This window comes from Gallinula chloropus (genome assembly GCF_964237585.1).
Source record: "Gallinula chloropus genome assembly, chromosome: 23".
Taxonomy (NCBI): domain Eukaryota; kingdom Metazoa; phylum Chordata; class Aves; order Gruiformes; family Rallidae; genus Gallinula; species Gallinula chloropus.
Window position 1 is genome coordinate 5,192,782 of NC_140108.1, and position 142,909 is coordinate 5,335,690.

A 142,909-nucleotide genomic window follows, 5' to 3' on the forward strand; every position below is an offset into this window, starting at 1 on the left:
GTGAGAACAGAAGGGTAGAGTGGGGTGGGGAAAATTTGCTGTCACTTTAATATATGCTCTTTTTTTTTTTCTGGTTTTGTTTGTCTTTGTGTTTTGTTTTCTTTCTTTTAAACAAGTTCTTTATATTTGGTCCATAGGTCTTCTGTGGTCCCGATTTATATCACCCTTAATGATCAGCTTGGTTATTCCTTCCTATACAACATTCACCAAATTTACAGCAATGGAAAGAAAAGGAAACAAAATGAAACATTTCTCTCTCTTTTTTTTTTTTTTACAAAACAAAAAATGATCAATTTGGCTTTGACTATGCCAACTACCTAGATCAATGGAAAGTCCTTAAGTGTGGGCAAAAATGCCATGGCCAGGTAGGTTAGAGGGAGGGCGTGAACTCAGGGTTAATAAATGTACCCGACCCATTGTCTCTGGCCAACAGATGAGTCAGGTTGCAGAGACCAGGCTTGCCTCTGAGAGCTCTGGGAGGAGCTGGATACTTGGAGAGCCCTCCCTGTCTTTCCCATCTCCTTCACAGCTCAAGTTGGTGCAAGATGGAAGGGAATTGGGAAGGAGCAGGGTCTGGGTGCAGGTAGATCCCTGGAAGGCTGGTGGTGTTTTCTCCAGTGGTACCAAGTTGCTGGAGCGGGTTGTTGTTGGCACAGTCGGACTCTTCAGTAAGCTTGGCCTGTCTCTACTGGTAGGAGGCCCAGAACAGCTGAATGTTCTCCCAGCTTCATCCTGCGCTGTGTAGACAGACTCACGTTCTTGGCCAAATAATCGACAGCGGCTGAAGAGGAGGGGGAAAAAGACAAGAGGGTGAGACAACAGCACAAGGTTAGCATGGAGCAGAAAGGAGGCATGAAAGGGTGTGTAACCAACAGCCCCTACAGACTGACTTTTAGACAGAGAGACCCAGTGCAGTTCCTGCTGCACTCCTGGTGCAAACCAATGATGGTCCTGCCAGGATCACCCAACAGGGCAGGTGCTGCTGGGGTTAAGCACAGCTGTGGTCTGCTGTGTGGTCCGCATGAGCTGCTGTGGTTCCTTGCATCTCTCCACAGACCTACTGAAAAGAGCTGAAATTCTACTTCTGCTATGGAAAATGATGTTTCCAAGTGAGCTGCCTGAAGAGGAGCCTGAGGGGAGAGCCGGCGGGATAAGCCTTCCAGCCTCACCTCCCTGTATCAGCTCACCAGTGGCAAAGCCAACTCCTGCACTCAGGTGGTGCTGGTGTAACTGATTCCAGAGATTTCAGTGGAAGCTTAAGGAATCTGGACAGGGCTTGAATCTGACTCATCTGCTGCATGCTGACTCATCTCCTGGAGCTCTGCTGCCTGCCTTCATCCACCCATCCTAAGGGAACCCGTTTTGCTCCTCTCCATCTGGGTGAGAAACTCAGCCACGACTCCAGAGGCGACGCGTGAACCTACATCCCAGCTCGCCCGACTGCCCCATGGTCTGAGGGGGAAGAGGACCGGGGCAGGATGGTGACATTGCTCATTAGCTGAGCTTCAGTCAAATTCTCTCCCTTTCACTAGCTTTAATGTCTCAAATTAGATTAATAAGGAGCTGGCAGGAGATGTACAATCGGTGCCAATGAGTAAACAAATTTCAGCCATCAACGTCTTGTCAGACGCCTGCCCCAGAGGAGGTCCCTTCCAGACACAAATTCTTATTAGACTTGTCATATCTATTAGAATTCCTTTCACGCTTCTGCGTTCCATCACCGGCATCATTAACACAGCTCCGGCCTTTGGGAGCTGCAAGGACCACATTAATCTGGCATCCCTGCTCCTCACCGGCTGGGACAGCACAGGCTGGCAGCGAGCAGGCTGGGCTCAGGGTGAGTTACTGGGGGCTGGAGCCAGGCCTGCTGGGGAGCAGGGCTTCTGCAGGCAGCAGAGTTTGAATGGAGCTGAGCGCGCTGGCTGGCGCTCCTCAGGGACTGGGATCCTGGAGAAGCTTGAGTCTGAGTTCTGAGCTTTGTAACGGTGTGTTTTGGTGCCTCTGGCTTCAGGGGGGTGTGCATAGGATTAGAACCCAAGCTATGACTCTCACCCAGACCTTATCAGCTTGGTCCCCTGATATTTCAGGTAGCCACATTAAATAATGGCTTTAAAGGGTGTAGGGAAAGAGGAGAGTCACTGCTTGGACACCCGCGGCAGGGTGGGCGTAGGAGGGTGGGTGTTTGCTCTGGGTAAATTCAGATGGATGCCTGGGAAAGGAGGGAGGTGAACAGCCAGATCTGGACATCCTGCTCTAGGCAGGACCCAGCAAAAGAGAAATCTGATTGCAATCCCACCCTTCTAAAAAGCAGGATAAACTCTCACTATTGTTTTTTGTGCCAGTGGGAAGAGTTAAAAGGCACCAGGGTGTCCCACACCAGCAGTCAAAAGATGTTTGTTGCTTTAATACAGTGAAAGCCCAAGTAAAACCAGAAACTTACCCAAAGTACTTGAGTATTTATTTGCTTATGTGACAGAGAAAGTCTGTCTGGGTTTGTGTTTCTAAGAGAATAGGGAGAGAAGTGGGGAGAGAGAGAGAGATTCCCTGCAAACCAGGTGCAAAGCTGCACAGCTCTTGTTTACAAGCCCTGGTTATGTCCCCTGTTACATCCCCACTGTAATACCTCCCCCCATCTTCATTCTATCAGTGCTCACTAAAAAGTATTTTGATTATTTATATTTTTCCACATCACAGAAGGAAGAAACATGTGATTTAAACTGAACATCAGTAAATGATGTTGTGGCAGTCACCTCACACCACTTGGTGTTTAAACAGTGAAGAATCAGAAAGCAGGAGGAATTGGGAATATCTGCTAAATACAACATGCACCAGGAGAGACAAGAAAAAATGTTGTTATATCAAGGTCAACTTCATGTAACTGATTGCTCTAACAGGACTAATTACCAATGAAAACTGTTCCCTCGCACAGAGATTATTATAAATGGGGCTCATTAATAAAAGGCTGATAGCAAAGCAGACTGGTATGTTGCCTGTAGAGAGCTGTAAATACAAATATCTATATGTGTATGTGCACACATACTGAATTTGCTGCTTAACAGGGATCCCACCACAGAACAGCTCCAGTTGGCTCGTGCTGCATCTGCCATGCAGGATGGCATTGGCTTTGGCTGGAAGACCTGCTGTCGTGCTGGGTGTGACTCCAGCTCCCAGCACTGGGAAGCTGCAGCACTGTGGATGGTGCATGATGGTTTCTCACCTTCCTTCCTGACTAGCTATCTGCGTGGCTCTAGGCACGGGATGTGTCTGGATTAACTCTGTCGACCATGCAAGACTTGCTGCTGGGGACAGACCTGTTGGCAGCCCAGACTCCAGTGACCATTACCAGGGAGACAGTGCTGTTCCAAACCGAGCCCTGTGAGCTGAATGGGTGCCCAGCAGGAAAGAGGGAACAGTGTGACAGAAATCAGGAAAGGGGGGGGGGATAAACCAACATAAATTGGGCTGTGCGAGCAGTTTCTCATCAGCATAAGAAGAGGCCCAAGTAGAAATTCCTGCAGCAAAGCAAGACAAACCCTTCTTTCTCTTTCCTTCCCCTCTGCTGGTCTCTCTCTCTTTCAGAAAACGGAGTTCATCCTCCTTATTTTATTTTTTACACACATGGGTGTGACTAACGTCTTGCCCAAGGGAATCTTTATTGGAAATACATGGTATTGGAATTTGTTTAAGATTTTTATCAATAGCACGTGTGTCCAGCCTCACATCCAGAAGCGAGGGGAAGGTCAAGGGGTCACAGATCAAACTCCCGAAAAACAAAAAAAGGAGGGGTGGGGGGAGGCTGCTATTGATCCCGTCTGCCGCCACAGCCGGTTCTCATTTAGCTGGAGAAGTTAAAGACATTAAAGGGCTGTGACGGAGAGGGGAATAAAAAGCCACAGCCAAATGGAAGGAAAGGTCACTGAGGACAAGCTGTGGGCAAGCAGGAGCGCTCCCGGAGGAAGAGGATGCACCTTTAACCCTCCACGGATCACTCTCTCACAACACCACACTTATTATTAGTTTAACACCGGCAGGTGAGCCCTCTGCCAGGCTCGCTGGTGTTTTTGTGACCCAACCTTTCTGGAGGAGAAACAGATCCTCCTTGGGTCCCCCTGCCTTTGGGGGCTGAGGTTTGGGTTCAGGATTACAGTTCTGCTTTGACAGAACCACAGCCCAGCAAACAGGCATTGGCTTAATGTTTTTAGGAGCAAAATCTCTGAGCACGGACACAGCCCTTACCTGACCCAGGGCAGGGAAGGAAGTGACATGGAGTTTTGCACCACTAAAGGATGTCATTAAAATCCCAGGTTTCCTTTGGCTGAGCAGGGTGGATATGTCGTAGGACTTTTGGAGAAGCAAGAAACGGAGAAGGGAAAGGATGGAGCTCTGGAAGTTGTCCTTTCCTAGCAGAAAGGTTTTGCCTAAAAAGATTTCAATTGAGACTTCTGAATTGGGCTGCACGGGTGTTGGGAAGGCTGTGTGGAGCAATCTCCATCTGGGTCTGGAGAGTAGATTCCCCTTTTCTCTTTAGATGGACAGATTTCCATGGGAATCCCTTCCAATACAATATCTATACCTTCTTGCCTCTCTTCCCTCTCATCTCCCATTCCCTGTGCAGGGGGAATGCAATCAGTGCACTTACTTTGTCCATACTGTCCATACTGGTAGCCAGCCACTGGGTCCACACTGTAACTGGTGGTGCTGTAGGTGGGAGGACAGTAGGACTGGGAAGTCGGGAGGCTGTCCACAGACTTGATGGAGTCACTCCGCTGGCTGCAGCTGGCAGAGATGGAGTTGGTGGTGTCCAAGCCGCCGTGCAGGGGAGAGATGGAGAAGTCAGCCTGGGGTTGTGGAGGAACCCCACTGGGGTTGCTCAGGATGCTCATCACCTGGAGAAACACAGGAGTCAACCCATCAGTGTGTGGAGGAGAAAAGGTACATGTGCAGCTGCCAGTCTACATACAGTGGTGTCCTATCAGTATGATATACACTATCAATACAGGTCTGTCCAGGCTGGAAGATGAAGACCTGCTTCCACCTAGTAATCACAGACAAAGCCCACTGTTGGCTCCTCTGTCTCTTAACACTTTATTTGAAAGACCTTTAGGAAGGATAATTGAGAAGTTCTTTCACTGCACACTCAATTTTTGCTCCGTTTTTGCTAACCTGACAGTGTTAGCTGTGCTGTTCAGAATGAACACCAGAGAAAAGAACAAGCCTGGGACCAACCTGATTGACACACACTGCCTGACCTAGCACCTCCTCCCTTCCTACACACAGCCATCACAGGAGACAGGGACCAAAAATGGGTATTTTCAAAAAGGGATGCTGAAGACAGCTCCTTTCTTTAGAAGATGGAGTGGGGCTTGGTTTGTAATGCTCCCCAACCAAACCAGACACCAAGTCTTTCTGCCTTTGATGCAGACTCAGCTTTAGGGACTGCAATGTCAAAGTTCTCTTTACCCTCAAAACGTTAAAGGACAACAGGTCCTGGTTGGGCTCATTTCAGCTTGGTTTGAAAAGGTAATTAAATTTGCACACAAGCAATCTTCCTGCTTTGAGACCTGAAACAGATGAACTTATGATCTTTGGGGTGGGGGTTTTTTTTGCTTCTTTCTTTCTTTTGCAGCAAAAATGCCAGATTTGTTCCTGCGGGTGAGTCTGGGGTAAGCCGCGGCCTACAGGCCTTCCACAAGGCCCCTGATCCCGCTAGTGCTTTAATGCAATTGCCTCCTGCAATCAGCAAAATTACCCCCAGGGCTGCCAAGTTAAGAGTGTAAAGAGTTGGGAGAAGCAGGGCCGTGGCAAGGGAAGGAAGGGAACTCCTGATGCCTCTCGGTTGATCTCCACAGCCGCCGCAGGCGTGCGGTGCTGGGGAAGGGCGGGGGGCGAGGGGACAGCCAGTCACCTCAGGGGGCCAGGCCAGCGCTCAGATGCCGAGCGGTTGAAAATCTCCGAATTTAGCATAACCTTATTGACATCAATTAAAGTGGCAAATTGGAAATATTTGGAGCCTGGCAAGTGGTAAAATGAGCCCTTTATCCCCCACCAGCGGCCTGGTGAGCTATTGTGCGGAGGATACATTCTCTGGAAGGACACAAGAGGGGTTGTATAGAGCGGCGTCTCCCCTTCCTGCTCACCCCGACACCTTCCTCATTCCCTCCTCCCTCACCTTCCTGCCAGAGCAGGGGCTTAGGCTGAATGACCAGCCACTCACTGGCCTTTGCTTTCTAAAGCTTCTTCTCCCACCCCCCCGGAAGGACTTGGGAATCCTGCAAAGATGCTTTCTCTTGATGTGATGCCACCTCCCGACTCAGCCGGCTTGAGATCCTTCCCAGGCATTTGTCTGGGAGGGGAATTTGGGAGCAGGGGTGGCTGGACCCCCACAGAGGGGGAGGCACTGAGGAGGGGGTTAGCTAAAAAGCCTGGAAAATCAATCTAACTCCAACCACTGGGTTGGTCTGCAGCGTGGTACAGAGACACAGGAACGAGCTTTGAACAAGCCAAGTAAAAGCAGCACGGTGGCAGCAGCACAGAGCTCAAACAGGGCTCACTCACCCTCTCCTCCTTCAGGGTTTTCAGCTTCCATTGAGCTTTGAGTTTGCTACTGGTTCCCAAAAGTTAAACCCAGCTTAGCTGTCTCTACACCACAGGACAGACAGTGCTGCAGACAGAGCCTAAATTACCTCTAGCTCTCTAGACCCTCCGGGCACAGCTTCTTAATCACAGTGATTAAGCCTCGAGGTATGCAGATGAAGTTGTTTAGCCATAATGCTGTGAAAAACGTGCCCATGGAACTCCCTGCCCAAAGACTAAAAGACAGGGGGGTGAAGAAAGGAAATTGCATTTAAATATGCAAGACAGAGTGGCTTAATTTGAGGCTAGGACAGTCATGCTTTTCTGTGTGGATGTAATGTAAACCTCTCTGCCCCAAGGCTTATGCAGCAGGGAAATCATGGGAGTGCAGCCTGAAGGTAGGTTTTCCAGCTGCAAAGTTATTTGTAACCTTCCACTAAAGCTGGGTCACGAACTTTGATCTGGCTCAGCTACGAATCCTCCTTCTCTGCTCCCTCCATCCTGCTGGCTGCAGAAAGGTCTCACAGCTTCAGCATCGCCTTAGCTGTAGGTGTTACACCCTTCACCCTTTTGCCCTGACAGGTACCCAGGACAGTCGCATACACAGCAGCCACGAGACATTATTGGATTTCATTTGCAAGCAGAATAAGATGTTTAAAAGGATAAACATCCTTCTTGCATGCGTGAAAACACAGACATATGAATTATGAGTTATTTTTGGAAAGCTCCAGCTCAGGCAGCTCAAAGCCAGGCCGTTTCCCTTCTCCCTTCTCCCTCCCTGAGCTGTCCAGGTCTGGCAGTGCTGCCTGCCTGCGGATGTGCTGCCCGCTCCGCCAAGCCCTGCAGATGCTGAAAAGAAATCGTGTGCTCTAAAATGAAGGGCAACTGGAACCACTCACAGACCAGAGGGTTTTCTAGTGCTCTCCCTCCTGGCCATCTCCCCAAAAGAGTCAGCTGCTTTATATTAGTCAGAAAAAAGAAAAGGCTCTTAAAGCAAGCAGAAGTCACATTAACACTTCCGCTAAGGCCCTTTTAAAAAGAAAAGGGGATGTAAAGCAACATTGGTAAATGAAACCCAGATTCACACTCTTCAAATTCAGAGGAGCTGAGGCTGGAGAAGACACTTGTGCAAATCCTACTAAAGACTGTAATTGGCTTTAATCAGTCAGAATCAGGACTGATTTCTAATCCCAGCTCTGCTACTGACTCACAAGGGCTTGTGCGAGTCACTTAAGCTAGGACTCAACTCCACTAACCTTAGCCATGGGAAGTTAAGTTTCCAGTCCCTTCTAATCCTCCAGAATCCCTCTACAGAGAGAAGAATGCTTCTGAAGGACAATTCATCCCATCCTAAGACCCCTTTCTGAAAAAGACAGGCTGAATGTCCCTCTGGAAATCCATAGTGAAACCTAAGGATGCCAATCTTTCATCACAGTGATGACAGGGTGGTGAATGGATAGGTAACTGTGTGGAGGTTGGAGAGGAGAGATGCTGGAAGGTGGCTATGAGTTGCACTTCCCTGCCAGAGGCTCCCAAGGAACTAGGGTGGCCGAGTGCTGCAGATGAACCCCGATGTGAGGCTGTGGGGCTAAACCCAGGCTGTGGAGTTGAACCCAGGTTGTGGGGCTCAATTGAGCCAGGAGCCCCAAAGGTTTCCATTCCCTCTTCAGCAACGCTGATTGTGGGAAGTATCTCAAGCACACTGAGAGAAATCTGGGGCTGAGACTCTCTTTGTACAGCTTTATCAGAGAACAGCATCTGATCTTCCTGATCCCAGGACACGAAGCTGTTAGGAATAACAAGAGTGAAACAGAGACTTCTATTCCCTCTTTGCTATGCAGCCACCCAGCTCCGATAACCCTACACGAGCCCTCCAACCTCAGCAGGCCCATGTTATTGACTTCTTGTTTCAGCTGGATAAACTCATTTTCCAGGCAACTTTTGAACTTAGGAAAGTCTGGGGCATCTGGAGAAATCCCCTCCTCAAGAATGCAAAGTCCTTTTGCCTTTTCTTTTTGACCTTGCTTTCTTATAATTTATTACTTCTTGGTGCATTATCATCACTAACTAAAAATCAATACCCACTTCACATCTGTAAGGTTTTATCTGGAGGGAAATCTGCTACCTGTCCATCAGAGTGATTGACAGCCTTCCCTTTCCCCTCCCTCTCATCAGTTGGTTCTTTCCCTTTCCCCATCTCCTTTCCCTTTGCTGCTGTCCCAAATCAGTCACAGGCGTGGCGTGGGCTTGCACTTCAGGGTAAGTCAATAACAGCCACGGTGTGAGAAGCCTTCGGTCTTGTTTCTACCCTTTCTGGAGGTCATTTGTCATGGGGGAGAGCGAGTAGGGGTCTGGATGTGTTGGGGAGACCAAGGTTAATGCACAAAGACCCTCCTGGATGAAAGAGCCAGCCACCCCCCCGCTCCTTCCCCTCGCCTCCTGCTACTGCCTCCCTCCCCACCCTCATCTCTCCAGCTCCCCCCTGTTACCCCCCCCGGGATGTTTCATCACTCTCTCCCATACTTTAAAAGAAGGGGAGTTAAAAAAATGTAATTAATTCCCTCCATTTCTGAGCTGGCCCTCAGGGCCTCTGGCCGTGGAAACTGTAGCAGGGGAAATGTGCACCCTTTATGATAAACGAATGCGGCTTTGGAAAGGGAAGTGCAATTAGGGCCTTCAATCTGTTCAATCAGGCCTTCAGATTTTAGGTTTGGGAGCTGGGGGGGTGGGGGGGGCGATTGGGTGTGTTGGGGGGACAGGAGGGGCTCAAGGGGAAGACAAGTTATGGGGAGAGATGCTGCTTAGATAGAGAAGGATGTGAGCGCATCAGGGAGGGGAGAGGGCTGGGAGCAGAGAAGTTTCATGACAAAACCTTGCCCCAAGCAGAACTGGCTGCTGCACCTCGTTGGTCTCTGTGTCCAGAGCTCTTTGGAAAACACCAGGGCAAGCCCAGGCCATGCCAGACAGGCTATATATCCTCAGAGTTTCTATACCTCCAGTCCTGTGCTATCAGTTTGCTTCAGGCTTGCTAAGATACCCAGCCAACAGAGACATCAGACCCTGGACCACAGCAGGCTTTAGATCTACTCTCCACAATGCTACATTGCCCCACGAGCAGGAAGACACAGAGGAGTTGTAAGGAGATGAGACCCAAGCAAACCAAACCATGGGGAGGCAGGAGCCTGCAGCCAGCATTTTCCAGAGTGACCCCTGATTCTGTGGTGTCACCATTTCTGGACACCCGATTTGACACAGCTCAGAGCGTCCAAAATCAGAGGCTGCCTTCGAGAAATGCTGCGTTTAGAAACTGCTGAGCCTGGCTGAGCTCTGAATAAAGGGAAGACGTAATGATCTGCAACTAGCTGAAGGGTGTTAACTCCACAGAAGCTGCTGGGTGGTCCCCAAAGGAACACAAACTGGAGAGCAGGTAGAAAGGAAGGGTCTCCTGGTAATATCCCTGAGGCTGTGGTACTGCTTTCCTAGGAATGGGTAGAAATCCTCTCTTTGTGGAAAGGCTGGAAACGTGATCAGTTGGAAGATTTGATATGACATCAGGCAAAAAGCACTGGGAAATTCTTGGTTGTGAAGAGTTTGTAGGCTGAAATCTCTCTTTGTTTCAGCTTCTGTGGTGTTGACATAAGTTTGGCAGGGGCCTGATGGCCATCCTGGGAAACGTGCTGGGCCTTATAGTTTTACTAATGACATGGATCAAGCTAAGGGTTTGCTCTGAGTTCCTCCAGGAGGGTTTGGTCTCTCTGACTTTTGGGGCTGATTCAGCTTCTGCTCTGGATAGGTCATGCTCTGTCCTCCAAGACTGTTCTTAGCTACTTGGTGGGGACCCAACTTAATCTTTTCCATCTTTATTTTGCAGCCTGTTCAGCTAATCTTTTCCTTCTCTCTTGCAGAAGACAGCCCTTCCTCATATTAATGCTTTTTGATCTCTGTGGATTCATTTTCACTTGGTGGGAAGAGTCGATTATTCTATACATACATTAAATGGAAACAAAATGAAGAGGTGACTGTAGGACTACTGAAAGCTGAAGAAAGAGTTGGGAGGAGATAAATATAGTTTCCCCAAAGATCTTCACTTGAAAGGAGGATAAATATATGCAAATATGCCCCTAGGTAGGACTAAAATGACTTATGTAGCAATCACTAACACTGCACTCACAAAACCAAGCAATTAATTTTGAATACTTTCTAAATCACTAGACCCAGCCGAGTTGTGTCCCAATATACCAAACATACCACTCCAGTAAGTACAGCCATTACATTTGAATTTGCAATCAGGCCAAGGATCCAGACAGTGCTTCCCACTGCTTGCACCTAGAAAACGTCTGATGCTGGGAACTGCAGTCCCTTCTGGCTAATGTCACTTCAAAACTACATTTTGGAGCCTGGGGAGCAAACTTCACGTTAGGTGAAGTGACACTTCAAGCACAGTCCTGATTCACACTGGCACAAACGAGCAGGTGACTTAACTCTCTACTTCTGTTTGGTTGTGGGTTAAAGTTTAAGAAACCTGATGCTCCACTGCTCCAGCTTTAACTCATCTAGGCAGGTATTAATAAGCCATCCATCAGGATGCTACCAGTGCTAAAGAGAAGGGGGAAGGTGAGCTAACACAATCTCACAAGTTCTTCCTGCTACAGGACTCCAGGGCTGCTGTTGTATAGCAGCACTATCTTATTTTCAACAGAAAAGAGGCCAGTGAAAGGCCCTTCCTGAGGCTGCAGGAAGCATGTCAGAAGCAGAGCTGGGAACAGAACGTAATGTGCCTGAATCTACCTGAATGGAGCAGACAAACTGGAGGGGAATCAACTTCTTAAAAGGGTAGACAATAGCAGGACAAGGGTGATGGAGTGAAGCTGAAGAAGGGAAGGTTTAAATTAGATATTGGGGGGAAGTTCTTTACAAAGAGAGTGGTGAGGGGCTGGAACAGGCTGCCCAGAGAGGGGGTGGGTGCCCCATCCCTGGGGGTGTTCAAGGCCAGGTTGGATGGGGCCTTAGGCAACCTTGTGTAGCTCCAGGCATGGAGGTTGGTGTCCCTGCCTGTGGCAGGGGGTTGGAGCTCTGTGACCCTTGGGGTCCCTTCCAACCCAGACCAGTCTGTGATTCTATGGTTCTATGAATCCCTTCTGGTGTGCTTGGGACAGATCACAGCAGATCCCTTCAAAGTGGTCAGAAACGGTTCCTGCAGGCCCGTGCTTGAACACTGGTACAGTCTGGCAGTGAACAATAAACCCAGAAATATCATCAATGCCTTTCAGTGACTTAAAACATCTGAAGGATGTTTCAGCACCGTGGGAGAGTGGTCTAGGACACAGCGGGTGAAATGGAGATGAGCGCTTATGTCCTAAAATGACCCTGTTCACTTCATGGATGGAAAAACTGCCACACACTCATGATGGGAAAGGGCTTGGGGAGATGCTGGGGATGAAATGGAGCTGGGGATGCAATGGTGAGCTGCAGCAAAGCAGACCAATGCAGGCTGCACAAGGGGAGGATTAGAAAAAAAAAGGCGATGGGAGGTTATTACCTGATTGTTCAAGGCTATGGTGAGGTTCCACCTGGAGCACTGCATCTTGTTTTGGGCACCCTGCTTCTGTAGAGATGTACAAATTATGGAGAAGGTCTAAAGAAAAGTTTCTAAGCTATACAAAAGAATGGGAAGGTCTTAGCTATGAGGATAAGAGAAATTGCTCGAGTCTTCATGGTATGGGAAGGAGGAGTGGGCTCTTTTGCAATGGAAATACCCCAAGGAAATGAGAAGCACCACAGGGTTATACATCCATAATTTGGAGGGGAGTGAGGGGAGGCATCACCATGAATGGGGATTACATTAAAACCTGCTTGGGCTAGAAACATGTGCCACCATCCCTGGTGTGAGGGCACCAAACTCTGCTATCACTTAGATAAAAGGAGACAACAAAGCTTTTAGTAGTCTGGATAACCAGAGAGGAAACAAAAGGACATGCTGAGCTAGTGGGGGCTGTTTAAGGTAAAGGGAAGGTCCCAGTTCTACAGGCATCAATTTCACTAACAGGAAAAATCAAGAGACACGAACTCACCCCTTCCAGAAACGGGAGAGACCCAGCCAAAAGGCTAAGCAGTGCCCTGCCACACTGAGACTGTCCAAGTGGTCTGACTTTCATGCACTGCTGAGTATCTCCCCTCTGAAAAGGGGTGGTTTGTAATTTACTAACCATCCACACCATTTTTCACCCTGTGCTACCTGGGCATTAAGTGTTTCTCCTGACTAAATTGGAATTGCTAAGACATTTTATCTAGAATAACCAGAAGAAGGCCAATGCTTCCCATGTGTGCTGGTCAGCAAACCCAGCCACCCTGTCCTCTTCATTTACAGGCAGCAGACTGCATGAACAAAAGCCACCACAAGCAAAAGCTATCCTGATGCTGTTTTCCCCAGGAATACATCTCTCTGTGAAGGCCAAGTTAATACACTACAAAGGAAGTTTCCATAGAAAAATCCCTTTGCTGAGGGATTTTGAGGAGCATCTCTGGGCCACTCTCCAGAGGGTACTAATTGCAGGAAGATGCATCCTGCTTATGGCATTTTGGGAATCATCTGGGAGGAGAAAGCAGAAAGGTACGGCCATAGAAAGCTGCAATTCCTGGGCACTTCCAACCAGGCAGAAGGACTCAGGGTGGGTTTGGCTTTGGAAATAGGCTGGACTGGGGATCAGTTAGTTGAGTTTCTTACTCTGCACCTACTCGCCCGTTCTTGGGTAAGCTCAGACATGCCGATGGCAGGCGGGGAATGAAAAGGGCTTGGTGAGGGATACAAAACACCAAGAGACAAACACACACACACCCCAAGGTTTCCTGCTAAATCAGCCCTAAATCAATAGCTGTGTATCTGCCTGATGTGACTAATGACAGGGTGGAGAGATCACGCAGCACAGCTAAACCCCAGCAAATTCCAACTGCTTTATGAACTTCTGTCGGTCCTCAATTCAGCAGCCTCACACCATCAGAGCCTAACAAAGACACACCAGAATTCCCAGAAAGGTCTCCTCTTCCCCTCTCCTCCCTTTCCATTTCTCTCCCTCATTTTGTGGTGGGTTGGAAGGGTGGGTTTTTTTCATTTCTAAGCTGATGTGTGCTCGCTCACTATCACAACCCCCCGCGGACACTGGTAATGGAGTGCGGGTGCTGACTTACTGCTTCCAAACAAGATTTCCTGAGATCCTTTGAGTCGGCTCCATACCCCCCCACACCCCCCCTCCTTCGCCTGCTTTTCTCTCTCTGTCTCTCTCTTTTTGGAGACTGGAGGGGAGCCTCTATAAATGTGAAAGGAGCTGCACTACAAAGAATCCCCCCGAGTAGCATATCCCAGCCCCAGGCGAAGCTGCTCGGTGCACTGATAGTCCTGCGTATCTGCTCTAGGACTCCTCTTTCTCTTTCCCCTCCCTCTTTCTCTGATCAATCAAGGGCTGTAATCAGTTAAGGTCCAGCTTAACTGCAGTGTAAGATACACCAGTTAAGCAAAGCCAATGCCTCCAGGGTTCCCATGGTAAATACGGGGAGGTCATGGGGAGATGAAATAACCCTGATAAGTTCGGCAAGTGCAGCGGTAGCCTGGCTTGCACCAAACACTTAATAACTTCAGCTGGCAAAAGAATGGGAGAAAGGGAAAATCAGAAGCATTTCCTATTGCCAGCTCCTCTGCTGCTGCTTCTCTTGCACTCTGTCAGCTCCCTGCTTCCCTGCTCGGTGCATTATTTAAGGGAAGGGTTTCTCTTTTCAGCTCTCCCTAATGCATGAATAACCCAGACCCCGGTCCTGTCTGGGTGTGCCTCAGCTCAGTTTGGATCTCCTGAGGCTATCACAAGGATTTTTTTTAAAGCTAGGGCCTTTTTTTTCCCCTCACCTGTAGGAAAGTGACAGCTCCTGAATCCAAGAAGCTGCCTTTTGCAGCCCTACATGGTGCCATGTGCTCTTCCTTTGGACTCCTCTCTGCTGCTAGGGAGCAGTGTGGTACCTTCAAAGCTGCTTGCTTTTGCCAAACACAAACCCCAAAACTCCCACAGAATCAGAACTCAGGGACAATGGACCTGCAGCCACCAAAGCAGGGCAACCACTGGTGTGGAGGCATTAAAGAAATAGGAGAAAAGAGAAGAGGAGAAAGTGGGGATCCTTGCTGAAAACACTGGCTTTAGTAGAGGATTACCCTTACAGCTAAGCTGTTCTACCTCAACAACTGCTTTCCCTGTTTTGCTCCATAATAAAGCCTTTCCTTTCTCTCCAGAAATGTCCATTTCTCAGAGACGGCCCAGGGAAAAAGGAGCCCTTTGTATTCATTATTTGTAATCACCTTTACAGCTTATATAGTTTCCTAATTCACTTCTTGAAGAGGAGGCTGGGGATGCTGGGCTGTCGAGGAGACCTCCCTGTGCAGGACAAGCTGCTGTCTGCTTCTGTTTCTGCAACCCCAGAGGTCACTTCTGCCCCTCAGATGGGAGAAACCTGGCAGGATTCGGTCACCATCAAATCCTCCTCCAAATTCTACCTGGTCCTAATCCTGAACTCATGACTCTAGCTGAACACAACACGAGGGTTGGATCCAAATACCACTGCGTCGGCTCCCGTCTAATTGGCCGTTGGCCCACTAGGCATTGCAGATAGGGGAGAAAAAACCATGTAGGATTTATTAGAAACGATGCAGACACACAAAGAGCAGAACAAAATCTTTAACCAGAAGCGATAAGAAAGCCCTGAAGGATTTGAGTTTAGATATGTATCCCCTCTTTGAGTCCTCCAGCTCTTTAAAAGCTATTTCGACTGGAGTTTTCCTGTGGTGTTATAGGTGCTTACTTAAGCAGGGAATAAGATTAATTCTTCCCTGGGTATTTTGGCACTCCTGCACCTGGGGTCTCTGAGGAGCAGCACATACCCTGGGAAGTTTGTGTTTGCAGTGATTATTTCAGTAGCCATGGCAAACAGGTGCAGGCTTGGAACAATAACATAGAAAAGTAGCAGCTCCTGGGCTGACACATCATTAACTGCATTTCCTTTCTATTTGCCCAGCACAATTTGATTTTTGGCTACATCTGTTGGCACTCCAAAGTAAAATATTACTTGAGCATTACAATATGAAGCCACTGAGGAGCGATCTCAAGCATCAGGGTAGAAAAATGCCTATTTTTAAAACCATGCTTTTCTTATGAACGTAATTTGCTCCCTTAAACTAAGGGATTTCTGAGAAGAAGATATGCTGAGGAAAGGTAGCTGTCTGTTGGCAAAAGCTGTGTTTGCACTGAAGAAAACGGTCGTTACTTCATTAAAAATCAAACCTATTCCTAATGAAAACAGCACTACATTTACTAAGTGGGTAGGTAAACCAGCACACAGCTTGCTCTCCTGTACAGATGCAAGTGAAGAACTTTCTGCGTTAACCCCACCACTCCTGGCTGAGCTGCAAGGCCCCTTTTATGAAAATATCTCAATCAAAAAGCCTCCAAATAAAGGACACATGCTAGAATTTGCTGAGCTGTGTCCTTTGCCTGTCCTCACTGCAGGACAGAGGGGAAGAGTGAAGGTATCACACCCTTGTGTTACCCCAGCAGAGTTTTTAAGGCATCTCCTGCCTGCAGAAGTTTAAAAGCAGCCAAGGCACTGCTGATCCAGAGATAAATGGTGGAAAAGGGATTAGAGATACTTAGCGGAGGAGAGGGAAGACTCAGGAAGGGCTGATTATTTTAAAGATATGACTATTTAAAGATAATGATTGCATAAATTTAATTAATGCATTTTCATGCTGCAAATGGCCGTTTTGTAATTAATGTATCTGGCCTCGCTAAGCATGGGAGATCACATCTCCCAGCCCCCCCCCCCCCCCCCCTTCTCCATCCCCCCCTCCGCCTCTCGTTTAATGAAAGACAGAAAGCAGATGACAGAAACAATTTGTCAGCCAGTACGGGTGTCAGATGCCTAATTGGTTGCGCTGAGTTAGTGGAAAGTAAAGGGGGAGAGGGTCGAGGCTGGGGGGACTCTTTCCTCTTTATCCAAGGCTTTGGGGTGGGTGTCTGTACCGGTGGAGGGAGGGGGGGGGGGGCAGCGAGGGGGTGAAAGTGTTTCTTGTTAATTGATGGAGATTAGGACACAGATTGGCTGTGGCAGGGACTGGGCAGTGACAAGAAGGGGACAGGAGAAGCTGGTTAACACCCGTGCAAACAAGCTGCCATATCTCACAATCCGTTAACTCCCGCCAGCGTTGACAACATCAGTGGTTATCTGCTACGCTCCCCCCCACTCCCCTGCTGCACCCCAGGACCCCAGGTCATGGCTGCAGGGGGAAGAGAGCTCAGCACATGGAGCAGCAGCCCTGGGCATGGCTCTTCCCTGGTTGGTTTGCACCCTCTGGCTTAGAGAGGAATCAGGACCTTGGCAGAAAGTTTGGGATGCTGGGGAAGGGGTGTTGCACATGGGAGGGTGCAGAGCTGGGGCCACGGGCAGAGCAGAAAGACTGAAGCCCAAAAACAAGACCACTGCCTGGGTTTTACTTGCCCTAAGCCTTATCCTGGGTTCAGGCCTGCGTGTCAGTGTCAGCACCTAAGAGATCCTCAGAAAATCTGCGTGTCCTGTCTTCTCCCACCCCCGTCCCACTCTGAGACTGTCTTAAAAACAGCAAGGTTAAGCAAAACTGGAGTTAATGTATGTACCAGCTGGTGCCTGAGCTTTGTGGGTGCATTTGGGTCACTGCTAACAAAGCCCCCTTCTGATTAACTCTCCCCTGGTCATTATGCAGAGAGGAAAACCTCCTGTCCACACAAAAAAGCTCACGAGTCTGGAGCTTTCTATATGAGGGAGCCAAGTCTCTGAGCTCCCTGAACGCCAGTGAGAACATCCCAACCCTTCAGATGCCCTCCCAAAGAGAGCAACAGGACAGCTCGTGCTATCCAGAGTCCCACCTACATGAAAAAGATGTGCCTCAGCTCTGCCAAGAGTCCTGTGACCTGCTTTAAAGTATTTATCCTCACCACAAGGCAGAGCAGGGCTGCCACCTCTCACCTTACAAGTAGGAAAACGAGCCAAATAAAGGCTAGAACTCAGGCTATGGGGCAGCAGGGATTTGACCATCCCAAAGCCAAGGCGGATATCCTCATTCCAGCCAGCGTTACCTCTCCTCTTGTAATAAGTTAATCACAGAAATGAGAACTTCACATCGTTAGCATCATACAATGCTAATTGTTTAGTGTATCTATAGCACATTCCTTGGAAGATACAACAGTTTTACAAAGGTGGGAACAGTTTCATCAGCTCTGTTTCACTGCCACACACAAACCCAGTGATGGGTAGAGAGGCACTGGAGAAAGAACTAAGAATAGAAAATATTGAGCTTCCATGCTGGGCTCTGATCACATTTAAACGTGCAGCCTGCAGTAATGAAAATACTACTAAGCTGCTGCATTATGCTACAGGTCCCTCTGTAAATGGCTTACAGAGGGCTGAGGGGTGATGAATAAATGTAATGGAAAAGATAAATAACATTTTCTTTCATATAAAAGAAAGCCTTTCAAATGGCAAGAGTGAAAGGGGAAAGGAAATGAGTCAGGGATGCAAGTGGAGATACAAACTTGGGGTGGAGAGATCAAAACGCAGTAAAATGTTGCAATTTGTCACAAAAATCTACTGAAAAGAAAATATCCAGTTGCAATTGTTTGGTCCCTTTGTTTATAAAGGGAGACAAAGAAAATCTCCAGAGTGTGTTGAATGAAATGAAACCATCCTGCTCTTTCCAGAACATCCCAGTAACCCATCTCCTCATCTGTAGTGACATCAGTTATCCTTCCCACTGCAGGATCAGCACGTTGCAGAAGCAGGACAAGACCTGGTGATTTGTAACTGAGCCCATTCCTATTGCTATCTCTCTGTGCTAGTAATACCACAGACATGCTGCAGTCAAGGAGCACATCCCACCACATGAGACTGCCCAAAACAAGGAAGCCAATCCAAAAGCCCAGCTATTTCAGATCCAGGGACTGGCCACGTCCTCTCAGGCATGGATGGCTCTCTTCCTACTCCCAAGCCAAGAAAGCAAAGCCAGAAGAAAAAGAAAGAGGGGGAAAGCACCAGATTCAATTCCTGCATCTACTCTCCTGCAAAGGCAAAAGAGTAAGAGCCAACTCAGGTGCAACTCTTAAGAATTAAAGAACAGCTTGAATTGCTTCAGGTAAAATGGAGGAATGGGAATTATTAATTAATCCCTTCCAAACATTCACCATGCATTGGTACTGAGAATGTACTCAGCATTTACTTCGTCCATAAAGGTGGTGGTGGATGCCCCGTCCCTGGGGGTGTTCAAGGCCAGGTTGGATGGGGCCCTGGGCAACCTTGTGTAGCTCCAGGCCTGGAGGTTGGTGGCCCTGCCTGTGGCAGGGGGGTTGGAGCTCTGTGACCCTTGGGGTCCCTTCCAACCCAACCCAGTCTGGGATTCTATGATAAAGACAACATACTCTCTCCCCACACACAGCCTGGTGTAGTCCTTCAGACTCTGACAGGCACTTAGCTTTTTCCTTCTGGTTTATAAGACACGAGAGTGAATCCCTGGGCAGCAGAGCTCTGCTGGGGAGGAATATGCTCCATTGTGTATTAAACAACTGCTAAATGATTACAAGCACCATATTGGCTGAGGAGAAAAAGCAGGCTGGGGTGAGCTGTGCCTGTCACATCACCGCTCCTGCTTGGCAAGTAAGTTCTAATGCACAATTGGTATTTATTAGATGACATACAACAACTGTCTCATTAAATCAGGGCTCGAGCATAGGCCGGAAGTCTTAATTTAAAGTGTCACCAGCTATTGAAATCAGACGGTTTAAGCAGGAGCCAAGTGAAGAGAAGGGGAAAAAATGGGGTTTAAAGAAGTAGGAAAGAGTCAGTGGTCCTAACCCACCTTCTGAAGTAGAGGACCTGGGGGTCCTGGTTGATGACACGTTGGCCATGAGCCAGCAGTGTGCCCTAGGGGCTGAGAGAGACAATGGGATCCTGGGGGGCATCAGGAGGAGTGTGGCCAGCATGTCAAAGGAGGTGATCCTCCCCCTCTGCTCTGCCCTGGTCAGGCCCCACCTGAAGTGTTGTGTCCAGTTCTGGGCTCCCTGGGATAAAAAGGACAGGGATCTACTGGAGAGAGTCCAAAGAAGGGCTATGAAGATGATTAGGGGCCTGGAACATCTCCCTTATGAGGAAAGTCTGAGCGAGCTGGGACTGTTCAGCCTTGAGAAGAGAAGACTAAGGGGGGACCTTATTAATGTTTATAAATATCTAAAGTATGGGATGCAGGGGGAAATGGGCAGCCCCTTTTCATTGTCTGTGGGGACAGGACAAGGGGCGATGGCCTCAAGTTGGAGCAGAGGAAGTTCCACACCAACATGGGGAAGAACTTTTCCCCAGTGAGGGTGAGGGAGCCCTGGGACAGGCTGCCCAGGGGGTGTGGAGTCTCCATCTCTGGAGAGATTCCAGCCCCGTCTGGATGCCGCCCTGTGCAATATGAGCTGGGGAGCTGCTTTGGCAGGGGGGTTGGACCCCTTGAGCTCTCCAGGTCCCTTCCAACCTCTGTGATTCTGTGATTCTATGATTCTCTCCCAGTCCAGGCACTGGTTTGAAAAATACTTGTTCTGCCTTTGCTTTCTCTAGGTGCAACTTTCCAACTCCCCCCCTTAGTAAGCGGCTGGGCACCTTTCAGTGTGTTTTAAATGCAGCATGGAAAGCAAAGGTTAATGCTGGAGATTGCATTGCAATTGAAAACGCGGCCACCGGTAAATTTGGTTTGTTTAGAGTGGAAATGCTTGAACTGCTGTAGATGGGTGGTGGGTGCGAGAGCGTGGGGAGAAAGGGGGGGGTGGGAGATGCTCCCTGAGCCCCGGCTCCTCTCTGGACAAAATTAAATTTCAAAGTTTAATGAGTTGAGAAGGGAGCTGGATTAAAAAGGCTGGTCCTTGCTCTGCCAAAACTGGAGCAGAGTGATGGAGAGAGAGAGAGAGGGAGGGAGAAAAAAATCCCACCAAACCCAAAACGTCAGGGAACAGAGCAAGTGAAAAATGTCAGGGCAAATTGCTCTTGACAGTGTTAATATCTGCACCTCATAGCAATAATTACATGTAAATAAATAGTGAAATAGCTCTCAGCTGGAGTCTCTACTCTGAGTGCAGATGCCACTAACAGCCAGCTGGGGACCTTTCGCTCTTCCACTGCCGTTTTCCCCCCTTTCTTCCCTCCCTCCCCCGGTTTCATCTGTGCCGGAGCTGAGAGAGCAATTGCTGGTGACTGCAGATCTGTGCACAGCCCTCCCCCCTTCCTCATGGCACAGCGTTCACCCCCTCTCCACATCACCCTCCCAGGCAGGGGCTGCTGTCGGCTGTCAGGGAAAGGGACGTTGCTTTTAGCCCCTTGCCAGGGGCAAAGCAGCTTTACTGGATTCACATCCAGCCACTGCATGAGTAAAGCTGAGGGGATGGGAATGGTGTGGCTCGCTATCCTTCCATCTCTGTGGGCTCCTAAAAAATCTCAGGAGGGATGGAGCTATCTGTTTCAAGCACTGGGATTATGTTCTTCTTATCACCAAGGTTGTCTGTATTTCAAAAGGACAGGGGAGGACATACAGCTTGGCATCAGGATGCAAAAAGATGCTTTGCTTCCACAGGAGAGGCATTGCCCACTGCTCTCAGCAGCACCCACGGAGATTTAGAAGCCTGAGTTGGTGTCTCCAACCCTTGCCCAAGCACAAAATGCACTGGTACAAACCCACAGCATCCCTTCCATGGCCCTCACTGCAAAGCTGCCACAGCCCAAGCAAGAGGTGGGGGGAAGAGCTACTGCACCATCAGCTTTGCTGGTGAACTGGAATCAGTCAGCACCTTTTGTGGTGTCCCAGGCTTGGGGGATTTGATGGCAGCCTAAGAAACCACAGATGACACAGAGAGGGTAAATATCAAGCAGGTATTCACTGTGACCCCCAGAACAAGCCCTTGAATGAATGTAGCAGGGGTGAAATCCAAAGCAAACGAAGTGGCGTTTCAGTCTGTGGAGAGTCAACCTGTGGGACTCCTTGCCACAAGAAGCAATGAACACTAAGCCCTGAGGATTGAAGAGGAGATGGGGTAAGTGCTTCTGCTGAGGAGTACCAGACAGACAAACCACCTTTCTGAAGGAAATCCCCTGAACTGGAAAGAGCAAAAGGCCTTGGGAGCCCCAGTTCTTGATCCTCATGAGGAGTCTGCTATGGGAGCTGCACTAGGCAGAGCTCAGCCCCAGCCACTGAGGTTGTCACTAAGCTCTGGGCAGCCCCAAAGGAAAAATTCCCACATTCCCCAAGCACTTGGCTAACAGGCCAAAGGGCTTTGGGCATCAGAGTTGGGGGGTGGGGGGGGGGGAGGGGGAAGTGATGACTCCAAAGGACTGAAAATAAACATAAACTGCATGTAAATATGGAATTAGCACCATGGAAGCACTTCATCAGAGGAGCTCTTTGGGGCTAGCAATGGGCCCTGACAAATCTCAGGCTCCTGCCTCATATTTAAGCAGGATAAAAACCTTGTGTCTCCTTTGGATGTAACAATCCTCCCCATGGTACTGTGAGGAGCAAGGCAACTCAAGACAAGGAGATGCTCAGATATTACAATGAAAGCCTTAAATAAAGTTCAGCTCATTATTTTAGCCCTGTTCTCTTTCCACCTGGCCAACTTATCCCTCTGTGCCCTCAGCTTAGCTCCCAGCCCTACAAGTCAAGGTCTAATTGTGAGCCACAGGGCTCTGCTAACCATCGAGCAGACCTGTGATGCTTACTCCAAAATGAAGCAGGCATGTAGAATCACCTTGGTTGGAAGAGACCTTTAAGATAAGTCCAACCACAACACGCCTGGCCCTGCCACCAAAAGATGCCACGCTCTGATGCCAACACAGCTCGTGAGCCACTCCCTCATCAGCATCACTCCCTGGCCACTCTCCTAGACTGAAGCAAATAAAAGAAGCATATAAATATATGTATATACAAGCTGCAACTGATAGGAGGGAGAGGCTCCTACTGAACTACTGCCTTGTGTAAGGGAAAAAAAAAGCTCTGAGGCCTTTCCTTTCGGGTAATGAAATTCACAACAACACCCCACACTGCACCGAGCAATAAACACAGCTCCATTATTTGGAAAACAAATATGTTCTTTAGAGCTTCCTGGTTGTCAAACACCTTTTTGTTTAGCTCAACAACTAATCCACTTATCAGAGGATAAAGCTGCCAGTGAATCACCAGTATGATAAAAGCATGCACAAAATTAGCAAAAATTTGCCTATGGCTCCTGCACATTTAACAAACAGCAGCTAGGAGAAAAATGATTCTTTTTTTTCTTTATTTTTTTAATAACTGAGATCCCCAGGAGAGATTCTGTCAGATAGTGGCTTTTATTTTGCTTGCAGTTTTTTTTTTTCTTCCCTCTCTCTCTCTCTCTCTTTTCCCATATAACCCAAGCACTGAGGCTGGGAGATGCTGGGAGCTGATATGAGATCCACGGAAATTGGCAGTGTTTGAATAAGCAAGAGATGCAGGCAGGCAAAATTTTAATAAGTTGGGTTTTTTTTTTAAATTATATAAAAAAAAACCACTGCTCAGGCATTTGCTGCTTCTCTAGGAGCACAGCACCACTGGATGCTTTGCTGTTCAGGAGGTTATAACACCTAAAGGATGCTGGATTTGTCCTTTCCTGCTCTTGAGGGTGTTTTGTAGCCCTTTGTGATTTTAGCCTCTCTGCATTCCTGCATGTCAGACCCACAACAACTCACTCTGATACATGGATGAGGAAACCAAAAGGAGCTTCACAGGGTTAGGCAACCAAGCTGGGCACAACTGTCATGACTTCCAGTCCTCTGCTGCCACAAACCACCTTCTCTCTCCTCAGCTCTTCCACCGAAACCTTCAGCAGGACCTTGAGGAGCATTAACTGGCTAAATGGGATTTACCTACTCTGAAATTCCCTCAGCTCCCAACAATGGGAATTTCTCCAGCGTGGATATGTGAAGAAATGTTCTGGTGAGGTTTCCAGCATTTCTAGACAGTTATAAACCCATGGGTGAAAGAGGGAATGAGAGAAAGAGCTAAAGAGAAGCCCTCAGGCTTGGGCTCTAGCAAAAGGCTTGTCCCAGTATAGACAAAATAAATACCTCCATAGTCCCTGCCATCAACAGAGAGTGATTCAGCTTTTCTGACCCATTCTCTGAAGATCCCTGCCTCTCTGCACTCATCACACAGAGCATGTAAGATGACTGAGACCCTAACAGAAGCATGTTAAAGAGGAATGAATCTGGGTGAAGTTCTCTGTTACCTTTACACGATGATGGTCTGAAAGGGAGAATCACCACAGTGTGACTATGCTGCCTTCAAGATCGCTGAAATCATGCTACCAGAGCTGTGACTGGTCAGGAACCAACACAAGCTGACTGATGCACTTAGCAGCAACCAGGCTTTGCACCACACATTGCTCAGAAACCTCTTCAGAGCCCACCTCTGAGACCTGAGCCAGCTCAGTTTATGAGGATGCTCCCTTGATCCCAAATCCTTATTTTCCTGGAGCGTATCAACCCCAGCTGGACATTTGCATCACCGTAGATTAGCAAGAAGATGCAATTAGTTCAGAAGCTGCAGCACAACAGCCAAGCTGGAAGAACTGAGGCTTCTGGCTGCACTTTGTAAGCACAGATCTTTCCTTCAAAGTGCTGTCAGCACGATGAGTGCTGGAGGTGAAGGTCTGCAACCGTTCCAGGCCACTGTCCCATTGCAAGGGTCTGAATGGAGAGAGAACCTTATGCATTCCAATATTCTCTTCTTCCCCCCCCACAAACTTTGCCTAGGCTTGAGCAGGACCACAGCACATGATGACTGGAGCATTTAGGGGAGCTGGGAATTAATCAAGAGGCACCCACCTGTCAGGCTGGTATCTGGAACTAAATGGAAACACTTGCTTGTGCTTGACCTCTCGCCCTCCAGACAAGCCCGGGGCTCTTGAGGGGTTTGAGAAACCCTCTTACAGGGACTGCAGCTCTGAGACCCCAGGTGAAATAAAGCAAAGGGAGAAGGCAAGGAGAGACAGAGGAGCAGGGTTATGAATGGTGGGGGAAGGAGGAAAAGGTGGTAGCTGGTGGGGCTGATGGGGAGACTGGCAATCTTCTGGTGTGGCTGGGAGAATGTAGCCAGAGAGCTGGTGTCTTGAGGTGGATGCAATGGGAATAAACCAGAGCAGACAGCAGGTTGGCCCACAGGCCACAAGAGCCAGCTGTCTGAGGCTCAGAGCTGTAGGTAAAGAGGCTGGATAGTAAGAGACACTGGAGTTATTCAGAGTTAAATATCCCTCTCTCTTCCTGTATATCCCCTGAGCAGGGTTTATGTTGGGCGAGGTGTATTTAATGCATCTCTATGTGCTGATTAGAGGTCCAGCAAATGTTTCAGTGTTAAATCAGCCTTTCCTGTAGTTAATGGAGGCCAAAACTCTGTGCTGACAACCATTCAGTGAAACCTAAGGCAATGCTAGCTCTGCTAAACAGCAGAAGAAAGCCCTGCATGCATGCCAAGGGATTTTTGAAATACCAATCTTAAGGTACAGGATTAAGATCTTAATTTGTAAAGAGATATAGGGTGCTTGCTCCTTAAAATGCTTCAACAGATTCTAAGCTGACGTAAAATGGCTCAGCCACTCTCATAGCATTGACCTCAGATGCAGATGAAGTGACCAGAAAGATGCCATTAGTTCTGACTTCTAGATTTTCAGTTTTAGGACTTCTGAGGTGTCTGTGTAAATGCCTGTGAGAGGGGAAAGGATGAAAACTTCCTGAAAACCAGCCCTCTCCACCTGCCCCAGTACTGAAGAGAGAACAAGATCTGAGCCAGCAGTGCAAAGGGGTTGGGACATCCTACTCCAGCATCCCATTAAGTTCCCATACTTAACAAGTACAAGACAGTTTCCCAGTCCAAAAGACACCAATGTTTTCAACAAGCATCTGTTACACCTGCTTCTTCCTCATCTGAAATAAACCCCTCTCCTTTCCTTAGCAGCAGAAGTCATTTAAGCATTGAACTTACTGAAAGCCTTAAGCCTTGCCTGCAAGAAAGCCAAATATTAGGGGTTCAGTTCCACCTACAGCCCCTCCATCTATATGGTGTGGACAGAGTTTATACTAGAAACCTGCTGGAGCTGGAACCTACACACTAGGATTCTTCATGTCAAAGATACCACTTAATAGATGGGCATAGAAATGAGGTAGGGAAAGGGGCTGGACATTAATGGGAGCTGGACAGAGACTGAGAGCTCAGATTGGGGAATTCATTTGCTTTGTGAGCTATAATGAGCCTGTGGCCTAGTGAGGAGGCAGGAAGACAGAAGGGGCTGCTACAGAAACCACAGTTCTGCAACTGGTCCCTGCTTTCTCTTCTCTATTGCCCCAAGCAGCAATGACTAAGAGTCCCCAGGAGAGCTCAGAGTCTCTGGTGCTGTACAGAAACAGCATTCCCTTGGGCTACAAACCTGGAGCAGTGCCTTTATGGAGTCTCACACACAGGCAGGATCAGGGAACAGAGCATGGATCCAGCCAAGGATGCAAAAATGTCTGGGACAAAGCAAGTAGCTAAACTGAACGCCCCAGAAGTCTCAGCCCTACCTGGTGCTGAAACCACCTTGCTTCCTAGGAGAGCAGAAAGCACCATGAAACTGCACCACAAACTGAGGGGGGAAATTCCTTTAGAAGCAGGCAGAACCACATCCCTGTTTCACTGCAGTACCCGTGACCACCTCCAACTCAGCTCTCCTGCATCACTCACCTGCTCTCAGCACTGCTCATTTTTAGGGAGCCCTGTACCCCCTCAGAAAGCAGCTCCCAGGCTCCCTCAGCATCTCCTCCTCCTCGCTGCAGCATCTGTGTCTCATGGCAGGAGTCGGTGCCCACTCAGGGTGGCTCCTGCCCTGTCTGCTGGGCCAGAGCAGGGCGCAGAGGTGCTATTAGCAGCACGCGTGGCCCAGAGCTTCATTAGAGCTGGCGGACCCCCACTCCCAACAGAGCTGCTGAATCTGGCGTTGGCTTTTAGGGTCGGGGAGACCCCATGTGGCTCCTAATTCAGGGCTGGATTTGTGCTCAGCGCACACTCTAATCGCTAATTAAAGGTTTGCCATCATCCTCCAGCAGCTGTTCGTGTCCTACAGGTCGATCCCCAAGCACCACTCTGCCGAGCCAGAGCTGCCGATTGGAAAGTTCATTGGATGGGCAGTGGCCAACCCCCTCCCCAACACACAGGGGTATTTATTTCCTCAGCAGAAAAGGGCTGCAACATCAGACAATGCTCTGCTTTTACACCACCTCTTCTCCTACTCAGCCCCCAAATATTTCTTGCTTTCCCCCCCTCTCATTCATTCTTCTTTCTCTCTTTTCTTTCTTCTTTTTTTTTGTATTTTTTCCCCCTTTTTTTAAATGAAAACCATGTTATTTTGTGCCTCCTGAGCCTTGCTGGCTGGGCTCGGCGTCTGTATCAGCTGGAGGAGCTTATGAGCTTCGTCTCCTCGGATTTAGACTGAAATTTTGATTTTCTGCCGTGCTCAGATAATGTGGAAATCCTGTTCCCCGATATTTACTGTTTATCAGCACAGCACAGCGCAGTTCTGGGGGGGAAGGGAATCTCTCCCCTCCATGTGTCCCCCCTTCGCTCCCCTCCACCCCCCATCCTGCATGCTAATGGAGTTTGACTTGGGAGGAGACGTTATAACAATAGTCTAATTACTGGGAGCTGGGGGGGGGAAGAGGAACTCCCTGGCAAAGAGGATGTGCATCGCTGGGACAAACTCTGCTGCCCATCACCTGAGCCAGCCAGAGCACAGGGCTAGCCCCACATCCTGCCAGGGATCACTAAACCACATCCCCCTTTCTGGGCCCACACTCAAGCTAAGCTTTGTCACATCAGGTGAACCCCAGGTCCCCTCCAGCTTTCTGGTATATGGGGAAGCACAGGAGCACAGTGAGCTGTGCCACATCTGCTTCCCCCCAGTTCCTCACCTGAAGTGGTCCTGTCTTGCATGTCCAAGCCAGCTTGCCCTCAGCATCACTGTCTATGAGGTCACCTCCCTGTCCCTTCAGCACTGAATTTGTCCTGGAGGGAGCCCCTGTGTTTGGGGACCCCCATGACAACCCAGCTGCAAGCAGTCCCTTTCCAAGGTGTATATCCTGCTCCCCTCTGTGCCAACACACATGCCAAGTCCTACATCCTCCAGTGAGGATTAGTGTCGCTAAGCCCTTGCAAACTCATTCCTGCAAGCAACCCAGAGGCAAGAAGGGAAAGGGGGGGACACATCTCTGCGTAAGTGACACGAACTAGGCAAGAAAAATAAAACAATAATAAAAAATCTGGGGCTCAGCAGCAGGGGAACAGCTCTAAGGACCACTTAAGTGGCCAGCAGTGCATAATGCCTTGCTATTAATGAGACCTGCTGCCGATCCCTAAAAGGATTGGGTATTGTCAGATAATGTACAGGGCTTTCTCTCTCCCCTCCAGCCTCTCACAGGGAAGGAAGGCATTTCCCTGTGGTTGGGATTGAGGTGAATTATGTCCCAGCCACCTGCAAATGCACCGGGCTTTCTCCACAACCGCATAATTAGACGCAGCATCAGGGTAAGGCAGCACGGAGGGGAAGAAAAACGGGAAGAAGGTGGGGTTTTCTTAAAAATATGGGGGAAAAGGAATGGAGAGAGAGACTGGAAAGATGATAAAGCTCAGGCAGGCGCTCTCTGCTCAGCTGTTGGCTGTGCAGCTTGGCTGTTGGCTGGCTCTTCTGGTTTAAAGTGACTCTGCTTCTTATGGAAACGGAGAGGCGGTATTAAAAAAAGGAGAGAAAAAAAAAAACCCAAGACACAGAGAGCTTCCTTATCTCAGGGAGACAGTTGTCAGGAATCACTTTGACTGAGTCGTTTTGTCTCCATGCTTTTTTTCGCTGTCAAGCAGGCCTCAGGACATGGATCAAAGGAGAGGCGCCGAGCGCTCGCTGAAACTTCTGATCCCTTCTCGGTACAGACGCGCGAGTGGCAGACAGCTCTCCTCCACATCAAATGGAAGGAGAGAGGAGAGGGAGGAAGAAGGGAAGGGAGAGGGAGAAGAAAAGCTGGGAGAGAGAGAGAGAGAGAGACAGAGAGAGAGAGGAGGCTGTGAGGGGCTCTCCGCTGCTCTGGATCTCAGGGGAAAGACAGACAACAGCAGCCTTCGCTTTCTCTCTTCCCTGTTTCCCTGTCGAGGGCATCATCCCCCAAAGGGCAGCTGGAGGGAGGTGTGGGGTACAGATATTTACCCCAAACTGACACATGAGCTCCCCATGGGGCTTGTCTCAGCTCAGGCTTGGCCCTGGGCAGTCATGGGTCCCAGACCAAGCTTTGCACTGAAGGAAGAGACACGGTCAGAGCTCCCACCTGCAAGGGCCACTCAGACATCCCTGTTTCAGCTCTGCACTGGCTTGGGGGGTGAATTCCTACCCCAAAACAACCCCTCAGTGTCAGCCTTGCCTCTTCCCCTTCAATCCAACCAGTTCTTGCGATTTTTTCCTCTATCTGCTTGGCAAGATAACCTTTCCCTCCCCACCCTTTCCCCTACATGGCTCAAGATTCCCTTTCAGGTACTTATTCCCTGAAATAAGATCCCCCTCATCTCCAAACTGGATAGGCTTAAGGGCTGACTCCAGCTTACTGCAGCCAGCTAAGACCCTCTGCACCTTTGATCAGTTTACCACTCACACACCCCAGACCCCGCCAGGATTTCTGATCTCCAGCCCCCGCTGTAAATTGATCCCGTGCACGCCTGTCTGATGGAGGGGAGAAGCAGCATCTTGCAGCAGGAGGCCTTGCTGCACCCAAGGCATCTTTCCTCACACCCACCACTGCTTGAGGTGGAAACCCCCCTCATGGCATGCACCCCACAACCTAACAGCCCCCCGTTATTGATCTGTTGCACACACAGCTATATCTCTTCTCCTCTGCAGTTCCCACACTCCACGTACGCTACGAAGCCCCTGCACAGCCCTGGAACCCCAAACTGCTAAAGCACATATTGCACAGCCACATACTGCTCTCCCCTCAGCACACAGAGCATCGAGAGTGCTGGCAAGATGAACGCTCTGCAAGCTGATGCAATACTCAAACTCCCTTCCATCTCACACAAAAGACCAGCACAGCATCCCTTTAGGGTATGTCTCCCCCTCTAAACCCCTCCTGATGCTTCAGGACCTAACAGCTCATCAGAGCAGCCCTCCAGGATGCTCCAGAAGCAGATACAGCTCCCAAAATCTTCCCTGTCCTCTCAGCCCCAAGCATCCTGCTTGCAACCTTGGCTCCAAGATGCTGTAACCCATCCGTCATTGATCCCAGCAGCTGGCTGGCTTTGGGATGGGAGCAGAGGCAAACTCCCTGCGTCATTAGCACATGTAGATGGTGAAGCAAATGAAAAATAAACCAGACTGAATAATGATCCTTTTCAAAATACATTCATCAGCTCTGGGAAAGCTGGAGGTCACGGCACATCCCCCTAACGTGGAACGATGTGAGCAACGCACAATCCTCTGGCCACCTTCAGCATAGTGTTTCCTGAGCTGGGGCAGGCTTGAGGACGGTGATGGACCCATGTAGACCTGCAGCACACTGTCCCACCTCCTCTCCCAGCAAGGCAGCTCTGCTGTTTTATCACACCTACTGAAGTTCATAAACTTTCCACAGCCCCTTTTTGTGGAAAAAGGCGGGGGGGGGGGGGGGAGCAGGTTGGGGTTAAAGCCTGATCCACTGCAAAGTATGTTGCTGTAGATTTTTCCTATCAGAGATGGCTTTTCACAGCCAGGACACAGCTGGAGCACAGCTGTTCCACTGTTGCTGGATTTTAACAGGCACACACACCACACAGGCACACACGCTGGTGTGCACACACACAACGTGCACGCAGGCGTGCAAGAGCACGCACGCATGCTTCTGCCTCTCAATCCTAATTATGCCTTTTATTGCATTCCTCCCTTTTAAGCTGCCCCTCTGCCTTGTGTCCCTCATTCCTGGGCTGCCTTTCCCCAGCACAATCCCCTGGTTCCTCTCCCAGCTCAGCACCAGCTCGCCAGTCCCTGGGCTATTGCAGCTCTTTGAGCCGCGCGGTGAAACCCTCGCCTCAGTGCCAGAGGTCGCTCAGAAATGCCTGTCACCAGGCTGGATGCTGTATTAATTGCTAATCTCTCATTTTCTCTATCTGCCCTGCCTGCCTTGTCTCGAGTTCCCTTATTAATCACAAAGCAGGGCAAATCCTGCAGTTGAATTCTCCAAGTCTGTGTCTTCTGGCCAAATCCCTCTTACCCTCCCTGGTGTGGAGGGGACGGGACGCAGAGGAAAGGTGTTTCAGACTGTTCTGGATTTCAGCAGGAATTACAGCCCCTGGGATGCCTGTTCCACCCACCTGGATTCAGCTTTGCTCCCACCACCCCATGAGTGGGTGGTGGGATCTGGGTGGGAAGGGATATTTAAAGGTTCTGGGGTACTGATTTCCATGTCTTAGCCCTGGGGGTCTTAAATACGTGGTCTCAGCTTGGAGGTCTGGGGGCTTATCAGACACTTTCACACCACCCTGCATTTCTTCTTCCTGCTTGTCATTTTCCTCAGTTCTTTTTCCCCTTCCTGTATTTCTCCTCCTATTTACTCCACATTACCCTTTCTCCCCAATTTGTCAACTCCCAATGCCTGAGCTTACAAATCAGTGGCACAGGGGCTGATTCTGGCACCACCGAAGGGAACGACAAAGCCCTTGTTGAATTCAAGACTAGGGAACCAACTGTTTGCTCTGAAATCCTCCAGCCTTCCTAACATTTTAATATCTCAGTAACACAGAGAACAACACCTAGGAATAAAGGCAATCAGGGCCATTTGGAAGATTAGAGTTAAGGTAATAAGATGTTGCTTTATTTGTTTCTAATCAGTTTTCAATGAGACCTGAGCATCCAAATCAATCGAAGAAACTTAGGGAACCTCAAGATTTCCAGACAGCATTTTAGCTCCTCAGATATGAATTTCCCCCCTTCCCACCCTGCTCCTTCTCTCACAGCAACTGAGTCATGAGGAATCAGGCAAATAAATACATATCCACTTTCACATGAGAAAAATGCTCCCTTCTCCCCTCTTCCCGGTGCTGAGAGCAGAGGCGTCTAACTGACAAGAGCAGATGGGCTTTGTTTCCTTAAATTTAAGGGGGAAAAAAAAAAAGAGTAAGAAGTTTTAGTGGAAAAACTACCAGCTTTCCTGGGATAAGAAGGTTAAAAGTTGACAGAGATGGGGCTGCATTTGACACTGAGCAAGGGAAAACGCCAACGCAGTCTCAGCAGAGCCAGTTTCTCTCCCAGGGAGAAACCTGGAGCTCTCATGCCCCCCCCCCCCAATCTATCCCCCCTGGTAAAAAAGGACATGGATTTTAGCATGTGTTCACCTCATTCTCCAAAAATCCTGTGTGCAATCTGCTGCAAGGTCATGGGGAGGGAGAAACAGGGGGTGAGGAATAATTGCAGCTCGGGAAAGGGATGGCAGGCACTTTCTGAAGGGCAGGCACTTGGGTTGAGGGAATCATGGCCCTCTAGAGAGATGGGGCTGCTGGAGGAATGCAGAGGAGGCAGGGTGGGGAGGAAGAGGGTAGAGACCACATGGGGAAAAATATGGAGTGGAAAAGGAGGGTATTGAGAAGGAGAGATGGGAAAGGGAGGTAGGAGAACCCAGGAGGGAAGGTTAAAGCAAAACCCTCGTGTGGGGTGGCACCCAAGAGCCTCAGAGGTTAAAGAATATTAGAAGAACATGTTCCTCCACTAAGATAAGCTGGAGAAATGAATCCTGATCCTTCCAAACCCAACCCTTTAAAATTCAAGCTAGAGAAGGGTCTCCTTTCAGGGAAACGGGGAATCCTTAATGCTTCCTCCCTCAGCAACTGTAATGCCAGGATGTTCCCAATCTGCTTTGAGGGATGGAAAGATTAAGAATAATAAAAAAATTGCAATAAAATATGTGTGAACGAGGGGGTAATTGTGGACAAATGCAGCATTCAAATTCATTTTTCAGCTCTTTTACACACCATTTCAATCTTATTTTCTGCTTGTTAATGAGATCTTGTTGGTTGGGGTGGGCACGGCTGCCCAGTATCGCTTGGGTAATTGCACATAATTTTCTCTCTACTAGTGATTTGCATCAGATTTTTTTTTTTTCTAATTCTTTGCTATTTAAACCCCCTCCTCCCCAACCCCCCCTCCACCAAATCTCACCCTCTCCTCCCCCCCCCCTCTTTCTTTCCCTCCCCTTCTCCTGGCCCAGCAAGACTCATTTTGAATGCTTATTATAGGCACAGTGTCTCCAACAGAAAAAAAAAAGGAAAAAAAGGGGAAAAAAAGGAGGAAGAATAAAAAAAAAAAGGAGCCAGACAGAAGGGATCCATGTCACTGAAGGAAGAAGCACTGTCTTGCTGGAGCCAGACACCACGATGCCTGCTCTCCTCTCACCAGCTAACGTTGTGCTCTTCCCAACTGCCAGGTTTCCAAATAAAAAATACATCCAAAAAATGTTTAAAAATTAAAAAAAAAAGGGCTCAGCTGGCTCTTCTCATGCTTCTGCCAGGATCAGTGTGCTCCTGACAGGGATTCAGATGCTCTCTAATCCCACCCCGGTGAGGCTCAGGAAAACGTTACCCAATGTGGGTTGGACCTGATGATCTCTCGAGGCCCCTTCCAACCCCTGTGATTCTGTGACAGTGGAAGGGACTGGGGCCCTGGGATGATGTCAGGAAAAACAAGTGTGCTATGATTGTATAAACTAAGAAGGTCCCTGAGTTTAAGAGTGTAAATTTGTGAGCACAGCCTGACCTGTGGCCTCAGGTGTCCCTCCAGGAATGCTACCAAGAAACCAGGATAAACCAGGAATTGTAAAATCTGACTTCAGCCTTCAGCTACTACCATCACACTGGGATTTAATTTGCCTACAGAGCAAAAAAAAAAGCTACCAAAAGCCCTCAGAAAATTAAAGCAACAAATATGAGATGGTGAACACATTTCTCTTGGGTCTTCATGTTTCTGGAACTGTCCTGATATCTGGGTGATCCCATGAATTTGTTAAAAGATTCAAAGGTTTCAGAAATAACAGGAAAATATGGGAAACACCTGACTCTAAACAACACCCCAATATGTTCTCCAGCTAAGCAGGGGGCACCTGCAACAAGCTAATGCTCTTTGGCTTCTGAATAACCCTTTGCAAGCCCACAATAGGCTACAGTGAATGATCAGACACGTGTAAGATACAGGCCTGGATCTAAAAGGACAGCAGAAAATTTAAGAGCTGAAGCAGTGGACAAAATCATCCTAAAAAACATGAAAACATTTGAAAGGGCAGAAGAGGTGCACTAGGGATGAAAGTGGCCCTGAATACAATATGATCCAATTTCTTTCCTGTCTGGAAAGCAGCCAGAGAATTTCCCATCATCACTAAAGGCAGATGTGCAGTCAAATGTGTGTCTCACTTTCCTCTTTACTTTGACTTGTAATATACCACTTAATTCACTTAATTTCCTCCCACATCAGCCCCCACTGCAGCAGGCACATTTCTGCTTAGGATGTAACTGGGCTTAATGCTGAGTTTACCATTGGACTGAGCTATGTGTCATACACATTTACCCCAGCCAGAGTCAGGGGCAATACTTGGCTAACACAGGTCTGAACTTCAAAACAGACAGAGCAGTTTGTTCTCACCACCAGCAAGACCTGACTAAGGATGTCTTGGTCCCTGACTTTGTTCTAGTCGATAGGTAGTCTCAAATAAAAGGGAAATGATTCCTCTGTGGCATAAAAATGAGCTGGAAATATTTACAATGTATTTATGAAACCTCACCCACCATGCACACACTTGGTTTACAACCCACTCTTGTGAGAAATGATGAGACAGAAGCTCCAGGGCCAGAAATCACAGTCTGTGTGACTGCTAACTGGTTACTCATTCTGCATATTGTTTTGGGTCTCTGTATCCTTGCTATGTTTTGGCACGGGCATTAATGCCAGCCTGGAAGCAGTTGTGGGCCACTGAGTCAGCCCAGCTGAATCTGTGACAGCTGCTGGGAACCCACACGACCTTTGGGGAGCGGCGGGGACCTCACTGCTGCGTGGTCTTGCTCCCTGGTTCTGAGCTGCTTTCTGATTATCCGTGACTGCTGTGGGGTCTGAGAGCATCCTGACAGATGCAAGGTGACTCATCTGGCTGCAGCTGGCCAGCTGGTAAAGTTCACTTTCTCAAAGGGGCAACACTTGGAGCAAACCCTCTCTCCTACAAAGGCTGTCCCAGCATGAAACCATCACAAATCACTGCTCGGGTTACCTTGAGGTATCTCCCTAAAGTTTAGGAAGGAGTATGACCTGAGAGACCATGCTGGGTAGTGGTTTAATCACGTGGGACTGCCCTTTGCACAACCAAGTCAGTGTTCTTGTATGAAGCATCACAAAAAACATCAGCATGGGATGAAGTTGGGTTACCTTGAGGTTTCTCCCTAAAGTCTAGGAAGAGGGATGACCTGAGAGACCATGCTGGGTAGTGGTTTAATCACATAGGACTGCCCTTTGCACAACCAAGTCAGTGTTCTTGTATAAAGCATCACAAAAACCCTCAGCATGGGATGAAGTAGCTGAAGACAAAATGTTTCCCTGCTGACCTCTCACTCTTCACCAGTCTCAGGTCTGGAATAGAGGCAGAATGGGGGAAACGGCATGGGAAATGCTTTGGGGACCCAGCCCCTGAGCTGGACAAGCACAAAGCTCTGCGTGCCACAGGCTGGAAAACAAGGGAGAAACAACATGCCCATTTCCCATGTGAAGCCTGGGTAACTTGCAGCAGTGCCTGCTCCCTCTGTCAGGAGGGGGGAGGCCTGAAATGCATGTGCGTGGGGGGAGCGAGCCCGCAGAGCCCGAGTGTAATCCCCTTTCCTCTGTGGGGAGAATGGGAATGCCATGCTTTTCCTCTAGAATTTCAGCTGCCAGCCCCGAGCCCGTCTGGGACACCCAATCCCAGGGTAACTGGATAGCGTGCTGAGCAGCAGCAAATGCTGGGAGCTCTGGGCCAGGCTGCCCCCCACCTCCCCGTCTAAACTGCAAGGAAATCTCCCTCCTGCTGCTGCTGCTAAGGGATGAAACCAGAGAACTGTCTGTTTGCAGCTCAGATAAACTGCCATCATTTCAAGTTCCCTATTTTATTTTTTTCTATCTATCTCCTGAACTCCCTTCCTTCCCTACAGTCAATATTTACCCCTGTGGACAGCAACCAGATACCACAGATAGCCGGACAGGAGGATGAAGGAGTTGAGGTGCAATGGGTTTTACCTGTAATGCCATGGAAGAGCTCATTTACACCCAAGTTCCACCGAGGATCCCATATTGAGACCTCACAAAACTCTCACCCACCCCAGTACACAAAAGAGGACACCTCTGCACGTTCTCATTCATGCCATTGGGAGTATTTCTTGCATCCTTCCACTAGGAACAGCAGAGGGCTTCAAAAGGCAGGAAGATAAGTAAATATAAAGCAGTCATAAAATAACCTGGGTTAGCCTTTTGAGGCACAAAAGAAATAGAAGAATTTGTATGCTGATAGCTTGGCCCTCACATGATTAAAAGCATTAGGAAAATGGGAATCTCCCCTTCTTGGGGGTGCAAAGCTCTCTTTTCTTCAGGACTGCCAGATAATGTATCCTCTCTTTCCCATACAAAGGGCTTATTGGCTCAGGACTCTATCTTCCCCTAGCCTGAGCCTGGGGGCAGGGTAATTTGGGATAGGGATAAGCATAGAAAAAGCATCGGTCTGGTCATTTCAATGAGCTTCTGATTTAGTGAGCAGGACTAGTAAGGAGATGAGGAAGCTACAGAAATGGAAATTGCAGGATGGACTTGCCTATGTCTAGTGCTCGTGCAGTTTATCACGTGGATCTCATCCTTAACTTATTCTGTGGTGCTAAATTGCACTTGTGATAATCTGAATTAATTATGTGCCCTGGACCATCTAACCTACAGTCTGCCTTTGAATTCCATCCTATAGGCTCATCTCCCAAGCCCAGTGCTGTTAGAAATCCCTTGTCAGAAAGATGTCTCCCTATTTCCCGCCCAAATCACACTGGTTGAGGCAATATTCAGCCTCATGCCAGTCACACTTTTACATTTTCTCTCTTATCACCATTCCAAGCTTGAAGTGAGGGTTTGATACCATCTCAGAGAAGCTGCAAAATTTCCCTCTTTCCATCGACACTCAACATTTGTTTTCACACTCCAGAGATCAGAAGCTATTGGACCTCAAAATCTATATACCTCACCAGTGTCCCCATTACTGGGCTCCTCTCTAAACAGTTGTAGCCTTTTCATCTCAGATGCCTCCCTAATTCCTCCCCGTAGTTTCAAATTATTTTGCACTTCCTGTCTTAAATAGTATCACTGGCCACTCTGAAAGAACTCCTACAGTGCCCTTTCCATGTCTCTGTATTTCACAAGTGCCTGAGAGCAAAAATAAACCATCCTTGCTCCCCTCCCCAGGATGGCAGCACCACACAGACACAAGTCCTCGCTGTTAATTTGCAGTGTACCATACGTGCCTTAAAGCAAGTGTGCAGTTGGGAAACAGATTACACCAAGGAAACTGAAAAGGTTAAAGGTTTTATCTAATGAAGGGACAGAAAATGTGAATTCTTGTCCCAGGACAGTGACAGAGGGCTGTATTCTCAGGTGGCACCTCCGCTGACTTCAGTGGAGCTCACCAGCTGGGAACACGAGTCCACTCCTCTAACACACACGTAGCTCTGCTCTCTCTAGACTGGTTGATGATGCCTTTAACCTCCATACACTGCTGAGGTTGCTCCTCTGTCACATGCAGCACACAACTGGCAACAGTCTGATCAAACCTGGGCCCTTTGGAAGGCAGCTGGGCTGAGGCTTGGAGCATCGAACCCTGAGTCAGATCACGGGTGCTGCTTTATTCTGAGCTCAGGCAGGGATTTTAAAATCAGGGGTGTATTACATGGGGAGGCTGTGGCTGTTACCTGGTAAACTTCGAATGCTCCAATTCTTTTACAGAGACACATGGGAAATACATCTTTCCTCCTTTAAAGCTTACCTATACCTCTCCCACTGACCTCGTGGAAAGCATTAGCAGCATTGTTTACTTGACAATTAATTTCTCCAAACAAAATCCCAAATGTACATTCCTGTGTTTTGAGGAAGCTCAGATCCACAGCCTAAAGTAAGGGCTTCCCATGTTCCAACCAGGCTTGGACAAGCTGGCTTCAGCTAATCTCTGGATCAGTAACCCACAAATCATGGACTACTTCTAAAGAGAGCCTGCAAAAAGTAACTAGAGAAGTCAAGCATGCTGTCACTAGGCTGACATCCACGACTGAAGGGCCCACACCTGCACTGAGATGGTTTTGGAGGGCTGAGAAGATGAACAGCGATGCTCCAGGCCCTGATGTTTCCAACTATAATGTTCTCTCTCATCTGAATGCAGGAACTAACAGGATACAAATGCTCTGGCAGTACAGTGCCGAGCTCAGGACAGAGATACTGCTGATAAACAAATTCACTAATTGCTTTAACTAGGCTGCCTCCAAGAATTCGTGACAACAACAATAACTCCCTTGTTAACTGTAACACACTGTGATAGCCTGAAGCTTGCCCTGCTCTCAGAGGATCTGGACCAGCCAAACACTGTCAGCCAAAGCAAGAGAATGGAAGCGGGTCACATACCTGTGGAGAGAGGCCATTGCTAACAGGATTCATGTGGTTGGCAGGAGCAGCAGCATTCATGAAGCTGTCTGAGTAGCTGGAGAAGCTGTGTCGGGCCCCGTAGGCAGAGCCGGTGTCAGCAGCGGCGGCTGCAGCAAGCCCTCCCTGGTGCATGGTTGATGGTGGCAGGGGCTGGGGTCTGTGGACAGTGCTTCCCCCATCTGTGGGGAGAGTGTTTAGAGGTAAACAGGCGTGGGGTGCTACAGTGCAAAGTGTAGATCAATGGTTTGGCTGTCCTGATCTCAGCCATCACCTGTGTTCCATGCGAACACAAGCGTTACCGTGCAACAGTTTACTTACAGTGCAAAATGGGCAAACCTGGGATGAAATACCTCAATTAGCTCTTAATTTTCCCCCAGACTGAGGCCATAATTCCTTTTTAAAGGCCAAGGCCAAAGCCAACTGGAACTGGGAACACTGCTTCCACTGAACCCCAGTATGGAGTTTTAGCCAGAACAAGGAATTGCCTATATGATGCTCACTTTGCACTGATGTGCTCTCCATTTCAAAGCTGAGCAGAACAACTGCAGTCCCAACACACATTGATACAGCAGAAAAGAGCATGAGAAAGAGAAGACTGTGGAGTTTCCATTGACTTGAGGAAAAACCTGGCCTCCCCAACTAAAGGCAAACCACCCCAATAATACAAGAGCCTCAATGGTATGTCATGAATCAGGAAGAGAAGGGATAACACACAGAGCAAGAAGAGAGTGGTGCAGGTGAAGGGGTACTCACCTTGGGAAATGGTGGTGGTTGGGTAGGTGGAATCTGGCAGCTGGTAGGGGGGCAGAGTCGGCATTCCTGTGGGTGGGAAGCCCCCTGGCAGCAGGTGATTGAAAGCTGCAAGCTGGTTTGCTCCTGCCTGTTTGCGCCACCTCGCTCTCCGGTTGCTGAACCACACCTGATGGGGAGAGGAGAGACCACGTGTAAGTGGAGTTGCTGTCTCATCTCTCCTGGGTCGCTGGCAGAAACACATCCTGAATTACAGCACAGGCCAAAACCAGGTTCATGTCAGTGCCTGACACAGGCTTGGTAAGTATTCGTGTCCATTCCTCAGTTTCCCTCCTCCCAAACCACATTACCTGTACCACCCTGTCTCCTGGGTGCAGACACATGCATTTAAAACTGCTAAAGATACCACCAAGAGCATGGGGGGGATGCTATCAGCAGCAGGGAGCAATGAAGAGGAATAATTTAACTTGTGTATTCTAAGAGAGTCCATAGCAAATAGATGCACTGCTACCACCTGGCCATTCTGCCTTGTTATCTGACAACTATGTGAATTATGCTGAAGGATTAAGTACCATAATAGCAACACGGCTGCACTGTTAGGAGGGATAAATAGACAGATTAGCATCATGGTTTCTATGTTAGACAAGCTAAACAGATAGAACCAGACCGGAGGGAATACAGGGTTTTTTCTTAGCTTCTCTCTACTGCAGCAAATCACTGTTGTCTGTATGCTAAGACATGCTCTCCTTGCAAGAGGCACTGCAGTGTGCACTAGAATCGTGCTGCAGCTGATTTAAATCTCTGAGCATTAAAATAAACCCGGTATTAACGCACGTGCAAAGCTGGGCTTGTGTGTCCTACAGTGCTGGTTCACCTGTAAGGCTCAAGGGGAGGTTTTTCTAAATGCATTTGTCTGCCCTGATGTGTTTTATCACGGGCAATCTCCCTTCTGCATAGTGGAAAGGGCTTCTCAAGCAGTCTCTTGGGCTTGGTTTACTTCATTTAATCAGAGAGGCTCTCAGGCCCGATCCCTGTTTGGGTTCAGAAGTATGTGGATAAGCTTTCAAGCCAGATGAGAATGCAGCTGCTGGACTTTGTGAGGCCTAAAGGGCTAGAAAACACGATTAAATTTCACAGCAACATGAAAAAATGGAGCAAAAATCAAGAGTGTAAAGCATTCCGGGGGGGAAAAAACCCTCCATCAGGCTCCCAAGCTGCTCAACATCAGATCAGAAGCTGGGGTTACAAGGGTTTGAGGCACTGCAGTCCAAACTGTCCCCACATCTTGTGAACCAAAACAAAACCCTCTGCCCCAAATATAGCAGAGCCATAGCTGATAATGGCTAGGAAGGACCTAATCCCAGCCAGCCCTTCACTTCACACTGTTATTTACATCCATGTACAGTGAAAACAAGAAAAGACCCCTTTTCTTTGGAAGAGCTGGTCTAAATGAAACCCCCTGAAACGTATACAGTGCTGATGTCAGGTCCTTGGCACTGAAGGCAGATCTGTTCCCTCTGCACTCCTGGCTGAAGCAGCATAACCTCCTAGCACCTTCCAAAAGCGTGACAGAAATAGGTCAGCTTACATCCGATCTGCATTGACCAACAGAGTCCATGCAGGTCAGAATCTCTGTGTCCATTTCTGGCACCAGAAGTCGCTAGAAAAATCTAGGGCAGAGTTAAGGAGAGAAAAATGAATGAACATTAAGGTCTGGGGCACTTTACAACTCTTTTTATGCAGTGCAATCCATGGCACTGCTTCTAGGAGCAGAGAGCATCACAGATGAATAAATAACCTTCTGTTTGCCCTGGTCACACAAAGAGGATGGTCCTGTCCTTCTCCCATGTGTGCATGGATGTGTAATTCATGCTCATTAGCAAACAGAAGTTTGCTCTTCCCCTCATATCATTTAATAATAATTAACAGAATACATTTGCTTTCATTTTCAGGATGAAGAATGCAAAAGCTGTCCAAGTATTTCTGTTAGATGAACAGAAGGAATAAATAAACCTTCCCTCTTCTGAGAAAAAGGCCTAGTCCTATGCTGGAAGAGCTTCCACTCCAAAAGAAAACAGATCTCAGTGCTGAGAATAGCATATAAAACCCAAGTACCTGAAGGGAAAACACAAGCAAGCAGCTATGGATCCAGGAACAGAGAGGGAAAGAGAAACTGAACTCCAAGAAAATAAAAGCCACTCCAGTGATTTCTGACATGTTCCTGACATTGCAAAGGGTGGGAAAGTTCCTTCTGTTATAACCAAGAGCCAGATGCTGGCAAATCCACTCAGGATTAGAAGTTCAGAAGAAATGTGTGGAGTCAGATGCTCTAGTACAGGACATATTTCTCCAACATCCCCACCAGCACCCAACTCCCCCATGACAGTTTGTCACTTGGCTCGGCCAACACATGATCAAAACACAACTTTGAGGAGACCTGTGTTGTCTTACACATCACCACCTGAGGTTGTTGTCTTCCATGCACCAACACACACAGGAGTGCACAGCTCCTCCCACCTTGCCATTCCACATCTAGGTAAGAGTGTGTATTTCTTTATTTTTTAAGGGAGATATAAGGATACTCTGGATCCTTTTACAACCAGGTGGAGTCGACCAAAAATGCCTGTGCAGGACCTGTTCTTGAGGTGTCTTGCACACTTGGGTCTACGCTGCACACAGGCTTGGGAAGAAAGGAAAGCTTGTTTGCATGACAGTGAGGTATCACCAGAGAAAGTCAATTCTTAATTACACCACGGGCTGCTTCTGTGACTTCAGGAAATCTATTGCTTTTCTAAGTTGAAGGCAGTGGAAATACTGCTGCATGAAACAAACTTTGGTCCTTACACAACACAGGCATGGGATCACTATCTCTAAATCGATGCTGAACTCCACATTTTCTTACACTTTATTTCAACAATCACAGAATCACAGACTGGTCTGGGTTGGGAGGGACCCCAAGGGTCACAGAGCTCCAACCCCCTGCCACAGGCAGGGACACCAACCTCCAGGCCTGGAGCTACACAAGGTTGCCCAAGGCCCCATCCAACCTGGCCTTGGCCCAGGAATGGGGCACCCATTCTGGGCAGCCTGTTCCAGCCCCTCACCACTCTCTCTGGAAAGAACTTCCCCCTAAACAATCAGCCACCTGAGATTGAGCATCTCTTTAGCTGCCAGCAGGCACCATACCCAGCACAGCAAGATCTCTGGCTTGGCTGGAACATCACAGAAAAACAACTAATAAACAATATTAATAGTAAATACACACACCCCAAATGAGATTCACTACTACATCCTGAAGCATAGTGCTTCCTAACAGAGCCTGGCTGGAGAATCCAGCCACAAATCCACTGAAACCTTCCACAAAGAAATTGATGGGATTTATTTTCCCGTGCAGAGGAAGGGACATTTCATGGCCCAAACAGGTTGATTCTGCCCCTTATTTATCACCCACAGAAAAAGAGAAGATACATTGCAGCTAAGGACGTTAGCAATTCTTTCCCTTCCCCCTCCTTAAAGGTGGCTCAGGCCTTTATGCTCAGAAATCATTTTATTGGTAGTTAAAATATAGAGGCTAGAGCATCTATCTGTAATGCGAGGCGCACTTCAAAGGGGACCTGCTTTCATTTCACAACAGTTAAGGTTTTATCAGCCACTAAAGATTCACCCTGCCAGAGGATCCTGTTACACCATGTTAAGCCTGAGGTGAAGGCTACAGCTGCTAAAACCAGGCTGGTGGGAAGAAAATGAGGAAGAGGAGGTAGTTTTGAAGCTGCTGGTCTGCCTCTGGAGACGTTCTAGAAGCTGCTGGAGCTTTGGTCCTTGTATGACTGGAGTTTTATACTGGGACAAACATAGCCAGCACTTGGGAAAAAGACTCTGAAGAACCCAACAGCAGAAAAAACAAATGCCAGAAACCTGCTTTTTCCTTAAAAATACAAGTTCTTCATGACCATTTGTCTGTGCACAGCAAAGAGATCCTGCTCTGGGCAAATGTGCTGCTTTCCAAGGGTGGGGAAGTGGAAGATAGGCCACTGAAGACATCAGTTTGTACCTGCTAAAGACATTTGGGGCTGTTGTCCCTAGGAATCATCTTCCAAAGAACATATTAAGTAGACAGGAGACGTGGCACAGAAACTGCTCAGCTCTGCTGAGGGGAAGCAGATAGCTACAGGAACAAACTCATGGCAAATAACTTGAAAGAAGATATCCAAGCAGGTTCTTCATGTTCTAGTCATGCCCAGGGTCTAGCTAAATCCCTCACTGTGCCACATGCACCTTGCTCAGTAAGCAGGTATGTTGCTACAGGGGTCCTGAGCATGAGATGTTCACCACAGAGCATCACTCAATCTGTTCCCTTCACAGATGGGAGAGGGAGGCACAGTGAGACTACAAAGCCTCTCCAATTCATCACTGTCTGCCTTACAGAACCAGCTGATTTCAGAAGAGCCCATCCTCCCAGCCAGATTGGGTTTGGGGCAAAGGTTAGCACTGGTTCTTATTTAACCTGAATGCCTGCACCAACCCTGCCAATGGCTGGCCCAGGATGTCCCAGCCACTTGTTCTCAACCAGCAGAGAAGGGCTGCAGAGACAGCTGCCTGCCAGGATGGGGCTGGACTGAATTATCCCCTCAGCCGCTGAGATATGGGTCAGCTCCCACAATTTGTCAGACAAGGAGAGGAAAGGAAGGTCAAAGAGAGTCTCCTGTGGGAAAGAAAGCCTGTTGTGTTCCTGCTCAGCCTAATCAGGTCTTGATGTTGGAGAAAGATAGATGGGAGAAATGAGCTCATAAATGGAAACAGGGCTGGAAAAGCCAAGTTTTACCTTTGCTCTCCAGTGGGACAGGAGAGATGCAACGTGTGTCTGCTTTCCCAGGCCCAAGAGGTTGCAGAGACCAGGTGGAGTAGAATCATATGGCCATTTATGGCCCAAGCACAGCAGAAAAATTCCACCAAAGTAGATGAGGTCCCTCCCCAAGTTGCACAGAGGTAACTGTCAGATCAGGTTCTCTTTGAACCAGGGCAAATCCCTCCAGTGCCTTGTTGACACGAGTCAGAAACGTTTCCTGGGATTCCTCTAATGCAGAAGGCTTTTAGAGGGGAACTCTAGCAGCAACAGCAATGAGAGACTGGGGTAGTTCTTGCTCCATCCCAGTGCCTTCTTTTGAGAGTCAGCTCTCCCAGGCTGGAAAGGGCTGAGATACTACAGTGAGTTGGGATCCTCTAAGTCCCTACAACGGTTTAGTGCTGGCTATACTTCCTCTGCCAGGTGCTGAGGGGTGTAAAAAACAGATGTGAGATGTGCCAGCATCACTGAGGTAATTCTTTACAGAATTTTTGGGGAAAAAAAAAAAAACCAAAAAGCATGCAAGAACACAGATTTTAGGCACATAGATTTTTATCTGCACATGTCAGGACACAGCAGTATCTAGTGACACTCTGGTTCAGTGCCTGAGACACTGAGCCTCTGACACTTGTGGGTGATGTGGTTAAGATAAATATTAAACAAGGTTAGTGGAGCAGAACAAATGCCTCTTCACAAATGAGATTATCCCATGAATTTAGCCTATATTTCTGCTGGCATATCCCAGCTCCTGAAGGTATTAGCTATTTATAATAATCTACTGAAGAATTTGGACAGTTTGTGCTACTGGATTTTTTTGCAAGCCACTTTTTTTTTAAAAGAAACTATTATTAGCAGTGAAATATTTAATAGTGATGTTGATCACTTCACTCTTGCAATAGTCTTTCTAACCTTTGACTGATTGTCTAAGAATTAATCATGTCACAAACACTTCCTCAACCAAAAGGCCATTTCTAACTTCAAATGCTCATCACAGTATGAATGCTTCATAACTGCTAATGGGTTTCATGCTCCAAACAGGGAAACAGGAGGCAAGAGAAATGGGATAGAATTGTCCACGTTCACACTGAGACATCCTAAGCCCACGTTAAACATTGTGTTTTCCAGCTCTGGATGTTACAGTTATGCATCCCAGTGGTTATTTCAGTTGTCAGAAAAAAAACTCTGTTAAAGTAAAATTTGAAATGAAACACCTGGTTTACTCATCTGTTCACCTTTTTATAAACCCTGTGCCTGAAGATGAACAGGGCTTGTGGAAGCTGAAAGACATTAGGATGAGTTCACTGCTGTCAGGAAGCAGCTGCAGGGTAGCATGTTTTATGAAGTGCTCTCTCTCCACTTGTGTCTTAAACAGCCAAGTTTTAGTGGTGTTAAGAGTTGCATTTAAACATTTTGGAACAGGCTTTGATGTTCACACCTCACAGAGGTGAATGAGATGTTGGGGAGCTGATTTCCTGCTGCTCTTCTTTGGCTAGAGATAGGCTGAGGTTTGAGAGCAAACCAGCAGTACTTGGGAAATGCTGGTCCACACCCTGGTTGGACTGGAAATTTTGTGATAAAGGTTCTTCTCATAAAACCTCTGGGAGGCCCTATTTGTTTTTAATACAATGGGACAGACACTCTGCTGCTATAAATCAGTGCAACTTCACTGACTTCCATTTAGACCAGCTGAGTGCACAGTGTTACACACAACCACTTCATCCACGGGACTGGGATCCTGTTCATTGCTTTGGCCTCTGGGCCCTTTTTCTTTTGTAAGAAAATCAAATCATTACCTCATTGTTTAGGGTATCCCTTTTGCAGCTTGCAACCAGGAGCCTGGCGGTTTGGTCCAAAACAGACCAAGAAAAGTAGAATAGGACAAACAGCCAAAAATTCTAGTTCCATTTCAACACAGAAATCCTCAGTTTTAGGTAAAAAAATATCACATTTTACTGAACAGAATGGATTGCTCTCTCTGGAGAAGGTGGTGAGCTCAAAGAAGGGCTTTCTGTCATAAATGTCTCCATCTGTTTTCATACAGATTCCCTGCCCCACAAGCACCAAACAAGCTGGTCCTGACAAATTATGCTGCAAGTCCTGAAGTTGATATTTATTCCAGTTGATTTCAACCAATGCTTTGCCAGGAGGACTACAGGATTAGGCTTATCATTGTCATCTCCAGTAAAGTGTAATATACTTAACGAAATAGCGCTGACTCTCTCCAGCAAGATGCCCTCAGGCTTACATAGCTGGGACTGTCCCCTGCCAGTGGGACATTTCTATTTCCAAGGGGGCTGGTTACTGTAATTCTACTATGAATAGAAAAAAAGTGCTGATGCTTTTCTAAGCAAACCCTTAGATACTGATGCAGGACGTGCTTGCAATGTTAAAAGATCTTCTCTGGCTTCCACAACGTTCAGGTGGAAAGCTACTTGCTGCTGCAGTTTGGATACCTGGAGACTGACTTCACAGCTTGTTTATTTTTTTATGTGACTAGTAAATAGACTGAGGGCTTTTTTGGGACATAATAGCTGAGGCAAATATGCAATAGGTTCCTCCTTTCTTTAATCCAATTACATTTGTGTTTCTAATTCGGGCTGAAGGGATGTGAAAGGACAGCAGCGATGCCGTGAGACATCAAGCACCGAGTCACTAAGCAAAGAATCATAGAATCCCAGACTGGTCTGGGTTGGAAGGGACCCCAAGGGTCACAGAGCTCCAAACCTCCTGCCACAGGCAGGGACACCAACCTCCAGGTCTGGAGCTACACAAGGTTGCCCCGGGCCCCATCCAACCTGGTCTTGAACACCCCCAGGGACGGGGCACCCACCCCCTCTCTGGCCAGCCTGTGCCAGCCCCTCACCACTCTCTCTGGACAGAACTTCCCCCTAATGTCTAATTTAAATCTCCCCTCCTTCAGCTTTAATCCATCCCCTTTGTCCTGCCATTATCTGCCCTTTTAACAAGCTGATTCCCCTCCTGTTCCTCTGCTCCCTTCAAGGACTGGAAGGCTGCAATGAGGTCTCCCAAAACCTTCTCTTCTCCAGACTGAACCAGCCCAGCTCCCCCAGCCTCTAAAAGAGAAAGGAACGCCACAAGCCTGTAACCAACCTCCCTCACTAGCAACATCCTTCTGCAGCAAGATCTCCACGAGGCGTGAGGGGGAAGCATCTGGACCCTCCTCACCATCTCAGCTGCACTAAAGCCCTCACTGGCTTTACCTTGCAGAGCTGTTGCTTGAAAGCTGGCTGGAACAGCGTGCTACCCTCGCCTCGACCTCTCCCGGGAGCTGGATGCCGCTTGGCATCGCAGCGCCGGTCTCTGGACGTGCCTGGGCACACGCACCGGCAGCACCACCGCAGTTCTCACGGACTGGCTGCCACGGTGCCAGGGGCTGTTCTCACCGTGGGGTGTCTCTCTGGCCTCTCCGGTGTGCGAGAGCGTGGCTGGCCCCGTGCCGCGGAGCACGGGTGTGTGCCAAGCCAGGCTGTGCCAACGAGAACCCCAACTGCCGGGGCTCCTCCGCACAGCCACTCGGTGCCCCCGGCTGCTGCCAAAAACACAGGGCAGCTGTTGTGTCATAACCTCATCGCAGCCCTCTCCACAAGACATGTAAACTAGTCAGACCCTCAGGAAGAAAGAAAACATTCTCAGCTGACCTTCAAGGGAGGTGGAGGGGGGGGAGATTGCCTCAGAAGAGCCAGTTTGGACACATCTCAAAGAGTTTGGGAAGCAAAACACCAGGCAAACAGCATTAGGCTCCAGCAGCTTTGCGTGATTCCGGTTAATGCTGGGGGAGCTGGGGGAGGCCTGCTTACTGCCATACCCTCCCCTCTGTATAATACCTTCAATCTTCAAAAAACACCGCTCAAGGAATAAGACAGACTTTTTACCAGCTGTTGCTGTGGTCAGAGAGCACTGGGGTCCCCACCAGCCCACAACAGGCACACTTGAGAAGTTTCCTGAGAAATTCATGTGTTTTCTAGAAACTAGACTGGTAAACAGTGGGTTTCAGCTTCTTGTGAAAAAAAAAAAATTCAAGCAAAATTGAATGGAGTTGCTTTTCTGGTGCTCCATTTGGCATGTCTGAGGCACTGCAGCACGATCTAGAATATGGCTGTTTGTTTACTCCAGTTTGAAACTGTGTCATATAATATATATTATGTGAGTAGCCTAGAAATGCACCAAGATCTCAGAGACAGAATTGCTCTGAGCCCTTTTATTAAATGAAACATCCATTTTCTCCCAGGCAGAAATCACAATGGTATCCATCATAAAAATGATCAATAAAGCACTGGGTTGCGACTCCTGCTGCCTAGTTTAATTTTGTTATTGAAATAACGGGTTTCTCAGTGCATGGAATTTCCTGGGGATTAATAACAGACATCAGCATCACAAGGCACCCACCCCTTCATGCTTCTTATTTCCAGAAAGTACCCACTGCCCAAACCATAGGAACTGGGATTAATGGTACTCACTAGCAGTATGAGTGCTTGTACCCAGCTGCCTGTGGTAGGACAGTCAGAATCACTCACAGGGGATGCTGAGAAGCCAAAGCTGCCATCCCTTTTTGGGGAACAGTTTTGGTGGATTTCTAAGAAAGCTTTTTGGGATAGTATTTTGTAGCCTGCCATACCTGACTCTTTAGAGCACCAGGAAAAACAGGCATGATCTGCTTGTGTGGGAACAGATGCACTGAGGTCTATTTGAGATAAAACAGTTTCAGTGCTCAAATTTCTAAAGTGACTTGGGACTGTGGTGCTGACCTGAGGACAATTTGGGCATACACACTGCTCTGCTTTACCTTACATTGCTTTCCATTGATGGTGTTCAAGTGAAAAACAGAAATAAGCACTGAAGTTTGTTGGCAACCAGCCTTTAAAACACAACACGTTTGAGCAAACATATCCACAAATAAGATCCCTTAAGGAGAAAGATTCGTTTCAAGTCCCTAGACCCAGGACTGATGTACCTGGTGTCTCTTGGGACGTCAGCATTACTTTGAGAAGTCATTTCCACACAGAGGCAAGAATTTCCTGACAAAACTATTTTCCTATTGAGAAACACTGTGCTAACACAGTTAAACAATTTGAGGGAAGGGTTGTTCTGAAAAACATCCTTCTCTAGAAATGCCAGAGAGAAGAGTTTAAGAACTATCACAGAATCCCATTTAAGGGTTTTTTTCCCATATAAATCCTGTGACATCATCAGTTAGATAACTGGAAAACCTGGTGTAAAAACCTAAAATACATCCAAGATCAAAACCAAAGCTTCCATTAAATTAGCTAAAGTGAATTGTTTAGCTCTTAGACTTCATTTTGAAATCCATGAACACTTGGCATTCAACAGCTTGTTTTATGGAAGGGTGGAAATGGGAGTCTGCAGATGGGCAGGAATTCCTTCAGTACTGGACAATTAGTGTGGACTCATGAGTCAAGACATCGCCTTGCACAACAACAAGAAGGCAGTGGGAATTTCCACTGGTGGCCTCTCTGGGCATGGGTTTGGCACTGTAATCCTGATCCTTCCAGAAATCCAGGGCTGTCTTGTCCTTTGCTATGCTCAATGTGGGATTAACCTTTTAATGGCTCATATCTTTGGGTGTGTTGAAGCCTGAATGCATCTCAGCCATACACTCTGCAGTCACCTTGCAAAAATATTGCTCACCCTCCCGTGATCTTCCCAGCAGATGAGAAACCGGAGCTTGGAACTGCTCCCCACCACCACCCACCCCCTCTTGTTGTCCAGCTTGTGAATTTTATTAGCTGTCAACGTGTCAAACTTCCACTTAGCTGGACAGCTGCAGGACCAGCCAGACTCTGAGGCCTGCCAATAAACCTTAACAGAGCTATCAGCTCTTCATGTGGAAGAGATTATGGTACGTGAAGATATCAGAGAGAATGAATGAGACTGGGGTAAATTCACCTTTCACATGGTAAAGCAAAGAGAGGTGAGGAGAAAGGAGCAGAGGTAGACAGACCCATGTGTTTGTGATGCTTGTACAGCGATCAGGAAAACAGGACCCTCGTGCAGGGATGCTGTGGATGTGTGATACAGTAAGAGAACCTGATAAAGACACCTGAGCTGTGATTCAGAGACTTGAGGGTGATCCAGCTGCACCACAGACAAGCAGCACAGAGATCCAGAAGAGGGATGAAGCAATGACCAGACATTGAGCAGCAGTGAAGGCTGCTGCTCTTGAGTCTCTTCTGTGGCTATCACAGAATCACAAGGTTGGAAAAGACCTTCAAGATCATCAAATCCAACCATTCCCATCCTGTGCTAAACCACATCCCTAAGTACCTCATCTGCCCTTTTTTTAAACACACCCAGGGAAGGTGACTCAACCCCCTTCCTGGGCAGCCTGTTCCAGGCCCTGACAACTCTTTCAGTAAAAAAAATCTTTTTCTAATATCTAATCTGACCCTGCCCTGGCTATAGCTCACAAAACACTTTTCATATGTCTGCCTCCCATTTTACATATTAACACAATAAGCTTTTGGGGACAAGATCGCTGTGTAGATGCTGGCATGGCCCTTAACACCCTGATCTCAGCTGGTTATTACAGCCATTTTTAATCCAAAGCACGTCTCTTGGCCTTAAAAACTCTGTTGAGACAGGAATAACACTATAAGGTGGTAGAAGATTCCCTGCTGGATGGGTACATGTGCGGATGTGTGTGGTGGGTTTTTTTTTTTCTTCCCCCACAAGAACTTGATTGACTAATGTTTGTAGGTCCCGAGAGCCAGTAAAGGATCTGCTCTGATATCCAGAAAATTTTACAAGGGGCGGCAGGCTTAAAAGTGGTGGGAAGAAGCTGACTCTGCCAGGATGTCGGAATGAGAAAGCCATCAGGAATGTGCCTCGGAGAACAGCTGCTACTAGAGCTCTGGCAGGAACCTCCATGCAAGCTGCCTGGGAGCAAGTAGGGGGATTGGGAGATCACAGCTTGAGACGAGGGAAAGGTTCTCTTTATTTATTTATTTAGCTTCCCCTTTCTGTTTTCACCTCCCTCCTTTCTCCCAAGCCTTGTCACAGTGAGGTCAGAGCAGCTTGGTAAAGAGAACCTGCCTCTGGTTTTTGCATTCCCTGGCATTTCAGGGCTTTTCCCATCCCATCCCATCCTCCCCAGCATGCCCACATCACGGCTCATGCAACGCAGGCTTCTCTCACCCCATAAAAAGGTGTTACCTAAACTCCATTCTCCCCTGAAACTCCTTCCCCCCCTAATCTGTTTGCCAGAGAAACATCTCTACTTGTATCCTCCTTAACATCTTATGTCCATCTACAACAAGCAAGCCCAATTAGAAGCAGAATATGCAAAACAAAAATGGGAGAATTGACACTTTCCAACTTCTGGTGGCTTCATCACCTAAATTAGCTGCTTTCCCAGGCTCCATCTGTGAACTTACATGGCTAGCAAACTAACACTGTAACTCTTGAATGCTCTGGCACAGTCTTTTGGCTAAGATCAGTAGTAAATGGGTTTAAAGTTTGCTAGATTTTCTTTTTGTGGCCTCCACAGTCAAATCTTGAGGGATGATGGATTCAAGAAAATCTCCAGGGAAAGCTGGAGGGAGGCAAGAGGGCATCTGCTGCAGTGTTATGAGGGACTTAACACTTCTTTGGGCAAGAGGACTAATGGAAAAAGTCCTTAACCAGGGAACATCCCAGGTATGGGGAGGGAAATGTCCATTCTCACACAGCTGGTGCAAAGCAGCAAAAGCTTTTGGTGGTTTTGGCTGCTGAGTGTATACATCAGGCTCCTTATCCTGAGAACCACAGAACAATGACAAAAAAGCCTAGTTTGTTTTGGGGGAGCTGGTTAATTGACTGTTTCCCTGTCACAAGCCCTGAGTGCTCTTCCCCTCCACTCTCAGCGCTCCCAGTTCAACCCTCGGCTGTGTGCAGAGACCCCCGTGCTCCGCCTGTAACCTAATCGCACCGGCCACACGGAGGACGGACTGCTGGGGTCTCCATTTCACTTCTTTAACCCAGCACAGTCCCCAATCCCTCCCCTTTTCCTTCCCTTTCCCCAAAGGACCCTATTATACCCCCCGATCTGTTCACACTCCTTATCCCTCTGCGTGTTTGCACACACTGCTGACCCAGCCTTTATCTGGAAGACATAAGGGTCTCTGTGTGGAGTTCCCACAAGGGCTATTAATCGTGTAGATGTCAGAATCCCCCAGCTCCAAACCCTCCCTTCCTGCTCCTCCCCTCTTCTTCCCTCCCCCCCGCCCTTTTTGTGCTCTCTGGAGATCAAGGGGGGGGAAGGAGAAAAAAAAAAAAGGAGAGTTTTATGAAAATTCACACACAGAACTTGCAAACTTTGCAAAATATGATCTGCTCCCCTGGGCAAGGTTGGCAAATGGTGGGATTTCTCCCTAAAACACCAAATACAAACATGCACACACACTGGTTCCCTCCTCAGCAAATGGAGGAATTTCCTCCAACAGAAAGAGCAGCCTTGCCAAGTTCAGGAAAGCTTGGCTCCTTGTCCCAACCTGGATGGAAACCCTGCAGCTGGTAGCTCTGCAACGGGCCCAATCCAAATGGCATCTCTGCAAATCCATGGGAACGTGGGAATCTGCAGAACTGGATTTAAGGCTCAGATCCTTCTGAACGTGGCCCCAAAGAAGAGGCACGTCCACATTACTGCCTTTCAACAGCACCATCTCCTTCCCCCCCCCCCAAGGTCAACAAGGAGCTGTGCCACCAGGCTGACCTGCCACGCACGGGGCTCTAGGCCTTACCTGGACTCGGGCCTCGGTGAGCTTGGTTCTCTGGGCTAGCTCCTCTCGTGTGTAGATGTCTGGGTAGTGGGTTCTCTCAAAGGCCTTCTCCAGCTCCTCCAGCTGCTCAGCTGTGAAAGTGGTTCGGCTGCGGCGTTGCTTGCGCTTCAAAGGCAGGTCTGGCTCAGATTCGACGTCGGAGCCTTCATCCAGCCTGTTACCTGAGGAGGGAAAAGAGGTGGGAGATGAGGTTTGTGTGGTTAACAGCCACGGGGAGAAAGGCTCTTGGAATAATGAAGCAGCCCAGCAAAGCAATTTTGGTTCTACTGTGATTGTGTCCATCAAAACAAATACTCTGTCCATGTCCAATACAGAGCAGTTCCATCCTGTTTCTGTAATCTTCTGATATTGTTTTTCCCCACATTGTAAAAAGACAGTCTAGGAAATTAAGAACTCTTCACAGGAAAGGGATGGTTTGGAGTCCACTGTCCAAACTGTTACAATGAAAATACTTCCAGTTGTTATCTCAAGAAATCACCATTTTTCATTAGAAATAACCGGTTCCTCTTAATTTCCCAAATTTCAGGAGGAGTTTTTCATGAGACTGGACTCCAGCATTAATATGCCATGAAAGTCATAATTGGTCACTTACTTCCTCCACCTTCACCTGCCCTGGACCTCTGCCTTCCCTTTCTCCCTGCCTTGAGCCCCGGACCACATCTACTGCCTCCCAAAGCCTTTACCAAACCCAAGTAAGTAAAGCTGGAATAAGTAAGCCCAGTTTTAACAAGTTGGTTTGTTGTCTGTAGATAGGGCAGAAAGCATTATATTGATATTCACCAAGTCTACAGTCAGACCCAGGGGATTTTTTAAGGGGACCCACCAAGAACGCCCTTGGCTGGGACTCCCATGTTTGCCAAAGGCCCCTCATGGACCAAAGCTTGGGTTTCAAATATGTGCACTGTGCAGGTTCCCTGTGGTGCAGATGTTGATGTATGGAGGATCTCAGCCAGACCAAAACTTTGTCTGCCTTTGGGACATTGAAAAATGTGCCACTGGCTCATGGCAGTAGAGAAAGAGGAATATGATATATGAAGCCTTCCAGCTAGGTGAGAGATCTGGCCTCTGTCACCTTTTCCTTCTCTCATGAAAATGGGGAACTCCTTAAAAGCTCATTCTTTTTCTCTTTCTTTTCCTTTCCCTACCAAGTCTGACTGCTATCTTCCAAAACAACTGAGACACAGAATCTACTCAAACACTGTGCTCACAGAGAAAAATGGGGTTTTTTTGGCTAAACCTTTGCTAATTCAGGATTAGAAGCAAGACTTGTTGATGATATAGTTGCTCTTGATGAGAACGTTCCCTAAAGTCACTAATAGTGTTTTTCAGTCCTCTCTTCTTATTCACCTCCTATACTATCATCATCCAAAAATCTGCCTTATTCTTTTCAGAGCTGGGAACAGCAGCTGTGACTTGCCCCAACAGCTGCTTGAGAACGGCAGTAGTTTGAGGAGTAGGAGGCCAATATCCCACCGGAGCTCCCTTGTTTATCCTGAGCTCACCACAAAATGCCTTTGCATTCAGCTTGCTGAATACAAAAATGCTTTTATGTCTTGGGGCTTCACAGGGGAGGACATGGTGTTGGAACCCAGCTAACTAGTTGCACTGGAGTCAGAGGAACTGATGAGTGGGATCCTTGTTTTGGGCCAAACACATCACCTCAAGAGGTTTTCCCTTGTTCTAGTTGGGACTTACCAATACACAGGGTCTTTATACACATTCATCTTTTTAAAATCAAGAACCTTTTATTTCTCACTGAAATCAGTAAGAAAATCACTCTTACTTCAGAGAAGCAGCATCTATCCCACACTTTAAACACAGTCTCACCATACACAGCAGAAATTGGTTATTAAACTAGATTTTTTGTCATGTTCATTTTCAGGGAAGGTCTAGAGTCTCAAGTGGTGCAAAAGGAACATCTGCACTTAAAACCAACAGCCCTCCACATCTGGGTCCCAGATGATTCAGAGCAGGTAGAAGCACATCTGGACTTGGGAGTACCCTGCTGTGCAAAAGCACATCTGGAAAGCTAGAGCATACGGTACATTCCTTTGAGTTAATCACTTGAGTCACTGACTATTATTGGTGTAATTAATTAGTATCTTATCTGGAAACATTTGATGTGAACACTGAGGTGTGTTTTGGTCCAGGATGTGGGCGTGCCAGTGTGAGGAAGGGAGAGGAAAATATATGAAGTTAAATGTCATGTAACTCTGCAGCTGAGCGTTTTCCTTATAGCAAAGATGCATTTCTCTATAGTTCATACACATGCTTTGCAGCAACTTTCAGCCCATGAGCTCTTCAGCACAGGAACTGCCATTTGCAGCTTGTTTCACAGCTCATGCCAGCCTGCTTGGCAAGTATTATGGTGACAGCAACGTCCAAATCACTTTTTTCCAACACCTAACTCTTCTGCCTACTTGATACCAGTGCCATAGCATCTACCTACAGCTCATCTGCTTGTCTGGTCCAACTGCTTACACAGGATACAGAAACCACAGGATCCAGTGTCTCCCCAAGCAAGGAAAAAAGCCTACAAGAGGATCTGTAACATATTTCATCTCCTACACTTAACTTTGCTCACTTGTTTTTGCTGCAAAAGCCTGGAAGGGAAAACAGCCAGACTTGCTTTAATAGCTTTATGCTCCTAATTAAAGATCCCTGATTTTGCCTCAAAGTTTTGTGGGATGACAACTGATTGTCACGAGTAACAATCTGTCCCATTCTCAGCAGCACTGGTGACTGTACTGGCCATCACACTGGCTAGAGGGTTAAAAGGGTCGAGCACCAAACCTTACCACATAAACTGATGGAACATTTTCTATCTGCAAGTCTCCAAACAGCTCCCAACCAGTATTATCTCCATTTTACAACCGTGGCAGGGATGGCAGGAGTCACCCACCTACGGTCACCCTGTGAGTCAGGAGCAGAGCTGGGAAAAGAAGCCACAGCTCTTCGTGCCAAGTCCAAGGCTCCAAGAACACGACTACAAAGATGAAACCAAGAGAGCAAGAAAAATCCCAGGGTATGTCTGGAACCAGCTGGTCTTAGCACGCTGCAGCTGCTGCTGTCAGACACAGATTCATTAAATAATACAGAAAGGCTTTCAGCTGAGACAGGCTGCAGTATGAGCCTATTATCCAATACAGCTCCTATTATCAGGGGATCCCTTACCTGCCTGAAGATACAACTTGAAGATCTAACAGGTCTTTTCCATCCCTAAACAGCTGAAACCCACTGGACAAACCACTGCCACAATCTCTGCCAAACTTCTGTGGAATAAGAAGTTTTACAAAGCTGCAGGAGCGACTCAAGGAGTTACTCACCTGCTAGGCAAATCCAGGGGGGATTCATCCCAAATTTGAACATTTCACTTATTTTTTTTGCCCCACATCTATCTGGGGAAGATGAATGCACAACACTGCCAACAGCACGAGGGAAACCCCCAGTGTGCAGCCTCCAGCACAAGGGGGTTATTGCAGTAGGAATAGTCATTAGCATGTGCTGGTAGCATGTTACACTTACTCAGCACAGACAGCAACGAACACCCTGTAAATAGGAAGGTGGAGAAATATCTAGCAGCAGCTTCTTGTGTGGCTTACCAATCAGGAGTTGTGATGAAGGATGGGAAACAGCTAGCTGTCTGGTACACAGCACCCCTAGGATATCATACTGGCTACAGATTGACAGGAAAGAACAGAAGAGAGAGGTGCACAGAGTGGAAAATCCCATGGGAGGATAAGTCAGAGGAAAGGAAAAACTCGAAGAAAAGTGTGTGTATCACAGCATATGCACACTGGTCCCACTATATTTAATTTTTTTACAGTGATTCCACCTTTGCTGCTTAGCAGAACTGCTCAGTAGCTCAAAGGAGAAAGCCTAACTGCTCAAATCTCTTTGCTTGGCAATGCTCCTAAAGAGCTATAGGCTTCAGAATGGGAATGGAAGCAATTTGACCATTGGGAAAATTCAGAAGCTCTTCCCTCTGCTCATCTGGGACTATCTAAGGCACCTGCTTGGAGCAGAGATACCACACGGCTTGTGCAAGTTGGAAGGGATGACTGTGTGAAGGGACTGTGCTGAAGGGTTGTGTGGGGCAATGTCCAGTCCCACATCTTCAGGAAGGATCAGCTGGGGAAAAGCAAACAAACCAAAGGGGTCCTTTCTCCCCAGAGATGTGTGCAGCCAGAGTGTGTGCACAGGTCTCTGTGCAGGATGGCAGAGGAAAGGTGACAGTTATAAGCCCAGGCTTGTCCTGGGACCCATTCTAGCATGAGAAAATGTGTAAATTATGGCCCACAAATTCACATTCCTGAATAATGCTGCTGATTCAGGTTGGGGTACAATTAGCAAGAGCTGGGCACAGCTCTTTGGAGCTCTTTGAAAGGAATAGACATAGACTGGAACTCAAGGAAAGGAAGGAGAAAACCCCTCTGTAATTATGGATTGGATGTGTCCCCCCTCTCCCCACTCCCTGCACTCCTCTATTTCCCTTCCTCCCCCTCTGTTCACTGCTTCTGGGTGCCTCTTAGCCCTGAAGTTAAATTAATCAACAGGATTAGGTGGAATCGGCCACAACAAGACCCTCCAGGCTCAGACTGAGCCCTTGATGCTCTACAAGGACCTGCTGCCTTGTCTTGAAGCACCTTGGTGCCGTCTGGAAGGATTGGCAGACAGGCCCAGACATGAAAACGCATTCATTAAAGTGGGGAGCGGATTTTGTTAGAGGGTAAAGGGGAGCTGCACAGTCTCTCCTTCAGTATTTCTCATCTCATTTCCTCTCTCTCTCTCTTTTGCTTCCAGCTGCACCATCCTAAAAATTAAATGTGTGTTGGAGGGGAGAGATGAAGAGGGGGGGAGGGAATGTTTTTGCGAATGGCTGAGCTATAACTGCACCTTCTGTGCTGCAACTGGCTCTAGCAAACTCACTCATATATTGCTGGAGCAACGGCGATGCTCCATGAATCCGGTCCTGGAGGTGACTGGCTGGGAAGCTAATGCAGCCTCAGGAGAACTTGGGTTTAATGGCATGAGAAAAGTAAGAAAATCTGACTATCAAAGTCAGATCTGAGTTATCCCACATTACAGACCCACATCTGGCCACCCCCTTCCTGACAATGCTCTCCATCATGCTTGGTGGCCCCAACAGCTACCCCTGCATGAAATAACATACACACATCTTTCCAGTTCCATATATACTTAAAATTCAGGTACCTAAAAATAGCTTTGAGTTTTCTCCTGGAGGACAATTAACAAGTCTTTCAATGACCTTGGAAAGGACAAGCTTCACCTGCCTCATGATGCTTTTGCTGCCTGACATTGCCTTAATAAACAAAGCCACGTTGCCACAAGACAACAAAGAGGTACCCATCTCACAGGTGAAAATATCTCCTGAATGCAGGTACCTTGTCACAAGGGCCTAAAATAGTATGATATATTATAGCTGAGATCCTTGACCTCAGCTATAGCACATCTGTGGAGCAGGAAGGGTGGGACTGCACCCTTCACACTTTCTACTTCTCCAAAAGGCTGGAAGCATCCCCAGGTGGGATGAACTAGGATCACCAAGATGCAACCCCTTATTTACAGAGCATGTTCCCTGTGCTGGACCCTGCAGTCAACAGCTTCAGAAGCAAGAGCTGAAACTCTCCCTGACTTCTTAGCATCTGTCTTTCCCTCTGGCAGAAAGCAAACAAAACCCATCAAAATGCAAACAAGCCTATGAAAAGCCTGGGAGAAGGGAGAGGCAGCAGCAGCATCACCAGCATGGAGTTGTATTGCCTTGATTTTTCTTCCCAACATGAAAACCAGCACATCCTTTGCTCTCTCTTCTTGGAAAATGAAGAAGTCCTGAGTTCAAAACCAGAGAGGTGCATGTGTGTGTGCAGAATAACCCCCACTCACCTCCTAACCTATTCAACAGCAGGTGAGACCACAAAGGAGGAGGACAGAGGTGTTTCAAATTCATCTCTTTCCCACCTACCCAAATCCTCTGTCCAAGCACATTCCCAGACACACAAAACCCCCCAATAATCGACACAGCACATACAATAAAGCTTGGGTTTCCCTCTCCCTCCCCTTCCCAACCTGTAAACTCCCCATTCTCCAGCATTTGCTCGTGCCTGCGCAGCTGTATTCCAGTTTAACAGAGTTTAGAGGGCTGTGGTGTGGAGCAAGGGCAGAAAACCAATCACATAATAGTTGATATGCGTTTTAATCAAGTAATTCGGCCCAAGCAGAATGATAGTGCCTGTTGGTGGGGTGCCCTTGAATACCAAACAGACCGGGTAGCAGGCCTAGGAAAATGAAAAAGTCATTTACAGCTCAGCTGGGGACCATGGTGTTCAGCAAAGCATTAGTGTGGGGGCCTTAGGAGATAAAGCTTTGGGTATTTCTCTCTTCTCTTTTTTTATTCAAGCACTGAACCAGCCAGCTGTAACCACAGACTGAGGTAATGTCCATTATGGGCTGTACAACTTGGAAATAATACTCACAGTGGAGCTGATGCTCTTGAACAGGAAGGCAGAGACAGTGTCTGTCTGGGGGGAGAGGGGGAGTATAGATAGGAGGGGGTATCAGAGAGAGGTGTTTCACAACTGGGTAGTTCCCTTAACATGGCAAGATCTCTACTGTAGGAGTGAGATCATATGTGGGAGGAGAAGCTGTAGGAAGGAGGAAGAAAAGGAAGCTGGAGGTTTAATGGATTAAATGGGAGCATAAGCAAGAAGCATCCAGGTGTGTGCACCTCCCCACACATGGGTGATGGGACATGGCCAGCCAGCAGAATGACACAGCCTGTTCTGGCTTGGAACATCTTATCCAACAATTTATCCATGTCTGAATCCCAAAGATTCATCCAGGAGTAGCTGGGCTTGACAACTCAAAGGTGGTGCAACATGTTCAGTTTTAACCTGGTTCTGGGCTGTCCTAATTCCCTGAACACTCAGCCCAGACTCCATGTCCTCCCAGCAACGTGCAAATTGGCCTCCTAACTCATGGATTGGGTCAGGGGGTTTAAGAAAACTCTTGCATAAGAGTATCACCCTTGGCCATGAAACACATACATGTCTCTAAAGAAAGGAATATACACCTCTCTTCGGTTAGAGTGACAGTTTGGGATGCACAGAGGTACAAAATTCACCTCTGTTTTCCTCTAGGAAATCCCTAATCTCCATGAATGAGAACCTTTGTCTTCTCAGCTCAGTTTTAGCTGGGTTCATAGGCACAGCTGCAAACAGATCATTGCAAGATTTTGGAAGGACAAAGCTAGAAAGACCCCATTTTCCTGGGGACAGTCATCCACCACTAAAAGCCTCTTGCCAACATGAGGACTTGCACTGAGTGAAGACAGCCAAGAGCTCTCTGCATCCCTCCCTGTATCAATTGCAGCCGTTCCAGGTAACTCCATTCAGCTTGGGAACGTGCCTTTGCCTGGAAGCTAAACTAGATGAGGGGTTTTCCAAGCCCACAAAGAAGAAGGAACTGCACCCCTAACCAGATGCTTTTTCATAATCCATGCCACACATATAGACCAAGCAAAGTCCTTTGCTGACATATACCAGTGCAGTGAAAGCCAAGAAGCTGTACTCATTTATCTCAGTGGAGGGATCTGGCCCTGGAGGCTCCATCTACTCTGCATGTGAAAGTAGTAAGAGACATCAGGGCCCCAGCAAATCCTAGGGCAAAGCAGGGTCTGGCAGTGTAGGTACCAGCTGCAGTGCCCCCACGCAAAGACACATGGTCACAAAAAACACAACATATTCTGTTCCTTACGAGCAGTGAACAAAACCAAATCATCCAGAACATTTGGAGGAAGATAGGGAGGGAGGGAGGGGAGGGCAAAAAGGAGCCTACGTCTCCAACAGCCTTTGTTAATTCCCAGCACTGGCCTGAATATAAACAGATGGAATATCCATCAACTCCAGTCGTCTTTTCTTTTCTTTCAACTTTTTTCTAGTTCTCGCCTCCCTGCCCCCCCCCCCCCCCCCCCCCTCCACCCCTAACACTCTTTCTTCTGGCTTTTGTTTGGCCTTTTAAAGAACCCCGAGGTAATGAGGCCTGCCCCAACTCCCAAGCACATCTGTGAAGTCCATAAAAGGCCCCTTTTTCACTTCAATATTCATAGCCGCGTGCTTGCGGCAGGCGCAGGATCCAGTGGAGGGCTGCACGAGAGGGACCGCAGGGGCTTGCTGGCTCCTCTACTTGAATTGAAACGATGTAGTTAGAGAGGCATCAATAGTGCTCCCAAAAACTGGGAAGCAAAGGGAGACCAGCTGGGATACAGGGGGAATAAAGAGGCGGAGAGAAGAAAAGGTCTGCTCGCTTTCTCTGGAGCTTTCCCTTTTTTTTTTGCTGCTTTCTGCCCTTTTTCAGCTTCATCTCTCCAGTTCCCTTCAAATAATTGTTCATAGACATGGGGAAGTTGATGGAGCAGTGCAAACATGGCCAAATCAAGGGTCTAAATTGCACAGGAGAAGGGGGCATAGGTACCCAGGATGCTGGAAGCCTGCTGCCATTAAGGATGGAGATCTGATTCTTTGATAACTGCCTCGACTCACACCTCAGAGAAGCAGGCAAACCCAAAACAGATTACCTGGCCTGCAGCATACAAAGCCAGGCCCTTTATCCAGGCAGGAAGGACTAATGGGTATATGGTTCCTAGGGTTGAAAAGTCAGTAGGTGAGTGTCCAAAGGGTACAATTAAATGGACAGGTCCAGCTTGGTACTCTGTATTTTGTTTCAGCCATGCCTGTTTCATCACAGCCACTATAATAAGTCAGTGAACCTCCAGGAGCATTACACCAGCTTGCTGCTTCATTCTGAGCACAATACAACACCTAACCACTCCCCACAGGTGTTACAACCACCCTTTGAGGGTGTCTGGAGATACAGATAGTGTAACAGAAGACTCTGCACTATTCAAAGATCTTTGTGAAAATAGCACTCGGATCCACTTTGGGGTTGGACCCAATGATCTCTTGAGGTCCCCTCCAACCCCTACAATTCTGTGATCCACAGGAGAGAGACTCAGAACTGATCCCAGACAGATGACGGGCAGGTTTGTCCTTATTCCTCACTTCTCATCTTGAGAAACATGTGATGTTCTGGTCCAGCCCCAATCCCACATCCTTATCCTATCCCAGTACTTTTTACTTAGTGATGTTCTCAAAGCTGACTGAGCAAGCAGGACCATAGGGTGATAGGTAAGCAAAAGCTACCTTCCTCCAGCTCTGGGCTGGAACCTGCTTGGTGTAATGTGTTCATCAGCATGTCACACATGCACAGACATGCCATCTCAGATGTCTAGCATCCTAGTGAGGCGCACAAATCCAGGTTTCACAGTTTCTTGTCTGTGACAACCTCTGCTCCCCCTGGCTATGTCCCAGCATGGCTCTGCTCATGTACTTGAAGTACTGCCACCCCTTCTGTTCCAGTTCTGGGCCCCACATGTTCTGCCAGCACATCTCAATCTTGGCCGATAGCTGCCTTGCTATTCTTACCCCGGGGTCCCTGCACAGCTCTATCATTGCTCCTCCATCCCAAACTGCAACACCCTCTTTTATTTTCATCCTAAATGCCTATATAGCTCTGCCAACAGCCCTTAATCTTGTCCTGTAGTTCCTCTGCTGTTCCAGCCCTGGGCCTCCCTGGCTGGATACATCAAGTTAAAGACCTTTCAATATAAGACTCTTTCAGGAAAGATAAACAAATTTAACCTCATAAACCTTTCCCAATCCTGAAAAACCAGCCCGTGAGAATGAGGCACCAGAGACCACTTAACCACACATGAGAAACACATTCCTCCTGCTGTTTGCAAGCCCTGCTTCATTTATCTGAATGTCAGGCCGACTGCCTGAAGCCAAGAGGTGTGTGTGAGAGCGGGCACGAGCAACCACTGTGTTTCCTTTTCCTTCCACCTTCTACCGTGTCTGTGAAAACAGAGGGATGCAGCAGGAGTCATTAAGGCAGTTGTCCTTGGAGAATGTCTAATCCTTTTGCCCCTCTTCTTCCTCCTTCCCTTTCCTGTGTCCTTATGCTTTTTTATTGACATATATCCATATGTTATTATACATGTGTATGTATAGACACATCCTCTCCTGCTTCACTGCTACTTCCAGTTGCTTTCCTGCTCTCTCCACTCAACTTCTACCAGCTCCTCTGCCTTTCTCTCCATATTAACTCTTCCCCTGCCTACTTTTCCATCTAACAAACACTCACAGCTTTACATTCATTTCAGCCCACGGAGTAAACACCAAAGTACATGAGTGTAAAGAGCTCTGGGAGGAAAGGACCTGCAAGCAGAGCATGTCCCACATCAAGCCGGCCAACAGCAACTCCGGCTGCTGCTGAAAATGTGGTGAGAAGCTGGACTGTGACATTCGCCTGCAATTGAACCCCTCTGCTTGTCTCTGCTGCTCTCTGCTAGCCCAGCCCGGAGAAGAAAGAGAAGAAAGAAAAGTGTAGGGAGGAGAGAATGCAAGTGACAGAAAGAAGGATTGAATGAAGGAGTGAAAAGAAAGAAAGATATCCCTGCGCCGCTCGGTCCTTTATCAGCCCTGTCATCTGGTGCAGGGCCCTGTTCGCATTGTCTCACCTTGGACAAAACAAAAAGGGGTTTTTTTTTGTGCAGATTCCTTTAGAGCTGCCAGAGCCAGCACCTTAGGGGGTCGCTAAGGGCTGAATGTGCAGCTGACAGCCCCGCGCGGCCCGATGTGATATCAATAAACTCCGACACGTCAACTCTTCAGCACAGCTCATGTGGAAGGTACGGCTTGAATATTAAAACCTCCAGAGGCCGGGAAATAAGCTTGGGGTGGAGAAGGGAGGGGGGAGAGAGGAGGAGGTGGCTCAGAGCGAGACGAGGTCGATGAGTGAGGGGGCTGCGCTAGCACAAGCTAGGGGCAAGGCGGCCAGAAAAGAGACACCATTACAGATCTGCTACCTGCTGTCTCAGTTACTGTTCAGTGTCTTTTTTGCTTTTATTCTTGCCCACCAGCAAGGACAAGAGGCATGCAGGCCTCTATGACAGCTTCCACTACAGGCCCCAGGACAGGGATTCTCCTTGAGAACCAACCTTGGCAGGAGCCCAGCAGCCAAACCAGAACCTGTGCTCACCTGCTCCATACTGCATCCTGCCTCCTGCTTGGCAGGCACCAGCTTCAGGGCAGGCGTAGCGTATGCACAAGAGAGCAAATGATCCACCTCTTCCCACACTGCTGCTTGTTATGTGATGGTGCTCAAAGGTGTCCATCAACAGCAGAGCCTCAGCTGTGCTGCCAGCAAAACTTCCAGTCCAGAGCGATGAGCCAGGCAAGAGAAGCACCTGTTCTGCTGGTGGGACCCTGAAGCCCAGTAGCTATTCTTTTGCCACACAGGATTATTTCCCAGAAGAGTAGGCACAGCATTGAGACAGAAATACTGTTGCTTTTTCATGTTGTTACCACCAGTTACAAACACACTTTCCTTTGCTGACTGTGTCCATCACTAGGTTCCAGAGTGAACATACCCATCAGAAATGAGGCATCTCACTCCATGATATCTGAACTGCCTTAACCTCAGAGCCAAGTTAAGCTCTTTAAAGACTACATAATGTCCACAGCCTCCATTTCCATTCAGATCACACCCTGAAGTGTTATTTTTGCAGTGAAGGTTAAAGCACATAGTGCCCAAATGAAATACTTGGAGCCTCAGAGTCCAGTTCCCCTAAAGGGGTGGGAGAAGACCAATGGCCAGAGCAGAGCTGTGCTGAGCACATCCTCAGCCCTGCTAAAGGCAGGACACAGCTGTCCCACAAGGCCACAATCTAGACAGAAGTTCAGCTTCAAAGTCTCCAGCCATATAAAGGAGTTTTTCCAGGAGGGAGATACCTGTATATGCAGAATATTCTGTGGGATTTTTTCTGCCAAGTATTTCTCAGGATACATGACTTCATTCTTTAGGTATTTTAACATGCAACAAGGGATCTTTCAGGAGCTTGTGATGATCTCTTTTCCTCTTGGATTGTGATCCTATGAGGCAACTGTGCCCTGACAGACACACAGCAGAAGCTGAAGCCTTCCACAACTACTTCTTGCTTAGGAATTCAAGAAGAGGAGCAAGAAAAAAACATTTCCCACCATTAAACCAGAAGGATGTGCACAGCAGAGCTCTGCTCTTAGACAGAGAGACTGAACATGTGCTGAATAATGTTGAAGCCTGTCAGTCACAGCCAGGAACAGGGATTTCTGCCACTAGGTCTACTCTGGTTCAGAACTGTGCAACTCTGGAGTTTCCCAGTCACATCCCCCAAATGCAGGGAGTTGAGAGTGTTTCAGGATAGCTTCCAACATTGTGTTTCACGTGGCTATTGGAGTTTTTTTTAAAGTAAAGAAATAAGAGATTTTAATTTAAGGTAGTAGAAACATTTTCAGCTCACCTGCAGTGAAAAGATCTTTCTTTGTTTCTAAATTATTCCATTAGGGTTTTTTTTCCATTAAGAAGCAGCTTCATTTCAAGATGAAGTTGGTATTTAAGAAGGCATTGAAAAAGCTCTTGTATTTGTTTTTTATTATTATTATTCACACACACGTGGCAAATGACTTTGGGATCTTTGCAGTGGCCTCTGGTCTTGGTTTAATTCAGTTTTTACCACATGCCCTTTGCCAGTCACAGAAATCAAGAGAGCCAAGAGTTGGCACTGTACTGTTTAGAGATGTGATGTCTCTAAGGTTGAGCTGTGGCTTCCCCTGGGACCACTGCTGTGTAAAAGGGAAAGGATTTGTGCGCCTGGCTCTGGGACCTGCAGAGATACACGCAGCATCCCATGGCATGAGCTGATTTCTGACACTCAAGCCAGCAAGCTGGTGAGCATATCCCACAAGCTACACATAAGACTGGCACTGGGAGTTAACAAAACCAGATTCTGAACAAAACCACAAATTAAATAGGTACCAACAACTCCTACTTTAAAAATAGAGTCAGAAAGCCAAAGAAACCTATTGAAAAATCAAGCAGGGGAGTGTTTCAGGAAGAAACTTCTCACCCTCAGCTTGAGCAGGCAGAGCAAGTGCACAGTGTCACAGGAAAAGTATTTTTCCAGCTCCTGATGAGCCCACATGAGAACTGTTCACCCTTCAAGGGGCCCAGTAATATGTAAGTTAGTTCCACGCCATGTAGAGTTTTGAAAGCTGAGCACTGACCATGCAAAAGCCTAACCACCCCTTTCATCCACCCCTTCTTCCCAACCAAATTTTACAGACCAGAGAAAATTAGCTGGAATGTTTAATGAACCTTTTGATATTCATACTTCTTCAGCTGGTAAATAATTTCATTCTGCACGCTGAGGACATTCAGGGTGCAAGCATGGAGAGTTTTCCTCTTGGGATGGGGTAAGTTGGCTCAGCTAAATTAAGAAATTACCTCCCCCTGAAATCTGAAACACTCCAAAAATGCAGTTGTCTGAATTGTCCAGATTCTCTCTGTTTCAGAGTGTGAAACAGCATTAACTGCCATTTGTATTGCTATAGTTCCTACAGCCCATAGCTGGGGTTGGCCAGGGGGTTGCACTGTACCAAACATGGAGAAAGGATGACAGGAGGGCAAGATGAGGGAAACTAGATGGGGGAAATTCATTTTTACATGTCTGGATCGATACTGGAAATGAAACTTAGATTTCCTGGTGCCCTAGAAGCTGCTGGGTCCACTGGCTGATCCTTTCTAGATGATAAACCCCCCCCCACAAATGATTCTTTGCAGGAACGATGCATAACTCCTATATCAAGCTCCTGGTTAGGTGAAAGCACACCTTGCTTGCGAGGCATCACTCTGCTGAGCATCACCTGCACCTCTAACACATTACTCAACTAATTGATTAGCCTGCCCTTCTTACTCCAACACTTTCCTCCATGCCTAAAGATTCCCATTTCCTGCTTCAAAACTCCCAGCTCTTGGGTCGCAGGATTTAGCTGGACAAGCCCAGAGCTGTTTGGCAGCAGTAACAAGGTGGACCCCTCTACTAGCAGCAAGCAGAGGACTCAGATGCTATCTAGCAAACCCAACAGGTAGGCAAAGGGTTGAAATCAAAGGTGCCCTTTGAAAACAAGAGTTTGTATTTGTTTTAAGGAGTATTTCTTGAGCAGCAGGACAGACAAGCCAAGATCAGACCAACTTTCTCCACAATACAAAATTAACTGTGCAGAAGGACAATCAGAAGAAGCAAGCAACACATCTCCACTTGGAGCCTCAGCAAAACACATGCCAAAGAGCTGGATGGTGCTCCCTGGATATTCATTTTAAGCCTGGGTGTGTGGTGGGGGAGAAACCCCACCGGGATATTCAAGCTTTGGGCTCCGATTGGCAGCAGCGGGAGCCAAGCCCCGTTCTGGGAATGGCAGGGCTGCCCCGGGTCACGTAGCCACCGTTCCACTCCCCACTGCGAGGGGCCCCAGCGCTGGATATTTGCAACCGGCTTTAGCGTCACAGTGGGAGCTGGAGAGGACTTACCAGCCCTTTGTGATGGATACGCTTTTCGGTCCAATGCTGCCAGCGCTATCGCTATTAGAAATGCCACCAGAATACAGGAGAGATTTTCCACTCCCTTCTCATCCATTATCTTATCTGTCTGTATTGTCCCCTGTTCGGTATTGGGCTTGGGGACAGCTGACACACAGAGACACAACTCAAGAAGTTCCAAGCAAGCCTTGAACCTCGTCGCACAGGCCACGACTGGGGCTTTTCAAGGCGTGCTTTGCACACTGTGTCTCTGCAATCTGCCCAAGATGCTGATATTTCTGGGAAAAACCTTTTAAAGTGCGGCACACGCCCCACACCTACTTAGTATTAGGTGGAGGCACCCATCTCAAACCAGCAGAGATTGAGTACTCCCTTTGTACCTACGAACAATCTTCCCCTCGCATTGATTATTAAAGATAATGCTGACTCCACGGGGGCTTTGTCGTCGTAGCTGCTGCACAGAGCCATGAAAACACATGGTAGTACCTGGGCCATGAGCAAATACCATCAAAATCCAGCGTATCTACATATTGACAGCTGGGTCAAAAACATTCCCACTCTGGTTTAGTTCAGTTCATAGTAACCATCCATAGCCAGGCTTAGAAAACCTGTAGGAACAGCACAGATTTTTCAATCTAACATTCATGTAATTTATATTCTCGCACAGTTTCACTTGGATTGAGACAATTCACAGAGGACAGAAGGATTTCTCTTTTCCATCAAAAGACTACAAACTTAGACACACATTTTCCATATTAAAAAAGTAGCAGCACTTATAAAAATAAGAACTTTTATGCACAGATATTTTCATTTAAAACATATTCTTAGTCCTTAGCAATGCTGCATTAAAATAATTCCCTATAATTTACCAATTTTCACAAAACCTAGCTTGCTTTCTTTACTAGTCTACACACTCAGACTTCAAAGTTTTTGTTGATGGTACTCAAGATATTTCCCAAACCTGCACAATGTCACCCTCTGCTGACGCATTCAAATAGAAGATTTTATAACAAAAGAGATAAATGGTCAATTTAATCCAGTATCCTGCCCCTGACCGCTCCCAAAGCTGGATACTTCCCCATGGAGCCATAGGCTACTCTGTAATTAGCTCCTGCACCATTACTTCTGTTGAGTGAAGGGTAATCTTCCCAGCACCGATTAATTCATGTCCGATGTGCAGAAACCTGGATGCTTTTTTTCATTAAATAGAGCTATTTGGTATGTGAAGATCAAACTGGGGTAATACCCCAAAGTTCAGCTGCTCTCTGGGACAAGCTTGAAAACATGGGCTGGAAAAAGCATCCTGAGAACCAAAGAGAAATCAACACTTGAAAGATATTCAGAGTTACAGAGGGGGGAAACAAATCCCACAGACTTGCCAGCAAAATTCAGCTGTGAAAACTGAAAGTCTGAGAGAAGTTAGAGGCTGTCTCAATAAGGCTGTGATTAATGATTCTTTATTAGAAAAGCTGTTATATTAATGAGACAAGGGCCTGACTCCCCTCCCCAATCTTCACCCTTCTTGGCTTGCTATGCAGAGGTGCTCACTTAATTGTTTCAACAATTTCTGTTTAAAAAGCACTGATTTAGCACAGGTCTCTTCACACTTTCTAAGCCCTGTTCCATAAGCTTTAATTCCAGGTGGAAGCTATACTCAAATGCTTTCATCTGGTACCTACTGGGTCCAAACAGCCAGGTAAATTTAAAGTGATACAGATGTCTAACTAGCAAAGGGACACACCTAAATAAAACATGGTAAAGGCTAGAAAACTATATACTGATAATATACAGATCTTCTTACATGTTTACATAGCCTGTGGGCAGTACCTAAAGATAGGGAGCAGAAACAGGACTGGGGTAAATAACAAAAAGGGTAAATATGAATTACAGCTATGTGAGTGAAACCAAGCCTCTGAGGTGCTCTGTGACTTCTAAGTGCCATTGACAGAGGCGTTTCCAGCACTCATCTTGTGTCCTGCTGTAGTGTTGAGCCAGTGTGCTCAGTGTTGATGCCTTGTAACAGAGAAGTGGGATTTATCCTAATAAATGTTGTGGAGTTAGAAAGCCTTGCTGCAAGGTAGCTGTCACTTATCAGGTGTGCAGTGAACATGGGCAGAAACAGAGATGCAGGGGACTACATGCCCAGTGGGTTGATAAATGATGGGTGAGTTTGCTTCTTAACCTGAAAATTGTGGCTAGATGGAGAAGAGTGAAAGCAGGAATGACTGAAGGCAAGAAGGGTACTTTCCTCAACACAGTAGAACCTCAAAATAAAACAGGAGGAGGAAAAAAATAAAGGGAGGAATAAAAGAAAAAGAAAGAGAGCAGTCTAAGTCCCTGGGGATGAGATCATCTGTCACCACAAGCCAGCAGAGCTGTTGTGAAATAAATAAATGGTCTGGATTGTCTGCAAGGGTGGCTACAAGGCAGCAACATTGATCCACACAACCATCTGGATGAAGCCTTGTTTATGGGCAGCCCCTTCACTCAGTAACAAGTGCATCCTATGGCTCTTCCTGCCCATCGTTGCTCTCTCCCTAAGTCAGAGATAAGAAGGATACAGAGCTCCCTAAGCAGACAAGGGGGTAGGGGTTTTTCCTAACCCTTCAGCTTCCTCTGAAACAAACCCAACAACAACTCAGCTGATCTTCCCCTATTATTTTTGTTGGAGAGGCTCCTCCAGCCCCTCCCTCCCCACGGATCTGCTGCTAATAAGAGACGTGTAAGTTTGTTGTACACCTGCCAAATTTTGGGGTGGACTCAGGAGCCAGCTTACATAGTTCTTGTTTTTCCCTAAATGAGAGAGCCTTCAAAGGCAGGCAGTGGTGCTGCACTACCTGCATGCTGAGAATGGGAAATACAGCAGCAACTGCCCTGCACCCCACCACCATGGTGAAGGAGGGAATAAAAGGGATGGAGAAGGATGGAAGAGCACTTCACAAGGAATGCCCTTGGAGAGCATTAAAAAGCAAACCTAGTCCCTCTGACAACATGTTCTGGGCACAGAAGTACAACCTAACGCAGTATTCACTGTGCACTGCTGTTTCTGCAAAGCACAAGCACTCAGGCTGTGGTAGGGCCCAGGGCTATACAGATACGTGAGCACAGCACCACATGAAGGGAAGGAAAGGCCAGAAAGGGCTAAACCAACACACCAGCAAACTCAGACACCTCAGGGGAGCTCTGCCCAGAGGCAAACAGCAATTTCAGCACAGACCACAAGAAGGGCTCTGACCTTACCGGAGCTGTAGCAGGTCGCTCGGTCCCTGCAGGCTGCTGCAGTCACACAACACTGCATCTGGCTGGCTGTCCTGGCCACTGCACCACACTGCTCTGTGTGGGCTGACCACAGCAAGGCTGTTCCCATGACTCACAACACCCTAACTAGCTAACTACCCACAGCAGGGCTACCCTGGCTGGCTGGCTTCTCACCCATCTTGTGGTCATTAACCCTGCCCAACTAACTGCCTGAGTAACCACCAGCAAGTTACCACCAACCTTCATCAACCCATAATGAAGCAACAACTGCCTCTTGTACCCAGCCCAGACCTCCTCAGGTGAGGGGGTTGTGCTCCCATTGGCTCCCTGCCCTGCAGACCCTCCCCTCTGCAAGTATCCCAGCCAAGCAGTGCTGTGGAGGCACCTGGGAGTGATGGAAGGTGCTAGAAGTGGGAGGGGCTCCATCATTTCTTCAGGTGTTTGTGGCTTTGCTGTCAGGTGTTTGGTGCCTGCGGTGGACTGGAGAAGGGCTGAGGGGGTAGAGGAAACACCATTTTCATGTGGCTGAAAGAAGGCAGGACCCTGCCTTAGCTTCCCTCCAGCCTAAAGGCAGAAAGGGGCTGGGAGCACCTGGGGCATCCACTTGCTGTGAGGGAGCGGAGGGTGGCTGCACACACAGGGCCCTCGGTGTGTGTGAGCTGGAGGGTGACAACAAAAGGGCCATGGCATATCAGTTGTACCTGTGTAATATCTTCATACAAGTTTGACTCATGCATGAAGTATGGCCTCTGGGCTGCTGCTCACACTGCAGTGGGATTGGAGGGGATGGAAATGGTATGGGACATGGACACGGACACGGAACCGTGAGCTGAGCTGCTGGCAGCCTGAGCCAGGGCATGACAGATAAAAAAGCAGAGGGGAAAGGCAGTTTGAATCTCAGAGATTTGGGAAATGGTTCATAAGGGGTGAAAGAAACAGGAGAGGAGAGCCTGGGGATGTGCAGGGAGCAAGGACAGGCAGCTATAATCAGGGTAGATTACACAGGTCCTTCTGCAGAAAGAGCAGGATTTGGGTGTCTCCCTGAAGAGAGAGATGCTCACACGAGGGCTCGAGGAGAAGATGGATTTTAGCAGCATAACTTCAAATAACCAAGAAGCCAGGCAGAAAGAAACTCAACAGCAAGAAAAAGAAGACTTAGTAGGTCATCTGCACGTGTCAGTCAGCACAAGGCTGTTCTTGCCAGTAGGAATTTTTCCTCCCAAAGTCGATAGTTCAGTTTAAGTCCCAGCACTTTTCTCCAGTGTCCAAATGCCACAAGAGAGGGAAATCCGGGCAGTCCAGCTTCACTAACAGCTAAGTCCTAAAATCTTTCTTCTTTTTTTTTTTTTTTTCCCCTTCTTTCCCCTGTCCCTATTTCTTTTGATTCAGACAAAACTCCCTCTGAAGTTGAGTGGACCAAATACGAGGGCATTTACTCAAAGCTCAATTCAGATGTCACTGGGGGTAAATCTCCATAATGCCAGCTGGCGCTTGCTTGAGTGAGCAGTCATTACTCTCTAAGTCGGCCGCCCGGTAAAACCTGAACTGGGCCTGCTGGAGATGTAAAAGAGCAAGCCTGATATTGAGAAAAATGGGGTTCAGAGCATCACAGGCTTTTACTTAATCAAAGACAAACTATTCAACGACTGTGCCCCCGGGGAAAGGCAGCTTTCTCCATAAATTGTACCAACTAAGATAACTCAGTTCATGTCACAGCATCCTGATCTGGTCCATTGAGTTGCCCACAGATAGCTTTAATTGTAATTTACAGAGGCTGAGTGGCTAATAGCAGACCAGTTTAAAAACCACAGGCTCTGCTGAAGCTCGCAGCCTGCTGGTTTAGAGTGGTTAAAAACAAGTCTCACAGGCTGCTAGGAACTGAGTGAGATGTCCTTGATCTTTTTTCCCCCCCTGCTCTTTTTTCTTTCTCCACTCTGCAGGCAGGACCTCGTGGTTATTTCTTCCAGCTTAAGCTGGTGTAGGACACATTAAAACAGGACAAAGCCAAAAAAAAACCCCCAAACTGAAAACCTTGATAGTAGGAGGGGGGGAAAAGTTAGTGAAAACTCAATGAAGGCAACAGCCGTTTCTTCCCGCCTCAGGTCTGATTCAATCAGGTCTTTCAAAAGAAACTCCTGTCACCACAAACTGCCTTTTCATGCCAGATTCCTCCAGCTCCCCCTCTCTGCCCCATCCCAGCGACTTCCAACAGCACCGATCAATCTCCAAGCGACACCCTGCTCTCTCCACACACACACACACCCCCTTCCCTGCTCCCAGCTGCCTCCAGCCACCGCCGTTCCCAAGCAAAAAAGCAGCTTCACCCAGGAAGGTGGTGGAAAAAATGTGGACAAATTTCTGATTTGCAACACTCTGGGAATGGGTTTATTGCCATTGTTTGAGTGCAAATGTATAAATAAAGCAAAACGAAGATTCCAGGGTGAGGCCGATGAAAAGCAGAAAACAAGAAATTTTATGGCCATAAGTGGCGTGGGCTAATGGTGATTTTTGAGGCACTGGACCATGGTAGTTACTTAGCTAAATGATTGCTGTGAAACCGGGCAAGAGGCTTATTTCTTAATTACTGTTACATATTATGTCAAGCTGACACTTCAAGGCGTGCTCGGGCACTGATAAAGTTAGCCAAAAAAAAAACCCAACCCCAACAAACCCCAAGCACAACACCCTTGCTGTTCTGAGAGGCTGTTTTTCAAGCTTGGGGATCATGGCTGGTGCTGGGAAAAGACATGCCTGGCTCCCCAAAAAGGGGTGCAGCGGGCTCACACTCTCCTTACCTCTAGATTCATAGGATAGGAGTGGATAAATCTCTGGGAACCTGGCAGCATTTCAGCTGGCTGAGCGGGAAAGCTATAGCAGGGTGAAAGGAGCCAAGAGGAGCAGTGGCACTAAGGACAGGGGAAGGGGACAGTCCCTGCTGTCTGGGCCGTTCAGAAGAAGCAAGACACAGATTCTTCCCTTCCCACACAGAGCCAGCCCACTGTTTTCAGACCCCAGGCACTAAAACTGGGGGCACAATTCATCCCCAAGGAGGGACACGTGTGGGATGGACCACGGAGAACGGCAAAGCAGCGTTATCATCCCTGGCTCAGTGCAGCTCCTCTGATTTCTAGAGGCCACAGAGCTGACTCGGTTTATGCACAAGGGTCTCCAGAGTCCTGCCAGGACTCCAACTCCCTCCTTCCTCTGCAGGTCCTGATATTTCAAATCACTTTCCCCCAGGGGCCACCTCTGTGCCCCAAGAGCCGTCGCTGACAACCGCTTCTCTCTTGATCGCTTTGCCCCGATGTAACGTCGTGGGTAACGTGGGGCACGAGCAATCGAGCTGCTAATTCCCTACTCCCAGATCTATCTAGCTACCATCAATTTAATTATACATATGCTTTCATCATCTATAGCCCATACATAAAAATCCCCCTTGGAGGTAGCTCAGTTTCTCACATATCCCATAGGCTTACAGCCCCACAGGCTGCGGTTCTGTTACTTTTAAAGTAAATATATAAGTATAGTGTTCACAAGACTTGTTCTTTGCCTGGTGCAGCAGGAGCTGTACAAATCCTGAACAAAAGAACAGTCTCTGCACTAAAATCTTATAACCTGAGTCCATGGTTTTGATGTTTGTTTTTTCTTTTTCTCCCAGTCTAAACCAGTGTGCTCCAGGAGAAGAGAAAAATTGCACATTTGCAATGCCTCAAAAGTATCGTCTCACCACTGGCATGAGTTTGATATAAAAAATGAAAAACAGTGGAGAATATTGAGTTAGGAGAGATGGACAGAGCAGCATCAGAGTCCTACATGATCCCTGGCTTTAATTTGATTTAATCAGCCAAATCAACACCTCTATTTCCACATGACCCTTCAATTTGTGGCTTGCATAAACCAGATACTGGATTTGCAGCTAGGTCAGTTTTAACCTATGTGAACTGATTATCCCTTACATTTCAAAATAAAGCCCAAGAAACCTGGCTGTGCAGGAATGCTAATGGCAAATTGCATTCACAGGTTATTCAATAGCCCAAACCACATAACTGCAACAAGTAAACTCATCCCGAGGTGTTTAACTTATATGCTGTGAGTAGAAAATTCTTCTCCAAGAATGGAAAACAACAAGTCCTCGCTGAGGCTCCTTCTCAGACTGAGAAATTTCGTTCCCTTGGAATTAGTTTCTGTCCTGAAAACTCCTCTGAACCAATGTAATTGTTTGTAAATTGGGGGGTTTGCTTCGCAGCTAGCTGGCCGTGCTCCTGAAAATGCATTGGTCACCCATGGATGTTGCAGAACAAGTCAGGGCACCCTTTCAAAACTTTGGGAAAAGGAAAAAGAAAAAGGAAAAAAAATAAAGAATACAAAAAAGTCAGGCTGCTTTTTTTTTTTTTTCTTTCTTTTCCTTTCAGCTCTTTGGAACAATTTGCCTTCAAGAGCCCTGGACTTGCTCCAGTATTTTTGAGGTAGGAAACATGCAGAGGTTTAATTCTTTATTGACTCCATCAGGTTCAGGTTACATGTTGGGTTATAAAATTATAAACAAATGGACGGCATTTACATTTCTGAAGTGTTTCCAGCCCCCTCACCCTCTTGCCCCTCTGAAAGGTACATCAGAAGCAGTGCCGCCTGGGTAAAGGGAGCCAGGTGGCTTCCCCAATAAACAAGACATCCTTTCTACCCTCTTCCTACCAATGGACTGCTCTCTCCCTCAGGTCCCTGGCTCAAGTCCAAGCTAAAACCCTACGTGCACCCAGTAAGTCAGTCTCAGGTGAGCCCTGAGGGACTTGTGTCCCAAACCCAAAGGTCTGAGCGATTATAATTCTGCAGTCCTGGTAGTGTGGAGAATAAGCTGTAAGTCGCCTGGTTTTGTGAGCAGGTCACCCCTAATCAGGATCAAAGAGAATGAGTCAAAGGGATGGGACAGGGATATGCCCGTCAACTTTTACTGCAGCTCCCCCTGCATTTTCTGGGGGAACAGGGATTCGGATCAACGTGGTGAACAGCCCCAGAGGTGTTTTCTCTCTCCATTGCCAGAACTGCCATCACTTGCTCCGCTGTCCTATTTGTGACTGGGAAGTGAGGACACGGAAATTGGAAAGTCACACAAATCTAATCGAGGCTTCTGGTTCCTGGAGAGAGGAGGGACAAAGTGACACCGGCGCCAACCATGTCACTTTTTGTTCTAACACATTTCAAGCAGACAATCCTGCCCAACCCTCCAAGCCCCCCGCAAAGATCAGAGGCTTGAACGGCAAGAACACGCAGGCAACTGGAGGGAACGCTGGAATCAAAGGCAGCCAAGCCCCAGACAAATCACCCACAGCCCGAGTTTTCCCCTGATATCACCATTAATAGTCAGAAGTACAGCACTTCTCACAACAACATATAACCTTGATCATGAAATGGCTTCACAGTTAATATCAGTGTGCTCCTTGCACATGCAGAGGCAGTGGAAGTTGTAGCAAGAGCTCGTTTGAAGATGCTGGCTGATGCATAGCTAGTGCAAGAAGCATGAAAAGGAGCCTGGAAAGCCTGCAAGAGGAGCCCCCTGCAAGAGGAGCCCCATGCAGGAGGGCAGCTTTCCATGAGGCAGACTCTTAAATACCCAAAAGGACAACAGGGACTGATTATTATTAAGAGCAATCTCCTTTGGAGCCTTGACAGGTACAGCATCTTTGCTGTTTCTGAGGCATGGTGAAGAAGTGCTAGTCCAGAATAGGTTCACTTTCTCCTCCTGAGTTATTAAGAGCAGCTCTTGCAGCACTTGGATGTTTCTTAGGCATCCTCCAGCTTTTAAAGCTAAGAGCAGTGATATGTGGTTTTATTGCAAGAATAAGATAGCTTGGATCCCTGTTACTTAAGGCACTGAACGAATGCACCGAAGGAGACTACCCTTGGTCAGACAAGACAGAGGGGGGAAGAGGAACAGCCATGGAGAGGTGAAGCAGCTCAGTCAAAGGCAAAGCAACCCAGGTTTTGAAAGTCTTCAGAGCCACAGCTCAGCTCTGTATCCGTTAGACACAACTGAGAGTGCACACATAGCTGGGCCAGGTTGCATGTTTGCAGGCTGAGCTGGTGGTGGCGAAATAAAAATCAGATTTTGGGGTTTTTTTTTCAAAAATCAGTATCTAGATTTAACATACAAAGTTCCTTATTTGGTATCTCTCCCTTAAACCTGGCATGTGAACACAATGCTGCTACAACGAGGATACAAGGAGATCCTGCACCCTGGAGAATGCTTACTGCTGACCTACCCATCCCTTTTTCAGCTGTTGGCTTTTATGGGAGGTGGTAGTGGAAGTATCTTCTTAGCCATCTCTGTGTTTCATCCCACAAGGCTACTCACATGTCCAAAGCTAAATATGCACGTAAGTAATTACAGATTTGGGAGGTAAGACAATAAGGACCAAATTTTCAGTGACTAAGGCCAGGCCTCCAAAACTGCATGCCTGAAATTGGGAGATGTGGTTAGGAACGATCATGTTTTCATATGCCCCAGAGCTCTGAAACACACACATGAGTGTGTTTTGCATGCACCAACCTAAGTCCTGAGCAATGAAACCCAGACCAAAACTGACTGGAGATGGGGGGGAAGTAACCCAGCCCTTCTCTGATCAGAGCAAGGAATCTCCTATGAAATATCCTGGTTCCCTTGCACATATGTGAACAGAGAAATATGACAGGAACATATTTCTAGATCGATCCTCATGAGATTTCTTAGCTGTGTTGCTAAAGAGCTCCCTCTTTAATTCTGAGCTCCCGATGGGACATCAAGTCCTATCTAGCCTGTGCTTTAATTTCCTTACCTATAAAATACCCATCATATTGCCCTTCTTCTGGGCTATGGTGACCCAAAAATCCAGCAACACAGTCAGGCAGAGAAGGGGATTGTTTGGCAAATAATCATAACACTAAACCTACCAGTGTATCAAAAAACAGGAGAGGATTGTGGCTCACCCACCCCAAATACCAAAAGCCCCCCCTCAAATCTGCAGTTGTCAATCTACTCCATGAAGTGAGGCTATTTTATGTTATTTGAGAATTCGATACAGCGAGTGGGTTGAGCCTCAGCACGGGGATGGTTTGTGAAGATGCTGTGATGGAAGGGGGAAAACCCTTCCATGAGACACACGAGCTCCCTCTTTAATTCTGAGCTCCCAATGGGACACCAAGTCCTATCTACCTTGTGCTTTAATTTCCTTACCTCTAAAATACCCATCATATTGCCCTTCTTCTGGGGTATGGTGACCCAAAATTCCAGCAATGCACTGGTGAGTATATGACATTTATGTTCCCAGATAGATTTTCCAGCTGGTCACATTTCACTGTGACCTTTTCAAACATTTTTCTTGCTGCTACAAAATATGAAATGCCTGTTACTGCCTGGAATAAACCAAGGAACATCTTTTCAGTGCTTGCTTGCAAATGGAAAAAAAAAAACCACCCCAAAAAAAAACCCACCCACAACATTCAGAAGAGATACAAATGCTCACAGGAGCCTTGAAATATATATTTTTTTGGTTAACTGTGATGTTGCCTGTAGCTCTATATGGCACTTTTAAAGCATCAAAGCTCAGATTTGTTATATTGAACCTGGAAAGCTTCAAAAAGTTTTTTGTAAATTAAAATTTAAAAAAAAAAAAAAAAAGATACCAAAAGCTGTGAAGTGGTATTTTTCAGATGGGAATGTGCTTTGATTTCAGTGGTTAATGCAAATAATACTCTCTCCTCCTCCTCCTCCCCCCCTGCACCCCCAACAGAGTTTTCGGTGCTGCAGACAGAAGGTGGGGAAAAACAAATATGACATAAATTGTCTTGGTAAACAAGTAAATAGTGTCACTAAACTCTTCCCCCTATGACTCCTTGCTGGAACTTGGAATTAGTTTATGGCAGGGCTCTGTCAAAAGGCCCCCCTCCCTGGAAACAGAGGTGAGACCTCAAGAGCCATTGTCTCTTTAGTTAATTAATTAAGGTAATATTGAGTAGAGCTTTGCTTCTAAGTTCAAGGAACCCAGCTGGGGGCAGCAGCCTCTTGTTTGATGCCATGAATACGAAGGAATGAGCTCCGGGCCCTGCATTAAAATCCAAAAATCATTTAAAACATGCTGAGGAGGAGGGGATGGAGGGAAGGAGCTGGCGGGGGGAGCCCGTTTTACAGAGCTTTACAGCAGGGTCCAGCCTTCTTCAAACAACTCCGGGGGGTCACTCAGCATCTTACACCACCACCAGCTAAGTGGCGACCGGTTCCTCAGCTCTTGGCTCTTGTCTTTCAAGCCTAAAGACAGGAGGAGACTGGTTTAAGTTTTGCAGAGCTGATTTCTTTCCCCCACACGGCTTCCTTTGGCTGGGGAATGCTTCTTACCGGTGCCTGGCCCAATCCCTATAAATGTCGTATTGGTCAATTTTGCTTACATGGGGAATCCTCTCACAGACATGGGATGGGATGACTCATTTGGATAAAGTCGCCCACTAAACGTAAGCCTTTGCAGGCCTAAGCTGGAAATGTGTTTTATTTCCAAGCAGCATCTAGTTGTTTGCTCTGTGAGCTGATTTGCCTCTAAAGAAAAAGCCAAATCTCCAGGTCCACGTTCAATCTTTGGGTAAAACTGCAGCTACTGTGGGAATTTTCCTGCATAAACCCACCAGGTTTGGAGAGGGAAAAAAAAAAACCCTGTGGATAGGGCTCTGCTTAGTGAATTTTTACACCAGGATCCAGGCTTGGCTTTGCTGCTGATACACCATGTGAACCTGGGCAAGCTGCTTCACTTTGGTTATCCCCCCCACTCCTGGCTCTTTTCTACACGCACAGGCTGGTTCTGGCTGTGCATCCATACACTGCCTGATGCAAGGGCTGGGAATCTCAGTCCCAGCCCATAAAGCACATAAAATTCATCCACCCCATCCTCAAAGGAAGGTGTGATTCCCTACCTCGGTCCCTACCCGGCGGGGAAGACAGCAGGCCTGCCCGCGGCCTAGCTCTCTTCACAGACCCTGGCAATATCCTCGTGTTCCTGTGAGACAGGAAAGTTACTCATGCTGAGAAGATCTTAATAATCACGTTCTCAAAACACAGCAGTCTTGATGACAGGGGTACAGACTCCCCTAAACCAAGAAGGAGTTATGGGAAGGTACTTGGGAGTAACGGAACATGCTAAGAACCAACCATCAGGTTGGACCCGATAACCTCTCAAGGTCCCTTCCAACCCCTATGATTCTATAATAAGATGGTCAAAACAGCAGGTGTGAGGATGCTTTTAGGCATGAAAGGTAAACAAATGATATTTAGCTATATGTTTATCAGAACTTCTTATAATCACTAACCAATCAGTGGGTTGTAAACAGCATATGCAACCAATTAGCAGGTTTTTAGCTTGCCACATTTACAGTAACAAATGTATATAATCTGTGAGATTTCACCCAATAAATGGCTTCGCCTAAAATGCATATAGAATTGCATGTTGCCCATCACCGTTCTCCTCACCAACCTTCGTTCCACAGGCTCCCCACATGTAAACACGGATCTATTTCTAAATAAAACAGGAACAAACAAGCTGGTGGGCGCAGGATTTAATGCCTGGAGATTGCACAATCTTTGTGGCTTCGAACCTCTCTTTTTTTTTTTCCCCCTCATGCCCATATGCTGTGTATTAACGTCTGCCGCTGTGTTAAGTCTAATTTAGTTTGGTATCTTCTCAGGGGAGAGGTTGGCTCTCATCTGTACGTGGCTGCCTGAGCACCAGCACACCAGTGGCACCGTATAAATAACAGTGATCGTAAATAGCTGACAACACCTGCTGGGTTTGAATCGGCAACAAGTGATAATCCTGCGAGCAGCTAAATGGGACTTTGGGATTGCGGGTATTGGCCTGGTTAACTGGCTCCTTGGTTTGATTATGTGTTTGTGTTTTCCCATTCCCTTTTTTTTCTTTGCCTTTGAAATGCCTCAGGGAACCTCTATGGGAACAGGAATGACCCAAAATCTGTTGGTCTTTCATCAAGTCAGCTCCTCATCTGTTTCTTTTTTTCTCCTTTCCCCCGACCCTATTTGGAATGCTTTCAGGGAAATGTCTCCATAAGGAGACACCAAAGGAAGATAATCAAAATATTCCCACACTGCAACAGGTCCCCTGTCCTGCAAAAACCCGGGCCCATCAGTATCCGTGTGAGCCAGCTTTACTCATATGAGTAACATCAAACGTGGATGTATTTGCTTGAAGGGTCAGAGGCTTAATTAATTCAAGCATGGGACCAAATTGTCATGCTCCTCCAAAAACAAGGGTTTGGGATGGAACATGGAGATGAGACGCGTGCATGTGTATGTATCATCCCTTTGTGAAAAGCATCAGCATCACCAAACTGCATCTGAAGATGGGGATGCTTATCTGATGCTAAAGTCCTCTTTGGGTTTGCAAAGAGTTAAAACAGCAAGACCAAACCCACAAGTGGGGTTCCTACAGCTCCCCACAGCTAATTAAGCAGCTATTTCCCTGATTGGGAAATGCTTCTAGCTGGGGGGGGGGGGGGGGGGGGGGGGGGGGGAAGGGTTGGGTTTTTTCTCAATGTTTCTTCTCCCTGTTGCTGGTTTGGGTTGGGTTTTTTTTTTTTACATAAATTGGTTTTGCCCTTGTGGCTCTGTCTCCATTCAGGTCACCACTCCAGGAGCACATCTCCTTTGGAAAGCACAAAGTACAGGTTAGGAGGGTCAGAAGTCACATAACCCCCTTGAGGGAAGTTTGGCTTTAGCCAGCCATGAAATAGCAACTCTTCCGCTGCAGAGGGGAAGGTGAGGCTGGCCAAAGCAGGGTGATTTTATTATTATTATCATCTTTTGACCTTCCAACCCAGTGGCTCGTTAAGGAGTGTGCAAACAGGCTCTGCAAGCACCAGACACCAGCTACACTGATCCATCATGCGAGTTACCAGAGCCCCAAAAACACCCTCACAGCTGCTGCGGCAGCTGGGACGAGATGCTCCCACCTCAGAGAGATCCCCTTGACGTGACACAGGGATGGAGGGGACCTGCAAACACCCAGGGCTGGGATGTGAAGGTGAGAATCGAGGCATTTGGCTGGGCTGGAACATCCCAGCCTTTGGGTTTACAGCCTGCCTGGGCTGTTGGTCGCAGTCTGCGCCCACAGAAGTTGAGAGCCAAAGCAATGAAAGACTCTCTCCCTAATTTTTTCCCCCTATCCAAGCAACAACATACCCCAGTTCCTAAAGCTAAACCACAATCAATTGTGGTTTAATTAACACACACATTAATACCCCATCCGCCCTTCCAAGGCTCTTAGAAACTCCTCTGGATTAACTTTAGGGAAGGTGGAACACGCCTGGAAGAGCTGAAGGGGAGGAATTGGGTGCTTGCTCAGCTCATCTCGATTTTATGGGACAAAACCAAAGCTGCTGGGTGCTACCCAAACCCTGCTCAACCCCATCCTCTCAGCTCTGACACCAGTCTGGAGCGGGGAACGGTCTGTGATAGCAAAGGGACCCACAGCAGCAGGTTTGGGACATTTCTGGGTACCCACAGCCAGATTTGCCATCCCTTGCCCTTCTTGGGGGAAGGATGCTCAGGGCATTGCTCTCCACCACCGAGTCCTGACAGCACAAGGCCGATATCCCGGGGAAAAGAGGGGAAAAAAAATATAAAATAAAATAAATCCATCAAAGCCTATTAGTTAAATTGCTCTGTGCAAACCTAATTGACCACGAGGGATCTCCTAGACAAGCAGGCCGTAAATCGCGATTTTAACAGCGGCAGGGGGAAGAAAAGGGGGGAAGAAGGAGGCGGGGGAGAGAGAGGGAAGAAAGTTTGCGATTGCTGGGGATCATTTTAGGCGACTGCCTGGCTGGAGGCTGCGGAGAAAAGAGGCTGATCTGCAGCATATGGTGCAAAGAGCCAGTGCTGGGGGTGGAAGAATAAAAACCCCCGAAGGCCGCAGATCCTAAGGAGCTATTTATTCCTCCCCCTGCAGATGTACATTAATGCAGGAGGAGTAGGGGGAGCAGATCTTTGGGTTGGAGAAAGAGAAACAGCGCTCCTTCCTTTTAACATGCTGTTGTCTGGCTTGATCTTGTCACTCCAAAGGGACCCATTCAGAGGTATTCATGCATCTGCCTCAGGGGGACAATGGGACCTTAGTTTATAAACTGTCTGTCCAGTTGCCTGCGGCCTTTAGTCCTTTTGTTTTCGCTTCTCTTAATAAACTTTTTGGGGGAGTTCATCAATACGCTTGAATAGCTGATGTTCTCATTCTCAGAGAGGGGAATAACAGAAGGTCTCGAAGGGTTGGGGGTGTTTTTTTGGTGGTTTTTTTTTTTTTAATAGGGGTGGGGGTGGGTTTTTTCCCCCTTAAAGGGGAACCGAGGCTTGAAAAGCATCAGAATAAACCCTTTAAAAAAAAAAATCTGAATTAACCCCAAACAAAACCGCTATTCAAGAGAGACGGAGAAATGCGCAACATTTAATTGCAACACACACCCCCATACACCTCCCCGAAAGCAATTTTCGTCCTGCCGACAGAATTAAGACGATCTCCGACTAATTTTACAGCTCTCAAAATATTTTGGGTAGGGGGATTGGGAAGGAATTTCGGAGACCAGGCTCATTTCCAGGGGATTTAGGGCTGAAAGCTGCCTCTAACCTTTCCCCCTCCGTTCCCCCCCATTCCCCTTTCCTCCGGCAATTGCAGAAATCATAGCCCAGCAGATATATTTTTCCCCACACGCTCTCAAATCACAGGGAATATCCCCAAAACGAAGTCGCCCGCCCGGCCCGGCCCCTCCGGCAGCCCGCGGAGCCCTCCCCTTCCCCGGCGCCTCCTTTGTAGCCGAGCCCGGAGGCGGGGGGGGGATGCGGAGATGCCCCTATTTCTAAGGCACAGCCCCCTCCCCGTGCCGGCTCCCTCTCTCCTCCCTTGATTTCTCTTTTAAGGCGTTTATTTTCCTGGCAGCCCCTTTCTCCCGCCCCGCAAAGCCGAGGGAGCCCGGCTGCAGCCCGGCGCGGAGGCGATGCTCGGCTACCCCCCTCCCCATCTCTCTTTCCCGAGGCAGCCCCCCACCAACCGCTCTCCCCAGTGACTCCAGTTCAACGTTTTAAGGCCCTAATGAGTGTTGACAAGTTTAATGAGTTTGTTTTAAAGAGGAAAAAACTGGTCAAGTCGAGATTTCCGAGTCAAATCCATTAGGAGATCCCATTCAGCCCCCTCCTGACAGCTCAGCCGCTCTCACACTTCACCAGCCAGCGCAGGGCCGGGCTGCTGTGTGAACCCGAGCCCCCTGCCCCACAGCGGGGGGGACAGCCTCCCCCCATCCCCCTTCCCGGGTTACGGCGAACCGAGGGAATCAGTGCCCCGGGAGAGCATCCCTTCCCCGACGCCCCTTGCCGGGATGGACCCCGGTTTGCAGGATCGCACCCCCACACCCCACCCCGTGCCGGGTGCCCTGATGAGAATGGAGGGGAGTCACCCCTCGGGGGTGGGGGGCGACATAGGGAACCCCCTAAATCCGCCCTACAGGGCAAAGACCGAGAGCACCCGGCGGCCAAAGGGGCCGGTCCAGCCACGCAATAACCTCGCATTTCTATAGGAAATTTCATTAAACGCCCCGCTGTCCCCCTCCCTCCCTCTTTTCTGCCTCCCCCCCCCCAACCTCCAAATAAGCAAACAGCCCCGTGAAGCCGAGGTGGAGGTCACGTTAAGTCATGCAGTCTGACTTGGTGAACTTTGAGCTGGGTGATTAGGAGGGGGGTTCTCCTTTTTCAATTTCGCCACTTCCTAGGTCTCTCCATTGTTCCAATTCCAAACAGCTGCTGGTGCTAATCTTTCGGTTATTTGCAAACAGGAGGAAGAAATACCCACACCCTAGAGTGCTCCGATATTAGCCCTGCCAGCGGAGTAAAGAGACCACTGGAAGCTGGGGAGATGGAGGAAAACAAAACAGACCCAAGTTATTGAACTCAGTTTGACTCTGAGCCTTTCAGGTACCTCTCAATCCCAAATCCACACTGGCAGAAAGCCATGGAAATCAGGCTTACAGGTACCAACCACATCACTTAAGGCCAGACCTGATTTTCTTTTTATTTTACTTCTTTTTTTTTTTTTTTCCTCCAAAGGTTAAACTCCTCCATCCAAAGTCTGGCCAGGGCTGGGGAGGGGGGGAAATACCAACCGGGGGTGAGCTGGGAGGAAAAGAAACCACCACAAAAGCCCAGTTGGAAGCAAACCTGGAGAGCTACGCCCAGGAGGGTTTTGCTGGAGCTGGCTCTGAAGGATTTCTCTTTTTTTTTTTTTTCCCCCAAAGCTATTATTAAGAAAGGATGGAGAAACTAAAGAGTTGTCAGAACCTGCAGTTTTCCTTACCCATAAAGAAATCGTCCTACTTACACGCGTGGAGATGGTGATAGGCGCGGGTCCTCTGCCCCACGCGGGGGGATAGGGGATGCCCTTCTAAGTCATTTATTGCCCTAATAAATAGGGCGATGGGTGCCCGGGTAATGATGCTTGAGAGGAGGAAATCACCCCCTCTCGCTTCCCAGGCAGCGCAAACAGCACCAACAACTCAAACCTTTTGCCAAGAGCCTTTAAACCCGAGCGCCTAAAATTGCCGGGCTGACCCCACACGTGTCCGGGCCGGGAATAAACCGCCGTTTTCTCGGGAGTTTATTAATATGCTGCCCTGGCTCTGCCGGGGGGAGCCCATTAGGCCTTGATAGTCTTACACAGCCCCTGCCTGGCCCGCAGCCCTCTCACCAGCAACGCGGAGCCTTTATTGGTTTACTTAGGTGTTAATCCCTTAACAATCAAGTTGTCTGACCATGGAGCCCCGTCTCTATTCTTGTTTACATCTAATTACGGGGCTGAAATGCCACTTCCCTTCCCAGCCCCCTTCACTACTCCCCCCCACCCCAAGCCTCCAAACCAACTTTCATTTCACCCCCTTTAAGCAGGTAAAGCCCCTTCTCCCGGGGAAGCAATTGAAGATAATTACAGCCGCGGTGGCTCGGCAGCATCTCGGGCGGCTCTGCCGGGCGCAGATGGCTGGAAAAAGGAGGTTGGACGGGGCAAAAAAGGGTCTGAGCACCAAAAAGAAAAACCCTGTATGCGTTCCCCATAGCACAGCCACCCTTGGAAATGGGGAGCACCCACAGTCCCCAACCCGGCTGGAGACACACACACACCCCGAAGGGGCTCCGGTCCCCAAGATCTGCAGATGAAAGGAAGAGCTCTCCCATCCCGGTGGCAGAAGCATCTCAGAGCTTCCCTTAATTCAATTAAACCTCGTAACTCCAGGAAACCAGCGGAGATCCACCCAAGCAAGCCAGTAGCCGGGACTAACAAAGGACCTTTCTTTCCAGAGGGTGTAGGGACCCCGCTGGCCCATGTGTCATCCATACCCGGCGACTCCTGCCTCTTCGGGGTTAACGATTCAGACACCACTGCGAGCTCTGGGACTGCAACTTGGCTTAGATAGCGTCTCAGCCCTGGGGCAATTCCTCTAAATCAATTTTCAAAACAATCAGTTTAGGGGCTTTTAATTAAGCTTTAAACCAGTGGTTAAAAATAGCAGTTTACTTCTTTGGGATGCAAACTAGGCTAGCGTAAAAATAAATCAGAGAGACGGGCCCGCTGCCTTTTGGGATTCAGGGAGACGTAGATTATATACATCCCAAGATTACGAGGGTGGGTTTTTTTTTCTCTTTCTCTCTTTCTTTCTTCTAATACTTATTCTCTCTCTCTCGCAGCAGCTGCTCTTTCCCTGCCAGACACTGAACTGTCCATAGGACCGCAAAGCCGAGGGATGCCGCGCCGCTTTCCCGCAGCAAAGCCGAATTTCGGGGAGGAAATCTCACCAACCGCGCCTAGGTCGAGGCGAATGACACGTTCCCCACCTTTTACTATATATCGTGAAGTGTGTGAAATAAAATAACAAATAATAAACTATCCGGCTGGGCTTATTGCAAGGAGGAAAAGCCCGGCCAGCCCCTCAACCCGGAGATGGGATCGCTGCAAACCCATCTTACTCCCCCCAAAGCTGAATTTCGCTTCAGAGATGAATTTAGGCTCCTTTTGTGCCTTTGTAGTTTAAATTGGCTCCTCCAGGTTTTTTTTCCTTTCCCCCCACCTCCCCGCCACTCTCTTCCTTTGTTTAATACTTCTGTGATTAGAGCGAAAGGGATGCTCGCAGGGCCCAGCCCGAAACACGCTCTCCACACCTTTAAATCTCTTAAGCCGGAGCAGGTTTTTGGCTCCCCAGCCTCGGCCGGGAAGCAGATGCTTTAAACGCAGCTCTTGCACCAAAACCAGCTCTTTAAAGGGACCACTGCGTTAGGTTGATTAAAGAGTAATTAAGGGCGGTGGGACTCCTTTGGTACCGCTTCGAGGACTCTCCGTACCCGGAGGATTTCTCCCTAGGTGACCCAGATAAATTACAGATAGGGCTGAAATAACTTTTGTCCACGACGGGCCGGGATGAGCCTGGCCCGTAAATCCCCGCTCAGCAGTGGCTAATGAGGCAGTCATGCAAAACGCAGCCAGTTAAACCTGAAAAGCAGCGGCGTGGGGTGACTTCTCCTCCCTGCCAGACCCCCGGGGGTTTCGCAGGCAGGTTTTCCACACATACACACCACCATCACCCCCTCCCCATCCTTCGCTGCCCCTAATTCACAGCCCAGCTTGCGGGATCGAGCCCGGGGAACAAGCGTGGCTCCCCGGGCAAACGCGCAGCCGAGACCTTGACCCAGTTTAGTCCCAGTTTGGGGAGGAAAATGGGGTCCTCCCGTCTCGGTGCTGAGGGGGTGGATTCCCCCCGCCCCCAAACTTTGATAGGAAACTATCTTGGAGATACCCCCAGCTTGAGGAGAGATGTCTGTTCCCAGCCCGGGGAGGATGCACAGGTCGGCGGGGTGAGGAACCCCCCCCCCTCCCCCCCCCCAAAACCATCTCGGCCGTGTCCCCACGAATCAGGATTTGGGTTTCTCCCTCTCCTTGCCTCTCTTAGGGGGAAGAAAGACACAAATTCCCCACGAGGAAGAGGGAGAAGAGCTTAACAAAATAAATCTTACCACGAGGGAGGACAGGCGGGGAGATAAGGGGGTGGGTGGGGGGAATAACGGGGGGTCGGAGAGTTTCCCGCGATCAACCTGCTCTTGGGTGGGGAGTAGGAAAAAACCCTTTCCACAGTCAGAATAATTCCCTCAAAACCCTCTCTCCTTCCCATTCCCCGCTACTTTCAAGGACTTGCTGCTGCTGCTTTTCCTCCGCTCCTTCCCTGAGCATCCCCCACCCCTCCCGCAAGCGCCTTCCCCCCCTTTAGATCTCAGCGTGTTTGCTCTTGACTTCATCCACTAAGTCAATAGTTTGGAGATGCCCTCATCCTCAGAGGCCCGAGCCCCCGTGTCCCCTCCCTGTTTTCTCCTGCGGATAATGGCAGCCTTTTGTCGTGTAATCAAGCTCCCGAGGGGTTGGGAGACAGATATAGATTCTTGGCATTTGTCGGTGAAAATGAAAGCTGGATTAGGCAGAGGCGGCTGCACACTCCATGGTAAAGGACAACAACTATTCCCCCATTGAAAGTCCCATTCTGGTTTGGTTATTTTATCTTTAAAAGTTGTTTGTATTTCTAAAGTGGCTATTGATGCACTTAGAAAGTGTAGCAAGCTGTAAAGCCGCGCTGCGAATGAAAGGCTGACAGAGAAAAGAGAGGAGGTTAAGGGGAGAAAACAGAGTGAGAAAAAATACCCTCAGAAAAGGGAAGGGATGGGGGGGGGGGTTGGAGACAGGAGGAGGAGGAGGAGGAGTGGGGGGTGGCAAAAGAGTTAAAAAGATCAAATTCAGCCTGGGTAAAGTTTAAAATCGGAGAGAGAAAAGTCACGAAGTCACAGCAGCCGGGGGAGAGGAGCGAGGGTGCAGGGAGGGGGGGGTTCGGCTCCCTTTTTTCCCCTTCCTTGCCTCGCAGGGAAAAAAAATTAATGACAATATTTGGGTTTCCCTCCTGCGCGAGGAGCTGACGGGGGTATTTTTTTCTCCGCGGGGGACACTTGACTCTTTGCAACTGAACTCTAAACCCGACCAGCTCTCTGCTCCGCGCCGAAGTTATTTTATCCTTTAGCGATTGATCGCAGCACCCACCCTATTTTTCTCCTTGACAGAGATTTGCTGAGACGCTCTTGCCAGGAAGAAATAGGGAAGATTGTCCATCTCTGCACTATTAACCTCTGAGCAATTACGCTTGACAAGAACGGAGATTTTTAATTATTTTAAGTCATTATATATATCATTTCCCCCCCAAAAAATCACTTGGATTTAACCATTTTGAGTCCCCATCCTTTAAATGTGTCTTAATCGGGGGCTGTAGCGTCTCTCCCTCTTTACATCCCCTCCAGCGAATAGGGGGTGGTAAAATAGGGGGTGGCAAAACAGGGGGTGGCAAAATAGAAGGTGGCAAAATAGAGGGTGGCAAAAGCTGGGTTATTTTGTTTGTTTAAAAAACAACATTTGCTAACCCCCTCCCCCCCAAAAAAAAATATAAATAAAACAACAAAAAGCAACCCAACCCCAAAACTTTTCTCCTCCTTTTGCTGCAGTTTCAGGAATGGAAATTGCAGCTTACCCGCTGCGAGCATATTCAGCCTCACGCACAAGGGAGGGTTTGTGGCTGGAGGGAGATTAAGGGGAAAACTCCAGGAAAAAGAAACAGCAACAAGGTACAAACCAAATATTCACAGTCTAAAAAAAGAGGGGGGAAAAAAAAAGACGGGGGGTGGGGGGGAAGGAGGGAGGAGGAAAAAAAAAAGCGAGCTTCAAATAGCTCAATTTGCTGCTATTTAGCATCAAACAGGCATCTTCTGGAGAAGTGGGGCAAGAATTTAAAAGAATTAAGTTACTGCAGACAAATAACGCATCCCTCTGGGAAACGCCAGCCTTCCACTGACTCTATACATGCGTGGGTATCTATATGTGTGTGTATATGTGTATATATATATATATATATGGTCTTTAAAATCACCAGCAGCTCCGGCTATCTGCCCTCCTTTGGATAATTCACACCATACAAAGGTTGGGGGCTATTAATCCCCCCCCCAAAACCCCCATTCCTATTCATGTCAGTGTTTCTTTCTTTTTCCGAGCAATCAAATGTGCCGGGGACAATTGTAGGGAATTTAAACATGAGTGTCCCCTGAATATCCCTCACCAGCGAGGTGTCCTTTGTACCCTCTCCCTTTTAAAGACGTTTTATACTGCAAAAAATATCATGCGGCCGGTGGGTCTTTATTAAAAGGCAAGAGGATGCTCTGCTTGGATTGGCTTTTTTTTTGCAAAATAAAGAAAATTAATCAATTTAATAAAGATTATTATTTAACAGGGGGAAGTTTCAGGGGGGATTTAAGGATCCTTCTAACTTTAAGCAAGGAGAAAAGCACCCGGGCGTTTTTAACTTCGCTTGGAGGGGAGTTGCTCGCAAGCAGCTCCTCGCCGAGCGATCCTGTCGAGTCAACTTTCCTCCCTCGCCTTTAATTCCCAATAAAAATGCAAATTGATTCGTCCCCATAATGGGAATTTAGGGGGGAAAAAAAAGAATAAAATAAAGAAGTGACAGGATTGTGCGGTCGCTCCGGACTTTTCCCTCTACTCCGGATTTGGAGGCAAATGGAAAAAGGGATGGAAATTTCTTGCCAAAATAGCGAAATAACGTTATTTTTCGCACACCTCCCCCCCCCCCCCCCCCCCGGGTTTGGGGTCCGCAGTTTCATAACTGGCTTTCTCCCCCCTCACACACACCCCCCTCCCTCCCTTCTCTCCCTCCTTTAAAGATGCCACCAGGTCACTTTGATCCGCGGTCTTTAGGGTCTCCGGACAAAGAAGGCAGTGAAGGCTGAAGGCTGCCGGGTGTCCCCCCCACACCCCTCCCCTCTTCCCTCCCCAGCTGCCCGCACCTCGCCCGGGAGGGAGCCCCGCCGGCCGCCCTGCCCTCAGCCCCGCTCCCCAGGGTCAGGCAGAGTGCTGCCTTCCAATTTTAGCAACAACAACAACAAAACATCCCACCAACTCCCCCCCCCACACACACCCCCCAAACAACAACCAGGAGAAGAGTGAAAACCAAGAAGGGTTTTTCCTCTCTTCCAGAGAGCCAGCCCGGGGGCAGGGGACGGTTAACTTGAAGGGGAAAGAGGGTGTAAAAATAGTTTTTGCTTCCCCTGTCTCTACAGAGCCCCCCCGAAACCCCCCTGGGGGCTGCGGAGCATCCCTCCATGGGGCTGCGGAGCATCTCTCCTGCCGCATCCTGGGGCAGGGCAGCGGGGAGCTGACCAGCCTTAGGAAAGGCCATCACCCTGTTTGAACCACAGCCTTTATCTCCCCCCAAAAAAAGACTTTCTGGTCTGTCTCCCCCCCTTTTTTTTACGTTGTCGGGTGGAGGCGCAAGGGGAGCATCCCTCGGGTGGGATGCTGTGGAGGGGAGCGAAACCCTCCATTTCCAGCGCGACCTCCTCTCCTCTCTTTGCCCTCTCTTTAGGAAGACTTAGCTTGTCTTTTCGACTTCCTCCACCCCCCCCTTTTTTTTTTAATTTTAAAATATCCCCCGGTTTTCCCTCCTCTCAACCTCCCCACCCACCCTCAGCACCCCCAAAGCTGCTCGGCCCAGCCGGGACCGCGGCCGCACACAAAATGGATGAGCTAAGATGTCTCCCCAGCTGCAGACTTCATGAATGAGCCACCCCCTTCCCCTCTCTCCCTCCCCAGCTCCGGCTATAGATTGATAGATATAGATATATTTCATGAATGAGCCGAGGGTCCTCCCCGCCTCCCCCTACCCCTCCACCCCCCCCCACGCCTTGGCTATCCCTGCAGAGCCTATAAACAGCAACGGCCCCTTTACAACAATTCATCACAGGACCCAGAGCCATCCAAGCAAGTAATATGTAGCCTCAGATCTAGTGTGTCCCACAAGACAGAGCGCCTGCTAATTAATAGACAGTGATTCCTGCAAGCAGCCCGAGCAGTCTGTAATATGATGAACTTCCTTTGTACCGGTGTCACCACAAATGTTTCTGATAAGAAAAAGCATCCAAGGATCAAAGACTATAAGCTTCTCAATTTCCTCAAGCTGCCTCTACTTTTCCTCACCTACTTTTTCTTTTTTTCCCCCTCTTTTTTTTTTTATTATTATTATTCTCCCCCCTCCCGCTCCCTCTTCCCAGCCCCTCCAAGGAGATGCAATCCCCCCCCTTCTCCTGACAGCCTTAAAGTCCGCTCAAGCGCAGGGGTCAGTCCCAGACTGTACCCCAAAATAGCATCAGCATCCCTCGCCCCCTTCGCAGCCTGTCTTTCAAAAAAAAAAAAAAGGGGTGAAAAAGAAAAGAAAGAGGGGGAAAAAAAGCCGCTCCGATTCTGGTTCCTGCCCTCCCCTGCACCTCCTCATCTCTTCTCCACTTCTCCCCAACTCCGGATGACAAATGTCTTTATAAACAGGCATTAGCTGACATCTAATTTCTTTTGTGGCGAGTCCATGCGAAGTGCGAACCCTCCCGAGCGAGTTCCAGCCCCGCGCCGGGATGAGCTGGGAAGGGAGAGGGGTTTTTTTTTGGGGGGGGAAGAGGAGATGCGGGCAGGCTGTAGGGGGTTGGGAGGTTGGGGAGGGATGCAGTTAACCTCCCACCCTCGGGCACGCCGGCAGAGCCGCATCCCGATCCCAAAACCCCTCCCCGCTCCGTGAGCTGCACCTGCGCATCCCATCGCCTTCGTGGGCTTCATATTTTTATTTTCATATTTTTCTGGGCTGATGGGGAAGGAAGGGACAGACAACACCCTACCCCCCAGAAAAAAAACCTCAAACCCCAAAAAAACCCCACCAAAAAAAGCCACAACACAACCCCACAGCACAACCCCACAACTCCCCAGGGCTCCGTTTGCTCCACCTGCATCTTCACCCCTCCTGGGAGCAGGGAGGTGGAGGGGGGGAAGCGCTGCCCGGCCGGGCAGGAGCAGCTCCCACCCGGGGAACGCGGGGGGTTCCCCATCCCCGGTCCTCAGAGCTCTCCGCTGCTTCCCAGCCTGGGATCTCCCCTCTCAGCATCTTCTAAAACCAGACCCCAAATCAGAGAGAAGTTAAAATTAAATTTAAAGAAAAGGAAGAGAGAGAAAACACCCCAAAAAGCAGCAAAAACCAGTGGCGGGGAGCAGGGGAATGTGGCAGCTGATTGAAACGGGCGCTTTTTTTCCTCCCTTTTAAGAACAGTCTCTATAAATATATAATATCCCCAAAGCTCAGGTCTTAAGAGGGCCCCTTATTTGCTTATTTCTTTTGTAGCGAACGTAATTTTCAGAAAGATACTTCCCCCCCCCAACCCCCCCTTCCTCCACCAGCGCCTTACCCTAATGCTCGAGTAAGTACCTTACAGCTTTAAGGCCAGTGTTATATGTGCTTTAAAATCCTGCCATGTAAATTCCCCTGGAAAATTTGGAAAGCTTCTCGGGGGAGGGGGACACACACAAGGGGGGGACGGAGACTTTGGGGTGGGACACACACACACACACACACATGGGGAACTGGGAGAAGGGGGGAGGGGGAGAAAGGGGAGGTTAATCCGGGTTTAATGCTATGATGCAGTCACAGGACCAGGGCTAGGCTGATTGTGTTATCTCTTCCCAACATTTGGGTCTCCCATATTTCACCCAGCCAAATAGCTGCGAGAAAAAAGTGCGTATGGAGGCACTCCTGACGCCTCAGGAAAATATGTTATTAATATCTAAATAACTTCCCAATACTGTCTCTAAATCTCCCCTTCACCACTCCAGATGATGAATTCGTTTGAAGTGTTCTCCCGTCTCATCTTTTCAGTGTCTCTCTCTCTCTCTCCCCCCTTTTTTTTTTTCCATAACCAGGCTTATTTCAAACTGGTAAATATCTAATTCCTTTAACCACACTGCAGACACGTCTCTCCCCTCTTAGATACAATTCTCATTTGGAGAGATCCATATATACACGTCTCTATAAAAGAGAATAAACCCCAAACGCAGCCTTAAACTACTTCTTTAAATTATTTGGGGGGTTGAGCGGTGCGTTGGGTTGGGGTTTTTATGGGAGGGGGGGTCCCTGTTTGTCTCCGAACAACCCCCGCACACACCTGGGTCACACATTTGCCTCACAGCCTTCCTGCCTCCCGCTTAATTCAATCTCTGCCTCCTCTCTCCTACCCCAATTACGGGCGAAACCTCGGATTAGAAATAGACCTTCCAGCTTCCTTCCTCCGCTATCACGGCATCCATCTCCCCCTCCACACCCCCATCGCCAAATACCTACTTCCTAACCCTCCCAGGACGATGTAATCAACCATCCACCTTCAAATTAGAGGCTCTAACGTCTAGAATGTATTTCCTCTGAACCCCGGGCACCCCACCTGCCAGCCAGCGCTCCCAACACCGATATCTGCCTTATATTTTCCCCGGTCTGTAACTGAACCTATTCTTCTCCCCTAAAGAAGGAGGGAGAGGAGGGGTGGGGGGGGAATGATGATGTAGCTATAGAAAAAAAAAAAAAACCACCCCACCCAACCACAAACAACCCCTGGATCACAAACATCTCCCTTATATTATTTCACTTCCCACTGTATAATTGAACCTCTCTCCCCGCATCCTTGTCTTAAGTTTGTTTTTTAAAACGCCTTGTATTAGATTATGCTCGTTTATTCCCCCTTCCAACCTTATCTCTCCTCCTCTCTTCTCTCCTTCCCGTCACACTCGATTTAGGAAGGAGTTTATCTTGCAAACATTTGCCTACTTTGTTTATGTAGACCAGGTTCTGCAGCTACTTGTTCCCAAAAGCCACTGTTTGCCTTTGTAATTGTTATCTGTGTTTATTGTTGTACCTCATTTGTCTCAGCTTTTTTTGTGACATGTAAGCTCCGTGTGTGCTCACATCCAGCCCCCCCTTTCCCTTCTTCTCCCTCTCCTTCCCCCCCCTTCCCTCTCTCTCTCTCCTCCTTTTTCCCCTCTCCTCTCTCCCTGAAATATGCACGGAATAACTCAGCCTAAAGCCAATGAATTGCTTGACACTACCCTATCTCTTTCCTGCCCCCCATTATTAGAGCTGATCCCACTCGCAACACTCACAAATCCCGCCTGGTCTCTGTTTGATTAGATTGCCAACCTTTCGTAATCCCTTGATTTGATGAAGTGTCTATTCCCCCCCCCCTCCCCGTCCGTGTCCCCCCCCCATATCTCCCTTCTAAACATACATTTACAGAGAAAGCGCTTGTTGGTTTTAAATCGATGCAGATTGTTTGCTGATAAATTGACTCCACAGCCCCTCTTCCTCCCCCCACCCCAGCTTGGGGAACAAAGCCCCTTTACAGGTGTGTGTGTGTGGGGGGGGGGGGTGTCCCCCTCTTTCCCCCCCCATCCCCTCCCTCCCCCGAGCCTAATTAAATTTAGCAGGACCCCATACAGCCGGTCCAAACAGCTTCCTCCTGCCTCCACCCCCCCGAAAAAACTTCTCCATAGGCGGCAGGGACCGCTCCTAAATTAAATTGTTATCACCTCCATGTGTCCAAATATCCCCCCCCCTTCCCCCCCCTCCCCGGTGCTGTTCACACCTGTACACGTTGCCAAGAAAAATAAGCCCTCCGGGTTTCCCCATCCTACGCGATGTTTCCGCGCACCCACGGGCGTGGGTACCGCAGCCAAACCCATCGGAGGGAGAAACTCCGTGTGATTAAGCCGGGGAGAAAAAGGAATTAGGAAAATCTGGGGTTTCAACCCCAGAAATAATAAAGCGACGCGTCCCCCGGTACCCTGCGAGCACCGCGCCAAGCCCTGAGCATCCTCCGCAGGCATCCTGCCCTGCATCCCCGAGCGGGACTGGGGGGGGGGGGGCAGGACCGGCTGCCCCCACCCGTGGCCGTGGGGGAGGGAAGGGGAAAGGACCGCTGAACTTCCCTCTCCTCCCGTGCAGGCAGATCGCCTTCCCCATAACCCCACCAACCCCCCCCAACACTCACACACTCTTCTCCCGCGTCTGGTTGCAATTAATACCCCGCCAGGATGGGGCCTCACCCCCCCCTCACCCCCCCCCCGCTTCCCCTCCCGCATTAAACACTGAGCACCTTCCCCATCACCCCTTGAAATTTGGGGTTCCCTAAAACGACACAGACACCCCCTATCCCCACTCCCTCCCCAGCTTCCATCCCCACAGAGCACCTCGAATCCGCGGGGGGGGGGGGTTGCATGAGAACAGCGCCTCACCCACGCGTGACCCTCCCTAATAAACCCCACCAGCCACAATAAATAACAACAACCCAAAATAATAACAACTCGGTCTTAACAAGGATAAAAAAAAATAAATTATATATATATATATATAAAAATAAAGTGAAGCCTCATGAATATATGCCCAGGGCTAGCTGGAGTGAGCCGTTTAAAGATGAAAGTGCAAAGAAATAAAGGCTCAATTTAATCTGCCTTAAAACCCTTCAACTTAACGTTTGTGCTGGGAACTCAGAGAGTGAGTACTGATTGGGGATAAATACATTTCTTAGCATGCCTTGGAGCTATTACACCCTTCTCCAACACAGCTCCCTATTCAACAGCCACAGTTTTCATTACCAGCTCTAATAAGTCTTAACATTATTAAATGCCAAGCAGACGATAGAAAGAAACAGGCGCAGGGTGGAAGCTTTCTTTAACACTTAAAAAGAGAGAGCATTTAGGGCTGTCTTCCTCCGGCTCCCCGCGAGGAGAACCCGCAAATGGAGCAAAGGCGTTTGTCAGGAGGGGGAAAAAAGGCCAAAACAAAGTTTCTTTCCCTCCAAATTCCTCAATAATAACAACAAAAATACTTTAAAAAATACATTTAAAGAATACCCCCCCAAAAAAAACCCTTCCCATGGGGTTTTTTCCCTCCCATGAGGTTTTTTTTCCATACGCACCCGCGTAGTAAAACTGAAGGAACAAGTGTCAGGAGTGAGCGGCAGTGATTTTATTTTGTTGTAACCTCCCCCCCCCACCCCCGGGAAAATTAATAGGGGTGAGATGGGGGGGTAATGAGGTGGGGGAGAAAGAAAGAAAGAAATCTCCGAAGAGGAATATTATTTCCGAGGCAATAAAATAAAATAAAATAAATCAAAGGAAAAATACGCGGCGCGCGGTGTTTTACAAGTTAAATCATCGATTTAAACCTGAATTACAGCCGGTAAAACTTTTTTTTCCGGATGTAAAAAAACACGTTGACGTTATTAGTAGTATTATTTTTAATTTATATCATAATAATTATGGTGATGATGATTTGTTAAGTGCGCTCGGTCTGGCGGGGACCGCGGCATCCCGGTGCCAACCCGCTGCCGCTCCCCCCGCCGCCCCCCTGCCAAAACCCCAAATCAAACCCTTTTTGGGGTGTTTTCTCCGCAAATTTACACAGTCCGGGCGCGATTGCGGGGGAAAAAAATTAATAAAATTTAATAGAACTCTGGAAAAAAATCAGGATTTTAAGCCAAGGGATGGGAGAGGGAGCGGAGGCTGCGCGCTCGGAGGTAACGCGGCGCTCCGCGGGCTCCGGCAATCAGGAATTTGCCCAAATTAGCACTCGATTCAAAGCGGTTTCATAAAGAAACGGAGGCTCGTGTTTTATTTGTCCGCGATATTACCCATGAAGGAAGAAGAGAGCGTTTTCTTTTGCTTATTGACACGCACTTCTGCATGTTATTAAGGCATAAAAAGCCTCCAGCTCCTCCGCTCTTTTATTTTTTGGGGGGTGGCGGTGGGGAAAACACGCGCGGATAAGGGGGGGGAAATAAATTCGCGCTTTAAAAATTATATATATATATATTTATGATTTTTTTTCCCCGAGGGATGAGGCTCTGCTAAATCCGAAGCGCCAAAAATCTATTTCACACACATATACACACATCCTCCCCCAAAATAAAACTAAAAAACACCCCAAAGTGATGGGGGGGGGGAAGCTTTTTTTTTTTAGCCTCACACAATAGCCCCGCTTTGCAAATGAGCATCGCCTGTTTCCAAATCACAAGCAACATTTTGCAACGTCCAACGGCTCTCCCTTTTTTCCAACAGACGGTCCTATAATATTACAAAACTATCTAACAGCAGGGAGTTTTGAATAATTTATCTCCCTTTCTTCCCTTCCTTGGCCCTTTGTCCAAACTTTTTCTCCTCCTCGCAGAATTTTGAATGAGAATAGACAAGCCCTCCCTCCCCCATCCCTTTACTCCATTTTTAAGGCAGCCTTAGAAGGGTTTTCCCCCCTTTCCCCCCTCCCTCCTTTTTTTTTTTCTCCCCCTTTTTTCTTCCCCCCCACCCCCCTTCTTCTACTGTTTGCTTTTGTGGTCAGGAATCTTTTGCTTATAAAGCTTCAATAGACTTGAAGGTCTTTGTAAGTGAAGTTCATCTTCAAGGTTGGAGGGGAAAAAAAAAAATCCCCCATCCCCATCCCACAACAAACTGGGATGGGATCCTTAAAGAACCCCCTTTTGTGCACCTTCATTTTAAACTCCCAGGGATGTTTGACGGTGACACGGAGAAGTTTTTATCTGCCCTAAATTCCACCCCCCCACACACACTCTCCCCCCCCGCCTCCCCGCTTCAGTATTCCCTCTCTCGCTCGTATTGTCCCGAATTGGGGAAAACTTTGCAGCCAGGGAGAAACTTTGGGAGCGGTTCCTCCTCCTTCCCACAGCCGGACCGGGGACTCTCCGTACGGACAATAACTCTCCCCCCGACACCGACGGTACCACAACACCCCCCCCCCCCCCCCCCCCCAAAAAACCCTCCCCCCTCCGACTCAATCCCGACAGGCCATCACCTTTTACCATCAATTTTGGAGGAAAACAGCAACCCCCGATTCCCTGACGCTCATCCCCAAGACCTGGATAACTGGGGGGTGTCTGTCCCCCTCCCCTTGGAAAAAATCACCGAGCTCTCTGACACGGGGAAATCATTTTCTGCCCAAACCAAGTCAGCAGCTGCTCCATCCCATCGCTTCAAACCCCCCTTTGCAAACATCCTCGTTGCTAAACCTCAATTATGCACCCTAAAAATATCACCACCACCCCCCATTTATTTTTTGCTGGGGGTGGGGGGGAGGGAAGGGGAAATCATCACCCCCATCGTGCTGGGCAAAATACAAAGTCACGAGCACCAGAGTGGCCGCTCCGGGTGCGCCCTGTTTTATTCGGGTGACTAAGACCCTCACCCCACATTTACAGCTCGGAAAAGTTTCATTTTCCCTCTCACAAGAGGAAAACACCAACCGTGGGAGGTGATAACGGGACCCCCCCCCGCTCCCCCTCTCCCTCCCCCGCGCCTCGAGCCTTTCAGCAGAAACGCCAGGTTGGGTTTTCCTGATTTTATTTAGGGGTGCGGACCCCCCTCCCGCCGTGTCCTCCGATCCGAGGAGCCCCCCATCTCCTTCCCCACCCGCCCCCGGCAGCGCTGGCTCTGCGGCAGCCCCAGCGCAGCCCCGATCCCGGCTTCTCTAATTGATATTGATTGGCCAAATCGGTCAACTGTCAGCCAGAGTTTCAGGGGACCACTTAGAGAGCAGGAGAGAAATCTGTTTAACAAATTCATTTAGGAATCAGAGATGTCTCCCCACACCCACCCCGCCAGCCATCTCCTTTCCCCCTTTATAAATAATTGATCCAGAGGAAGAGAAAGGGGAAAAAAAAACCCAACCCCAAACCAAATCAAAACCAGCCCAACTCTTCCTCCTGGGAAAGCATCCTCAGCCCCAGGGCTGGGTACCACCTTCCCCTCCCAGGGCCCTGCCTCACACCTTTCACTTTGCCGTCAGTCATTTTCGGAAAGGACAAACTCAGGGATGCTCAGGAGCCACCCCCCACCTCATCCCCTCCCCCCGGTCTTACTCCTGGGAGGGAAGGGACATGTCCCCCTCTCTCCAATATCCCCTTCCAGCTCAGCCCCGGGGCACGCACGGCCACCTTTACCTTTGTCGCCCAGGATGCCGTCTATGCTGTGCTTGGCCTTCTTCTCGCCGTCTTCCTCCTTCTTATCGCAGTCCTCCTCTTCCTCTTTCTTCCCGAATTTGATGCGTAGCACACGGCTAATCGAACTCACTAAACCTCAGACAGTCAAAGACAAAAAGGCAAGTATAAGCTGCCTGGGAAGGCACCCAACGCAGGAAGCCTTACACGCACACTCTGCACCCCCTTTTCCCAGGGGTACACACCTGCTCGGCCCTCTGTGCCCTCCAAAACACCCCTGTGTTCATCCTCAGCATCGCACCGAGCTGCCAAGCTGGACACCCGAAGTTGGATGTGCTCGTCACCATCCCACTGAGACACCCGGCACCAGCAGCCCCTGATTGTGCACAACACCCCAAGGGGCACCTCGGCTGGTGCAGTTAGCCCGGGGTGTGCACCCCCAGGGTTATCACCTGCTTTGTAACCGGGAAAAGCCACTCCACCAAGTCCCCACCTTTCACCCCAGTCCCAACTGGGACCCTCAGCCTGGATTCAGACCCGGCCCATGTCCTGGATCCTGTTTTTTGGGGGGGAAAACGTGCACTGCAAAGCTCAGCCCCCGATGAACAGGTAGGAACTCTCAGCCAGGACCTAAGCAACTCACACATCCCTACAGACCCAATTTTAGGGTACAAGTTCTCTTTTCCACGGGGGATGGGGATCCCTGGCTGATGGAAACACTGCCCCACAGCCCCCACCGGGCAAGCAAGTCACAGCGGGGCAGCCAGGGACCCTTTTAACCCCGGGTCTGCCTCTGTGCACACTCCATTCACTCCAGGAGCCCCTCTGCTTTCAAAGGAGTTGGAAGAAGTTGGAAAAATTGGTTTGTTTGTGTTTGTTTTTCCAGCAGACCGCAGCGTGGCCAGGGCACAACCCCCTCTCTCCTGTTGTGGCTTTGCTTGGGGTGATTTTTAAATATATATATATATATATATATATGTATTTCTCTCTTCTATAAAAGCAAAGGCCAAGGGGATGCTCATCACCCCTGGAAACATTTTTTAAGTGGCAATAATAATTTCCCTCCACCTTCCTATGGGTATTGGGGTGGTGATGGTGGTGGTGGTGGGGGGGTGTCCTTCTTGCCAAGCTGCCTTCTCACCTGAAGGCACGGTGCTCCGGTCGCAGTGCCCATCCTTCAGGAGCCTGTCTCTGATCTCCCAGCTAAACATCCCGGGGTTTTCCCGTTTGTATTCCTCGATTTTCTTCTCCACGTCGGGAGTCGCAACCTGCTTTTGGGATCAAGGGACACCGGTACGTGCCCGCGTGTGCAGAGAGAGGGAAGGGGAGAAAGGAGAGGGGAGAAAAGCGCTTTTAATTGAAGAGAAAAAGCTGTTCAGCTCAGTTCAGCCCTCATCAGCATGGCTGGTAGTTTTGGGGGCTGAGAATAGGGATTTGAAGCGGGGTGAGAGGGAGAAAAATACCGCTGGGCAAAGGCCCTCCTCTCCCAGATGTTGGCCACCCTAAAGGTACCGGGGGGCCAAGGAGTGGTTTATCCTGAGCCCCGTAGGGAAGGGGATGCTTTTGTGAGGGGTTTATGTACACCCAGCGATTTATTACTCCCCCAAAACACTCCGGTTTGCCTCCTCCCCACACCGGGGCCGGAGCAAATGCTGGAACGCACACCACTTGTTGCACGTTGGGGAGAGGGGGGTGGAAATCATCACTTTAATTTATTCATAGCCTTCAACACCAGTTTCTCCCCATCTGAACCTGCGAAAGAGCTTTATTAAAGCCCTTTCCCCCTCCTCCCTCCTTTCCCTGCGTGTCCACCTGAAAAACTTACACCCCCCAAAAAGAAAACATTCATTTGGGGGGGGGTTTAGTTTGTTTTTTTAACCAGGAACGGGGCGGTTTGAACACATCCCCCCGCATTGCACTCACCCTGGGCTTGCTGCCTCCGATGGCTCCGGGACGGATGGAGCCCGTTTCTTGGTACCTGCAGAGGATTTTGGAGACGCAACCGTGGGAGACCCGCAACTGCCGGGATATCACGCAGGGCCGGATCCCGTGGTGAGCCATCTCCACGATTTTATGCCGGATGTGGTTGGGTAACGGGCGGCCGTTGATGAAAACCCCTCCGAGCTGGTTCACCCTGCCCTGGCCCAGCGGGGTGGAAACTGGAGAGCAAGGGCGGGGAAGGGGAGTGTGGGGAGAGGAGGAGGGTGGGTGGTGGTGGGGGGGATGGATCCACAAAAACAAACAACCAAACACAAGAAAGAAAAGGGGGAAAAAAGTTAAAAGAGGGGAAAACCCAACAAAACGGGACACATCCCTCCCTGCACCTCCAGCTTCCCTCCCGGTATTTGAATTATTTTTAGGTTTTTTTTTAAATAAAGAAAAGAAGGAAGAAACCTCTCGCCCATCTCCTGCCCTCGGCATTTGTTCCCCCTTCTCCTCATCGCGGGGAAGATGATATTTTTTTTATCCCTCCATCGATAAAGGGAAAAATAAAACTCCCCGCTGCCCCGCACGCCCATCACCCCGTTCTCCGAGGTGGCCGCTACGTCCGTTTGTGTGTGTGTGTGTCCCCTCCGCCCCCTTCTACATATTTTTGGCATTTCACACCTATGTTTTAAATCACAGCTGACGTTTTTATAGGGAAAGCTTTAAAACCGAGCGGCAAAGCCCCCTTAAAAGTTCCTATTTCCCCCTCCAAAAACCCCCCAGCGCTCTCCGCTTCTTGCTTCAAATCGCGGGGCTTCCAAACAAACTTTTGGAAATATCCTCTTTAAACACCCTCGAGGGCCTTTTTGCTTTTAAAATTTAGATTTGAGGTTTTTTTTGGGTTGGTTTAGGTTTTTTTATTCGTCGTCTTTTTTATTTCTAGTGGGGTTTTCACAGCGGTTTGGGGAGATGCGGAACGAGCGCGGATCCCCCCGCGGCCGCACCGCTACCCCGACACCTTGCCCAGCGCATCTCCCTCCCGGTGCTGGAACCCAGCGGCTCGTTTAATTCTCCCCCCACCCCCACCCCAATTTATTTAATATCTCGCAATGTAGATCTTGCAGATTAATACGATTTCACAGGCTGGAAATTAAAAGGAGAAGAAAAAATAGAGAGGGAGGGAAAAAAAAAAAAGGGTGGGGGGGAGGAAGAACTCAGCTGGGTAATTTGCGGAGAGGCTGGAGGGGGGCGAGGGATAGGGAAGGCGAAGGGTGTGTGTGTGTGTGTGTGATTTTTCTCTTTATACAAAGAAAAGTCGATTCCAGAAATTGCCTCGCGATTTAACAAGAATCATGCACCACTAATTCCAAGTCACTTGGCCAGCACTCCCTGGATATATCATTATCGACAGATAACACTCGAGTGGCCAATTTTACATTCAAGAGGTACTAAAACCGCCGGCCGCTCTCTCTTTTCATTATTCCCAGTCATGTTGTGCAAATATTGTTGTAATCCTTTGATCCTTTCCCTTGCCGTCTGTTTTACTTCATTTGCTACAGAAAAGCACTTCAACAAATCCCCCCAGCTTGTATGTTTTGCAGCCTGCGTGGTTTTCCACAGGTTTGAGTTTCGCCACTTGATCACGGTCAGGATGAATTTTCCCTGTTTAATAAATGCGGGTCCCGCTCTAATTTTGCCCCCCTCCCCTCTTCTTTTTCCCTCCCCCCCATCTCTTTTTCTCCCCCCCTCCCTCTTTTTTAATGCCTGGAAATAATAACCCCGTAACACAAAGGAAAAAAGAAGAGGAGATGATGGGGAAAGTTGATGCGCTGCGAGGTGGGGATGACACTCAGCGAGGTGACAGCTACAAAGTGTCCCCCCTTTTCCCCTCGCCATCCCGGCCAAGGACATCTCGGCTACCCGCAGACTGTGGATATCTCCAGTTTAGGGTTATTTTTCTTATTTCCTCTCCTCCCTCCACTCCAAAAAAAGTTGAAAACAGCTAATTTGGTTGGTTTTCCCCCCATCCTACCGGGGAAATGAAACCGTCGGGCTATTTGTAGGTTTTAAATATAAAATAAACCCAAAAGAACCCAAACCTGCCCCTAAAAATTCTGCGGGGTGCATGAAGCTACTTTAAATAAGAGGGAGGGGGGTAAGGAGGCGGCAGAACCCGGTTATTTCGCAGCGACGGAGCGGAGCAGCTACAGCGGGAAGAGAAGGAGCCAAATATCGGGGAGAAGTTGGATGCTCAAGTCGGGAACCACCTTCCCCAGGCTGCGAAGTTGAGCTGCATCCCCACCCGGAGCAGTCCAGCCGACCCTCCACTCACACACCCCCCCCCCCCCAGGGTTATACCGAGGTGCTGAGGGAAGGAGCGGTTTAAAGAGGGATTTTCCCACACCTACCTTCCAAGGGGAAGCCTGTGCGAGGGTAGTTTTGCCCCGGAGCCGGGCGCATCATCCGAGGCACCGTCCCGGGCAGAGCTGCCATGGTAGGGGAGGGTTCGGAGCGGGTCCGGTCCAAACCGGGGCAGGGGGGGGCACCCCGTGGCCCCGGGAAAGCCGAAAGAGCCGGGGAGGGGGTTGGGGAGGGGAGGGGGGGAAGTTGGGGGGCTGCGGGGATGCTTCTCCTCGGAGCCGAAGCGCTTCTCTCTTCCAGCCCGCGGCTGCAAAACAAGGGAGAAATCTTTGCTCCAAGGGAAAAAATAAGAATAACCAAAAAATAATAGTAATAAAGGGGCGAGGGGAGGAAGGAGGAGGAAGAGGGGGGGGAAATCACCCACCAGAAATTCCTCTTAAAGTTTTAGGGCTATGTCACAACCGGCCTGAGCGGGCGCTCCGGAGGAATGTAACCCAGACTGCCGGGAGAAGCAGACACAGCCAAAGTTGCCTCGGTGCTGGGCTGGGCTTAGGGCTGGGTAGGAGGGGGGGGGTGGGAGTGAGAAGAGGGGGGGGAAGAGAGCAGAGTTTCCCCCCTTATTTTGTTGTTGCCTTTTTTTTCCCCCCCTCTTTTTCTCTTTTTTTTCAAGCGGTTGGTGCCTGTCGCTTAAGGGATGCTGGTGATGGGGGGGGGGGGGGAAAAGGGTGGGAGGAGGAGGAGAAGGGAGGCGGGGGTGGGTGTGGAGGGGGGGGGGGAATGTCAGATGGAGGGTTTGGAAGTTGTTAAAGCGCCGAAGTTGGGGCCGTGGGGAGGACGAACGAGCTGTGATAGGCTCCGGCTCCTTTCTTTTATTCGTGGCCGGGAAGGGGGTACCGCGCCGGGGCCGAGGGACCAATAAGAGGCAGCAGCTTCCCAGGCAAAGCCACGGGCTCGCCGCCTTTTTATTTAAAGATATTATTCATCACCAGGCTTGGCTTTTTTCGGATGGAAAGCTGAGGTCCCCCCCTTTACCAGTTAGAAAATATTTGGGGGCGAAAGGAGCGAGGAGAAAGATTAAGGAATGTGGTGGGGGTCCTTTAAGGGTGTTTCCCCCCCCCTTTTTTTTTTCCCCCGAAAACATCCATGCGGGTACCAGGGGGGTAAGATGGGTCCGAGGAGGGGATATGAAGGGGGGGGGGGGTTTGCAGCGTGGGTTAAAATAAAAATTAAAAGTAAAAATTAAAATAAAAAATTAAAATAAAAATTAAATTAAAAAGTTAAAATAAAAAGTAAAAATAAGAATAAATAAAAATATTAAAATTAAAAATTAAAATAAAAATTTAATTTGAATTAAAACAAATAATATTCCCCTCCCCAGCTGCCCGCCCAAGCCCGGCCCTCACCACCTCACAGCCCGCACCCCGGGAAGTGTGTGGGGGGGGACAGGGGCGGACACGCTTTTTCCCCCAATTCCCAGCAGTGGACGGGAGGCGGCTCATCCTGCCCCGTTCCCACCTGGGCCCGGCTCTCAGCATCCCCCCCACCCCGCCCCAGCCCCGCTGAACGGGGTTTTGGGAGCAGCTGAGCAGCCCCGTCGCTTCCTTTACCCAGTCCCAGGTAAAGGGACTCCCTCATTAACATCCCATCTTTAATTAAGGGGCAGGCTCCGAGCTGCCCAGCTGGTACCATCTGAGTTGGGGCGGGGAGAGGGGGAAGAGCAGCCTCGGGGGGCGACTCCGCTGCTCCCCGCGGTTCTCCCGCGAACTGTCCGCTCGCTCGCTCGTTGACCCGGGACCGGCTGAACAAATAGCCAATGTTTTCCCCCCAAAATAGGAGCGGGGCAGGAATCCTCCTCGCAGCGGGGCATGACGCCAGGGCTCACGAACCCTTTTGTTTGCAGCTGTAAAAGGACTTTGCCGTGCAAACCGCTGGAAACTTCTTTTCCCCCTCCCTTAAAAGCATCCGGGGAGGGGGGTGTGGGGGTGTGGAATAAAGCAGCCAGCGACTCATCTGAACCGTCTGGCCCCAAAATATGGTCCTTAAATCTCAGCCCTGTCCCCGTTCAGGGCATCACCACCACTCTTGTGTATACGCCCCCCCCCCCATCCCCTTTCCTTCTGCCGGTGCTGGTTTTTGCTTTGAAATTAAAGCCCCTGGCTGGACCCTTTCCCAGTCCGGCCACATCTTCATCCTTCACCCTCTTCCTCTTCTTCTCCCCGCAAGCCGCAAAGCTCAGCCTAAACCCGCAAAGCTCAGCCTAAAACCGCACCCGCCTCGCTGCACAGTCCAGATTCGGGGTTTCTCGCGTTTCCACGCAGAAAATTCACCCAAACATCCCTCCTCCCCCCCAAAAAACCCCCCCATCTTCCCTCCAAAATAACCCCCAAACCCATAACTACGGGACCAAGAGAGAAAAAAAAGCAACACCGAAATTCTTTCCAAGGTGTCAAGTTGCTCCCAAAGTCTCCAAATCTCGGCGCAGCCCCGACTTCGGGGCTCCAGCAAACGAAAGGACAGAGCCTTTCCTCTCCCCCTCCCCAAAACCGCCAATTCCCCATGTTTTAGGCAAAAAAATAACGGGCAGAGCTGAGCGGGACCAGGTCGGAGCCCCTCACCAGCCCCTTCTCAACCGCATTCCTCCAGCACGGCAGTAATTCAATTATTTGCCTTTCATTTGCTTAGATGGGAATGGGGGGGGGAGGCGGGGGGGGAGTGAAGAGCCTGGGAATAAAGTTGAAAATTAAATGTTTCTGCTCTCCCAGCACCGGGGGAAGATTAAACTCAAGAGCCCGAGCGGGTCTCTGCCTTCCCCGCCGCTCTAGGGTTACCTCGCCGGGAGAAAAAAATCTCTCTCATCAAACGCAGCAGTTGTTTTCCCTCCCCTCCGCATCCCCCCAACCCTTTTTCTCCAGGAATTGGGGGAAGATTTGACACTTTCAGGCAAAAAAGAAAAAAACAAACCCCAAAAAACTTCACTTTCTCCCCCCCCAACACTTGCTGACAGCTCCGACTGAGCGAAAAACTCATTAATACTGATAATAATTATTATTTAAGAAGTGATTTATTTTTAAGCACCGCGGTGGGATGAGGCAGCAGCCCCTAATTTTGTTCGGGGGTGGTTTAAGGAGGGGGGTGGGTGACAGCGGACTGTCCCAGCCTCGGGATGAGGATGGGGATACCCCCCCCCCCAACCCCGCTCCCGCTGGAAAGCAATTTCACAAATCATTTTTCTAACAATTAAGGAGTGTGCAGGGGTGAAATGGCGATTTCACATGCAGATCTGGGGGCCGGTGTGTGTGTGTGTGTGTCTGTGTTACCTGCGCACCCAAGCAGCCAGCTGAGAAAGGGGTGGGGGGGAACCCCTTTAATTCTTCCAACCCCCCCCCTTTATTTTTTGCCTGGTGCTCTGCTTCATTACCCATGTTCACAAAAGAGAGACCCCTTCTTTTCTCTCCTGGGAGCGGCGAGCAATAGATTAAAACAAGCATCAATCAGGGAAAAAGGAGCAAGTAACTGCTTAAAGGAACAGGGGCAGAATTCCTCCCCGCTTCCCCCTTTCCCTGCGCATCTCCATGGTTTCCTAAGGTATGTTTCTGGTTGATAAATGCCGTATATATCGCTATTCCCTTTGGAGAAGCGGCTTGTAAATCAGCGCTGAAAGCCAACTCATAAGCAGAAGGGGCTTGTTGGGCTGGGGTTATTAGTGGTTTGTTTTTTAGGAGCATCCCTAACCGGGTGATGGTGGTGATGGTGTGTGGGGGGGAGGTTAGAGATGCTCCTAAAAAAATCCATCCCAACATCCACCCCCTGCATCCTTCGCGGGAGGAAGGGTCGGGGTGGTTCTTCTCCCCTTTCTCCCCAGCTCCGAGGTGTTGAATTTGAACTCGGAGGGGTTGAACATCACCAGGTTTGGGAGGGTGGGGGAAAAAACCAAAAAGGGCTCGACATCCAATTCTGCACCCAGGTTAAACCTGCCCAGAAAAACCCCCGGGATGCGAACACCGCGCCAGAAGCCAGCAGCCCCAATCCCCAATTATCATTAATTATGAGTCTCCACCAATTAAAATCCTATTTCTTATTCATTTTAATATATTTTCCCGGGATAACATCCCGGTTCTGGAGCAATCCGGATCTAGAGAAGAGAGAGAAATCCGCTTAGAAGACCAAACCAGATCCATCGCATCTGGTCAAATAAAACCTGAAGAATTTCACCACATCCCCCCCCACAACCCCAAGTAGGATGCGGGGAGGGGGAGTGGGGGGGGGAGGTGGGAAAACACCGCCCGGGGATGAATTACTTAATGAAAAGTTGCTACCTTCTGCAATTACAAGCAGATTACTAATGTGGGAAGGTTTTCCATTTGAGATCCCGGAGTAATAAGCATTATTTTTTTAAGCGATTATCCAATAAATCTCTCTTTAAAGGGTGATAAATCCACCTTGAAAACCAGGGATTTAAAAAAAATATATATATGTTTCTGAGGGACTTCAGCATTTTTTAAAATGACCATTGGGAAAACTGGGGAGGGAAAAGTAACACAGGCAGCCTGAAGGGGTTGGTTTGGTGGTTAAGGGGTTTTTTTCCCCCCCAGCCCCTAGAAAAGCCAGAAAGGAAAGGAGGAATGTTTGCAGCAAAGGCAGGCTCAGGAAAAAGCAGGCTGCTGGGTTAAAAAGGTGGCTGAGGGCTGGAAAAGCAGCTCCCAGTCCAGGATCAGAGAAGCCAAGCCCACCCATCACCAAAAGTCCTCAACAGCACCTAAAGAATAATTAATTTTTCTTATTTGCATTAAAGCCCAGATGCTGCCAAGCACCACAGGTGGGATTTGGGTGTGGATGTTTGGTACCTGATCCCACTCAAGCCTCTTGCAGCATCCCTGGCCCTGGGATGCAGAAGTCCTCTCCAACATATCTGAAGACATGGAGCATCCTCTGGTAAGGCAGCATCTTGAAGCTGGCTGTGGACATGAAGTGACACATATTTATTGCAAAGATCTGCTCTTGGTTGCAGTGGGGGGGGGGGGGGGGCGGGGGTAGAAGCAACGGAGAACGTTGGGATGGGAAAGATAAAGTCCTTGTTTGGTTCCTCAGCTCCAGAGCCTGGCCCTCAGGTTGCACAGAAAGCATCACTCCAGTCTCCAATTCTCCTCTTTCCTCCTCATTTAAGGCACACAAAGCTCTGCTTATTTGCCAGAGATACCCTTAACTCCATTGCTAGAGAAGGAAAAAAAGTGCCACACCACCAGTCGACAGGGTTATGGGAGCCCTAAAGTAAGGAGCCTCCACTTTCCACTTCCTGAGCCATTCCTAAAAGGAAAACTTTGCACTTTTTCTTAATGCCAAGTGCTCCTGCACCAACAGAGACCCCACAGCTCCACACAGAGCCAGGTTAGCCAAGCTGCCAGCTTGTGCCTATAATGGGAATTAATTTAAATATTTTATTTAATTTATTTAAACTAATGTGCTTATTTGGGGTTGGCTTTTTTTCCTCTCTTTTCTCTTTCCCAGGGAAGGAAAGACCCAAAACCCTCAGAATAAAACTCCTCCAGCTCTGCTCCCCATTGGGATGCCAAACAAAAGGCAGAGAGTGTCACACCACCACCGGCCCCCTCGGATCTGCCTCTCCACTGGGTCAGGTTTAATTTGCCCAGAGTGCAGCATTAATAGGATGTAAGCTGCGCCCTTGAACAATTACCTTATCAAAGCATAACATCTATGGAATGAGCAGAGTATTTCCATGAAACAAATCAAAATAATAAGGCTGGCAATGGCCTTGTTCATTCTTTGAACCTCTAAGTGGCTTTGGAGAGATTCAACGGTACCAAGACCAACTTCTGTTCCACTGGTTGTCCCTCTGCTTAGTCTTTCTAAAGAAGATTAACTACTCCTTGGGTAAAAGGCTCAGTTCTACTGTTGTCAGGGTGCACAGACTAATTGGGTTTTCCCTGCATACAACAGGATTCCTGTGCTCCTGCTCCTGGTCTCACTTCCCATTTCATGTGGCTTTCCACCCCCTCCAAGGACAGGGAGGGGACTTTTCTCCAAGCGTTTGATTTGCTTGGGAATAACACACCAAAAGAGGACCTGACACCACACAAGGTTGAGCATCTCTCATGTTGAGGTGCTGCTGGAGAAGAGTCAGGGTGCAAGAGGGGATTCTCCAAACCTTGTGTGACCTGTCCTAGGGAACCTGCTTTGGCAGGGGGGTTGGACTCAATCTCTGGAGGTCCCTCCCAACCCCTACAATTCCTTGAGTTCTGTACCTTCCCAGGCTTAGAGATTTATCTCTCTTGAGGGAACAGGCTGTTGGAGAAGGGGGCAAAGGACACAACTGCTCCCAGGAAGGTGAATACTGATGCTGAGCACCCAGGAGCCATCGTGCTTTAAGAAGAGAGTTTGGGAGCAAGGGGTGTGTGTGTGTTGGCAATTTTAGGGTGCCTTTGAGACACCCAGCTTCAGGCATGCAAAAGATGGATTTGCAGAGAAGAACAGAGCACCTGCCCTCAAATAACTCAAGCTGCCTCTGCACTGGGTATAACATCCAAATCCCCTGTTATCTGGCTCATAACTCACCTGCTCCCAGATTAGTCCCACTCCAGTACTCAGGGCCAGAACATTTCTCACCCCCATAAAGACATCACTCTTCCATCCTTACACCAGGGGGATAAAGAAACTACACCCAGATGCCTGTCCATAACAGCCCAGCCACTCTCAGAGCTTCTGCAGCTGCCTGGAATTTTCTGGGAGCTGAATCTACTGCAGCTACAGCCCTTTGTGTAGGCAAGGAGGGCACAGAGCCTGAAGAAACCCTTGGAGAACCAGTAAACCAGAGCACAGGGCTCCTACCTCACTGCCTGCTCTAGCCCCAGGATGCTCCCAGCACACAGAAGATCGTGGCAGCAGTGAGAAGCCCTGGAAGAAGTCAGGAGCATGGAGGGAAGGAGCCACAAAGGGTTTGGTTTGGTCTTTCCTGAAGTGTAAGGAATCAGATGGAGCCAAGCTGCATATTTGTCTGGGTGAATTAAAAGCACAATCCTCTCTTCCCAGAGGGAGCAGTTGCTTCATATTTATACATTTAGTCTTACAGGTGTAAAATAGCTTCCCTTTATGCTTATATAATAATTTTTTCATTTGAATTTCAAGGCTTTATTCCCTTCTTTGGATTCAAGTCTCCTACCTGAGCCTGATTCTCCGCATTGCCATTAATTCCTTCATCACAGAAATGAATTCAGTTTAATTCTCTATAGCAGTTGTTAAGGTAGATCAAAAAAGTGCCTTTGCAAAGGCTTCTTCCCCTTCTCCCTCATAGTTTCCAGCTCACCTGTGTCCTGAAAAGACTCAGCTTTGAAGGCACAGCACTATTCACCATCACCTCCTCTCCTTGGGGAGGAGGTTTAAGGAGAAGCTTTACTAGGTGAGTACACAGCTTGTAGCAACACCAGATCTGCTCTCAGGAGCAGCATTTGGGGGTTGGACCCAATGATCTCCCAATATCCCTTCTAACCCCTGTGATTGTATGATTTAGAGATGCTCTGCTTGGGCAGCTTGCCCCTAGTACTTCCCCTCCCAGTGGGGAAAGGTTTTTCCTCAAGGAAAGAGGAATTAATACCCAGGCAGGAAAGGAGGAAAGCAAGTGGATGAAGGAAGATGGTCTGGGCTGTGCTTTTTAATGCCTATATACAGGTAGCATCCTGAAAGCAGCTCCTCCTTGCACTCTGCTGCACAGAAACACAGCAAGAGCCACTGATGGGAATCTCACAGCACCAGCAGCCTGGGACCCACAGGGGCTGGAGCAGAAGCACTGCACAGCTACACAGGGCTTGCTGCTGCAACTCCAAGTTACTTCAGACTTCCTCATTCAAAATTACTTGGCATCTCCACCCAAACCCTGCTTTTTAATCCCATTGCAGTTCAGGCCTGGCATTGAGCTCCAGCATTGTCTAAGCAGAGCTGCCTTTAGTGTGTGCTATTACATGAAGAAATAATTGTTAGAAACCCTCTTTGAGTGCTTAATTACAGCCCTGAGAATTAACCCCCCCCACAATACACCTTCACAGCTTAACCACAACCAACAAACCTCAGGATTACATGTGGTGAAACAACATTATAACATTATTTAGCTTAAAGAGCAGTGAGCAAAGCACCTACCAAGCATCACAGGGCAGGATGCTCCCTGGGTGGGGGGAAGGGGCAGGGAGCAGCTGCTGCTTTTTATAGCACCCAAGCTCATCGTAGAGGAGGGGGCATGACCCACCTGGGCTCTGTGAGACCCAGGTGTGGGTATTTGGGGAGCTGCTCAGGGTTTGGCTCAGTTGCTTTGAGGCTCCCAAGGAGCACAAATAGAGGAGAAAAGGGCTTAGAAAGTACTTGAAATCCTCCCCAAACTTTTAAGGCTGATAGAAAGAAGGCACTTATGAAGCAGCTAGAAGTAGTTAAGCTTTGCAAGTTCTGGAAGCTTCATTTTTATGTCTGGGCTGGTTTCTTCAACCTTCAGGTAAGTGCTGTGGAATTGCTGGTTTGGGGGTTATTTTTATAAACTGTTGGGTTTGTTATTTGTGTGTTTGGTCTCTGAGGTTGATATAAGCCTTATGTAAAATCTTTGCTGAAACTGTTAAAAGATATTAATGTTCCTAAAAGCATTGTCTCTTATCTTGTTAGCCTGAGCTTTCTGTGCTTGACCTGGTTGTTTATCACCCTTGCCTTGCAGGGGCTTCTGAGGTTGTTGTTGGTGCTAATTTATTGCTGGGACGGTAGCTTGAGTGAAGGAATGCAATGTAGTAAGTAATCCTACAGTGAGTAAAGCAGTAGGAAGTGAGGTTAGGCCTTTATAAGTGGCTTCAGGCAGGCTGGAAGAGAGTTTTTTTGCTCTGAGCCTTGTGTTGGAGAGGATGCTCCTGACTATTGGTGATGTAAATGCAGGAATGGACTGAGCTCCTTGAGGATGTTCCTTATGTTTGGTTTGCTTTTTTAATTGTTAACTATAAATCACTGGGTGAGTAGTGTAAGCCATAAATCAGTTGTTTTCCAACCTGGTGTGCTGTTGTGCAATGTGGTTTACTCCTTGGGAGGCTGGTTTACGGGCTTCCCTTGGGGTACTAGAAGAGAGCCAAGCTGTTCTGGCTGAGGGACTGGACATCATCCCTAAAACTACTGGTTTAATTCTTCTTCTTGCTCCAGGCTCCTGTATTTATCTTTTGTGGAACCTCTTAGTAGGTAATGTTCCCTTTACCTTCTTACTGTCTTGTGTATGAGCTCTATGGAGCAACAATGCTTAGTGGCTCCTCCTGGGCTCTGCTCCTGAGTTTCCAAGGAGTTGTAACTCCCTGGAGTGATTAGCATGAAGCCATGCATCCCTCCCCAAAAGCTACTTCAAATTTTGGATGCTTTCAGTGCTGAGGAACAGAGAAGCAACAAGCACAGGGCAGAGATGGGGGGGGTGGGGGGAAGAAAAGGTTAAATCCCACTGAGCAAACCTCCAATTCCTCCCTTTCATTCCCACCAGGTAGCTTCTAATTACTCCAAGAGGAAAAAGGTCAGGAGGTGGGAGGAGGCTGCTACAATAGGGAGGAAAATGTTTTATTAGCTACTAAGTTAAGGGCTCCCACCCCCTGCCTGGGCAAACCCCTGCACCCTGCTACTCTCCCCAGGCTTAAGACTCTCAGCAATGCTGAGCTGTTTCTCATAGGTGATACCTTTGATGGCCAGGTAATGTTTGAAGTGGGGGGAGAAAATAAAGGGGGGAAAAAGAGCCCCTATATTGTTTGGTTTTGTCTAATTTGAATGCTAGGTTGGGACTTCTGTCTCAATTTAGATTAAGGCAATGCTTAGGGGGGGTTGTGTGGAGAAGAGCAGCTCTCTCTGGTCTTATGAATGGTGCACATGGAGATGGGGAGCTCTGCCTTCATCCCAGCCCAGGAGTGCTTGGGATGAGGGGTTGTATTCCTCCTGTGCAGGCAGGAGCAGCATGTCCTGCTTCTGTAGAGTGTTTTCTTAAAGTACCATTGGAAAACCTCCCTGAAATCCAGATGAAGCTGTTTGCTTTTCCAGTGTGAAGCCTCAGTGGTGTTTTCTCTTCCTTCTTTCTTTATTAAATACATTTTTCCATCTATTTTTTTTTTATCATCCCACAATAGTGATCACACCAATTCACAGTGAGACAAAACACGAAAGGGGGGAGATGGAAAAAAAGAAGAATCCTGGTCTAAGAAATGCATAATTTTTTTTTTTGTCTGAAGGAGATAAGTCTCCAGAAACACAGAGAGAAATTTGCACGCGGCTCAGCCTTGCAGCGCTTAATCTCATGCAATAATCGCTGCTGCTTGGGTTGGCAGAAGAATAATTAAGCAGATATTAAAATTGCAATTGGCTGTCACTGAAATCTAATAGGAACCCTGGGAGATCAACATCTGAACTGCTACCCAGGGAAGGGAAGTCAAGGGGAGCTTTCCCTGGGTGGGGTTTTTTCCCCCATGCATGGTGTGACCATCCAGGTTTTTCCTGGATGTGTTCAAAGAAAGGCTGGATGAGGTGCTTAAGGATATGGTTTAGGTTAGGATGGGAATGGTTGGATTTGATGATCTTAAAGGTCTTTTCCAACCTTGTGATTCTGTGACAAGCTGGATCTGGAGTTGGAGAGTGGTGGTGGGGCTTGTGCTGGTGGGATGTCTGCAACTGTAGAGTCTGTAGGAGGATAAGACCTCTTAAACTATCTCAATTCTGTGTATATATGTCTCTGGTTTGCTTGTGCCCAGCCAGATGTGGGCACACAGTCTCTGATCTGTACCACGTTGCTCTCCCAAAGGGCACAGAAGATGCTCTTGAGTTAGTTGAGTCTGGTGCTGAGATTTCAGCTGGGTACGAAGTCCATGAGGTCCTTTGCAGAACAGCTTTCAGTCTAAAAAAGTGTTTAGGAACAGCAAGAGAGGGAGGGTTATATTATATTCAACACTAACCACGCAGAGGATGGGCTCTCCACGCTGCTCTCCCACAGGGCACGGAAGATGCTCTTGAGTTAGTTGAGTCCGGTGCTGAGATTTCAGCTGGGTACAAAGTCCACGAGAGCCTTTGCAGAACAGCTTTCAGCCTAAAGAAGCGTTTGGGAACAGCACTAGAGGGAGGGTTATGTTATATTCAACATTAACCATGCAAAGGATGGGCTCAGGCTCCAAAGAGCCCCTCGGTGTGCAGCTTGGGACACACACACACACACACACAACACGACTTGCTTTCATTTGGCGCTGACTTTTAAATATCATTTCTTTTGGCTAAGACCAGTTCAGGGCCTTGAGATGAAAGCCAACCCGGTGGCTAACGCACCATAAAGTTGGAGGGGGGAGGAAAAATCCTCTGAAAACCCTAGTAAACAGGGCAGGAGGGGTTATTTCTGCTCCAAGAGTCAATTCTAATTTCCGGCGTTTTCCTTGGGAAGGAGGGGAGAGGTTTTCTTCTTAATTCCTCTCCTTAATCAATTGCTTTGCTTTAATATTTGACATAGGTGACAAACTGTTGAAAGCAGGTAATTTGATTGTTTTGCTTCCAATATGCTTAAGTATTTGAAGAGTGGCCCCTGGTTTCTGGCACCATTAAAGCCTTCTGGAGATGTCCATCCCTGAGCTGGGAGAAGTAAAACCGGGCACGGTAATACCTGGCTCCTTGGGCAGTGGTGATGTGGGATCAGGTTCCCAGAACACAAACACAGGAGGAGATTTTGATCTGAATTATTTTGGCTGCAATCCAAAGTAACCCATTGACTTCAGTGCAGTTACACCGGCTGGAAGGATGCCCGGTGTAATGGGAAGCAGGGTTTGGGGAGGGGGGGGGGAGCCCCTCTCCCTACAAGCAGATATTTAACGTTCACAAGTTACTTCTCAGCATTAAGAAAAACAAATTAACAAGCCTCCAAAAGGATTTCTTCTCCTGGAACAGCAGAATCGCTCTCCCCCCCTTGCTTTTTGTCCCTTAAAACTGAAATCTTTACGTCTTCAAGACACTTTTTTGGGGGGTTTTGTGTCTTTTTTTCTTTTTTTGAAGCCATTACCTGTATAATTTTTTCAAGCCCATGGTTCTATTAGCCTTGGATGATGCTGTATCTGCAAAAGAAGGGTCTTTTTGCTCTAACACGCTGCCTGCACTTGACTGTTTCCTATTGATAGCAGATAGAGCAGCATGGCAAATAGCCTGCGCAAGGCCAGGTAAAGGAGGAGGGGGGTGGTGGTGGTGTCCTGCTCAGCATATAAAACCACCCATTCCCTTATCATAATCCATAGGCCCACTTTCCAAACATCACCTCCGCTCTTCTGGGGAGAGGCAGAGCTATCTTCCCAGGCTGGAGAGAGTTAGATAGTAGACGAGCTGCACACTTATCGCCCAGCGCAGCGGGTGTAATGGGAACTGAAAATTGCTCTAAAATAAAGTTGCTGGGGAATTAACTTCTAAAGGGTGGAAATCCTGGGAGGAGGGGGGCTTGGGATCCATGCAGAATTAAAATCAGGCTTGGGCTCGGTCTCGTTCTGCTCCTGGGGAGTTGAAAGCCTCAGGTTGGCCAAGTGTCAGGGTTTGGGGGGGGGGGTTTATTCCCCCCTCCAAAGACTTAAAGCTTTTGTGTGGTAGCTCTGATGGATCAGGCCCTGGATGTGTGTTCCTAATGGAGGTGGGAAGGGTGATGTGATGTAAAGCTGTATCCCAAGCCTTGGGTGTTTTGGAGCGTGTCTTTGGGCTGACCTTGGGCTGTGTGGATGCAGAGAGCATCCAGTGCCTTGCTGTGGTCCTCCCTGCTGTCAAGCAAGGCTGGCAGAACTGAAACTGTAACACAGCTTTAAGCTAAGCCTTCTAAAACTGGGTCCTGGGCTTTGGTGAAACCACACAGACCCTCTCTTTGACACCAGACCTCTGTCTTCTCCCTGCTCCTGCTCTCCAGAGTGTTTTCCTCCATCCCTGCACAGTCACCTCTTGCAGGTGCCTCCAGGGTGTCCTCTGAAATTCTTTGGGATCTTAGCTGTGCTTAAAGCAATTTCTAACTGAGAGGTGGAAGGAGGGATTTTGTGGCTGTGGGACATGAAGGAAGGAGTGCTGCTGGTCATGTAGGGTGGTTGGGACATCCAGCTGCTCCTTGTAAATCCCTTTTTCCCTGAGCTTTTGAATCTAGAAGGTAGGGTTGCATTGTCATCAGTTGGCCTGGTTCTGTTGCAGTCCCAAGCTGACTTAGTCCAGCATTTCACCTGCTTTTCCTCCCAAGATCAGGCTTGGAAGTATGTCTAGATAAAGCACCCAGGTTTAATTTGCTTCCCTGGAAAGATGCTTTCCTGTTTCCTGAATGGGAAACAAGACCTTTTGGGTCAAAGAACAATGTCTAGCAAAAACCCCAAATAGTCTGGTGGTACATTTACCTACTGTGACCTCAAAGAGGGCTTGAGATGGAGCTGGTTTTGGCATGGGAGTTGCTGTGATGTCTCTGCAGCAGCAGTTGCCCAGCTCAAGTGGAGCCAAAACATGTTGTTATGACCAATGTGTTATGAGTAGAATAGAAAATAAATTGCTAATAAAAACTCTAGAGGATGCAGTGGGAATGGGAATGGAACCAGAGCCCAGCATCCCTCCAGACTGGCTTCAGTGGTGTTGCACCGTGTTGTCCCCACACTTGCTTTTGGTGATAAATCACAGTGTGTTTCTGCCAGGGGTGGAGTGATTAAGCTCAGATGTCTTATTAAGATCTCTCCTTTCCAAAATGTCATGTTTGCCTTGATGTTTAAAGGTCTCTGTTGTGCAACAAGCAGGGCATTGTGGCAAGCAGCAGGCTTGCTGGTGGGAGCAGGCAGGACCTGTGTTGTGGGGGGGAGGATTGGCAGCTCCCTTCTCACTGCTGGGGTGGCCCTAGGAATAGGGGTGATGGGATGAGTGGTGTGGGGCCTCCAACCCTCCAACCTTCTGTCCTCTGTGCCAACTCAACCACCAGTGCCTTCAAGTCCACCAGCCAAGCTTCTCAAAGCTGGTCTGCAGCATCTGGCTGTGGAATGTGACTGCCCACACCTCCTCCAGCCTGACCTCCTTCCCTGTCCTATATCTCTACCTGAGGGATGGGTGACTGTTCCCAGAACTGCAGCTCCTGCAAGACCTGAGGGATTTAACCCTGACACGTACCTGGAGCTGCAGCTTCCACAGGACTGGCCCATGGTCCAAGAGCTGTGCCCTCAGGCACAACTACCCATCAAGGGCTGGAGGGATGTTTGAACACATCCTCCTGCCTGTAAAGACCTTTGCAGGGCCTGGGGCAGCTGTTGGCTGCCATATTCCTGCTGCCCATTCAGCAATAAGGATGGGACTCAGGTTCAAGTTCCTCTGTGGCATTAAGAATATGTGGGTGCCCCTTCAGTGGTCCAAGGCTGTGAAGCACCTGGGTACATCAGGAGGTTGGCAGCAAACCAGGTCCTGATGGCCCCAAAAAGGCCCCCAGAAGGGCCACCCAGGCTGCAGGGAAGGCTGCTGGCTTGGTTGCCCTCCTGGCCATGGTGCTTTTGGCCCTACTTGCCCACTTTCAGGGAGGGGAGGGGGTTTGGGAGCCCCTGGGGAGAAAGGGGTTGTCACACAGAGGTCACTTGTGTGTCCCCTTATCCTGTAGCGATGGGGAGGAGGGGACCCTCTCTCCAGAGGGAAGACCTTCCCAAAGTTGACCAAACCATCTCCTCAGAGCAAACTGCTCCTCTTCTCACCTCTGCCTTAGTTTTTTGGGGAGGGGGAGTGAGCAGAGCTGGTGCCGAGCATCAGGCGGTGCTGCAGGGCGCTGGTCCCTGCCTGGGCGCTCTCCATCAGCAGATACCTGCTGCCACCCCGTGGCCTCGGCAGGGAAGTTTCGGGAAGCGATGCCCTCCTGCCTTCCTCCCAGCCATCCTCATCCTACCCGGGCAGCTGGGAGCCCCGGGAGCAGTTGTGGCCCCGCCGCCGGGATATGGAGCCCTGGGCTGGGTATCCCCCTGCACAGGGGGGGTCCGGAGAGGGCAGCAAGGATTTGTTCTGGAGAAAGAGGGTTTGGCTGAGCTCTTCAGAGCAGGGATGGTGAGTGAGGTTTGGATTTAGATCTGGGGGTCCCACGTGAACCAGCTCCTTCAAGGTGGCTTCTGGTACTTGTGTCCCAGGAGATTCCTGTAGCCTGGAAAATTTGGGTTAAAAAAAAACAAATCAGAGGGAGGAGAAACCTTATGGCTTCTGTTTTATTTTATTTCCCCCTAAAATAGTGTGATTTGGAGACTTCTTCTCCAGACTGAGCTTTTCCTCTGGCTTCTCCCCCAGCTGCAGTCTGGGGACCTTTCCTTGTGTTTAATGGGTCCCTTGGGGTGACAACAGGCTCCACTGCCACCTCCTGTCCCCCTCCCATCAAATCTGGGGGAAAGGAAGTTTAAGCTGACTACCCATGGGAGTGGGATGCAACTGGCCATCGCTGTAAGGATGTGTGAACAGCCTGGTGATGAGGCTTTCTCCTCCTCCCCAAAGGTTGTAGGAGTCTGGTTGGAGTCTTTCTGTTTTATTCCTTTTTTTTGGGGGGGTACTTGAGCACACGTTGCCTCCTCACTTCCCTTTTAAAACAGGTCCTTGTGTCCCTTGCTAAATTATACCTTGAATTCCCCAGAAGCAAAGCTCAGGCCCTTTGCTGCTGCTCCCAGTTGGATGTGATAAAATCACACATGGCCCAGACCAAGAGGGAGGGGAAGACAGGCAGGACCTCCCCTGGTCCTGATGCTCCTCCTGACACGTGCCCAAACAAGCTCAGAGGGGCTTTTGGGTGGGTGCTGGGTGGGGTGGTCACCCTCCCCTTGTGAATCAGGAGCTGAGAGTGCAGCCAGCGAGCAGACAAGCCAGGAGCTGGGCTCACGTGCCCTGGGAAGTCACTCATTTCCTGCCCTGGGCTCTCCAGGGAGAGAAGCTGCTCTTTGACAAGCTTCTTAATTAGCCAGAAAGTTGGGTCATAACCACTGCTGTGTCTCCCCTTGTCATGGTTGGACTCCAGGGTGTGTGAAAAATCGAGGCAGCACAATGAGCGTTTAGAGGAGCTCATGTTAATTTTAGAGAATGAAAGGAGGAATTTTCTCTCTCTCTCTTTTTTTTCCCCCTGTTGATAATGATTTTTCCAATCCCCCTGGGGAAAGGAAGAGAAAAGGGGTCTCTTTCCAAAAGGCTTGAAAAAAAAAAAACCCCTCATGTCCCTCCAAAGTGCCTGTGGTTTAGGAGGGAGGTGCTTGGCTCCCTGGCTGGTGCAAGGCTCCTGGCTGGGATGCTGGGGGTGGAAGAGCTTGGTTTTCCCTTGTTCCAACTGGGATACCCAGCACAGCCCAAGGCAGATCCTTTAACTCTTCCTCATCCCTCAGCAGCCCAGAATGGGTGTGTTTAGATGGTGCTGCAGGATGGTTTGGGCGAGCTTTTGGCTTGGGAACCAGGTCAGCAGCTTCCTGCAGACCCTCAAGCTTGGGGAAGGGTGTCCCTGCTCATGACAGGGGTTGGAAATAGATGATATTTGAGGTCCCTCCCAACCCAAACCAGTCTGGGATTCTGTGAAGTGGGTGCTGCAGTTCCTGTTCTGATCCCACTCTATTTAAACTTGGGGTTTATTCCCCCTCTGCTGGCATTTTACAAGGTACAAGGAGCACTTCCCTTGCAACCAGGGGTTTGTTGGCAAACCTGAGGACTCCCTAAAGTCTGTCCTGGTCTAGGAGGGACCAGTTATAACTAGAACAGGGTGGATTTCCAAGATAACCACCCAAATTTGACCAGTGCCTTGGTGCTTCCCTCTCTCAGCCTGTCTCTTGCTGTGCTTGAATCTGAAGCTCTTGAAGTCTGCAGGAGAAACCTGAGGCCACTGTTTGTGGGATGGGCATTTTGAGGTGTCCTTGAGGCATCACCCAGGTATTTCTGCCACTGATGCCCTTAGGGGCTGAAACATGGTCTTGGTGGCTTGGAACCCTCCTGCCATGCCTGATAGATTGAGTGGGTTGACACCCACGTGTGAGGAAGGTGGGTCAGGGCTGCTCCATGAGATGAGGGGTGCAGTATGCAGCAAGGATCACTCTGCCTTCTCTAAGGTTGTTGCTACTGGAGGGTCTGATTGCACTAGGTGATGGGGAGGAAAGGTACAAGCATGTGCTCTAAATCATCTTATAAACTTGGGTATGTGTGAAAGCATGTCTTGGGCTAAGGGTTTAGTGGTTTTTAGGGTGCCTTGGGCTAAGGGTTTAGTGGTTTTTAGGGTGCCTTGGGCTAAGGGTTTAGTGGTTTTTAGGGTGCCTTGGGCTAAGGGTTTAGTGGTTTGTATGGGAATGAGATTTGTTGGGTGTTTCTCTGGTGTCAGTTGTGTGGCAGAGCTGGGAGATGCTGGACTCAGTGTAACTAGCAATGCTCAGACCTCAGATCTTTCTCCTCAGAGCACAGAGCTCCTGGTTTTGGTGGGTTAAATGACACTGGAGTCCTTGGTCCTTTGGGCATCCTTGCGTGGGGGACCCAGACAGCACATTGTGTGGCCTTGGCTCTTCCCCAGACCCTGTGCCTGAGGTAATGAAGCTGCCTTATCAAGGCTGACGTCATCCCTGGGTGCTGAGTGTATCTGTGGCCTCTAGCAGGAGCTCCAAGCAGAGTTTGAGCATGAGCTCAATGAGCTGAGGTGTGATGGGGAAGAGAAGGGGGCTGAGAAGGTGTCAGCCCCTGCAAAGGGCAGCACTGTGGGGCCTGCTTGCCCAGCTTCCCTGTGTGGCTCTTGGTGCAGATGGGTGGAAACGCTGGGGGTACCTGTAACCCTGCTCTGCTGGTGCCTGATCTGGGGGGAAAAACACACCTGGTTCTTCCTCAGGCCCTTTATAGCTGCAGAAGGAGGCTAAAGCACGATGCATGACCAAGCTTTTATCCACCTCAGCCCCAACCCCCTTCTTAAACCATCTTCAGCAGGTTATTTCTGGAGCTGGTGCTGTATTTAGCTGCTGTGATGTTCAGGGCTTTGCTCCTACAGCAAGAGCAGTTTTAGGTGTGGATTTTTCCTCAAAGACATTGGGAGAGCAAAAAAAAAGAAGTTATCTGTGTTCATTCAATATAAATAATAATTACAGGAGGTTTCAGCAGCAGTGAAACCAGCCCTGCAGTGTTCCCAAGCTGAGAGCCTGTGCCAAGCTGCTGAAGGTGAATGTGTCAGGTAGAGCCTGGCTGTCTCCTTGAATTTCTTAGTTGTTGGCTTACCCTGCCCTGGGCACCCTGCCATCCCTCTCTGCAACAGCAAGCTCGTGTTCTCTCTGTCTCCAGAGCCATTGAGCTACTGTGAGCACGTCCTGCCTTGCCCTTGGGTCTCTCTGGGGTTAGATTTGGGTCAAGGTGAGGTTTGAGCTTTCTAGATTCGTGTGTGACTCCCACCAGCTGACTTAAAGCCCAGATACTGGGAGGTGGAATGGTGCTGGGGTCTCCTTGCTTTGGGGGATTTTATAGGAGTGGGAATAGGTGGGATGGAGTGTGCTGGAGAGCCTTGTTCCTCTGGCACAGCAGAGCTCTTTGGTGCTGCAGTGAAGGTATCAGTGTGCAGGAGACATTGAAGATGATGGTAAAAAGCTGCTTGTGCTGAGGCACTGGGGGGGGTTTATTTGCAAGTGTGAAATAAGGTGGATAAAGCCCAAAAGCAACTTTGTGGTGTGGAGAGCTTAAGATCCAGTAGATATATCAGCTGTGGGTGAGAGCTGAGGCTCAGCAAATCTCTCCAGAAAGTCTTTTGGTCAGAGGAGCTGTGGGTTTGTTGTTCCAGGCTCTCCTGGAGTTGATGGGCTGATGGGGTCGATGTTGTTGGAGATGCAGGACATGTTGCCTCAGGTAGCTCCATGAAAGAGCATGCATCAAGGTGCTGCCAGCTTTGGAGGAGACCTGGAGAGTCCTGTGTCTTCATCCCAGGTGGCTCCAAATCACTGCAGTGCACAAAGCCCTGGTGGGCTCTGATCTGCTGCAGCGCTCAGCATCATCAAAGCACCAGGCAGGCACTGGGAAGCTGGCCACCTCTGGAGCTGGGCTTCCATGCAGGCTGGGTGCTTTGTGAGCTTCCTGCTGCCTGTGCTGTTGTGGGGGTGGGAAAACATCTGCAAGGACTTTATCAGCTGGGTTGGGAACTGTTCTCCTCCTCCTCCTCCTCCTCCTCCTCGTGTCACTCCTGCTGCTAGTGGCCTCCTGCTTGAAGCATCTCTGCAGGATGGGGAGGGGGGAGGAAGTGTTTGTTGTGGGGCAGAGGGAAGATCTTGAATCTCTCCAGTCCCACAGGAGAGCTGGTGGAGTGCTTTGTCTTTCTGAATAACTGGAAGTGTATTTATAGCCAGCCCCAGGATGTTTACTGGTGATGAGCTGCACACAGGGCTTCAATCATGAGTCAGAGCTGGTGTTCTTCACTCAACTGAGCCCTGTTTGTTGCTGTTAGAGCCCTGTGAGGGCTGAGACAAGGAGAACAAAGCTCTGGGATGTGTCTTGGGAAGGGCTGGTGGTCTATGAGTCTTGGTGGAGGGGGAATGGAGGTGCTGGGAGGCGAAGGGATGTGTCCCAGGTGGCAGCAGAGGGTGGTACTGGCTGTGAGGTGGATGTGTCTGGGGAGCTGTGCTCATCATCATCATCATCACCTCCCCTTCTCACTGGTGGGATGGGGGGGAGGTAGTGAGGGTAGCATGGGGGTCTCTGAGGACGTGTTGCTGGGAGGTTCATGTGGATTCAGTTAGGGGCGTGAAATAGCGATGCTGGGGAGAGCTCCTGTGCCATTCATCACTGTCTGGGGGGGTGTGTGGGGGGGTGGGAGATGGGTGAAGCCAGCTGATGGCCCCACTTGGTAGCTGTAACACAGGAGTGAGTAATGACAAGTGAAATCCCACTGAACCCACAGCCCCCTCCTCCTCCCCCTGCTCACCACTCCACTCAATCCTGTCTTCTGCTCAGCACCTCCAGCCCTGGAAAGATGGGCTGGGGGGGGAGAGGGGGGGGGTTGTCAGCTGCTTTGAGAAATGCCCTTCATTCCTGCTCAGAGCTCCTGTTCCTGGGCAGAGCCCTTTTTTTTTCCTCCAACAGAGGATTTTTTTGGTGGGCTTCCTGTGCCAAGATTGTGTCAAGAGGGAGGTAGGGGAGCAGGGGATGCTGGAAGACAGATGTCTCACCTGCTATGTCATGTTAGTGTCAAGGCACAGGGATCACTGTGAATGGATATAGGGCTGGGAAGGGCACAGGGTGGGAAATAAGGTGTAGACATGAGGGGAAACAAAGTGCTGTCACGCTGTCTGCTCGTTTGATGCAGAAGGCTTGGAGCAGCTCCACAGCAGCTGATGGACTCTGCATGCTGGGCTGCTGTTTGGGGCTTTGTTTGTGATGATTTAGTGTCCTAAGGGTCACCCAAAGGCAAAGAGCAACACTGATGCTTGAGGATGGGTGTCTGCCAAGTGTGGGTGTTGTAGTGGGGTGATGGGCTCCTGGTGATTAATATCCCCTGTGATGGTCCAGTCTAGTCAGGAGGGGTGAAGGGGGGGAGCAAAGCTGAAGGGGGACCATGTGCACTGAAAGTGAGGGGTGGTAAGGGCTGCTGGGGGGCTGGAGGCACCTTGTGAGAAAGGGCAGCCTCCACCTCCAGTCCTGCAGCGTGTGTCTGGGTCTCCTCGTGTGTCCCTTGTGCTCTGGGGTTGGGTGATGAGGTGTTGGTGCTCTCTGACCCCCTGGCAGGCTGGTTCTGAGGAACATCAATCTGTGCTCTGAGGAGCACATCCTTGGGGATGGAGGCAGCTGGAGGCAGGCAGAGGCTTTGGACCTCCTGTTTTTGGGGGTGAGGGAAGACAGCACAGGGGGCTCTTAGGTTGGGAAAAACCAAACCCACAGCAAGAAGTTGTCAGGGCAGGGCTGCTTGACTTTGGGTTTTTTTTAAGAAGCTCCTGCCCAATTAATCACCAGTCAACCAGGCTCCAGTCCAAATCGTTGTCATCAGCCTCGTACATGGAGAGGACTCCACTGGCATGGGAGGGAAGGCTTATGTCCTGCCCCAGGGTACTCTGAGTCTCCATTTGGGGAATCAAGCTGATGGAACCAGAGGCTTGAACTGCAGTGAGAACATCAAGCACAGCTCAAAACATCTTTGGTAGGAAGCCAGCTGGAGCAGGGTGAGGGCAGCCAAACGAGTTGGGACCAGCTGATTTACAAAGGTCCCATCTGTGGCTCATCTCCTCTCTCTGGTCTCTGGACCACAAAAGCCTCCAAGAAGTTTGCCTCTAATTGGCACACTGTCTGTTGAACGTGGGTCTCTGCAGGCTTGTGCTGTGCAGCCTCCAGCTAAGGGCAGCAAACATCCACCCACCGAAATGGTTCCTGTTTCAGTCTCAGGCAGAGCTGTGACCAGCTCCAAGCTATGGCCAGGGATGCTTGGCAAGCACAGGGCCACCACCAAGATGCTGTCCCTAATGGTTTGGCATTGTCAGTGCAGTGTTGCTACTGGAGCTGTTGGACTCCAAAGCAGAAGCTCAAAGAGTCACTGAGATTTCATGTCATTACTTTTTCTTCCACACCCATGGACGTTCATAACATGAAGAGCAGAAGCTGTAACTACATCCATACCCACTCTGAGGTCCTGCTGTGGAAATAAGCTGATTTATTTGTGTAATAAGCTGTATATGTACAGGGAGGTATTTTAGGGGTGGTGGTTAGGTGGTTGGTTGTTAGGAATTGTTACATGTTGCCCAGGGAGGGGTTTGAGTCACCATCCCTGGGTGTGTTTAACAGATGGGTAGATGAAGTGCTCAGGGATATGGTTTGGTAGAGAACAGGAATGGTTGGACTCAGTGATCTCAAAGGTCTTTTCCAACCTGGTAATTCTGTAAATGAGAATAACTTGAGCCATTGCCTGGCTCTAATTTCTTTACACCATGATTCAGAAGTACCTTAGCCCTTAAGTCAGCAGCACTGGTGGGCTTAGCAAAGTATCTCCAGGATCGGGGCAGAAAACCTGTCTGCAACCTGCTGCAGTGATGTGACAGCACCAGTTCATGCTCAGACACTTCATTGCTCCATGGGCATGAATGTGAGGCCAGTGCAAGTCTGCAGTGGGGCGATTTATATTGGGTGATGCCCCCAAACCCACTCTTCATGTCAATACTTGTTGCTTTGCAGGAGCATTTCAGCAGCCAGGGGGGTCCTGGAGAAAGTCTGGGGTTGATGCTGATCCTGTGGGACAGACTTGGTGATGAATGGGGGTGGGTGGAGGGGGATAGATGGTGTGTGTCACGAGGGGAGGCCATGTGAGGAGGAGAAAGGTCTCTGTAGGGAAAGGTTGTCCCCCCTTGTTACTCAGGGCTATAAAAAGTTGCTCTGACCCAGCTTTTCCCCTTGTGTGTGTGTCTGGCTTCGATAAATGGAGCTTGCATATACATCAGGGTAAGGAAGAGGAATAATTAGCCATCTGAAGCTATTTATAAACGAGTTTGCTCTTGCTCTCCTCTCCCTGCAGCCACACATGTGACCCAGCCCTGCACAGGCTCGTTATTGTCACATCTCGGTCACGGTGGATGCTGGTGACACAGGAGGGAACAGTGTCAGGGAGCCCATCAAAGCTGGCTCCTCACAGGGAGCCCTTGTCTGCAGGGAGTCCTCTGGGCTGACATGAAATGAATTTGGGGCAGCACAGGGGCTGGGTGGGTGGGGGGAACCTTAAATGGGCCAGAGAGGTTAGAAAGCCTTGTGGTGGTTATTTGATGCATGTAGAGGGATGCACGTGGGGCAGAGGCAGGTGGGTGAAGCCCCTCTGCCTGGGGGGTTTCAGGGAGGGGAAAACACTGGGCATGGGCAGCTGGGTTAAACCCTAAAATCCACGTATGCCTCTGAGTGTGGCACGTGTGGCTCCAGCTGATCTCACTTCAGTGTCTGTTTTCCCAGTGGGTGCTGGAATCTGCTTTCCCCTCCTGTGCTGGGCAGCTGTGTATTCCTCTCCACAGCCCAGCACCAGTCAGTAATGTCCACTTTGGGTCCAAATAAGCAGAAAAACTTATTTCTCTATACTTCTGGGCACATCATGCCTTTCCCCCCCCCCCCCTATTTTTGGCCTCTTCCCCAGGGCCAGATCACTGCTGCACATTGCTTAAGGTTCATATCTGGGCAGGGGGAAAAAAACCCAATTTCTCCCTTAAAAAGGGAAAAAAACTAAAGGGAAAGATGTCTTTATACCTCTGGGTGAGATGCCTCCACCTCCTGGGTACCTGCAGGAGGCTCTTTATCTCAGGCTGGCTGTGGGACACACAGCTGGTGGAGATGGGTGGTTGCAGGGAAGATAAGGAACCAGTCTCAGGGGCTGTAAATTAGAGCTGTGCTTGCAGACTGGCTGGCAAAGCAGTGAGCTTGAAAATGGGAACTGGAGCCAGGCAGATCTATGCCATGGGCTGAGGGTGCCAGATTCTCTGGGCTTTGCTCTGGTGGCACTGAGGCATGCCTTGCCTCAGGAGAATGGCTAGTCCAACAACTCCCTGGCCTTTAAATGTCTGAGGTCAGCCATGTGCTGCCACCCTTGCTTGAATCTTGCTTTCACTTGGGTGGTTAGGGAGAAATGTCAAGCAGAGAAGCTTGCCAGCTCTGCTCATGGGCTGGAAGCTCCATCCAGCTCAGGGAAAACCTTCCTGATCACAGAATCACAGCATCACTAGGCTGGAAAAGACCTTTAAGATCGAGTCCAACTGTTTCTGTCCTGTGCTAAACCACATCCCTGAGCACCTCATCTCTCCATCTGTTAAACACACCCAGGGAAGGTGACTTAGCCCCTCCCTGGGCAGCCTGTGCCACAGCCCCTCAACTCTTTCAGGGAAGAACTTTTCCCTCCCAGCTGAGCTGACCCTGCCCTGGGGCAGCTTGAGGCCATTGCCCCTAATCCCATCTCCTGTCCCCTGGCTGAAGAGACCATCGCCCACCTCTCTGCACCCTCCTGTCAGGTCAGTGGAGGTGGGAAGAGGGTCTCCCCTCAGCCTTCTCTTCTCCAGGCTGAACACCCCCAGCTCCCCCAGCCACTCCTCAGAGGATCTGATGGTTCTCAGGCTGCAGTCATCCTTTTGCAGGAGATCCTCTCCTTTGGTTGTGAGCAGAGCCACACTGCTGTGTAGGGAAAAGGTGGGGAAATTAGAAAAATAGAACAGTATTTAAGGGGCTTTAATTTTTCTTTTGGATGAGTGCTCTGCTGCTCCAGCTCTTGTGTAAACATCAGGTACCTCTGTGCTTGGAGGAACACAGGGAAGAAATTAGATGTCTGATGGACCACTTGAAGAGAGAGCTGGTTAAGATGTGCTCCAAGCAAGCTGCTCCTTGCAGGCAGGAATGGGGAGGCAGCTGCTGGCTTCCACACACATAAAACTCTCTAACCTTTGGAGTATGTAGCTTAGTTAAATGTAATGCTGTTAGCATCACTTCCCCAGCTCCTAACGGGCTTTTTCATGTCTTCAAACAATATCACATTAAAGGCACACCAGGAGACACACATCCTCCCTGGGGGAGGATGGGAAGTTCTCAGAGCTAGCTCAGAGGCCAGGGTTAGAAGCCTATAAATAGAGGGTTTGGATCCTCCTGGAATACATCATGAGCACAAGCAGTGCCAGACCACATCCACCAGTGATTCTCCAGAGCTGTCCCATCACTGGTGGGCACTTGCAGTGGATGCTACAGCAGAAGCTGCTGGCCCCAAGACCTTGTGGATGTCAAGTCTCCATCATCCTATGAAAAGTTTGTCTCTTAAAAGATTTGTGGTGTTAATAAACATCAACATAGGTTTAAGATCTCCTGTGGAGGGGTTTGAGAGGTCTGGGTGTCTAGAACTGGCTCTGGAGTTGCTTGTGGAATTGTCTTAATTGGAAGGGCCCCTTTAGATCATTAAGTCCACCCATCACCCTAACCTGCCATCCACTACTAACCCATGTCCCTCAGCACCACATCCTTCCAGGGATGGAGACTCTACCCACCTCCCTGGGCAGCCCATTCCAGTGCCTAGCAACCCTGTTTGGGAAGAAGTTGTTCCTAATATCCAATCTAAACCTCCCCTAGTGTAACTTGAGGCCACTTCCTCTTGGTCCTGTCACCTAGAGAGAACAGGTCAGCCCCTACCCCTCCACAACCTCTTTTCAGGTAGTTGTAGAGAGCAATCATCTGACAGTTGGGATGCTGGTAGCCCAGGGGTGGATGGGACACTGGAGAGGACTTTTCTAATTAGATGAGGTGACCAAGATGCTCTTTCCATGAGCACATCCTAGCTGGGGTCAGCACATCTCCATGACCTTGGCTAAGGAGAGAACTTGACTGCAGCAGCTTATCTGAGGTCTCTTCTCTTGGCTGCCCTGGGGAGTCTTCTGCTTCTCTTCCCCAGTGGCTTCCTTTGCACCAGGGACTACAAACACAGATAAATGTCATGAAATGTCATGTGTTTGCTCTGCCAGAGGGTGCCTCAAGCCTGAATTTCCACAGGAGTTTCCCATCAAGCCAGGAAAGACCCAGTGTGCCCTTGCTTTCAAGAGGACCAATAACTTGACATTTGGGCTAATTCCTCATGCTGGCAAGGAGAAAGAGAAAGGATGTGATGAGAGATGACCTTTGGAAACTTCCAGGCAACATTGGCTGGAGGATTTCCCCCTTTTGCCTTCCCCAGTATGTTGTGTGGTGGTCTCCCCCTCCACTATCCCATCTGTCCTTCCCTGTTGCACAGAGATGCCCTTTATTTCTCAATTATTATCTGTTTGCTGAGCTGGGTTTTTCTCCAAGCTTCCCATTCCTTGTATTTAACTTTATCCCAGGGCTGCTTTTCTTTTGTAGAGAACATCTGCACCAAAGTCACATCTGGTTTGGTTTTTCCCTTCCCAGGACAGCTTTGGAAGATGAGTAGAAGGGGTTAATTGTTTCCTGGCTGCTTAAAAGTGAAAATACACAGAGAAATTAGCAGTGAGGTGCATGACACCAAGGAGGAGGAGCATTCCTGCATGCTTGCTTAGCAGCAGCAAGCATTATCTGGTTCCTAAACATGGTTTTGAGTGGGTTGACAGGAGGAATATGCCACTGAGTAAGCACTGAGCCTTGTCAAATAGTGATTTCCGATGCAAGCTACATGATGGCAGACTGAGGCAAGCTCCTGCCTGTGAAAAGGCTTATTAGTATGCTGGGAAGAGCTCTTTCTGACAACTTCTGGGCTCAACGGGGCTCTTGGGAGGGATGAAATCACCTAACGTGCTGTGCATGGGGTCTCGTGCTCCTCTAAATCACTCTGACCCTGCTTGGAGCCAAGGGTCAGGTGATAAATTGGCCAAAACCCAGTGAAATGATAGGGCTTTTCCCACAGCTGTACCCTGCCCTTCCCTTTGGGCAGTAAGGAGTGGGCATCCTTCTCCACTGAAGAGGGAATACGGGGTATTGGTGGGTCCAGGGGTTTGTGGTGGGACACACAAATTACTGTGTGGTGCTCAAGTTTTACAGCCCAACCCCAACCTCGAGGGTGTCCTTTCCTATTCCTACCTTCAAGTTGTTTGTCCCTCCCTCAGAAACATGTGGTCCTTTGCTGTGGCTGCAATAAACCACCCCCCTGGCTCTGCAGCAAGGGTGGAAGGAGGAATCTTCTGAAGGATGGGAGGTGCAAATGAAGTAAGAAAATGTGGATGGGAGAGCACAAAAAATATGAATCTCACGCTGCTTAAAGGTGAAAATAGTGGAAGGGGGGAAATCCACACCCCCCCCTTATTTTTTAAGTCTTTGCACTCAAGTGAGGAGCCACTAGATGGCAAGAACACCCTGCCAGCAGCTGGCAGCTGGCCTGCAGTGTGAGGATGCTGGGAATGGTGTATTTTTGGGGAGATCCTGAGCCGAGTTTTGAAGCCTGGATGTCTCTTTCCCCTCCAGCACCGTCTCTGAGTGCATCCAGCACATTTGCTGCGACGTTTAGCTTAGGGCTGGTGCATTTTTAGCAGCTTTAACGTGTGCATGGGAGGGCAGGGGCAGTATTTTTGGTTTCCCTGCTCAATAAAATAGCTACTTGGGCCAGGAGAAACCTTCCTCTGATGCTGCACTTTGTCATAGTTGCTGATACCCCAAACAAACCCCAAAGCAGTAAAAAAATACCCCACCTCTGAGGGAAGATGCTGAGATGGAGGGAAAGCCTGTGACTTGGTTGGGGTCTCAGCAAACATTAAAACCTCTTTTCATGTTTGTTTTTTGGTTTTGGAGGGTTTTTTCTCTTTGGCTGCCTGGTTGTTTCTCCTTTTCTCCTTCCACTGTCGCTTCTGTCCTAGGGCAGATCTGCTGCTTGGATCACAACTGCCACGCTGCTAGTGAATCTGGCCCTGCTAAACTCCTTGGAAGCATCTGGGGCAAGATGTAGGTCAAGAGGGTCCCCAGCTCTGAGTTTAGGGTCCTGTGCAGGAGAGTTCTTAAGCATGAAGTGAACCAAAGCAGGTATCTCCTTTCCCTAGAAGAGATACTTGTGGCTTTTTTCCCCCAAAGGCCCTTGCCAGGAGGTGCTCTGCAGTCTGCTCCAGGGGTGCACCCCAAGCTGGGTCACTCTACTGCCCCATGTCCCCTGGGAAAATACAGGATAGAGGATGCTCCAACTTCACTCATCCTTTTCAGGCCCTGTGTGAGCAATGGAATCTTCAGGCATCTCTTCCAGGCACGTTCATTTTCCAGGAGGGTGAATGCTGGTGGGTGGCAGGGGGTGGTGCTGGTTTATGTGTTTATAAACTACTGCAGCCATCTCCAGTCAGCACTCTGTGCTTTTTTATTGGCCATAAATTCCCACTACTGCAACACTTTACTCCAGCATGAGCAGATGGGTGGCTGTCCCTTTTCCAGCCTTATGTTTCTCACCACCTCTTGGTCCTTGTCCATTTATTCCCCCACCCACCCAGAGCAGTGTAAACACAGATGTTGGCTCAAAGCAGCCTTGACCAACTGTTAATAAATGGCAAGTGGGAGTCACCTCTGAGACCTTAGGCTTGAACTGGGGAGAGTGTGGGGAAGGAAATGGGTTGCTTTATATGGAGGTGACTGACACCTGGGTTGCTGAAGTGCTTTACTTGTGGTAGAGGGTGATGAGGGTGTTGCAGAACATGTGGGGTAGCAGGGCAGGAAAGAAGGAAGGAAGGAAGGAAAGCAGCTGTGTTTTGGGGGGCTCCAGGGCTGTGAGGGGCTTGTGATACCCATGGGGGTTTGGATTTCCCTGTGCCACGTGCAGGAGGTCTGCCTTTGCCTGGAACTCATTCACTGGGGGGGTGTCCACGTGGCTGCTTAGCCGTGGGCATCCAGCAGATGCTAAATTACCTGAGGAAGCAGCAGTTCACTGCTGTGTGCCAAAAGGCTGCAGGTATGGATTGAGACTTCTCCTGCAACTGATCTCTGAAGTCCAGCACTTGCTTTTAATGATTTCTTCAGCAGTGGCTGTTAGAGCTCTGGTTGGAGTGTCTGCTCGGTGCCGCGCTCGGGAGTTCATTATCTCACCAGAGAGTAATGACTGAGATGAGGGAGTCAGCAGCAGGGGGTCTTGAGAGATGGAGACAGTGTGTGTGTGTGCCTGTGAACTTCCACATCCTCATAGCATCTCTCTGCTGCGTGCTGTGGGGGACACCATGCCCCCTGACCTGGTGCTCAGCCAGCACTTGGTTTCTGCAGGATGTGGCCCAGGGCTGTTACCAGGAGATGCTGTTCTCCTCCTCTTTTCACTATTGCTTTGGGAAGAGGGAACTTGATGCATATCTTACCTGCCCCCGTGGTCTTCCTGATGCCTTTTGGTGGGTGAAGGGTTCTCCAGCCATCCCTGGGATGCAGCCAGCAAGCTGGGAGCGTCGAGGCTGAGCAGCATATGGATGCTTCTGCCTAAGGCAGCCCCTGGATGCTCTCTGGAGAGAGGGGAAGCACTTTGGGGATCAGGCTGGGGACTCGTCCTCTGATTTCTAAGGAGAGGTGGCTGCTTGTGCAGGCTGCAGCCCAGGAGAGGTCAGCACAGCCCAAGGATTGGGAGGGCAGCAGGCAGGGGATGCCCGGTAAGGGACCGGGGCAGAGGGGACCACAGAGCACTCGCTGCTCCGCACCATCGCTCAGGGCATCGCTTGTACCAACCTCAGCGGTGCCAAGCACGGGGCAGCAGCCTTGGGGGCCGCACTGGTACCTGGTGGGATGGTCAAGCACTGTCAGCTTTCCTGGGGGAGCTCCTGCATCCCTTTGGCCCTGGAATGCAGTAACTTAACGATGGGCAAAGATGTTAATTAATTACCAGCGGCAGCCTGGGGTAGGTCAGTGATTGGGATGCTTGGCCACTGGCTGATGCTACCAGCAAACTACCCAGCATAAGGGTTTCAAAATGCCACCACCTTCTAGCACCGTGGCTGTGACACTGGCACTGTTAATTACTAATTACTGGGGAGTCCTTAGCTGCCTAGATGCATCTTCCTCTTGTGGTGCTCCTTGCTTTATCTGTGGGCTTCCTTCCCTCTGCCAAGTTCCATCAAGGCTTTGGGATGCAAATCTCCACCACCAAAGCATCGGGAGAGGGCTGGGGGAATAGATGTCCTGTCTGTCTGCAGTCTGTCCATCTGCAGTCTGCCTGTCCTTCCACAGGCTGGAGCACAAAGGGGGCTCTTTCTTTTGCCTCCCCTGCAGGAACAGGATGTGGCAGTGCTGAGCTCAGGGGCTGAACAGATGGCTTGGACTGTGCCAGGCTTCCACACCGGTGCTGGCTGGTGAGGGCAGGGAAGTGACACAAACCAGTTGCTAATTAGTAATTAGTGAACCGTACTGAAAGCAGGAGGCTGTGGCAGACAAGGGGGATGTGTGCAGACAAATGGACAGTGTCCCCAGGCAGGTGCAGATCACACACGTCCAGCTGCTCCACACCCTCCTCTTGTCTGTGTGTTTACCCAAGCAGCTGGTTTTTAGGAGCCCCTTTGTGAGGGGCTGGGGGGGCTCAAGGTCTGGGGGCTGCTTTGGAGCAAGTATCCTCCTGCTATAGCATCCAGCTTTGCTCTGTGGTTGTACACAAGGGCTGTCAGCAGCACAGAAGGAGTTTTCCTTCTGTTGAAGTGAAGCCCTGAAGGCCATAGCTAGGGATAGGCAATGAATAAATACCTCCAGGCTTGGCCCTTCAGCTGGAGGCATGGCCATTGTCTTAGTGGTGGAAGATGGTGTGAGAGGCAGTTTTGCCCATGTGCAACATCCCCACAGAGCTCTTTCAGTGCTTGGTAGAGCTCAGAGGTGTGTGTTTGCCTGTCAGGATGGAGATGGAAATGTCCATCTCCCTCACATCCTGATGTAACACCTCTAGAAATATCTTGCCTCTACATTTCCCCCCTCTGATTCCAGCAGCTCCTTTGCAAAGAAGGGTAATGATCCTCTAAAGCTGGGTCTTGCTGCTTTGGGTGCTTGGGGATGGATCAGAGGGGGATGCAACAGTGACCGGGTACCCCAACACCCCCTGAGCATCCACTGAGGCCTTTTCCCTCTGTGGTGGGGTTGCAGAGCTGCATCTTTCCCCTGCAAAACTCTCTTTTTCAGGCTAAGCTGGAGCCAGCTCAGCTTTTTCTTCTGCTCCTTGGGTTTTGGTTCTGCTGATGTTCCCCAGGAGGCATCTCTGCCCCTTCCCCACAGCAGAGCGAGGAAAGAGAAAGCAGAAGGGCTGGTGCAGAGGAAGCAAAAGGAGAAAGGGCTGTAAAGCAGAAGTGACTGGAGTGCTGAGGTGGCTCTGAGTGTGTCATGCTGCTGGTTGAGGGGGAGGAGTGTCTGATGCTTTCGGACAGGGCTGGTGATGGTTGTGCTGCAGGGGCCCTTCTCCTGCAGCTCTGCCCCTGGCCAAAATTAACTTCTCTTGGCCCAGCAATAACTTTACGCTGGGAGCTGCCTGGTTCCCAGTTTTTGGAAGTCCTGGCAGCCTCCCTCAGCCCAAGCAGGGGGGGGATGGGGCAGCCTGTGGGCCCCCAAGGGATGACATGATGTTTCCAGGTCCCCTTCACCATGCCAAGGTGCAGTGACTTACTGATGATGCTGGAACCAAACGGTGCCCGTTGTTGTCTGCCTTCCACTTGTCTCACCCCAACCATCCTGTATCTCAGCTCCCTGCATGTGTGCTCACCCAAAATTCCTGTTTATGGAAGAGGCTGGTGGCTGCTGGCTACCCCAGAGGGGAATTGCCCACCTGCTGTTGTGCTTCACCCACCCAAATAAGCCTTGGAAACAGCTAAATGCTGCAATGCATCTCTTTTTAGCTATTGACCCCTTGCCCAAGCTGGATACTCTGGAGATAAAAAGTGGGGAAAGCAGAAACCTTCCCCTGCCCCACAGGGAACCAGAGGGTTGGTGGCTTTGAAGGATTCAGGATGGCTGCAAACATCTCAGCTGGTGGGGAGCTGGGCTGTTAGGAGGCTGTTTCCACCTTACTCCTGTTTATTATCTTTCAAGCCCACGCTCTGGAGAGCTCCGTTTCTTGCCTGATGCGGATTAAGGTATTTGCAGTGCCTGGTGATGATAGACTGGCTTAAACAGCCCAGTGCCCTCACAGTGCTGATGGAAACATCAAGGCAGACAGGCCCCTGCTAACGAGCCCCTGCCCTAACGAGCTCGTGTTTATAGGCTGGGGAAAGAGGGGGAAGGAAAAATAAGGAGTCAGGAAGTACAGCTATGCATTATTGAGACATGATTCTTCTTTATTAAGGGTTGTTTTTATTATGGGTGCTTCTCCCAGCCATCCTGACCTGCTATTTCAGCCCTCGTCTATCATCCCAAATGAGGAAAGGGGGGGGGGAGGGTGTGGGAAAGAAGAAAAACAATTAGCTGGAAACAAAATACTTGTAATGGCTGCGGTTTAATTACAAATAAAAAGCTCTCCAAATAGGCCTATCATGCAGAAATAAAAAAATTCAGCTGCTTGGCTTGGTGCAGATGCTTTTCTTTGAGCAAATGGCTGTTACGGCTTCGTGGCTGTTTATTGGGTTGCAAAGAGAAAGGGGGGAGAGCAGCTGCGTAGCAACCCAGGAGATCTCCTCATGGCACATCTGGTGCTGCTGTGGCTGTATCCTGTCCTCGGCTGGAGCTGTGGGATGGGGGGTTCTGGGGGTGTAGGTTGAGGGGGTTAAAGCTGGGGTGGGGAGAAGGTCTGTCATCCCTTTTTCCCTATGCATCACTCTTGGTGCTGGGGATGAGCCCCTGGCTGGGTACTGGCACTTCATCCTGCATGGAGGAGGAGGAGGAGGGTAGCAGTGGAAACGGAGTGGGGTGAGTGGATGGGAACTGGAGAGATGCTGCTGTGCTGGGAAAGCTGCATCTTCCTGCCTCTGGGTGCCAAAATTGGGTGCGTCAGGCAGGATGCTCCCTGGGGGTTATACCCATAGGGCATCGTTTTGCCAAGGCAGAGTGTGTAAAGGTCTCTTCCAAATCTGGGTGAGGGATTATAACCTGGGATTATAACCTACAGCAGCACAGAGTCAAGTTTCCTTTGCTGTTAATTGTGGGAACTTGGTTTTTAGATAGAGCTGGGAGTGCTGGCTTGGAGTTCCAGGTGTCTGGGACCATCTCTGTGTGTGTTTCTTGCCTGTGTCTGTTTAATTATCTTTAATGAGTAGGTGCCAGACTGGAAGGGAGTGAAGGGTGGACATGGGATGCGATCGCTGCTGGGGATGCATCCTGCATCCGTGTGACACAGTGTCGAGGTGGAGGGATGGGGATATGGAGGTGGCTGTGTTGGCACTGGTCACCTGGAGCATCCTCCATCCCTGCTGGTGGGATGTCCATTATAATAAATGCTTCAGGATGTTCCACATCTGAATGGGGCAGCTGGATAGGGGTGGCAGCAGGGACAGGGAGGGGATTGTCCCTCTCTGCTCTGCCCTCATGAGGCCCCAGCTGGAGTCCTGTGCCCAGAGCTGGGGCCACCAATACAAGAAAGATGTGGGGCTGTTGGAGAGGGGTTCAGAGGAGCCATGGAGTTGATCAGAGGGCTGGAGCAGCTCCCCTATGGAGAGAGGCTGAGGGAGCTGGGCTGGTTCAGCCTGGAGAAGAGAAGGTTGTGGGGGGACCTCACTGCAGCCTCCAGTACCTGAAGGGAGCAGAGGAACAGGAGGGGAATGGGCTTGTTAAAGGGCAGAGACTGGCAGGACAAGGGGGATGGATTAAATCCAAAGGAGGGGAGGTTTACATTAGATATTAGGGGGGAGTTCTTTCCAGAGAGTGGTGAGGGGCTGGAACAGGCTGCCCAGAGAGGGGGTGGGTGCCCCATCCCTGGGGGTGTCCAAGGCCAGGTTGGATGGGGCCCTGGGCAACCTTGTGTAGCTCCAGGCCTGGAGGTTGGTGTCCCTGCCTGTGGCAGGGGGCTGGAGTTCTGTGATCCTTGGGATCCCTTCCAACCCAGACCAGTCTGGGATTCTACAAAAGGCTGAGCCAGAGGCTTTGCTGCCCTGGATCAATAGCACATACTGGAGTTTGCAGAAAGTTTCAACCTCAAATGAAATGTGATTTACTGATCACAGACCCAGCTGGTGGGCAATGAGGAGAGCTTCCCCTTAACCTCAGACACAGCTTGCAGTTTGTGGTGGTTTGCTGGCTGGGAATTGGGAAAGGTTTGGGGAGAGAAAGGAGGAAAATTCTTTGAGTTTTTTATCTGGCTTGATGCAAAATTTGCCCTGTGGTAAGATGGACTTGGATTCTTCAGGACTATTTGCAGCAGTGCCCTTTGGGAGAGGAAACAGTGCTGCTTCATGATGGAAATGACATTTTGGGGAGGGGGGGAAAAAAGGGAGAAAAGAGGTTTTATTGTCACCAAACCAAGTAGGAACCTGTTTCCAGCCTGTTTTAATTCTCCCTGTGAATATTTTGACTGTTCCTCTACCACGTGCTGTAAAAAAGCTGCTTTGCTGGGATCTCACCCTGCTCTTAGAGGGAGGCATAAACTGGGATGTCTCCTGCAGAAACTGAGGGGTTGGCAGGGGCATGAAACCCATGTAAACCTTCTTATTGAAGGTTTAAACACCACCACCAAAAAAAGCCCAAGGCAAGAACCCAGGAGCAGAGTTGGGAAGCCTCAGCCCTGAGCGAAGTGGCAGATCGACTTTGCGTGTCACTGAGATTCAGGGAGCTGCTGTTGTGTTGATTTTCCTACAGATCCGTAGCCAGCAGAGAAATGCAGAGTAATTACTGCCCTGTTTATTGACCATGGGTGTTGATAATCCAAATTAACCCCCTCGCTGCCAAAATGGGACTGAACTGAAACCTTCCGGCCTCCTCTTCCCATGGATTTTGGCTCTTGAGGTGCACTGGGATGTTACTCCCCGCAGCATCCCACCTTCCTGATGTGGGGGGCATCTCTACTGAGTCATAATTATATTGATTTTTCTCTTTTTTTCTGGCTTTCCAGTTGCTTTCCTAGCAGCTGCCAGGTATCAATAGGTATTGCAATAAACCTGATGCTCCCGATGCGTCCTCCAGCATCATCTTCCTCCCTCTCAGGAGAGGAAGAGAAGAGCTCTCTAAGTGCATGCTGTTGGGAAGGGAAACTTAGGACCTGGCTGATCTGCTGCAGACTTGCATTTGCCATGGGGTGGCTGGGATGGAGCCAGGGTTCCCCCTCCTGGGACCCTTCCCAGAGCCTTGCTGGCTCTTGGCACCGTCCCTAAGCCCTTTATCAGCCGTGGCCAGTCTGAGCTCCTTCGAGCTCAGCTGCATCACTGGCTGATGCTGAGGCTGGTGTCCTACCTCCTGCCTGCAGATAAGGGAGGAGAGTGGGGTAGTGGAGGGTGGAAAATCCACCCCACCCTGTGCCAGGAGCTGAGGGCATAAACAGTGGGTATGGGGTGGGGGATGTGGTGTGAAAGGGTTAACGTTGGCGATGCAAAATGCTTTCAGGACCTGGAGGTGATGGAGTTAATGCACTTGTGGCAGCTGCAGGACTCTGAACTTGAAGGACCTAAGGGCACCTTGACATGGAACACTTTGTTGGGCAATCCCTTGGTCCTGGAAGAATGAAGCACCCTGTAGTGCTGCGGTGCCAGCTGTCTCCTTGGAGTCGAATCCAGGATGACCTGGATCGAGGGGGCTTGGTGAGGTGTCTTGTTCTCTTGTGTTGGGTTCAGGAGCTTCCATTCAGCCTGTCAGTTGGTTGCTGTTGGTTGTTGTTTGTCCTGATGGGAATTGAGGAGGTTTTGGGGCAGTGACCCAGTGTGGGGTTTGTTGTCCCTAGACCACATACTCACCCACTCTCAGTTCTCAGGGTGTGGTGTAGGAGAGCGATGAAACAAAATCTCTGATGCAATAATAAAGCAGTTTTTATCTAGATGGATGTTTTTATCTAGATAGATGATAGCTTCTTTAGGGACAGCATCTCCCCAGGTTCCCTTAGGACAAGGGCTTTCACCCCAGGCTTGGCACCTCTAAGAGCCTTAGGAGTTTTTCAATGAGGTCCATGAAAGGCAGCTGAGAAAAGCCCAACAGCTGCTTTTTGCCTTGAAATCATTGCCCACTGCCTTGTGTTTTTTTTGGTTGAAAACCAGCTGAAACCCATAAAACCCCCCCTATCCCCCTTCTGCAGCTCGAGGAGTTTTCCCTTCTGCCCCTCTTTGGCTCTTCTGTAAATAAAAATGAGCTTTATTGATTTTGTTTCAGTAACAGAGAAATAATTTGCCTTTGGCCTGAGCTCACAGGATGTTAAACTCCAGCCAGGAGTGTGGTTTGGGGTGGGTTTTTTTTTCCCCTTTCCTTTTATAGCCTTTCTGATCTGTGTTTATGATGCCAGCGCTGACACATCCTAAACTACAGCGTGGCTATAACCCCCCGGAAAAAACTCCCAGAGGGATTGAAATAGTGGCTGGCAAATGTTCCCTCCTTGCTGGAGCTTGTGAATCAAAACCCATCAAGGCTTTAAGCAAAGGCTTGTGCTGGGGAGGGAGAACTTATGCTGGGGTTGCTGCATATTTTATCACCGCTCTTACCCGCTCGCAGCCCTTCTCCCTCCCGATGCTGCACGGGGGTTTAATTAAACAGTCATTGGTGAGGCTGTTATTCTGGCTTGGAAGGTCTCCAAATGGCTGTGTTTTTTCCCCCAAAATGATCACAAGGGGATGTATTCCCTTCCCAACCCCCACTCCTTCCCCCCTCCCTCTCTGTCCTCGCCAAGGTTTGTCTTCTGCAAATACTGCTAATTACGTTTGTCTGGCCGGACGCCGGCTCTGTGATAGCATCTTTCATTAGCACTGACCTCCCTGTGCTTGCAAGGAGCTGGCTGGTGTTCCCAGAGAGGTGCCTTGCCAAGAAACGTCCCTTTGGCACCAGGAGAGCAGGGTCTGGGTCTTCCACGTGATGGGGTTGCGCCGAGCCCTGGTTCGTTAGTGTGCTGCTTGTAAATGAGGTTCTGCAGCTTGGGTGAAGCTCCCAACTGGGTTGGTCCTTGGTTGGAAACCAGAATGGAGAAAGGATGAGGTTGGTGCCCCCTGGGGATCTGCTCTGCCAAGAGCTGGTGGCCATGGGTGGATGGTCAGCTTGGAGGTGCAGAAGGGGTGAAGAAACACATGGAAGAGGACAGGATATCTCCTCTCAGCATCTCATGGAGCCTCTCCCCTCCTTCCCTCTCTCTCAGCATCTCATGGAGGCTCTCCCCTCCTTCCCTCTCAGCATCTCATGGAGGCTCTCCCCTCTCTCCCTCTCTCTCAGCATCTCATGGAGGCTCTCCTGACACCAACACAACCCATAGCAGCGTAGATGTTGCTGTAGGCAACTCCCCAGAGGGTCTTGGAGAAACCCCAGCCAGGGCTTGAGAGGTGCCACCTTCCTTCCCCGCACCAAGATGCTACGAAGGGTCTTTCCCTTCCCCTTGGCTTTTAAATTCCCACCTGGCTCCTCAACCACAGACACGACTTTGCTCCTGCTTGTCAGGAACAAGATACTTAATTTGTCAGTTCGCTACGCTTAATATTTCTTTCATGTATCTCCCTGGTTTGAAATGCAAAACATGTCTGGATAAGCTCCCCTTTTTTTTTTTTTGTTGCTTTTTTGGGTGTTTTTTCTATCCCTTCCACCCTGCTGTAGCCGACAGGTTGAAGGTAGCTGTGTTTAACTAAGGGGAAAAAAAGAAGAAGATTTTTAAAATGCTGGTTTTGCACTTCTTTAATTGACTTCCAATTTCCATTCCCATGCAGCCTGGCACATCATGAAGTGTGGAGGGGGGGAGGAGGGAGGGAAAAGGAGCGCTGGGTGAATAAGAAATGCGTCACTCGCTGGGTTTTTTATCATAATCAAAAGTGTAAAAATTAAGAATCTGAATCAATGTACATTAAACTATGTAATTGCCTAAATAAACGTGGCGGGGGTAGATAATGGGTCTTCCTGATTAGAGGAAAATACTGAATTTAGTGCAAAGGTTACGTCTGGCTGCCAAGTAACACATGGTTTAGTGGTTGTGCCCTTCTTTTGGGGGGCTAACCCAGGCATGGGGGGGATCAGGTGGCAATGATGGGTCCAGGTGTTGGTTGGTGATGGAGCTCTCTGCTGGAGAGCATCCTTGGTGGCAAACTTGTGGGAGTTATAAGGGTGGAGGAATTGCTAGTGGATGGTGGAAGTTGGGTTTTCCAACCCTCATGAGCATGGTGGTGGGTGTGTTTTCTCCTCCATCCTGGTGTCCCTGACCCAGTTTTCAGCTATGGGTCTTGCAGCAAGGGAGGAGGGTCCAATGAGCAGGACCCTCCAAGTAACCCACCAGCCTGGGTGGGTTTATTACAACCTCTAAGTATCTATCTTAACTTGAACTTGCTCAGGGTGGTTTCCAAGGTGCATCCTGCAGAGTCTCCTTGGGATGCACTGCCTGCTTCCCAGCTCTTTTCCCCTGTAAATTGCAGCAGCTTTGCTGACCCAATCAGTACAAATAAACAACATCCTGGTGCCCCAAGCTGTGCTGAAGCTGCTCCATGGTGTTACAGCTACCCCAAGAGCTGCAAGCCCGTGGGTCAGCAGAAGCACAGAGCTGGGTGTCTGGCACTGATGGAAATCAAAGACCAGGATCTGGTGGTGGTGGTAGGAGTTGGCTGGTGACACCACACCTGCCAGTCCTCCAAAGTCTCCTCCCACGTGCTGGTATTTGGGAGCAAACTGAAACCCATCCAAGTCAGAGTATGGGTTTGCATTTGTTCTTTCCCTTTCATGTTCCCTCAGCCACAGCCAGAAGTGGTTTTGCAGCCAGCCACATGCTTTCTGCTCCAGAGCTGGTTGTCCTCCACAATGGTTTTAATCTCCAAAATGCCTCCCCAGGGTGAATCGTGTTAATATCAGAGAGTGCAGGAGCAGGGTGGGGGGGGGGAGCTGCCTACCCTTGGTCGTTGTTATTCTGACCATCACGCTGGGGAATGAGGAACAAGCTGCTGGGTTTTCAGGCTGTAGCCTGGCAGCAAGGAGTTAAAGGGAAGGTGGAATGTTATGCGGAAGCAAAGAGGTGATGTGAGAAGGGCAGGATTCCAGGGAAGTTTTTCTAGGGCCAGAAAAAAAAGCTGCCATTTGGAAAGGCTCCAGCTGCCCAGCTCCCACCCAGCCAGTGCACCCACTGCTCCTCAGCACCCATCCTGCCCCAGCAGGGATGCTGAAGGGGTTGAGAGCTGGGACAGGGATGCTGATGGGAACAAGAAGGTCTTGCAGGTTGTAGAGGGGCCGTTCCTATGAAGCAACCAGTTGCTGTGGTTTTGCTGGGGGAGGAGCAGAGGTGTGTTGCAGTGAGCCTGTCTTGTTGGGCTTGCTGCTCTGAGCGGTGGCTATGGGATTAAATCGTAATGATGGATACAAGGAGGGGATGTAGCACCCACTTTCTAACGAGCAGACCACAGCAGCAGAGCTAATTAATGCAGTTAATTAATGCAGTTTCCCAAGGTCTGCTAACATGGGTGGACACCACTGACCTTCATAGGAAGCCCTTGAAGGCAGAAACACGAGGGCTCTGGGCAGTGACCAAGAGAAGTAATAAATACTTTTGGGATCACCTTGAGAGAACATTAACCTAATGCTTTAGGAACCACCATGAGCAGCAAGGTGTAAGTGGTGGTACTGTGGGCTGCTCCAGCACCATCTCTTATCTCCAAGGTCTTCAGTCCCACGCATGGCTTTGCACTCATGATGTGCTGCCACTGAGGGTTTTGTCTGTCTGGGGATGACAAATGATGGATGAGAAGCTGTTTGAGGGGAA

At 49.1% G+C, this 142,909-nt stretch overlaps 1 protein-coding gene across 3 annotated transcripts; it reads right to left on the reverse strand.

Annotated features, from left to right (window-relative positions):
• Positions 1-665: 665 nt before the first annotated feature.
• PAX7 (paired box 7) lies at positions 666-103,887 on the reverse strand (the record flags this gene model as incomplete). 3 transcript variants are annotated; one of them, XM_084274780.1, is made up of 10 exons in its annotated part: positions 666-781; positions 4,640-4,886; positions 12,113-12,178; positions 38,358-38,557; positions 39,132-39,297; positions 52,728-52,927; positions 99,472-99,600; positions 100,610-100,739; positions 101,392-101,627; positions 103,803-103,887. In XM_084274780.1, 10 exons carry the CDS (start codon positions 103,885-103,887, stop codon positions 666-668), a joined length of 1,575 nt encoding a protein of 524 aa, XP_084130906.1. The 3 variants fall into 3 exon arrangements, with proteins under 3 accessions (XP_084130906.1, XP_084130907.1, XP_084130908.1); XM_084274781.1 differs by lacking the exon at positions 12,113-12,178; XM_084274782.1 differs by lacking the exon at positions 12,113-12,178 and having other exon boundaries at positions 99,472-99,606.
• Between the last annotated feature and the right edge of the window lie 39,022 nt (positions 103,888-142,909).